The sequence below is a fragment of the Malania oleifera genome, chromosome 2 (genome assembly GCF_029873635.1).
Source record: "Malania oleifera isolate guangnan ecotype guangnan chromosome 2, ASM2987363v1, whole genome shotgun sequence".
Lineage (NCBI taxonomy): Eukaryota > Viridiplantae > Streptophyta > Magnoliopsida > Santalales > Ximeniaceae > Malania > Malania oleifera.
In genome coordinates, this window is record NC_080418.1 from 150,777,467 (window position 1) to 150,893,538 (window position 116,072).

Here is a 116,072-nt window from a genome sequence, read left to right on the forward strand (position 1 = left end):
TGTTGCCTGATTCATGCAGTTATCACATTTTGCTCTTTTTATGATACCAGATGAGGTGAGGAAGGCCTGGAAGTTTGATAGGGGTTTGAAGAAGGATATCCAGAAGCAGACAGCGATATTGCAAGTTCAGAACTTTGCTACTCTAGTGGATAAAGCCACTGTGGTAGAGGAGAGCCTGCAGGAGGACTCAGAGGTTCAAATCCAAAAGAAGAGGCCAGCGCCTCCCAGTTCTTATTCAAGTGCGAGGCAGGGCACTTGGAAGAAATATAGTGGTAGCAAAGGCCAAAGGTGAGAGACTGGTGGTGGTACATCTCAAGGTACCAAATTTTCTTAACTTATCCCACTTACAGCAAGCAACATGTAGGGAAGTGCTTGTTGGGTTCAGGTGTTTGCTTTTGGTGTGGTAAACCAAGGCATCTGGTGTAAGATTCTAGCACGCCGAGGAGCAATGCTCCCCCACAGCAGCCATATAGAGGAGGTACTCAAGTGCCACATGGTGGGTACCAAAGGGGTACAACTCAGGCAAGGGTGTATTCCCTAACTCCAGGCAACGCAAAGAATGCCGGAGATGTGGTGACAAGTAATATTTATATGCTTTTGAATAAAACTATAGTACTTTTTGATTCAAGTGTGACACATTCCTTTATTTCCCAAGGATTCGTCAAAATATGTGGATTAGAGGTACAACGGTTAGATGATGAATTAGCAGTGGCTACACCGTCAGGGTTAGTAGTCGTATATAGTAAGGTGAGTCGGGATTTCCCAGTAGAGATTTAGGATAAAGTATTACCAGTACATTTAATTGCGTTTGATATGCATGGCTTCGATATCTTTTTCGGGATGGACTGGCTATCATCCGATTATGCCAACATCGATTGCCACAAGAGAGGTAATATTCAGGCCTCTCATGGAGTAGGAATTCAAGTTCGTAGGGTCATGTGTGCGTTCTACACCACGGATCCTTTCAGCTATATAGGCTAGGAGGTTACTTCTGGAGCGATGCTAAGGGTACTTGGCATTTGAGAAAGAAATGTTGAGAGCTGGAGGAGATTCCCGTACTAAGCAAGTTCTCAGATGTGTTTCCAGACGACTTGCTAGGATTGCCTCTGAATCGTGAGGTGGAGTTCGCTATAGAGTTGACATTAGGGACAACACCAATATCAAAAGCTCCGTATAGAATGACTCCACCAGAATTGAGGGAATTGAAGGAGCAGCTACATGAGCTACTAGATAAAGGTTACATCCGACCGAGTGTTTCACCCTAAGGAGCACCAGTGTTGTTTGTGAAGAAGAATGATGGGTCAATAAGGATGTGCATCAACTATAGAGAGCTTAATAAGGTGACAGTGAAGAATAAATACTCGTTACCCAGAATTGACGATCTATTTGACCAGTTACAGGGCACATAGTTCTTTTCTAAGATCGATCTACTATCCGGGTATCACAAGCCGAAGGTTAAATTGGAAGACATACCGAAGAAAGCTTTCTGAACCCGGTATGGACATTACAAATTTTTTATTATGCCATTCATCTTAACGAATGTGCTTGCCGCATTCATGGACCTGATAAACAGGGTGTTTCACGCCCAAAAACCGGCATATTCCATGCTCTAAGAGCTATCTTTGTTTTTTTCAGTTTGGCTACAAGCTTCAAAAGACCCTTGGCATATACCGGCTCAACCCACGCCTTCATCACACAGTCAATAAAAGAATCATGTGAACACCACATATTATGAAAACGAAAAGGTGATGGGTCATACCTCATCTCTAATTTGTCAAAATTGATAACCATAGGACTATAATCCAACAACTTCCTCATTAGATACTCCAAATGAGCATTAGGGAAGGTGTTAGAGAAACTCGTATTCATAACCGCTTGATGGAATTGGTGTGATCCCATGAGGGGGGCAAATTGGGTTTTAAAGCATTTTGGATAAATTAAACATTTACGCCGATTCACCACATATCATATCTAATTCAATATAATAACGTGTATGAAAAAATGATTAACCTGTAAGTGTGAACATACACGTGCAGCATGTCTCATTTAAATAAAAGTGTGCATGTAAATAATCATAACCATAAATGAACAAGCATACACATGCTGAATCTAAAGGGCATAAATTAAATGAGATAAGGAGATAAGGAGAGAGCGACACACAATATTTGTTAATGAGGTTCAGCCAAACCAGCCTATGTCCCCGCCTTGGGCATACCCCCCAAGGATTCCACCAAACCTGCTCACTTAAATGGGCAGAGCAGAAGTTGTTAGAACCTCTCCTTGCGAGACGAGGTAAATCTCAACTCAATTACAAGGCTGAGCTCAACTTGTCTCACTGACGGGGTTGAGACTCCCTAGTTTAATTTTTGGGCTAAACCGAACCGATTTCACTTACGGGGCTGAGACTCCCTAGTTCAATTAATGGGATGAACCCAACCGGTACATTAAAACATTTTTGTACATAAAGCATGCTTCTGAAATACAAGTAGAGATGTATACATTAAAGCTCAAATATATGCACTCTTTTATGATTTGCATTATCCTTAGTAGAGTAAGGGTGCTATCAAATAATTTTGCACAAATTAAATGTATGTGAAAAATGAGTATTATTGTTCTCCTATAAATATTTTTGTAAATAAAGAATATTTGAAGAATCTAGGAATTTAAGTTCAAGAAAATATTTGTGCAAAAAATAACTTTCTCCCAAAAATATTTATCAAGGAAATAACAGGGGGAAACCAAAGCTATACTCTCAAAAAGTATTTTAAAATATAAATAATAAGTGAGAGTAAGCATGTAAAAATAAATGTCCAAAAATAAATATACTCTCGTCAAAAGTAATTTTGAAATGAAGGAGTGGAAGAGAGTTGGAGAGTTTTGCTTAAAAAAATTTTGCCCCAAAGAAGAGATTTTAGTAATAAAAATTGGTTTGAGGGAACTTTGATTAACAAAGGTTTAGAGAGAATTTTAGAGTTAATAAAAGTTGCTAATTTAGAGTAAGGAGGGGGTATTTACAGATTTTTCAAAAAATATGATTGTTGGGAATGCGCTCAGTATTTTGGAAAAGTTTAATTAAAAAATTAATGACATTTTAGCCCTTAAAAAATTTCCAACCTGAGAGGTTCAATCGACTGTATTTTAAGTTCGGTCGACTATATTGATAAGTACGGCTGACCGAGGCACCTTTGAACCACAAATGTAGTCGACTGAATTAAGGCGATTTTGAAAACGTTCGAGGTTCGATTGACTATATTTGAAATTCAATCTGCTATTTATATGGTTCAGTCAACTCAATCATAAATAAACTGAACATTTGGTCGGCTAAACCGTTGGGGGTTAGACATGTTCTAGTTCAGTTAACTGTAGAAGATACGTTCAAAAACATTCGATCGACTGAACCTTGGTCAAACTGTCAACCCCTGAATGGTTCGGTCGACTGAGCTGAATATACACAGTTGGGTTTGGTCAATCGAGACCCTTTCAAATTTCATTTTGGGTCTAGATTCTTGCCAGAGTTTACCCCTGATACACATGTATGATTTGTAAGATAAAGGGGATTTGTGCAAGTGATGTGTAGGGACCTAGGGTCGATTTAAGATCATTGAGTTAACCCCAAAAATTCGACATCGGTCGACCGAAGGTGATCCCTAAGGTCAATCTATAGTCATCTAAGCATTCAAGTCATATCATGCATATGCATACATTATTACAGACCAAATAATAAGAGAACTTAAATGCAATACAAATTAAAATGAATGTCTTTGTCTTTTGCTCTTCAATCTTTATAGAATACGCCAAAATAATATAAGCTTTACGTTCCTCTTGGCTTCCATTTTCCTTTGATCTTTGTGTGATTTGAATTATATACCTGTTCACAAGCTAAGTATACACATAAGATACATGTTCTTTGTCAGCATCAAAACAGGGATCGGACTCAAAAAGTCAACATTGCTCTATCAAGCCTTGCCCAGTTACGAGAGTTACCTTCATGACCATTACACCATGAGAACCTCCTCCCACTAAAAGACATTTCCATGAGACCACAATTATCCAAGCAAGAATTGAACTCATTAATGGCTCCAATTGGTCATGGATTGCCTCTAATCCTCTCCCCATCCTCTCCAATCACATTAAAATCCCCCACCACAATCCAAGGGTGATCCTCAAGTTGTAAATCCTCTAAAGCTTGCCACAAATCACTGCGTTCATTCAGAGTACACTTCACATAAATGAAAGAAATAAAAAATTTCTTGTTATCTAAAAGTAACCAGCCAGAAATCATTTGATTATTCATACAAATCGTCTCAAAATTTAAGTCTTCTCTCCAAAATACCCACAACTTACCTCCCACCTCGCCATTACTACAACAGTTAAGAAGTAGTATCTGGTTAGCTAGTTGGGACATCCGGGTATCCTCCAAGAACGACTCAGCGATAGCTACAATAGCAACTCTATGATGTCTAACTAAACCTTTCAACATCCTCCTCGATCTTCCTAAACCTATTACATTCCATACTAGCATTGTATCAATCATAGATTAAGTTTTGAGGGATGAGTAAGAACTTGTCGAGAATGACACACACCTTGTCCTAGCTGGTCCTTCAATGATGCCACTGTTAGGAACCTGTGAGCAATAAACAAACACCAAAAAATTGAGAGGCACCAAAAATTTATGTGGTTCGGTCTAGATCGACCTACGTCCACAGAGCACGCTACAATTCACTATACAATCGGGAAAAAATACAATCTCTCAGCTCTCTTTCTCACTTCTCTACACTCTCTCATTCCTCTCTATATATATCCACCTCTCAACAGATCTTCTCTATTTATAGATAGCCGGAAAAAATTACAATAAATTGAAATTGAGGAATTACAGTAAATCATTCAGTCAATATTTGCGAATTACAGCTACGCGGACGCGTCTCCAGCTTGCGTGCATGCGTCTCCTTAGCTCTAGCTACACAACAATCTCCCACTTGGAGATAAAGATGCCTCCTTAACCAGTATCAATATATAAATAAATGATGTGCTCAAATATCTCTTCAGGCATGAAGACCAGCTGAAGTTGAACACAACTTCAGCTTCTATGTAGTCAACACCTTTGTTAACATATCTGTCGAATTCTTGCTACCTTGGATTTTTTCAATCTCCTGCTTTAATCCAAGCTCTGTTAACAAACCCTGAAGCCAAATCATCTCTTTATTGGTTTCTGTCACTACTACATACTCAACTTCTATAGTGGATAGAACAACAATCTTCTGTATCTGTGACATCCAACTAACAGTTGTTGTACCAACAGTGAATATATATCCGGTGGTACTTCTACGATGATCTATTTTACCTGCCTTCATACCCGTGAATTTTCAAATCGTTTTTTCCGAAACATAGGCACTTATCAATAGTGCCACATAGATATCTCAAAATCTACGTCACTGCTTCTCAGTGTGTCTTCCATGGATTTGACATGTACCTGCTGATAACTCCCACTGCTTGGCCAATATCTGGTCTAATACCAACCATAGCATACATAAGACTTCCAACGGCTGAGGCGTATGGTACCTTAGCCATGAAATATTTTTCTTCATCTATCTGGGGAGACTGATCCTTTGGGAGACGGAACTGACCTGCCAATGGTGTATTTACATCTTTGGCGCTACTCATGTTAAACCTCTATAAAACACGGCTGATATACTCTGATTGAGTTAACTGCAATGTACCTTGTTGCTTATTTTTAGAGATCCGCATCCTAAGCGTCTATTTTGCAAGACCCAAGTCTTTCATATCAAACTCCTCTGGCTGTTGCTGCTTCAATTTTCTGATCTCTTCTATATCTGATCCTATGACTAACATATCATCAACATATAACAATAAGATAATATAACTAGTACAATACCTCTTGAAGTAGCAATAGTGGTCGGCATTGCACTTCTGAAAATTGTTCCTCTGCATACAACTATCAAATTTCTTGTACCACTGCCTAGGAGCTTGTTTGAGACCATATAAGTTCTTCTTCAATCTACAAACAAGATTCTCTTTACCTTTAACTGAGAAACCTTCTGACTGTTGCGTATAAATTTCCTCATCAAGATCATCGTGAAGAAACGTCATCTTCACGTCCAACTTGTAATAATTCGGGAAAAAGAAAGAAAATTAATTAATTAAAATTATTAATCAATTAATTAGTTAAACATTATTAAATTAATGTATCAAATAAACAAAATAGAAATAGTATGAAAAAAAAAAAGTTAAGAGTAATTATTAATTAATTAATTAAAAAAAGTTAGAGTAACTATACTATTTATATTATTTATATATTGAAATATTAAATCGATTAAAATCAGTTAACCAATTCAACCAAAATTTGGTTCGGTTGATTTTGAGTTCTATTAAATATGAAATTTCGGTCGATTCGGTTAAAGAGGTTTTTTAACCAAAATTTTTCGATTAATTAACCGAATTCAACGAACTAACTGAATGCTCACTCCTTGACTTCTTTTGAATCATAGGCCTTTAACCACATAATACTAAAGTTATATAATTTTGGATAAAAGACACGAACCTCCCAAAGTTTGACAAAAAGACAAGAACTTCTTTAGAGCTTCAAAAATCTCAAAACCTCTTTCGAGATTTTAAGAATTCAAGAGACTCACCTTGAGGTTTGTCAAAAAGACACAAATATCCCCTTATATTTTGCTAAAAGACAAGTCTTTTAAGGGGAGATTTGTGTCTTTTTGTCAAATTTAAGGAGAGGTTTATAACATTTTTTAAAGTTAATGGAATGTTTAAAACCTTATGGAAGATCCTTGTCTTTTTTCTAAGCTTTAGGAGAGGTGAATGTCTTTAACTTATAATTTCAATTCCACAAAATTTTGTAGGGTCGACATTAAACTTCAAAAGTAAAAAACGGAAAAAAATGAAAAAAAGTAAAAAAATTATTGTTATATTGAATATTGGCAAACAAATAAAAAAAAAAATCCCAATCAAACCTTTTGAAACCATTTATAAAAATGAAACATGGATTACAAGACTTTAAATTGAATTTATTTAGATTTGAGAACCACTCAATATTATATTTTATATATATATATAATTCACACAAATTCAAATCCAAATTCAAAGTTTCAATTCCACGCTCTCGAACAATATAAAATTTTTCGAAAAATCCTCCGATTGTTGGTGTCTATAAACAAAAACATATATGTGTGTGCGCGAGCACGTGAGAGAGAGAGAGAGAGAGAGAGAGAGAGAGAGAGATGCTTCCCATGTGTACCCATGTTGCTAGGTTGCTTGAATTGGTTCATTATATTTAATTTACAAAATCATTGTGTAACACTACATTAACCCATTTCTCCAAACCAATTAATATTACAAAGCTGATCATCTGTGGAACTCTAGCTGATTAATCAACGTGATACAATAAGATGATGTGTGTAACGTGCTCTGGATAGCAAGGCAATGTCATAAACATGTTTTAAGTTTTAAAGAACTCTTTTTTCATACAAAAACTCTCCATTAAAACTGGAGACCCGCGTCACTTGCAATGTGTCTCCTTTCTTTGAACCTCTGTATCCGAGACCTCACTAATCAACGTCACGGTAGTTTTTTCAGTTAAAACCTCGGTCGCAGGTACTTGAAGAGGCTCCAGAGAATCTACGATATCTCGCATCAGAGGCCTTGCTTTTGGGTTACGGTTGAGACAGTGATAAGCCAGCATTGCTGCCTTGTGAACTCCTTTCCCCGGGTAATCTCCTTCCAGTCTTGGATCGATAATGTTCAGCAGTTTCTTCTTCTCCCGGAGCAACGGGTGAGCCCAATCCGTGAGGTGCTGCTCTCGCGCCGGCCTGCATTTGTCTAGAGATTTTCTTCCCGTGAGGAGTTCAAGAAGAACAACCCCGAAGCTGTAAACATCGCTTCTAGGACTAAGATGGCCTGCACAAAGGGAGGTGGCTTCAGCATGCATGATCAGTCTCAACCTTGAAAAATATTAAATTGACTTCTCATCACTGCAAAATTTTTTATGGACTATTTCAGATACCAAAAAAGGGGAAAAAATAATAATTCAGGACAGCAAATGGCAATGAAATATGCTCATTTCTGTCATTTAAATTCACAAAAACCAAAGATTTATGCTATTTAAAGCTACCCTGTGATTCCAAAGGTTCAAAAGATCCGAGTATGCAGCATATGAATTCAGCTCAAATGACAAATATAGCGAAATAAAGTTGCTTCGAATGGCAGACGAAGAACCAAAAAATGGAACTATTTCATTTCCAATTTCTCACGTCAGTCACACAGGCCTCCTCATATAGTGCAGAAGTTTTTGTAGCGAAGATTTTAAAAGTTCCAGCAGTGAAGGCAATAAGTTACCTGTCATGATATACTCAGGAGCTGCATACCCATATGTCCCCATTATTCGAGTAGATACATGAGATTTATCGCCTTCTGGTCCATCTTTTGCAAGGCCAAAGTCGGCTAGCTTTGCATTATAGTCCTGTTCATACGAGTGTAAAATCAAACCAAAACCGCAAGTCAAAGCTAGTAAGATGATAATAAATTTGTGGAAGACAGGTACCTTTCAGGCTTTGTTTGGAATATGGAAAATATGAAGGAAAACAAAAGAAAATAAAAAGGAATTCACTTTTCCCTTGTTTGACTGCCAAGAAAAAGTGAGAAAATGAATAATTTATATAGCAAATCAATGAAGAAAATCTGTATTTTAGATCATATTCATTTGAACAAATTCTCATTCTTAGTATTTGATACAAAAAGAAAATATAGTAGAAAATTAATTTCTTTCTTATTTTCTTTTCCTTTTCCTCTCTCGCACAAAATCCTTAATGCATACAAATCCAAGGAATTGAAAAATCATTTTCCAACAGTCCACAAATATCAATGCTTTAGACCCAATGTTCCAAATAAAGCGGGTTTTGGACAGCAGCCAATTTGTAACTGAAACCCGTCTTTGGTACCATGAAAAGTATACACACAATATGATTCCACAATTTTCACCACCAATATTAGCAAGCAGTAGAAAGTCATGCGCTGCAGACTTCAAGTTTGCTCCAAACATAACACAGACATTTGACTTCTTCTTTTTTTTCAGGGTTTATTTCCCGGGAAAAAGGAAGGCTCCATGCCTCGACAAATTACACCCTCATCCAATAACATTAAAAACTCTTGCAGTTCTGAATTTATTTGTTCATCAAACAAACGAAACCCATATGGATTACTTGATAATAAACTAATATACAGATTCTACTATACTAACCAGGTCTAACAAAATATTTGAGGTCTTAAAATCACGATAGATGACGGGTTTCTCAGCTTCATGGAGAAAGGCAAGTCCCTTTGCAGCACCGAATGCAATCTTCATTCTAACAGACCAAGAAAGAGGAAGCAAAACTCCTGCAACCATGATGCCATCTTTAAAAATAATAAATTATACCAAAATATTAAGAAGATTAAACGGAATACGATAACAAAGACAATGAACAATTGGTCTGGCACGTCAATGAAACCTGAAATATTTGCTTAAAATACAAACAGAATTCCAGAAATTTCTGAAGCATGTCCAAAAACAAGCCTCACTTTCAAATTCTTCTCCAAATGTCTTCTTAGAAACTGCTAGAAATCATTCCTCCGGGATGTCACTTTCATCCAGAAGCAACTATCTACTTACTAAATTTAATAACTTCCCTATCAAATTAATCATATAATGCAGCTAGAGTGCTGTTTTTACCTTCACCTTCCTTTTCTTGATTTGAGAAACACATCTAACAGAGCACTACAAATCCTTATATCAGCCATTGCTAGTTGCTGTTTGTTTTACTTCATTTGAAAACCACAATTACATCCATATTTGATTTGATTTTACTATGTTTGGAGGTTTGAGGGGGAGGAAGGATTTTTCAAATGAAAGGAATGGAAAAGGATCCCCCTCCCCTCCTTCCAAGCATAATGAATATGGGTCCTAAATTAAGTCTCACTGTACCAACAATGATGGGGCTAGGATCTCCTTCATTACAATTAAATTCTCTCAATGCATCTTTGGGTAGCTGGACGAATGCCATATAGGATAGTAGTTCAAATTTTATCCATGTGAATTTAAATTTTATCAATGTGGCATTTGTTAAAGCTTGATATACATTGTTGGCCCACAACCTAAGATGTAGAGACCCGGAAAATAGAAATAATAAGAAAAACAAAGAAAAAGAGGATAATGGTTTGGTAAGGACAAAAACGACGACAATTTTCAGGTTTCTGGAGTGCTCAGAAAACCATCGACGATTTTCTCGGCAGTGCTGAAATTAAAGAAATCCCGCGAGCTTCATTTGTTAAATCAAAAACAAAATCTCTCTCTCTCTCTCTAAACTCTACGGCCCTAACCCCCTTTTCTCTTCATTTTCGCTCCAATTATGGCCTGTTTTGACGATCAAAAGTTACCATGAGGGTCGTGGGGTGATTCTCTGCAAATTAACCGGAGTGGATTGTTGAGTTGGAGCTTTGGGGCACCACTCCAAAACCAGGGTAAGTAAGGTATTTTAAGGTTTAATTGTTAATTTGGAGTATATAGGGTTTAGGAAATGCTAAATGAGAAATATTATGAGGGTTGAGTTGATTATGTGGGGAAAATGTGATTTCAGGGTTTTGAACTTCGAACGCCACGGGGCGTGGATTTAGGGTTGTTAGCAGGCTTCTCAATAAGCCAGGTAAGGGAATAGATTAAGTCAGGTATTTTCAGAAAATTAATTATTGAATATACAGTATCTGATTCAGAAATTTATATATGATTTAGTATAGCTTTTGGGAATATTGATGTTGAACTGAGGAAACTTCGAAAACAGATTTAACATTATTTTGTCAGCAAAATATGTTTTCCCAGGCCAGATAATTTATTACAGGGTAGTACTCACTTGTGTGTGGCATGAGTATAAATTTTACTGTAAATAATGATATGTCAGAATATTTTATGAATTCACAGTACAAGCCTGAATTGACAACAGTTATTTTAGAAAAACTATAAACAGTACAAAAATTATATTTTCAATATATTATGATATTCAGTCGGCCCAGATGTCGTGAACAGATTTATATATATATAATAGTTTATTAAAAAATTATGATATGACAGATTTTATGCAGAAATATGAAATGAAATATGTTTCAGTTATATATTATATAAAATGTACTATATGATATCAAAATCCCTGATGGACTAGGTATGTTATGAGCATGGTACCGTAGCTAGCTAGCCAGATCAAACAGTATAGCCCCTATTTGCCGACTCGAGAAGTGTTGCGGAGAGTAGGATGGGCGGACTAGGTCGGTGTTAGCTGACAATGTAACCCCTGTGTACCAACCCGGGAAGTGTTGCGGAGAGTAGGATGGGCGGACCAGGTTGGTGATAGCTGACAGATTAATCACACTATTTAGAAAGTGTTGGGTCGGAGGCCGATTAGCCTCGAAGTGTTGCGGAGAGTAGGATACCCACTGTGTGCCGACCCAAGAAGTGTTGTGGAGAGTAGGATGGACGGACCGGGTTAGGTGGGCAATCGTGCGTAGTTATGTCATGTTTGACTTAACCTGATAAGTCAGCCAGAGTTAAGTCCAACCCACGGGCCGCACAACCCAAATCATGCGGGGTTAATTCATGATATACAGTTATCCATCTAGGGCATAATTTTAGTAATATACAGATATAGTAGATGTTTTATATGTATACAGAAATTTAGTACGATACAATATGTTATGTTGATTTACGATTTATTCAGATTAATACAGAACAGTTTTACCTGACTTGTCAAATGCAGTTAAATTATGTACAGATCTTCCTTACTTATCAAATATAGTTTATCACAAATAATAGATGTTTATAACACAATAATACTCATATTACCACACACTGATATTAGTTTATTTCCCTTATTGAGAGGTGTCTCACCCTAACAATACAAACATTTCAAGAAACCCTGATAGACAAGTGGACCGAGCTCCGAGATAAAGGAGGCTGATAGTGCTACCTTGATTGAAGGGTAAGTATTTGGATTAAAATCAGGATGGATTTTTGGGGGTATGACCTTAGGATATTTATGGTTCTTTTTGGTATGTACATGTGTATTTTGGTTATAGTAAAACTCTGGTATTGTATATAAGGTTGAATAAATCGTGGTTTCCGCTGTGTAGTTATCATGTATGTATGGACAGGTATATAACCGGTTTCCTTTGGGGTCCAGGTTGATTTAGTGTATGTTTTATGGTATTGGAGTTATTATTATTATTATTATTATTAATATTATTATTATTATTATGTGGGAAAAAATATATAACTGAATTTTCGGGGCTTTACATAAGAGCTTAAGCTTTTAGGTAAAGCAGTAATCTAACATGGTACCAGAACTCTAGTTATCAGAAGGTCCTGAGTTCTAGTCTTGTCGTCCGCTTTTATTCTATGGTGTTATTTATCATTTGTTTATCTCTCCACGTGTTGTCGGGCTGCACGTGCGGGGGAGTGTTAAACCTTGATATACATTGTTGGCCTACAACCTAAAAGTTTAAGCTTTTAGGTAAAGTGGTAATCTAACAACATTCACCCAAGGAGTGCACTGAGGAAATCACCTATAACCCAACATATCTAAAAGCGGATTGGCAATGACAATATCTATTACGTACTATGTAACTTGAGGTTTTGGGAAAAGAGAGGAGCCAAAAGAGAGGAGGGAAATGAGAAAATAAGGGTGGACAGGGAAATTAACATTGCTGTGAATGTTTTAACTGCCATTTTATTAGATTCATTGATTTTTTACACTTTTGTTCTGTACTAGTTATCATTTTGATCCCTAGGCTATTTCCTTTATCGTTTATTAATGAACACGTTAAAGGCTTGATAAACATTGTCGGCCAACAACCTAACAGATTAAGCAATTAGATAAGGTGGTGTTCTATAATGAGTAATGGTCTCCAGGAGGTCTTGGAGCCTAGTCTTGTTGCCTTCTTTTTACTCTATGGTTGCTAAAACTCATTATCTAATTCCCCGTAACAGGTGTTATTTATTATTTTTATTTTATCTCCACATTCAAGCATGGAATCAGGCTGCACATAGTAGATAAAGTGTGTTGATCTCAGTTAGCTCAATCTTCATCATAATCTGCAGTAACAAATGCTGCAATACAAAAGCAGCAGCAGATCATCTCTCACTCAGCTAATCAGTTAATTCTTGTGTAACAGCAATCAGTTGTATCAGTTGATTAGCATTGTAGTTAGTTAAGTTAGTTGTTTAGTTAAGTTGTTATTTGATTCTTTGGTTGTTTCTTTAGTTGTTAAATCATTGTATATATTTACACCCTTGTAATCTTCTCTGAATATGGAATAAGATTGAAATACTTTCATTCAATTTTAACATGGTATCAGAGCATTTTACTCTCTATTTTCAATTTCTAAATTCTTGATTTCATTTTTTTTTTTTTTTTTTTTTCGAATATCTCAATGGCTTCCACTGCTAGTTCATCGCAAACAACATCTACTTCCAATTCTTCGCAAGTTGTGTCCAATTCAAGCACAGCAATGGCGGACGAATATGCTAACAATCCTTATTTTCTTCCTGCAAATGAAAATCTAGGTTTTGTTCTTACCTCTCAACCTCTCACTGGTCAAGAAAATTACATGAGTTGGGCTAGATCAATGTTCTTGGCTTTGAGTTCCAGAAACAAGTTTGGATTTGTAAATGGCTCAATCACAGAACTAGATTCTTCTTCCCCATTATTCAATTCTTGGAATCGCTGCAATACCACAATTCTTTCTTGGCTAACCAATTCTCTGAGTATGGAATTGAAAGCTAGTGTGATGTACATCAATAATGCAAAGGATTTGAGGTTTGATCTTAAGGATAGGCTATCACAGGGTAACACACCACGATTGTTTGAACTTGAGAAAGAAATCTCTAATCTTTCACAAGGTTCACTCTCAGTGAGTTCCTATTTTACAAAATTCAAGACTTTATGGGATGCATTTATCAGCTATCAGCCTTTTACTGTTTGTTCTTGTGTTTGTACCTGTGGATCCAAGGCTTCTCATTTGGATGCTCAGCACAAGGAACATGTTTTCAGGTTTCTGATGGGCCTAAATGATAGTTATAGCAATCTTATTGGTCAAATATTATTAATAGAACCATTTCCTTCATTAAGCAAAGTTTGTTCTTTGGTTCTACAAGAAGAAAAGAGAAGGAACATTGGTCATGGTACCATGGGTTATAATCTCGAAGCTGCTGCTGCCATGTTTGTTAACCACAACAAAGGGCAATTTCAGAATCACAATGGTGGCAAAGGAGGGCATTCTAAGAAAGAAAGGCCAGTTTGTACCTATTGTGGTCTAACAGGTCATATAGCTGATAAATGCTATAAACTTCATGGTTATCCTCTAGGATACAAACCCAAAGGAGGAAACAAGATTATGGCTAACCAAGTGACAGGTGGTTTTAGGAATTCTGATCCCACTACTGCTTTGACCAATTCTCAGGGCACTAATTCTCAAGTTAATGGTCGTTTGCCTGGTTCTTTGTCGCATCTTGGTCTTCACTTAGAGATCATGCATGCATCAAATAATTTTGGTGGTTCTTTTGGAGCAGCTTCTATGGAGTCAAATTTCTCACAACAGCCTTCCTTGGCACAATGTCCAATTACTCAAGCTCAATGTGAGCAGTTGCTTTCCTTTTTGAAAAATCATTCAGCATCCGAATCAGGAATTGGTACTCAAGTTTCTCATCAGGCTACATATGTTACGGCACTTGTTGCATCTTCTACTCCCTATTGTTCTTCCAATTTTTCAGGTAACCCCTTTTGGTTTCAACCAAATCTATCTCATTTCATTTTTTCTACCCAATCTGTTCATACACATGACTTTAAATCCAATGATTGGATCATTGATATTGGAGCCACTAGCCATATGGTCCATTATGTCTCTCAACTGACTTCCTATACTTCCATTGTACAGTCTTATGTCTACTTGCCAAATGGGAAAAAGGCCTTATTCACACACATAGGCACAGTGCAACTTTCTTCTACTCTGACTCTCACTAATGTTCTATGTGTCCCTACCTTCAGTTTCAATTTAATTTCAGCTAGTAAGCTTAACAAAAATCTTTCTTGTTGCCTTATATTTCTTGGTAATTGTTTTTTCATTCAGAACCTTGTTCTATGGAGCACGATTGGTCTGGGTAAAGAACATAATGGGCTGTATTTGCTGCAAGATTCTACTGTGCACACTGCTCTTGCTGTCAATACTGTTCATGCTGGTCATTTTTCTTCAGAATTGTGGCTCACTAGGCTGGGTCATCCTTCTTATTCCAAGTTTTCTTTGCTTAAAGAAGTTCTTGACATAAAAACTTCTAAGAAACCAGATTGTTGTGATGTTTGTCATTTTTCTAAGCAAGAAAAGACTACCCTTTGCTTGGAGTAGTCATGTTTCAAATAAGCCTTTTGAGTTAATACATTGTGACCTATGGGGTCCTTTTGCTACTTGTACTCTTGAAGGTTTTAGATATTTTTTATAACAATTGTGGATGATTTCACTAGATGTACTTGGGTTTACCTTGTTAAACAAAAATCTGATACTCAGTTTCTTCTTCCTCAATTTGTTGCATTAGTTAAAACTCAATTTAATGCCATAATTCAGACCATCAGGAGTGACAATGGCACTAAATTTTTCCTTAAGGATTTCTTCCATAATAATGGCATCTTGCATCAGTTGAGCTATGTTGATACTCCTCAACAAAACACCATTGTTGAGAGGAAGCATCAACACATCCTAAATGTTGCAAGAGCATTGTTATTTCAATCCAAGGTACCATTGAACTACTGGGGTGATTGCATATTGATTGTTGTTTACTTACTCAATAGGATTCCTTCCAAGTCTTTAGAAAATAAGAGTCCCTTTGAGCTTCTTTTCAATAAGTCTCCTTATTCTCATTTAAAATGTTTTGGCTATTTATGCTTTGCTTCTACTCTCTCTCACAATGGGCACAAGTTTGCACCTAGGGCTAGAAAATGCATGTTTATAGGCTACCCTCATGGCATTAAAGGATATAGCTTTTGGATATTAAGACTTGTTTATGGTGTGACTCTTATACTTTGGATTTCATAAACAAAGAAGAAAGAGAAACATGAAGGGGCAGCACAGTAGGGGCTTGTCGATGAGTGTCCTGTGATCGTCGACGAGGAGACAGCAAGGACTCGTCGACGAGTGACCAATGCTCGTCAATGAGAAGATCCCGAAAGGCCCAAAAGTTCAAAGTTTCTAAGATACCGAAAGCAAAAAAATGGGATCATAGACGAGTGGAATGAGTCGTCGACGAGTGTTCTTCTTGGTCTCGTCGATGAATCCCCTGTTCTCGTCGACGAGAAGTTCTGGGCTACGAGCAGTTTTTTGAATTTTGAATTTGAACGTTGGGGTGGTTGAGTAAACAGAGGGAAACCTCTGAGAGTGTTATATATGTCATTCTAGGCATGTATTGAAAAATGAGAGTGATCATTTGAGAAGTGTATTGTGTACTTTGTGATTTCCATAGTGAAATTTGTGTGTCATTGCTTCCGTGGATGTAGGCTTTGCCGAACCACGTAAATCTTGTTGTTGTTCTTGTTCTGGTTCTGTTTCATTTGCTTGTTATATTTATTCTGCTGTGTATCTTTATTATTCGATCCATATCTCAACAAATTGGTATCAGAGCGATTGTTGTTATGGCATCGGGATCGTCTTCTGCAAGATTTGACATCGTCAAATTTGATGGAACCGGGAACTTTGGTTTATGGCCGAGGAGAGTGAAGGACATTCTTGTACAACAAGGAATGGCTAAGGCTCTACTTGATACTCAACCAGAAGGAATCGATGAGGCAACATGGGTAGATTTGAAAGCAAAGGCCGCTTCTACAATACGCTTGTATTTGGCCGACGAAGTACTCTATCGGGTGATGGAGGAGGATTCTCCAGTAGCTATATGGCGAAAGTTAGAGAGTTGGTACATGTCCAAATCTCTTAATAATAAACTTTTTCTTACGCAATGCTTGTATTGACTTAAGATGGTTGAAGGATCAAACTTAGATCAACACATTAATGCTTTCAATCAAATTATTTGTGATTTGATGAGAGTTGGTGTTAAGTTTGATGAGGATGACAAAACTTTGATGTTGTTAAACTCTTTGCCCTCGACCCATACCTATGAAAATCTAGTGACCACTCTTATGTGGGGAAAAGAAACTCTTGACCTAGAAGAGGTAACAAATGTTTTGCTAAATTTTCATCAAAGATTAAAAATATGTGATGAAGGAGAAGGACTTGTGGTAAAGGGTAATAACGAGCGAGGCAAAGGAAAATCCAAACATGGATCAAGTCAAAAATCCAGAAATCAATCCAAGAAGAAGAAAGAAATCCAGTGTTATAAATGTGGTAAAAAGGGGCATGTGAAACTAGAGTGTCCAGATTGGAAGAAGGGAAATTCTGAGAAACATGAGGGTACTTCAAAATCTGTGAATGTTGTTCAAAAAGGAGGTTCAACGTGTAATGATGGTGATGTTCTATCAGTTTCAACGGGGTCAGATAATCTAACAGACTCTTGGATACTTGACTCGGCATGTTCTTATCACATAACTCCGAACAAGGAGTGATTCAACACTTACAGGTTAGTGAATTATGGATCAGTTCTTATGGGTAATGATGCTTCTTGCAAGATCATTGGCATAGGAAATGTAAAGATAAAAATGTTTGATGGTGCTGTAAGAACGTTGTGTAAAGTAAGACATATACCAAAGTTGAGGAAGAGTTTGATATCATTCGGTACTTTGGATTGTAATGGCTTTAATTACAAGTCCAAAGATAGAATTATAACGGTATGGAAAGATAATCTAACTATAATGAAAGGGTGGAGACTGGATAGGAATATTTACACATTGCAGAGAACTACCGTTGTAGGTGGAGCTACAGCCATAGAAGTTGAATCAGATGAGACCGTCTTGTGGCATATGCGTGTAGGGCATATGGGGGAACATGACATGAAGGAACTACACAAGAGAAAACTTTTGAAAGGCTTGAAATCATGTCAGCTAGAATTTTACAGGATTTGTGTTCTTGGAAAACAGAACAAGACAAAGTTCGAATCAACTAAACACAAGACAAAGGGTAATCTTGATTATGCGCATTCAGATGTTTGGGGCCCGGTTAGAGTTGCATCAAAGGGTGGACATGTGTATTATGTAAGTTTTATTGATGATTACTCACAAAAGGTCTGGTTTTACTTCATGCGTCACAAATCAAGTACGTTTTCCAAGTTTAAAATTTGGAAGGCTGAAGTGGAAAACTTGACAGGGAGGAGAATCAAATACTTAAGGTCGGATAATGGGACCGAGTACGCTGATTCTCGATTTATGGAGTTTTGTGTGGAGCAGGGCATCAAAAGACACTTTACAGTTCGCCGGACATCTCAGCAAAATGGTATAGCATAACGGATGAACCGGACTCTTAATGAAAGGGCCCGATGTCTCAGATTAAATGCAAGGCTACCGAAAAACTTCTGGGCCTAGGCAATGAGTATGGCTTGTTTTCTAATAAATCGATCACCAAGAGTGTAGTGACCCAAACATTTAAATAATTAAATAATGGAAGAAGGGGAAAAGGAAAAAGAAAAACAAGGCCTTGTCGACGAATTCAGGGGGTTCGTCAACGAGACCAATCGTCGACAAGGGATCATTTCGTCGACGAGAAAGTACCGAGAGTACGTTTTAGGCATCTTTGAATTTCGTCGACAAGAGAAGAGTTCGTCAACGAATTGTCTTCTTGACCTCGTCGACGAAATAATGTGGCTCGTCGACGAAGGTCAGTGTATAAATAGTTCTAAACGCGATTTTTCAGTCCATTTTCACGCAGGAACCCTTCTCTCTCTCTTCCTTCGGCTCCCCTTACTTCTCTCTAGGATTTCAGGTCGATCTTTTACCGGTTCGACGATCCGAGGCCACCACGACGCTCCTGGGGAAGTTCTCTTCATATCTGCCGAAGTAGATCATTGGTGGGGTTAGTTCGGAATCCATCCCAGATTCAGGGTAAGACTTTTTACTCAATATTTGACTTCTTCACAGTTGTAGAAAGCGTAGTACGCGTAGAAATACTGAATTTTAGTTCTGGAGAATATCATTTTCAGGATGTTAAACGGGGAACCCTGTGAATGCAGGACTGTTTTTCTTAAGGGATTTTCAGGAATCAGGTAAAGGGATAAACTAAGCTAATTGTATTATGAAAATTATGAGTAAAATTGTATAGCATTTGATTTCATGAAAATATATGTATATAAATGTATATATGAGTATTATGTTGGAAAATACTGCTAAAAATGATGATATGTTTTGGATATACATAATACCCATTTTTGTGTGGCATAAGTAAAATTTATGATGAATTACTGTTTTCTGAGAATATGATAATGCTATGGATATGTTTTGCTGGCGTACGAGCCGAGTTATGGATATGTTTTGCCGGCGTACGGGTCGAGCTATGATAAAATATGAAATGCCGACGTACGGGCTGATGATTTTCATGATATAAAAATGTACAAAATGATGCGATGATATTGAGTTGGTAGTTAATAATATGAAATATCCATGTATCACAGTTTGATTATATGTTATATGTTATCAGAACCTAGTTGGCTTGGTTTAGGCTAGCACTTGCACGGTACCGTTGCTATGTATTCATGATCATCGTGATATTGTGTTAACGTTGCTATACGGAATAGCGTGAGGACGGATAGTCGATGTGGTTTTACGAAGTGTGGATACCCCTGGTGCACAGACCAGGTCTGGTAGACTCATTGGACTTACAGACTGTACTTTTGACTTAACAGTGGTTGGCCAACCATTGTCAGGTCCCGCCTTCGGGTCACATAACCCAGTTATGTGGGGGTAATACATAACAACAGCAAGCTAACCTACCAAAGTTGTTTTCTTATTATTATTATTGTATGAGATGAATTATGCTTAAAGAAATCCTGTATATTCTGTTATGCTATGATTATACATGTTTTTCCCAGAAATGATACATACAGTTTTACTGGTTATGTTTATGTATATGTATATCACAGAAAAGCTCATGTTGCCACACACTAGCATTAGTTTATTTCCCTTACTGAGAGGTGTCTTACCCCAAAATTTCATAAACATTTCAAGAGCCCCAGATAGAAGAGCGGATAAAACTCCGCTGAAATAGTTACGGCTGGTCTGCCCTCTCTGAAGGGTATGTATTTTGTGATAGGGTCAGATGGATTTTTGTGGGAAGTGACCCTATGACTCTTTTGGGTGGTTTACATATGTACATACAGTGGATATAGTAACTCTGGTATTGTGATGGATGACATTGTATATGGTATTATGAGTTATTTACGATTTTATGTTTTCTGCTGCTTAGGCTTCCATGCTGTTGAATCCCTGGTACCCACGGATTCAGGTTGATTATGGCCAGCTAGATGTGTTATACTGGCTTTATTATATTATGGAAAAAAAATATATGTGAAAATTAGGCAGGTCATTACAAAGGGCATCACTAGAGGGTAGAGTGGCAGAAGAGGTTTGGACAGGAAATGCAGTAGACTATTCCGAATTGAAGGTATTCGGGTGTCCAGCCTATATTCATGTATCTAGTGAGGAGAGACCTAAACTTGACCTAAAGTCTCGTCATTGCATCCTTTTGGGATATCCAAAGGGTGTGAAGGGGTACAAGCTATGGGACCCAATGACAAACAAGGTGGTGATCAACATGTAGTCTTTGATGAAAAAGCTACGGTGAAGCGTACTCAAGAGTATGATGAACAGAAACAAGAGCCAGAAAGCTAGGGCAGTGATGAACATGTTGTGCAGGTGGAGTTGGAAGCTCAAGGCAATGAAAATGATCATGGTCCTATGGTTGTAGAGAGTTCTAACTCAGGAAACCAGCAAGTTGACGATATTCCTATACGGAGATCCAGATGCACCCTCAGGCCTCCACCAAGGTATGGACTTGAAGAGTTAGTATCTTATGCTTTCCTTACTAGTTGCAACGATCCGACTACTTTTCAATAGGCAATGCATGGCCAGGAGAAAGATAGGTTGATGGGTGCGATGATTGAGGAGATAGAATCACTACATAAGAACCAAACTTTGGATTTGGTGGAGCTTCCAGATGGGAAGAGACCAATAGGTTGCAAATGGGTATATAGAAAGGAGGAGGCAATTTCAGCAAAGGAAGGAAAAAAATTCAAGGCACGGCTGGTGGCAAAAGGATACTCACAGAAGACGGGGATAGATTATGATGATATCTTTTCTTCAGTGGTCCGACATATTTCTATCAAAATTATGTTGGAGTTGGTAGCCCATTATGATATTCATTTGGAACAAATGGACGTGAAGACGGCATTTCTTCACGGTGACTTGGAGGGACAAATCTACATGGTACAGCCGAAGGGGTTCATTGAACCGAGAAAAAAAAATTTTGTTTGCAGGTTGAAGAAATCTCTTTATGGGCTGAAACAGTCTCCAAGGCAATGGTATAAACTGTTTGATTCTTACATGATCAAGATTGACTACAAGATGTGAGTATGACTGCTGCGTATATGTGAACAAGCTTGAGGATGGTTCTCTTATTTTCTTGTTATTGTACGTCGATGACAAGTTGATAGCTGCAAAGGATATAATTGAGGTGAATCAGTTAAAGGACCTGTTGCATAAGGAATTTGACATGAAGGATCTTGGTTCAACCAAGAAAATACTTAGGATGGAGATTTGCTGTGACAGAACTACTCCATGTCTCCAAGTGATAGAAGGGAGACATACCCAACCAAGCATTTCAAGTTCAAGGTGGAGCAGTTAAACATGTTTTTCAAGATTCTCCTAAGGGGCGTATAATCGCCAAGGTGGAGATTGTTGTTTGTGGTGTGGCTCTTATACTTTTGATTTCATAAACAAAGAAGAAAGAGAAACATGAAGGGGCGGCACAGTAGGGGCTCGTTGACAAGTGCCCTATGATTGTCGACGAGAAGACAACAAGGACTCGTCGATGAGTGTCCTGTGCTCGTCAACAAGAAGATCCCAAGAGGCCTAAAAGTTCAGAGTTTCTAAGATACCGAGAACAGAAAAATGGGATCGTCGACGAGTGAAATGATTCGTCAACGAGTGTTCTTCTTGGTCTCGTCAACGAGAAGTTCTAGGCCTCGAGCAGTTTTTTGAATTTTGAATTTGAACGTTGGGGTGGTTAGGTAAACGGAGGGAAACCTCCGAGAGAGTGTTATATATGTCATTCTGGGCATGTATTGAAAAATAAGAGTGATCATTTGAGAAGTGTATTGTGTACTTTGTGATTTCCATAGTGAAATTTGTGTGTCATTGCTTCCATGGGTGTAGGCTTTGCCGAACCACGTAAATCTTCTTGTTGTTCTTATTCTAGTTGTGTTTCATTTACTTGTTGTATTTATTCCGCTGTGTATCTTAATTATTCGATCCATATCTCAACAAGACTAATTTTTTTTTCATATCCAGAGATGTTCGATTCTATGAGCACATTTTTCCTTTTGAAAATTCTGTTAATCCTTCTATTTCTTATCTAGATAATTTTGTTTTTCTTCATTGTACTTCTGGTTCTTCTGATTTTCATTATGTTCCTGTTTCTTTATCTCCTCAATTTTCTTCACATTCTCCCCATTTTGATACTTCTCCACAATCTAGTCCACCTTTACCTACTTCTACAGAACATTATTCTTCTAATCATGATTCTGAAATTCCTAGTTATTCAGCAAATGATCCTTCTAGCTTTGATTCTGCAGATGCTCTAGTGCCTACTCTCCCCTCTCCTTCCATAATTCCTCTTCCTCCTTTAAGAAGGTCTACTCGATCTCATCATCCTCCTTACTTATCAGATTATTCTTGTAAGCTTGTCAGTACCAAACCTGCCCCTAGTTTGCCATATGATGTTTCTAATGGCCTAAGCTACTCTCATCTTGGTCCCTTTTTTCACTCTTTAGTCATGGCTGTTACTTCTACTCCCTCAGAACCTGTTTCCTTTCATCAAGCAATGTAATATTCTTGTTGGCCTAACAAGGCTTACGACTCTAATTTTGATTATAACAAATCAAGGTAATTTGATATGTTTCCAAGTTGAAATGTTTCAAGAATCAAACGTTAGAAAGCTCAAGTTCAAGCAAATATAAGCATACAAACAAGTGGTTCAAAGCTTAGCTCAAAGGTTGTTAAAATTCAAAGATTGACATATTCTATGAAAGCTTAAAGTTTGAAAGATTATGAAGCTCAAAGAAAGGACTCAAAATAAAGACATGCATGAAGACTACAAGAGTTGAAGGATTTAGAGTCTTAAGGAAGCTTTCGTGTAAGTACTTCAAGTAAAACTCAATATAAAAAGTATTGAAACTCTTTAAGGACAAATTAAAATCTTAAGAAACCATTTTTAAAAACCTTGAAATATGATTTCCAAAGTTATAAGGTCTCAAATGAAAAGAGTTTTCAAAGTCAAATCTTAAAAAACAAAGCTAGTTGAAAGCTCAGGCGCCTGCCCAAAACTCCCAAGCGATTGAATTGTGTTTTTTAAGAACTGGAAGACAGAAAGGTATCAGGCGCCTGATGGTAGCCTGACAGACGCCTGCCTGGTCATCTAAGGCGCCTACCTCTGTTTTGACAGGCGACTGCCAATGTTCTGACTTTTGAATTTAACTGAGACAGGCGCCTGACTAGTCATGCCAGGTAACTGCCACTCAAGAGATTTTTAAAAATACTAACGGGAAAATTTTTACATTTGGTTTCTTGGGCTCCAATCTTTTTGTAAACTTGACCAACACTCCAAGTAAACCTGGGGAGCAAGGAATTAACTTTTTAAACTCTATAAATAACCCCCAAGACAAATATTTTAATTACCAAAAAATATTTTTCAGCAATCTAATACTCCCAAGTACTCTCAATTCTCAAAAGCTTTCTTGCTCACATCTTGCTAGTATCTCAACTGAGTTCTTGCTGATCATCTCACACGAAGTTGTACTTTAAAGTCTGAATCTTTCGATCAAAGGAAGATTAATCTGGTGATAGAATTTCATTGAGCTTCAATTTCTTTATATTGAATTTACATTGAAGTATATTGTGCTGATTGTTGTACTAACCTACTCTATCTGAGAGTGTCTCTTATACACAAATTCTCTTCTACTTGTTTCTTGTTTCTTGTTTCTTGATGGTTCAAGGCAATTGGATCGTTGTAACCAAGTGTGGGGTATCACTTAGAGAGGAATTTCTACCTGTAAAAGAGGGAATTGTAAAAGGTTTGCTCCGCCCGGAAAGGAGTGTCTAGTGGAATCCTTTGGTGGTATTGGCCAAAGGCGAGGACGTAGGCTGGGGATAAGCCGAACCTCGTAAAAATCTCAGTGTTCTTCTTTCCCTACTCTTTATTTTCAGCACCTTTATACATTGTATTGTGTTGTATGCTAAGTGCAGGCTGCAGAGAACAAAACTGAAATTAAAAGAAAACTCTTAATAAAAAGAAAGTACGTTTTGATTAACACTTTGCGGAAACCCAAAAGGGAGTACGTTGGTTAATCGTTTGCGGAAATCTTAATTAAGAGAGCAAATAATTTCATTTAAATTCAGGGCTTGCAATTACTCACAGGGCTGCTAAAACAAAAATTTTCAAAAGCTGAATCCACAAGTGCTACAAATTGTGATTGATTGAGTATTTTTGATTGGTTATTTTGAGTTATTGATTGGTTGATTGATTGGTTAAGTTTTTATTAACTTGTGGTGTGTTTAGTTTTGGTTTGTGAATTGATTGAATTAATAAGCGGTGTGTTTGATAAAACAAGTAATTCAAGAATCCAGAAAAGGAACTAAAATTTTTTAATAACCCAATTCACCCCTCCTCTTGGGATAACTACATCACTTTCAATTCTAAGTGGAGAGAAGCAATGGACAAAGAGATTGCTGCTTTCGAACTCAATGACACAGGGACTCTCACTACACTGCCTCCTGGTAAATCTCCCATTGGTTGCAAATGGGTGTACAGAATTAAGTATCACCCTTATGGTTCCATTAAAAGGTACAAGGCTCGTTTGGTTGCCAAGGGTTTCACTCAAAAACTTGGCTTAGATTACTCAAGAGACTTTTTCACCTGTTGCCAAGTCTGTTTCAGTGAGGATAGTGCTTGCTTTAGCTGCTGTGAAAGGGTGGTATTTACATCAACTTAATGTCAATAATGTTTTTCTTCATGGGGATTTAGTTGAGGATGTGTACATGTCTCTTCCACCAGGCTTTCACAGCAAGGGGGAGCATCTTGTTTGTAAATTGAATAAAAGTCTTTATGGACTTCAGCAGGCCTCTAGGCAGTGGTTTGAAAAATTCTCTACCACAATTTTGCAGATGGAATTTGTCCAATCAAAGTCTGATTATTCATTGTTCACACACACATCTGGTTGTTCTTTCATAGTACTACTGGTTTACGTCGATGATATCTTGATTACTGGTAATTATCCTTCTTGTGTTGACAATTTGAAGCAAGTACTTGATGCCAAGTTTGGTTTGATAGATCTGGGATCACTAAGATATTTTTTAGGACTTGACGTGGCCAGAACTGATAAAGGGATCAGCTTAAACCAAAGAAAGTATGCATTAGAGATTCTGAAAGATACAAGTTTTATAGGCCAGATATTACCTATGCTGTGCATAGGTTAAGCCAATTTGTATCACAACCTAGGGAGCCTCATCAACTTGCAGCTAATAGAATACTTCAGTATCTTAAAGGCTCACCAGGCAAAGGACTTTTCTTTCCAAGCAATTCAGAGCTGCATATTAAATCCTTTTGTGATGCAGACTGGGCTGGTTGCCCAGATACAAGAAGATCATTAACTGGTTATACTGTTTACTTGGGTGAATCATTGATATCTTGAAATCAAAGAAGCAAGGAATGGTTTCAAGGTCTTCTGCTGAAGCTGAGAGCTGAGTACAGGGCTATAGCAAATGCAGTCTGTAAGATCACATGGGTGTTACAATTACTTAAAGACTTAAAGATTGAACAACCTAAGCCAGCCATGCTATTTTGTGACAATCAAGCATCTTTATACATAGCTGCAAATCCTGTATTTCACGAGAGGACAAAACACATTGAAGTGGACTGTCATTTAGTGAGAGACAAGATTATGGAAGGCATGATAAAGACTCTTCATATTGCAACAAATTCTCAGGTAGCTGATATTTTCATCAAGGCATTAGGATTCTCTTCCTTTTCAAGGCTATCAGAAAGGTTGGGATTAAAGGACATTTTTGTTCCAAGGCAAAGCAAGATGAATTCTTCAGTGCAAGTCACAGAGATCAAGGATTGTGACTTGAGGGGGAGTGTTGATCTCAGTTAGCTCCATCTTCATCAGAATCTGCAGTAACAAATTCTGCAATACATAAGCAGCAGCAGATCATCTCTCACTCAGCTAATAAGTTGTTATTTGATTCTTTGGTTGTTTCTTTGGTTGTTAAATCATTGTATATAAATATACACCGTTGTAATCTTCTATGAATATGGAATAAGATAGAAATACTTTCATTAAATTTTAACAAAGTGATATTCTGAAGCCATCTTACAAGACAAGGCACAGGAAATACTTACTCGAGAAGAGATTATTTTCAACGCTACCTCGAGCCATATATTCATATATTAGTACCCGGTGGTCATCTTCGCAGCAGTATCCAATTAGTTTCACCAAATTTGGATGAGAAAGCTGCCCCAAGAATATGACTTCGGCCTAAAAACCCACAAAACTTATAATGAAACGACAAAGGAAACCAAATGGAGTAAAATATAAGATGATAAAACATGTAAACACGGAGAACTTTTCTCCAAAGAAGTGGAGAAAAAATACCAGCCATTCTCTGTGGCCCTGAAAACTGTTATCCCCATCGTGAACTTTAACAGCTACTGGAAGAGACTGAAGCCCTTCCCTTATATCCTTGGAAATGAATCCTTTATAAACACTTCCAAATCCTCCTCCACCCAGCACAAAATCTTGCCTAAAATTTCCTGTAATTATCTTTAATTCATCATATGCGAACACAATTAATGGATTTGCAGCTGAATCACGACGTAGGTACTCTACTTCTTCAGGATTTGAAGGCAATTTACTGTCATCCTTCCTTTGTTTCACTGAGGGGCTCTGATCTTTTGGAGACTCTGAAAAGAAAAGACAGGAAAGCAGACCATCTTATTGTCTGACAAAGAGCAGATTGTATTCTATTATGCACCTTTCACCAAACATATTGACCTAAAAAAATCAGCAAAAGAAAAATTAAATTTCTACCTTCGAATAATAACAAGCTCTGTAAACTATACCAACAAAAGTTAAAATTCTCTCTATAAGAATCAACTCTAATGGCCTAAAGTTCAACAAATATATATACATACACATACATACATTTATATGTATACATACATACTAATATATATATATATATATATATATATATATATATACATACATACATATATATTCAAACTCCATGCAAAAAGAGAAGAGGCTCAGTATGTAATATTGCAGAGTTAAAAGCATAATTTACCTGTGCAAAAAAGCATAAGTGTAGTCAAAGAGAGTAATCAGTTAAAAGCTTAATGAGCATATCCAGCACATGTGACGGAAAAGAACTTTGAAGATACCTTGTGATCTAGAATAAACTGAATGAGCACAAGATCAAACGTGCAACCATCTAATGCTATAACAAGAAAAAGTTTATTTATGAAACAACAACAACAACAACAAAACCAAGCCCTAGTCCCACTAATTGGGGTCGGCTATATGAATCTTTTTCCGCCAATTTATGCGATCATGGACCATTCCTTTTGATAGATTCAAGGATATTAAATCCTTACTCACTATCTCCTCCCAAGTTATTTTAAGTCTACCCCTACCCCTTCTACTACCCCCCACAGTAACTAAGTCACTCTTCCTCACAAGTGTACTATAAGGCCTACGTTGCAAGTGTCCATACCATCTAAATCGTCCCTCCCTTATCTTATCTTCTATAGGAGCTACACCTAACTTACCACGAATATGTTCATTCCTTAATTTATCTTTCAATGTTATACCACTCATCTATCTAAGCATCCTCATCTCGGCAACTTTTACTTTTTGGATATTATTTATGAAACATAAAAGGAAAAATAAGAATAAATGGCAAAGGAAAAATATATGTAGACATATACAAAAAGAAAAAATGAAAAAAATTAAACTTTGTTAAGTTTGGCTGCAGAACATCTAAAGGATAGAATGGCCGTGGTATAAGGACTTGATAGTTTATAGAAATAGACGAGGCAAATGGCAATGCAAAAAATTTTATTAGTCTATAACATGAAATAGACAATGAACGATTACGCCCAAATTTTTCCATGGGAATGTGTATTCCACTCCTATTCCATGTTGGATGGAAATTTGGAATAACATAAACTTTTGCATGAATGACTTTTTTGTAAAATATAATATTCCTATAAATTTTTTTCTATTATCTTATCCCATTCCATGGACCAAACATAATCTAATGTGTTTTATATACTTATATTACTATTAAGATAACATTAAATTCAACAAACTTGACATGGTCGAACTCCAATCAAATGCAATAGTAAACAAATAAGCAATCCAAACGAAAACAGCAAAAGAAACACCATAATTTACTCAATTCAGCTTTCAATCCTACATTCACCGATGAGGGAGGAGAGAATATTTCACTATGAACCAAAGACAAAATGAAGATCAACATTGTACGACACTCAATCCCTATCCCCACACATACCCAACCTAGGACTGCAAACAAGATAGCTGCTCATGAGAAACTTGGTACTGGACTCAATAGTGGCTCATCCAAGCCTATCGCTAATATAATTAAGCCGAGCTTGAGCTTAGTTTGAAATTCAAAAACTAAACGAGCCAAACTTGAGCTACATGATACTCGGGTCGCCAAGCTCGCAAGTTGGCTTATTTAAAAACTCAAACAACAAGCATGTTCTTATTAAGCTTATAAATTAATGAAGTAAATTCATGAACTTTTTTGTGCATAGGCTCAAAAAATGACTTGTCTAGTTTGTTAAGAGGATCATTAATTTACATATAGTTTAGAGCTCATTTTAAATTCACATAATTTTGCACATATATTATAAAATTATATTCTCTATCCACCACTAATTACATATTTATATATATTTTTTCAAAGATATTTTCATAACAGAAGATAATAATAGTAAAACACAAATCAAAGTATTAAACCTTGGGTTGTAAATGACCTAAATCATTTCTTTGTTTAGATTGATGAGGAATTTTAAGTTTAGTTTTAACTTGAAGCCCATTAAAAGACAAAAAAAAAAATTGATTTCATTTAGGCTTATTTTAAACTCTATCAATAAACGAATTGAACATGAACAAGGTTGAACTCAACTCTTCTAGTTAACGAACCATGCTCGAGCATAATTTTAAACCTAGTTTGTCAAACAAACCAAGCCTAATCATATTAACGTTCAGCTCTACTTGGCTCAATTGTAGGCCTAACCCAACCCCATAATTTTTTCTAAAAGAAAGTCCAAATCCTACTAACACAAAAAATATAAATGACCCCTATGAATGAGAAAGAAATTGTTGGGTTAGGTCAAGTCCATACCGAGAACCCCAGCAACCCAAAAAGATTTCACATAGCGGCGGCAAACATAATAAGCAAAACTCAACGAGTGATAAGCCCTACCCTCAGCAAAGGGCCCCCTTTCTAATGAGCCTGCGGAAAGGGTTCCAAAACATCAACAACAATTCTATAAAGAACATTCCACTATTCCAGGACCACAAAAGAGAAAAGCAAGCCTCCTTTACTCTCTTTAAAAACAAATGAAAAAGGAGCAAAACTTTATGAGTGAACATAAAGAAACCTTAAGGTATGCGCGTGTGTACATATATTAATTTTAGTTGTTTTCGTTGCAAAGAATCGGTAAGCCAATTCAAATTCCAGATTAAACATCCTTAAAATTCAGAAAAAGCAAAAAGAGGATGGACAATAAAGAAATAAATAAAAATTAGAACAGCGCATGAGCAGAGTATCAAATTTTAATACGTGGCTGGAGGGAATGCTAATAAGAATCATCAAATTTTCGTCCCAGATATCATGGGAAAAGCAGAATCAGCTGAATGAAACAAAACAAAATAACAGACTATGAGGAGTTTGAATCAAAGTTCTATTCAACGTTCACTAATTTTTAGACAGAAACCAAAACCCAGCAAAGAAATCGCACAAGAAGCAGAACCCAAAGATCAAATTTTAATATGTGGCTGAAGGGAAAGCTCATAAGAATCATCAAATTTTTGTTCCAGATTTCATGGGAAAAGCAAAATCAGCTGCATGAAACAAGACAAAATAACAGAGTATGATGAGTTTGAATCAAAGTTCTATTCTACATTCACTAATTTCTTCAATGAGATTTCATATTAGACAGAAACCAAAACCCAGCAAAGAAATCGCACAAGAAGCAGAACCCCAACTCCCCAAAAAAAAAAATCAGCCTGACTAGAAGAACAAGATTATAAAAAATAAAAAATAAAAATAAATAAATAAATAAATAAATAAAAGTTCACGACAACCCACCTGACTTTGCGTTCGAAGAGACCCTGTGAATTGATGCTTCCCGCCCAAAACAGCAGTTTCCCATTATACCAAACTCAGAAAATAACAGCACAATACCCACTTCCTCAGCAGGAACCCATCATCAGAACCAAAGCTTTTCACGCCCTACTTTATAAAGATCAGATAGATTCACACCTCAAAAAATAATAATAAACTTAAAAAGCACATACACACTGGGGAGAGGAGAAAAAAAAAATAGAGAGAAGAAGAAACAGAGTATGATACAAATCTAAACTACCTGAGACGGGGCTCTGGAGAGTACCATACAAGTTTCTGAACGAACCTCCTCAGCAAGAACTCATCATCAAAAGATTCAAAATTCAAAGCAAAAGCTCTTCACCACCTAATATAGAAAGATGAACCGTAATTTGACACCCCAAGTACGAAATAAAAACGCAGAAAAAACCCAGCATCAGAACAATCAATCTACCTGAGACAGGGTTCTGGAGAATGCAACAGAGCCAAAAAAAAAATTTGCAGTGGGCAATATGTGGGTGAGTGAAAATGTTGTTAATCTATGGAGATTTGTTCTACAGGAGAATGATGACGGGCGGAGGTGGACGTTGAGACTTGGCTATGGTGGAAGTATTGCGCCCAGCTGGCGTCGAGCACTGCTCTGTTTAACTCGATTCAAAAATAAACAAATATATATACTCTTTTTTTGTTTGTGCGCTTTCAATTTTGATTCCCCGTAGTGCGCCACGGCGCATTTTAATCCCTCCCAATCATTTTCCTTCGCTGGCTGAGCTCTCCTTTCCCTTAGCGTGCGCCGTTCTCTTTAACCCGTTCCCACGCCACCACTCTCCGGCCGCCACCCAACGCCACACAAGCCCTACAACGACCTTACCTACCGTTACTCTTTTCTTATTTTATTTTTCTGTAATAAAATTTACAAATTAATCTAGTAAAATTAATAAAATTATTCAGTTCTGAAATTTATTTTTTTTACTTATTTATTTTCAAAAATTGTATAGAAATTATGGCCTTATTTTTTGAAGAATAATAAAAGCTTATCTCCCAAATTTTATAAACAAATACAAGAAAATAAAAAATCAAGTGACGCTTTCATATTTAATAAAAATAAAAGGTAAGAGAAAGATCTTTCCTAGATTTTAAAAATTTTAAAGATGTTTTTTGAGATTTATCAAAAAAACATAAATTTCCTTTACATTTTGTTAAAAAACAAATATTTTGAGAGGATGTCTATGACTTTCGGACAAATCTTAGAAAAGGTATTTGGTATTTTTAAAACCTCAGAGTTTTGAAATCTTAGGGAGATCTTAGTATTTTTACCAAATCTCAGGAAAGGTGAGTGTCTTTTGCCATGAAAATAAAAATAAGTATTTTATACTGAACAAACCTTAATGCTAGGTAAAGAGCATAGATTTCGAACACTGAATTTATATTTGGATAAATTTGAACAAATTTTAATATAATTTTATATTATATTTTATTTAAATCCAATACAAATTCAAGTGTCTCTTTAAATATAGGATAAATGTTGAATCAATTAAGTATGTTGCTCTTCGAATTTCTCTCTAACTTATTTGGGTAATCATGGTTTGCTTTATGAAGAAAAAATCAAATTAAATACACGAGTACTTGTACGAGAATGTACTTTACTAACAAATATTTAAGTACGAGGTGCACAATCATGTTGAAAGATTGATATGTCCAACACATATTTTCTTTAAAAGAAGGAGAAATAGAGCATGAGATTGACGAAGGAAAAGGTGAAGATTAATAAACCTCTAATTAATGATCAAGAAAATAAACTTAAGAAAGGAAGCAGATAGTCTTTTTCATGGTCTTAATTAAATATTGCATTAACATTAATCTTCTATTATCTAATTAAAGAATTTTTCAAAAAATATAGATAAAAAAATTACATGGGAAACTAAGGGGTTATTTGATATCATTGTTAAATATTGTGTAACAAAAACACAAATTATAAATTATAAATTATAAACAGAAACTAAAAATAAAAAACTAGTAACTTATTTAGTTAATATTTTTAAAAATAAAAATAAATTAAAATATTAACTAAAAATATGATGTAAATAATAAAATTGCAAAATAATACAAATTAAAATTACGGCAATAAAAATAAAAATAATTATAATTATTTTACTAAATTATTATATTTTCAAAATTCACTTTACAATAATAATCTTATTATACATGACAATTGAAAAATAGTAACAAAATGACATATTATTCTTTATATTTTTTGAATTAAATAATAATTTTTATCATAGATATTTTTTAAAATTATTTTCAAATTAGAAAAAAAAATAATCTCATTTTTACCACTTTAACCAAAGATTTGATCAATTAGTATTCACTTATTTATTAATCGCAATCGAGAAAAAAATAATTAAAAAAAATTATAAGAGAGATTTATTTGACTACAAATGTTCACCTCTGTCTCTTAAGGAGCATTCTGTCAATCATTAGAGCAGAACATAATAGAATAGAATTAGTTTTTTTTATAATTTTATAATTTTATATTCAATTCTATTATCATTTTATTTAATTCTTACCCACCAAATATTATGGGATGCATGTCCTCTTTCTTAGAATATTTAAGATAAAAGATCTTAGCTGTTTATAATTGTCTACTAATTAATATAGATCAAACAAGAGACTTCGTGCAAACAAAAGAAAGTAATTAAAAAAAAAAAGGCTAAAAATTTATAATTAGGTAAATAACTATATATAACCGGTTAAGGGGTAAATTAAAAAGAAAGTTTTATAAAACAATTATAGGACCAATTATGTTATATGGATCAGAATATTGAGCGACGAACAAACAGATACCCAAAAAGTAAAAGTTATCGAGATGAGAATGCTTAAATGGATGAATGGTATAACATTTAAAGATAAATTAAGGAGTGACATATTCGCGGTAAGTTAGGTGTAACTCTTATAGAAAACAAGATAAGGGGATGACGACTCATATATTATAAACACTTGCAACGTATGCCACATAATGCGCTAGTTAGGAAGAGTGAGTTAGTTATTGTGGGGACAATAAAAGAGGTAGGCGTAAATCTAAAATAATTTGAGAAAAGATGGTGAGTAAGGATTTAATATTCCTAAATTTATCAAAAGAAATGACTCATGACCGCTCAAATTAACTTGTGAAACTTAATGTTTGGTTTTGTTGTTATTGCTCATAACCGGTTATGGGGTCATTATCAATGTGATTTATCTCCGATTAGATGATATAAACTAGTACCACAAAAATGGAGAAATAAAGCTAATGAGCACTGTATGATTCAAAATAAAGATTTTATACACGAAAAATAAAATGATTATGAAGAAAACCCATTATCAATTTTTATAAAAATATATATATTAATATAATATATATTAATTAACAAATTGATGCATTAATGGTGAAAAAGCGATACAGCCATGTAGAGTGAGGGGCAGCTGGCTCATTGAGAGGACATGTGTGAAAAAAAAGTAAAGAGGAATTGAAATTTGAAAAGAAGAAATGAGTTTGTAAGAGTGAGAACCAATTGCAGTGCATCCACTGAACAAATCGCACTGTGTAATTAAGAGATGAGTATGATAGCTTGTTTTACATTTGTAAAGTCAAGGCATGTGTAGCTACATTGCCAGACAGGCAATGCAAATTTCTAAGGCTCAAAATGCCGATGCATTGCATATTTTCACATACTTTCTTCCATGCCTCTTTAGTTCTTTAAAATTTGTTTGGACCAAAAAAAAATTTATTTGAATAAAGAAAATAAAAAATTCGTTCTTCCTTCTATTTTTTTTTTTTTTTTGGTTACATTTTATACAAAATAAAAATTTATTTTAGGATAAAATGTACTGTCCTTTCATGAGATTTTAGACAAAAATAGAAAAAAAATTTAAAGTTTTAAAAGTTCTATTGACCTCCCGTAAGATTTCAAAAATATCATAGACAAAACTAAGATTTGTCAAAACACACAAACATCTCCTCAAATGACTTGTCTTTTTATAAAATATAGGAGGAAATCTGTATCTTTTTAATAAACCTGACGAGAGGTCTTTAGAATATTTGAAACTTTAAGGAAAATCCTTAAGATTTTTAAGATTTCAGGGGAGGTCCATATCTTTTTGTTAAATTTTAGTGAAAGCAGTGTCTTTTGCTCTTCATTTTAATATGACTAAAAATTAAGAAATACTAAACATTAATAATGTGTGAAATCAAAATTTTGTAATAAATTTGATTATTTTTTTTATTTTTTTTTCTGAATTTTCTCGATAACTAGACATGTGGATTTCTCGATATTTTTCTTTCATTTCCTCATTATTTTTTCGAGTTCTAAACAAAACCTTAATTAATTTTATTTTCACAAAGAAAATATATTAATGCATTTAGTTTTTATATAATATTATATATATATATATATGTATGTATATATTGAAAGAAAATTGTGTTTTAATTTAGACTTCTACATCCAACTAAGAGGAAAGGAGACCATGAGTGTGGAAACAAACAGTGAGTATGTAACGACCCCAAATTTCTATTATATTTTATTATTATTGTTTTTTTACATAATATTAATAATACTCTGATATTATAAAACGTAGTTAAAGTCAACCTGGACCCATAGGTACCTAGGATCCACTTGTTTATACATACATGCTAACTAAGCAGCGAAAATCATAAAATATTTAAACTTATACACAATACCAGAGTTTACTGTTTATATATATACACATATACATCCCAAAAAGACCATAAATCCTAGAGTCATACCAAAAAATCCATCCTAATCCTGACTCAACTACTTACCCTGCGACTGGGGTAGTACCAACGAACTCCTCTATCTCGGAGCTCGCTCCACTCGTCTGTCAGGGTTTCCTGAAATGTTTATAATGTTGGGGTGAGACACCTCTCAATAAGTTAGATATACTAATATTTGTACCGACTGAATATCATAATATACTGAAAATATAATTTATGTACTGTTTATAGTTTTTCTAAAAATAGTTGTCTATTTAGGCTTGTACTGTGAATTCATGAAATATTTTGACATATCATTATTTAAGTAAAATTTATACACATGTCACACACAAATGAGTACTATACTATAATATATTATCTAGTATGGGGAAACATGTTTTGTTGACAACAAAATATTAAATCTATTTTCAAAGTTTCCTCAGTTCAACATCAGTATTTCCAAAAATTATACTAAATCATATATATATATATATATACTTTTCTGAATCAACTACTGTATATTCAATGATAAATTTACTGAAAATACCTGACTTAATCTATTCCCTTACTTGTTTCTCGAGAAGCCTGTTGAAAAACTCTAAATCACTCCTACAATGTCCAGAACTCCAAACCCTGAAATTGCATTAACTCCAGTTCAATCAACTCAAACCCCAATATATTATCATCTAACACATTTCTTGGGTTCACATATCCCAAATAACCACATAAACCCTAAAATAACTTACTTACCCTAATTTTGGGATAGTACCCAAGAACCCTAAATCAACAATCCGCTTCAATTATCTTATAGAGAATCATCCCGGGATCATCATGATAACCTTCGATCGTTGAAACAGGGTAAAACAGAGCCAAATCAAAAGAGAGAAGGAAGGAGAGTCGAAGGTAAAAAGAGAAACTGAGAGAGGAAATGAATTTCTCGCTATAAATCTGATTCTCGACCATATATAGGCAGCTGTCCACATGACTTTGTCAATGAGACATGTGGACTCGTCGACGAACCGAAGAAGGAAGTTCATCGACAAAACCGGTGAGTTTGTTGACGAACATTTTAGGGTCTGAAATTTTTTCCCCTCTCGGTATCTCCTTATCGACGAGACATATGTACTCGTTGACGAACCTTGATCCCTTTTTTTTTTAATTCCTTTTCTTTCTTTCTCTTTTCCTTGTTTTCTCATAATTTAATTTTTAGGTCTCTACATCCTCCCTTCCTTATAAAAATTTCGTCCTTGAAATTTTCTATTCCTCTCTTGCACCAAACCTTGAAGAAAAATATTGAAATTTTATTAATTACCCTCACTTAAGGCGGAGGAAAACCGTGGTTACATTTACGGTTCTAGGATAGTACAATAACCAAACAAAATCTCCAAAAACCAACCAAAATAGAAAACTATTACATACATTTGTTTTATCTACACAAAAACCTATCTATTTACATGATTTCTTACCTGTACCATTACCTTTCTTTGGCTAATGTTGTTTCCCTCTAAAATAGATGTGGGTACTTCTATCGCATTTCCTCCTCTAACTCGCACGATGCTTCCTCAACTGCATGATTTCTCCAGAATACTTTCACTAGTGGGATTTTATTGGTACGTAGTTCTTTCTCTTTATAATCTAAGACCTGAACTGGTATTTCTTGATAAGATAGAGTCTCATCAATTTCCAGTGTTTCATAACTTATTATATGAGACGGATCTGGGATGTGTCTCTTCAACATTGACACATGAAATATATCATGGATTCTAGATTGCGCTGGGGGTAATGCTAACCTGTAGGCTACTGGGCCAACTCTTTCTAATATCTCAAATGGCTCAATAAACCTAGGGCTTGGTTTACCCTTTTTCCCGAATCTCATTACTCCTTTCATTGGCACAATTTTCAAGAGCACATTATCACCCTCATCAAATTTCAGCGCTCATTGATGGATATATGCATAACTTTTCTATTGGCTCTAAGTTGTCTTAATTCTTTCTAGAATAAGCTTAATTTTCTTATAAGCCCGCTGTACCATCTCTGACCCCCAATATTTGATTCTCTCCAATTTCATCCCAATATAATGGAGATCGACATCTCCGACCATACAATGCCTCGTATAGGGCCATCCCAATATTAGCCTAGTAACTATTGTTGTAAGCAAACTCCACCAATGGCAGGTACTGAATCCAGCTTCCTCCAAAATCTAGCACACGGGCACGCAGCATATCTTCCAATATCTGAATAGTCCTTTCTGCCTGTCCATCGATCTGAGGATGAAAGGTTGTGCTAAAAGCTAACTGGGACCTCAAAGCTCTCTGTAAACTTTTCCAGAATTGTGACGTGAAATGTGGATCCCGATCACAAACGATGGACACAGGCACTCCTGCAGTCTGACCATTTCCTGTACACATGGCTCTGTCAATCTACCCATGGAGTAATTATCTCGAATGGGAAGAAAATGGGTAGTTTTCGTCAATCTATCAACAACCACCCAAATGACATCCTGTCCATGCAACGCAGGTGGTAGCCTTGATACAAAATCCATAGAAATATGTTCTCACTTCCATTCAGGAATGTGAAGTGGTTGCAAAGGCCTCGCCAGTTTCTAATGCTCAATCTTCACCTGCTAGCATGTCAAATACTGCCCTACATAGTCTGCAATCTCTCTTTTCATATTACTCCTCCAAAAGGATAATATCAAATTCCTGTACATTTTTGTACTCCCTAGATGTATTGTATACGGGGAACGGTGCGCCTCTTCCATAATGGTTCTTTTAATTTCAGTATTTGTAGGCACACAGAGTCTAGTACGGAATATTAAGACTCTGTCATCTGAAATACAGAACTCCGTGCCCTCACCACTCTGCACCTTATCCATAATCTTCATTAACTCCACATATTTCACCTGAGCAGCTTTAATTCTATCCAGCAATGTGGGTTGTATCACCAGATTGGCGATAAACGCCTAATGATTACCCTCTATAAGCTCTACCTCAAGTCTTTCCAAATCCATTTTGATATGACGTTCAATTATTATCGTTGATACGGACACGCTCTTTGATTTACGACTCAACGCATCAACTACCATATCAACTTTCCCTAGGTGGTAACTGATGGTGCAATTATAGTCTTTAATTAGCTTAAGTCATCTCCTTTGTCTCATATTCAACTCCTTCTATGTGAAGAAGTACTTTAAACTTTTATGATCAGAAAATATTTCACATCTCCCTCCATATAGATAATGCCTTCAAATTTTTAGTGCATAAACCACCGCTGCTAACTCCAAAACATAGGTTGGGTAATTCTTTTCATATTCTTTCAACTATCTAGAGGCATACGCAACAACTTTTCTCTTTGCATCATAATACATCTGAGCCCCTTCAGAGGCGCATCGCTGTAGATTACATATCCATCCTCTCTTGATGAAATAGTCAATATTGAAGCAATGACGAGTCGCTGCTTCAATTCGTTGAAGCTCTACTCACAATTATCATTCCATTCAAACCTAGAATTCTTCCTAGTTAGTCGTGTCAAAGGCTTTGAAATCCTAGAGAATCCCTCTACGAATCGATGGTAATATCCCGCCAGTCCCAAGAAACTTCTGACCTCCTGGACGTTTCTCAACCTTGCCCAATTCACCATTGCCTCTATCTTGTTGGGATCTATTGAAATTCCATCCCCGGATATAACATGCCCATGGAATGCAACTTTATCTAACCAAAATTCATACTTCTTAAATTTGGAATACAACTTCCTTTCTCTGAGCATCTAAAGTACCAGCCTTAAGTGCGTCTCGTGCTCCTTAAAACTCCTCAAATAGATCAATATATCATCAATGAAAACCACTACGAACTGGTTCAAGTACTGATGGAAAACTCTATTCATCATATCCATAAATACAGTAAAAGCATTCATCAGTTCGAATGGCATGACCAAAAACTCATAGTGGCCATACCGAGTTCGGAATGCTGTCTTGGAGATATCCTCTGCTTTGACCTTCACTTGATGGTATCCAGATCATAAATCAATGTTTGAATAGACATGTGTTCCCTAGAGCTGATCAAATAAATCATTAATACAGGGAAGATGATACTTGTTCTTAACTGTTACTTTATTGATTTCTCTGTAGTCTATACACATTCTCGTTGTCCAGTCTTTCTTCTTCACAAACAGATCTGGCGCTCGCCAAAGAGATACATTGGGTCTAATAAAACCTTTATCTAACAATTCTTGCAATTGATCTTTTAACTCTTTTAACTCTACTAGAGCCATTCTATAGGGACCTTTGGAAATTGATGTCGTCCATGAAAATAAATCAATAGCAAATTCAATCTCACGGTCAGGAGGCAATCTAGGTAGCTCCTTTGGAAAAACATGTGAAAATTCCTTCACCATTGGAATATTGGTAGGCTTCAATTCTTTCTCTATCACTTCCTTTACGCAGGCTATATACCCCTGACATCCATCCAAGTGTAGCCTCCTTACTTGAATAGCTGACACTAACTGTGGTGAGGAACACGCGCGTGACCCCACAAATCTGAACTCCTTCTCTCCAAGAGGTCTGAATATCACCTCTTTCTGATGATAGTTGATGCTAGCATAATTCGCAGCTAAACAATCCATTCCCAAAATCATATCAATTCCATGCATGTCTAACACTACTACGTTAACTGATAATACTCTTCCTTGAACATCTACGGGGTAGGCTCTGAGCACCCCTTGACACCTCACTACTGAGCCTGTCGATGTAGCTACTAACAACTTGGTGTTTAACATCTGAGTTTCTACCCTACTTAACTTGACATATCCCACAGACACAAACAAGTGTGTGGCTCCTGCATCAAATAAAATAATAGCTTTAATTGAAAGCATATTAAATGTACCTATCACCACATCACTAGCTGCCTCAGCATTACCTAGTGTCAGTGTGTAGACCCGCACTTGCGCGGTATTTCTCTGTTGTCCGCCTCGGGGCACCTAGGTATTTCCTTGAAATCGTCTAGAAGCGGGAGCATTACTCCGCTATACATGACAGTCTCGTTCCAAATGCCCCGGTCTACCACACTAATAGTAGACATTTCTTCCCACTCGACACTCTCCCAAGTGTCTCTTACCACAACTAGGACAACTGGGATGAGTCTGCTCACCTTGCATCTCACGGCTCCCCGTCTCCAACCTTTATCCCCCATGGTATCCACCTCTCCTCCACGGGCCTCGGCTAGAACCCGCCTAAGATCTGGGAGGTGTGGGTCTCTTCCTATGACCTTGTACCTCAGCACTGCTTTGCTTGCTCGCCTCTGCCACGGCAAATCCATCCACTAGCTTAATGAAATCCTACACCTTTAAAACTGCCACATGTTCATAGATTTCTTGCCTCAGACCCCTCTCAAATTTTCTTGCCTTCTTTGCTTCATCAGGAACGATATACGGGGCAAAGCGGGACATGTCAATAAATATTGTTGCATACTGCTGGACTGTCCAACTACCCTGAGTTAGGTTCAAAAATTCCTCCACTTTTGCTTCTCTAGTGGTGGTAGGAAAATATCGATCGAAGAATATTTCTTTAAATCTACTCCAGGTCATGGCCACAGGTATCGGTCTATGTTTGTCCAAGAGTCTCACAGCAGACCACCAACACTCAGCCTCCCCTGCCAATCTGAATGTAGCATATAATACTCTCTCCTCATCAGTGCAGCATAGTACAGTCTGTATCTTTTCCATTTCCTATATCCAGTTCTTTGCCGCAATCGGGTTTGTACTCCCTGAAAAAGCCAAAGGCTTCATTTTGGTGTATTGTTCTATAATACAACCCTGGCCTGCTGATGGGCCTCCCTACTCCCTAGAGTTCTGTGCAATTTCAACTATAACCTACTGAGCTACACTGCCTAGAATTGCATCTGAATCACCGCTGACTATACTAAAGGGCCCTGCACCATCATTGCCACTGACGTGACCAATGCTACCCCCAGGGTCCATCCATGAAAAGAAAATAATCATAATCTGAGGACCCTATCTTCATAACATAACTATGATATTTATCTAACTAAAATCTCATGTCATCAATTAACCTGACGTCCTTATTTTCAATTTAAGATTCATTCTTGCAATTTAGAAATACAACTCGACAATAGTTTACTATGACTTTCCTGAAATCGTCACCCTATAAAAAACACATAAACCACTACGGAAATCCTATTTCCACACTGCATAACAAAATCCTAAATTCTCATCTTAACTTCTCAACATTGACTCACTAAATTCCTGATCTACCCATTCTTTATCTTCTTCAAAATCTATTCCTATACTCTGCTATTGTTTCTACTGTACACTAAAGTCTACAAAACCTAGCAACTTAAGCTCTGATACCACAATTGTAACGACCCCAAATTTATGTTATATATTACATAATATTAATAATACTCTGATACCATAAAACATAGTCAAACTCAACTCGGACCCAAAGGTACTTGGGATCCACCTATTTATACATACATGCCAACTAAGCAGCAGAAATCATAAAATAGTTAAACTTATACACAATATCAGAGTTTACTATTTCTATATATATACATATACATCCCAAAAAGACCATAAATCCTAGAGAGTTATACCCAAAATTCAATCCTGATCCTGACTCAACTACTTACCGTGCAACTGGGGTAGTACCAATGAACTCCTCTATCTCGGAGCTCGCTCCACTCGCCTGTCGAGGTTTCCTGAAATTTTTGTAATGTTGGGGTGAGACACCTCTCAGTATGGGAGATAAACTAATATCAGTATGTAGCAACATAAGTATTATCGTATTATAAACATATACCGCAAGTAATACAACTATAATATTTTAAGTCGTAACTAATAACTCATGGAAATCTGTGCTTTTAAACATAAGCATACTATATCATAATAAATTTTTGTAACATGTAAATCATCTGTTATATTTGTATATCACTAAGATTTTCCCCTGGATGGATAACTGTATAGCATGGATTAACCCTGCATGATTTGGGTTGTGCGGCCCATAGGCTGGACTTAACTCTGACCGGCCTACTAGACTAAGTCAAACATGACATAACTATGCACAATTGTCCACCCGACCTGGTCCGCCAATTCTACTCTCTGCAACACTTCTCGAGTCAGCACACAGTGGGTATCCTACTCTCCGCAACACTTCGGGCTAATCGGCCTCCGACCCAACACTTTCTAAATAGTTTGGTTGCACTATCGGCTATTACCAACCTGGTCCACCCATCCTACTCTTCGCAACACTTCTCGGATCGGCACATTGGCTAGTTAGTTACGGTACCATGCTCATAACATACTTAGTCCATTAGGGATTCTGATATCATATAGTACAGTGAAACATATCTCATTTCATGTTTCTACATAAAATCTATCATATCATAATTTCTAAATAACTATTATATAAATCAATTCACGGCATCTAGGCCGACTGAATAATTACGGCATCTACGCTAGCTGAATTTTATAATATACTAAAAATATTATTTCTTTACTGTTTATAATTTTTCTAAAAACTATTGCCCATTTAGGCTTGTACTATGAATTCATGAAATATTTTGACATATCATTATTTACAACAAAATTTATACTCATGGCACACACAAGTGAGTACTACTCTTTAATGTATTATCTAGTATAGGAAAACATGTTTTGCTGACAACATAATATTAAATCTGTTTTTAAAGTTTCCTCAGTTCAACATCAATATTCCCAAAAACTATGTTATATATATATATACTTTTCTAAATCAAATAATGTATATTCAATGATAAATTTACTGAAAATATTTGACTTAATCCATCCGCTTACTAGTTTCCTGAGAAACCTATTGAAAAACCCTAAATCACGCCTACAGCGTCCAGAACTCGAAACCCTGAAATAGCATTAACCCCGGTTCAATCAACTCAAACCCCAATATATTACCATCTAACACGTTTCCTAGGTTTACATATCCCAAATAACCACATAAATCCTAAATAACTTACTTACCTTGATTTTGGGATGGTGACCAAGAACCCAAAATCAACAATCCACTCTGATTATCATGGTAACCTCCGATCGTTGAAATGGGGTAAAAAAGAGCCAGATTTGAAGAGAGAAAGAGGGAGAGCCGAAGGTAGAGAGAGAAAATGAGAGGAGAAATGAATTTCTAGCCAGAAATATGATTCTCGGTCATATATAGGCAGTTGTCCATGTGGCTTCGTCAACGAGACACGTGGACTCGTTGACGAACCAAAGAAGGAAGTTCATCAATGAAACGGTGAGTTTGTCGACGAACATTTTAGGGTCTGAAATTTTTTCCCCTCTCGGCATCTCTTAGTTGACAAGACACGTATACTCGTTGACGAACCAAATAAGGGCGTTCATCGACGAAACCAGTGGGATCGTCGACGAACCCTGATTCCCCTTTTTTTTTAAAAATCATTTTCTTTCATTCTTTTCCTTGTTTTCTCATAATGTAATTTCCGGGTCTTTATAGAGCACCTAATGAGTAATCCAATTATTATCATTGTCTCTCTTAATTCTTTCTTTCTTTCTTCCATCCTTTCATTTTTCTTTGGCTTGCACGAAAATTTTTTATCTAAAAGGGTTTTTTATTTATTTATTGATTTTAAAACTAATCAATGCTAAAATATTTGTTTAAAATAAATAAAAAGTCTTATAATTAAAAGTATAATTTATTTTTTGTTATATTTTCTCTCTATGTATAACTCAAAATCTCTTTCAATCCCTTGTTTGCCCTTAACATTGAGTCGCATCCTAATGAGCAGGTCCTCCCCCCCCCCCCCCTCCCTCTTTAATTACAAGGATCATCACATAGAAAACATACTTTCACTAATTTACAAATGAATCATGTTGGTATAAATGACATATATGAGTATTGCTTATAAATAAATAAACCCTATCTCATATATAGTATATATGAGTTCTATTCATAATTGGCATATATGTCACGCTAATAAAATAACATGTGATTCTCACTAATAAAATGATTGATGAACTCTCTGCACGTAATCAACATATATGTTGCCTTTTATATAATTAAGTAACAGACGAGTTTGACTCGTAATTGACAAATAGCTTCTCGTAATCTAAACACAAATTAACATGAAAAAATTAAATAGTCTCAAACTTGAAAGTATCTTCGAAGGGTTGAGAGTTAGGGGCATGCAATTGATGAAAAACAAAATAACACCACAACCTTGTGAAAGAAGATTTTGATACATTAGCTCAAAGACAATTAATTAAGAAATGACAATAAATGTCTTGTAACTCTTGAGAAAAGGAAAAATAAATGAGTATAACCTCTCTAACTTCCTTTAAATTGAAGGTGCCTAATCAATTCAGATTAATATTTAGGGATAGATTTTGCCTCTCTCCTTCGACATTCAAACAAGTTGAAATGATTGAATTTTTTTTATTGGGATTCCTATTACTTTCATTGGATTATTTGTAACTGCACGCGGTGATCAGTTGGACTTTTGATTAATTATCTTTTTTGTTTTATTGACTTCCTTATTTCTTTAGTCCGCTCGAGGTGAAAGTCGGATTATTAAGTTAATGAAGTTACTTCACACCAAATTAAAGGTCTCCTACTACTATAAAATTAGACTCTAAGAGAAGGTGCCTAAGACATACCATAAATACTTTTTTAATTGCGGCCATATTTTATTTTATTTATTTGATTTATGATCTAAGCATCAGAGAGATTCCTGAAATATACAAGCTAGGTTCTCCAAAAAAAAATTTTTCCTTTCCTTTCAAGAAATCAAGATTGCGATGTAGTCGAACAAATGCTAATGGGAACAGTTATATATTAATTTTCTTCCTCAATTTTCCTAGTAATCAAATACGAAGAAGTTCACTTGTATTTTAATTCTATTTCTTAACATTTTTCAAGTTTTAATGGGTCCTAAAAATTCACCTAAATTAAGGATTTTGCTTGAAAGAAGTAGAGGGAAATAACAAATTCATTTTCAACATATATTCTCTCCACAACACGTATTATTAAATTATTTTTAAAAAATATGATTAAAATAAAATTAAAAATCAAATATCCACAATTTGAAAAAAAAAACAATTTTTTATAATTTGCTATATTTTTTATTTTTACTTTCACGTTACATAATAATCAAACTTAAGAAATAAAATTCCTTTTTTTTTTTTTAATGTTTTGAAGGCTAGGAGAAAAAAGTAACATCAAAGAGTAATTTTATATTATAATTTATCTAAATCTACGCAAATATAAAATCAAATCCCAAAATCAACGCTTCCAAACATTACATAAAGTAAATCAATTCTCAATTACCATACACATACACACACATCATATAAATACTGTCGTGAAATAAATGCTATATAAATATATTGCGTCAAATTATTAATAATCAAACCAAAATTGATAATAAATAATATAAAAAATAAATTTGTAACTATCTATTGAGATAGTGTTCGGGAAAGTGCTAAAAATTTTGATTCTTTACTCCGTCTGTAACTCATCAAATATTGGGAAAATGAAAAAATATTAAAAAATTCACATTTTCATATTTGGTTATTGAGGAAAGCGAATATATATATATATATAAATCAAATTTATAAATAAAATTTTGATTTTACACGTCATTAAAATTTAGTTTTTCTTAATTTTTAAACGCATTAAAACAAACTTTTATTTTTGAAAATATTTAATAGAGAAGGAAAATGTAAGGAAAAATGAGTTTACCCATTTTTTGGTTTTTTTTTTCTTTTCCCGAGTTAAATATTTGATCCAAACAGGCTCTCATGGTATCTTAAAAAAAAAATTCAAAATCAATAAATATTGAAATTTGTAATTTTTATGTCACAAGTATTCAATTTTATGAAAAGTAAAATTGAATACTTGCCCAGGCCCATCAGTTCTGTTTTAGGCTTTTATAAAAGCCTGCTGGCAGACCTAATAACTAATTCATGGGCCTAACCCTTCCTTGGACTTAGGTAGGCCACTTGTGGACCAAGACATGGGCCTCATCTGTGAGGCCGTGACCCTCCAAGGCTTGTAAGAGGTATATAGAGCATCTGTTGTGATGGCTTAGACTATATTAGGTTAAGCTTAGTATAATAAAGGTATGGAAGAGGAAGGCTCTTATCAATTTACATAGTATAAGATTAGTTAATCAAGCTTCGGTATGGACATTTTATGCCATGCAATTCATAACTAAACTTAAAATAATATGCGTGTGTAGAGAGCGGACTATTCCTTTCCCTCTTTCTCGAGTTTTTTACTTGATAGAAAACCACAATAGCATTATGATGAAAAAATGAAACTCTCATTATGTTTATATACCGTCTATGACAAATCTTAGACTATTTTCTTCTCTCTTTCTCGATTTTTTTACTTGGTAGAAAACCACAATAGCATTAGGATGTAAATATGAAACTCTCTTTGTGTTTATATACCGTTTGTGATAAATCTTACTCTTTGTTGGTTCTGCCTGTCCAAATAAGCACATACTAGCCTAATTTCATTAGTTAAAGGTATGAATATATTGAATATGAAATATGACGATCGCATGTCATCATACTCATTTATTTCAAAATCTTGAAAGGTCTAAAATTCAAGTTAGCATGTCTGTCACGAAGTAAGATATATCAATCTATAAAATTCTAATGGCTAAGTAATAAAAAGGATTATATGTACTACCCTTTGCATTGTTTTATTTTCATTACGGATATTTTAATATATTTAACAACTAGCGTGTATTTTATAAAAATAATTATAATCAAAACATGAGATAGGATAGTTATTATAGTTGGTCCAATTCAGTCCCGCAATTGGTTTAATTTTTTTGGGAAAAAAAAAAAACCTATATGTTTTATTGCACTAATTAGGGCCTTAATGCATGTAATGTTCTTTCTCTATTTATGAGTTTCTATTTATTTATTTTATTTATGAAGACTTGCTATTAGGGGATGTCAACATGTTTTTTAGTATTGAAAAATAGTTATCTTTATTAGTTGATGATGGGTACTATTTTTATTTTTATTTTCATTTTTAATTTGTTCTATTTTGTTTTTTATAGAGCCATTCCAATGGGCAAGAGTACTATTAGGAAAGTGTATAAGTAGGGCATGCCAATCGATTTCATTTTTAAGCATCCTCTTCAACATCAAACTCACGATTATGCAATTGAAATGGCGCTTCTTCTAAGTTACGTTGGCTTTGAGGCAATATCATCCTTTTTTCAACTCTAAAAGTTAGCTCATGAGGTGAGACTTTCTTTCACACTTAATAATTGACCACTAAGCCCCTTCCACAATCGATGTGGGACAACTCCTGTAACAACCCCAACACGTCACATGGGCTTGGGGTGCTACTTTAATGACGTCTAGGTACCTGATATCTTATTCATCAAACATAATACACATATACGCAGCGAAAATAAAATACAAAATTCTCAAATTACATTACCAGAGTTCTAACTATCATTATACAACCCATAAAATTCCACAAAAATATACTATCTGTCCATACACAATACCTATATTTATATGACTATGAGGATATATTTGCTAGTGTATTTTTGCAGATGAAATGTTATTTTGAAAAGTAAAGCATGTTATAACTAAACTCATATGACCACACACTGTAAATAATTTATTCCTTCGTACTGAGATGTGTCACACCCAAATTATCTAAATTTTTTTAAGGGAACAAGGATAGTGTAACTACCCGAAGAATAATGGTATTTAAATAATAAAAAGGGAAAGAAATGAAAATAGTAACAGAAAGAGGCAGTTGATGACATTGCACTTTGGGGATAATAACCGAAAATTTTTCCTTGGTCCTCGTCGATGAATACAGAGGATTCATCGATGAGGGTATAGCAGGACCTCATCGACGAGGACGAGCTTCATCGACGAGAAGATACCGAGAGAGGATTATTGGAAAGTCTGAAATTCGTCGACAAGGAGTTAGGTTCTTTAACGAACTTTCTACAGGACTTGTTGATGAGGTGACGTGGCTCATCGGCGAATTCCACAGTATAAATAGCACAAAACCTCGGTTAAACACAGAATTTTAGCGCTGCTCTCTCTCCTCTCTCTCTCCTACGGCCCCTCTTCTATCTATCTTCGATTTCGGTCCTATCAGTCACCGGATCGACGATCTGAGGCCACCACGATGCTCCTGGTGAAATTCTCTTCAAGTCTACTAGGGCGGATCGTTGGTGGGATTGAGTCGAATTTCTCCCCATAATCAGGGTAAGGTCTTTTATTCAGTTTTTGACCTTCTAACAGTTGTAGGAAATAATGTAGACCAAAAAATATTGATATTCTGTTATGGGAAATGTGGTTTTCAAGGTGTGGAATTGGATGCCCTGCAAGTGTAGGACCAGTATACGATAGGGGCTTTTCGACAATTAGGTAAGGAAAACATGTTATGCTAAGAAAATCTAGTATGATTACAGTATGAAATTTATGTTTTTACCAGATTATTATTCAGAGTATAAATTTATGCAATTTATTATTGAGGTTAAAGTGTTTTAAATTATTGTGTGGCATGAGAGTATAAATAGCGTATAAAAACATGTTTATATAGTATTTTCAGGAATATGTTTTATAGAATATATAGACGGTGAAATGCGTTTATAGTGTCTTTCAGAATACCATGATTTTACAGTTTTACAGCACCATAACAAGTAGATTCACAGTTATCTCAGAAAAATATTGCTGATATAGTTACGGATTATTACAGTATCATGATTTATACAGTTATTACAAAATCTGGTAAAACAGTTAGTTGTATATAAAAACATATTATATAGTATCAGACCTTGATGGATCAGACAGCAAAGCACGGTACCGTAGCTACAGATAAACATATATTCAGTTCAGAGTGCAACCATTTAACTCAGATAGTAAGTGGTATGAGGTAGATCGTGCCTAGTTATGGACAAGTTCCCCATCAAATATGGTTGAGGAGGGCCGATTTGACCGAGGAGTATAGTGGTTTACCCTGGTCGGCCAGCCACGATAGATCCAGCTTTCGGACCGCACAAACCTGTTATGAGGGGTTAAATCATGATATACAGTCATCTAGGGAAATATTCTTAGATATTATAGTCTTATCAGATTTTTCGAAATAGTAGTATTATTATGAAAAGTAATTTCATACAGTTTGACATGTTAAATTATGTAGTTAAAGGTTTTATAATATGTTATGTAGTATCAGCATTTTCAGTTTTAGTTATTTGTACTACTCTTAACTCAGATTAATTTTTACAAATCTACATCTCAGTAGCCACATACTAGTAATAGCATGTTTCGTCTTACTGAACTTTGATTCATTCTAGTGTTGAATTATTTTTCAGGTGAGTCAGTTGGGCGAGTGGAGCAGGCTTGCAGATAGAGGAGTTGTCAATTTGTCCTTTTGAGGGTGAGTGTTTTGGTGTTCAATTGTGTTAGCTCTAGTATTAGTAAGAGTAGTTATTGAGAGTACAATGAAATATGTAATATTTGTGGAATATTTAGACACTTTGGTATTGTCTATATATATAAGGTTGTGTTTCATGTTATTTGTTTTCCGCTGTGTAGGAAATTGTTTTAATTTAAAATAACAAAGAAGGTATAATTTTATAAGAAGGTTGTTACAATGTGGTATCAGAGCATTATAAGTGTTATAGTATAAAAAAAAAAAAAAAAATAGATCGGGTGATAGAACTCCGTGACCATAGGGAGTTGGGACCCTGACACGAAGGGCGAGTTTTTGGTGGACTAGGGAGGTGTGATTCCCTAGGGTTGTATTGTTTTTGGGTATGAGATAGTATTGTGTATATGTGTATGTTAGTACTCTGGATATTGTATTATGGATGATATGAAAATACTGTCTTCCACTGTTAGATTTTATAAATAAAATAACTTTTTACCCGGTATCCAATGCTGGTTGGGTCATATGAATAGTAATATGGTGGTTGACGTGGCCGATTTGTGGATGTTGTTGAGGACGTGTAAATTATTTATTATTATTTATAAAAAAAAATTACTAAAATCAGGGTGTCACACCGGTCACTTTTGTCTCTCTGAGGACCAGGCTCCACAGACAGATGAAGAGAAGGACTTCAAGGCCAAGGTACCGTACGACCCAGCCATTGGAAGTTTTATGTACGTCGTGGTTGGTACTAGACCAGGCATTAGTCAAGCAATGGGAGCTGTCAGCAGGTTTATGTCAAATCCAGTGAAGACTCATTGGGAAGCAGTGAAGTGGATATTGAGATATTTATGTGACACTATTGATAAGTGCCTATGTTTTGGCAAAGGATATTTGAAAATTTGAGGATATGTTGATGCCAATTTTACAGGTGAAATAGATCATCGTAGAAGCACCACTGGATATGTGTTCACTGCTGGCACAACAACTGTTAGTTCGATGTCACAAATACAAAAGATTGTTATTTTATCTACTACGAAGCTGAGTCTGTAGCAGTGACAAAAACCAGTAGATAGATGATTTGGCTTCAAGGTTTGTTAACAAAGCTCGGAATAAAGCAGGAAGAAATGTTTTACACGACGACAGTTACAGTGTGATATATCTGGTAAAGAACTCTGCATTTCATTCAAGAATCAAACACATTGGATTACGTTATCATTTCGTCAGATCTCTGTTAGAGGATGAAGTGTCGACACTGGAACAAATCTAAGGTAGCAGGAATCCGACAGATATGTTGACAAAGATGGTGAATACAGAGAAGTTAAAGTTGTGCTCAACTTCAATTGGTCTTCATACTTGAAAGCAAATTTAAGCACATCATTATTTATATACCGATTGAGATAGTATCTCCGTCTCCAAGTGGGAGATTGTTAAGCTGAAATGGAAATGGATAAAATGGAAACGGATTAAATGGAAATGGAAAATTAAATGGCCTTGAAGAGGATGAGTTGTAGATGAAAATAAGTCGCGGAGGAGCCAGGTTTCATGTGCTGTAATGATAATGCCTGCGTGCTAAAATAACCCATTAAATATCCAAATTACTCCCTTCGCTTCCTATCAATTCAATATAGCTATATAATAAAGCAATTGTACGCGAATGTGAATATAGTAAAGTGAGTGAGCAAGGAATGCGAGAGTGCTGAAGGTGAGAGAGAGAAAAATGTGAGAAGAGTTGAGTTGAGTGTGTGTGTCTACTCCTTTTGTTTTTCTCGGAGGTTATAGTATATTTGGTGTGCTCTGTGGACGCAGGTCAGATTAGACCGAAATACGTAAATCTTGTAATTTTATTTTGTGTGTTTATTTTACTTGTGTGTGTTATTATTGTTTTTAGATTCCTAATAAGGGGGGAACCTTACTTGTTATGATACAATGTAATGCAAGGGCGAACGAGTAGTTGTAAAAGGTCCAAAATTTGGTTTTCTTAAGGGATGCTCAACTTCTAGATTACTTGGTGTGTGTCATGGCAGACTTAGTGACCAGGTTCGACAACAAGGTGAGAGCTCAAAAGGCCTAACCCATGCTTTCTCTTTATTTATTTATTTTTAAATTTTGATTACTTTTGTAAAAGAATAAGTTGAATCATCGTGGTTTGTTGACTTTTTAAATTTGTATTGTGCTAATATGAGAGAGAGAGAGTTAAAGCACATGTATCAGTAATTATTATTATTTTTAAATAATTACATAGTGATATATAGTGTGATAGTTAAAGTAAGTACTAATTTTAAATTTATTTATAATGATTGACTACTTTTTAGACCAATATCTAATAATTAACCAAACCGAATTATTAAGTATGATTTAAAATTTAAAATCACTAAAAATATTTTTTTTTTATAATAATCAACATGTAAATTGAAAATATTTTTTTTTAAAAATTAAGTATGAATATTAGATTAACACAACTTTTAAAATTTAAATTATTAACATTCTATATGGTATATTGTATTTATTGAATGGGCCAAACCAAAATGAAAATGATAACCAAGAAAATAAAAACTCTCAACCAAAGCCTAGCTAAAAAAATGATTAACCGATTTTTCAATTTGATTTCATTCTATTTTATGATTTGATTCGGTTCTTGTATTTTTCTTACTCACTCCTAATTATCAGTACTTTTATAGATAAATATTTTTTGTAGGAAAATAATTTTCATAAGTGATTTTACATGATCCTTAAAACCTTTTTTTACTCGTGTTACACTTTCTCATCGTCCATCATTTCCATCAAATATATATATATATATATATATTATTATTTGAGTAATTGAATTTAAGATGCGTACTTTTCTTTTTTCAACTTTTGATAGGACACATTTTTTGCCCTCACAGAAACAAAAGCCCCACGTCCACCATTGGCAAACAAAGAGGATGACAAAAGCTTTTATTTTTATTTTTTATTTTTTATTTTTTCTCCTTTAATCATTCTTAGGCTGCGTTTGGAGTGTTTGATTTTAGAAATAGATTAGTTTTAAGAGATTAGTTACAATTAATTATAAAAAAAATTATGTTATTATTATAAAGCAAATAACAATGTGAATCATTTTATGATTCCATAATAAGGAATAGAAAATGAATAACTATTTCCAAATTTTATATTATGGAAATGTCTATTCATTTTTTATTATATGTCGAATGAAATTATTAAGAATAAATAAAAAATAATTATTCCTTTGATTTTTAAAATTTAAATTATATTCCATCTTATTTCAAAGAATAACTATTTTACTGAACCAAACAAGGCGTTAGGGCACAAGTAAAGATATTACCATTTTATATGATTTGACTCCATTTGACAGGGATTTGACTATCACATTATCTGCGATATTACAATTTTCTAAGAGTGTCACAATGCATTAAGAAATTAAAAAATCAAAATATCTAGTTTTTATGAAATTTCAAGACTACCAAAATAATCTTAACGCGTGATAACTTCTTGTTATTTGTCACGATTGAGGTGATAGTTTCTACCATGGTTTAAAGGTTGGATCAAACCATTTAGTTTGACTGGAACCGGTCGCCCGTCTAGTTTCAATGAAGTTAGAAAATTAAAATGTAAGAATTTAGTTCAGAACTGATCAGTATGGTTTGAACCAGTTAGAATCGACCAAAATCGGCCAGAGCTGGGTTTGTAGCTGGGTCAACCCAATTAAACTTATTTAAATTTAAAAATGGCACAGTGCATTTTATAATTTTAAAATATTTATTATATACATTTCATGTAAATTAAATGACTAAAAAAATAAAAAAGAGTTTCCTCCACCTTTTCATTTTCATTCCTTTTGCCAAGTCCTTAGTCCAAACAGATCTATAAGCTTTCGAGGAAAAAAAAAGAAAAAACAAACAAACTTCTCTAGACTCGTGAGAAATATTTTGGATTATGACACCATACCTTTTTTTCCCTAAATTGCTTATATATATATATATATTTAAAACAAGTTTATTCTTATTAATTATTATCTAAATTACATCTACGAACACAACCAAAATTAAATTAATTTGATCTTAAATAAATTAGTTTAATATTTCTAATATCTTTCTTATGCAATGCATTATGTTAATTTTATGAATGGAATTATTACTCTTGAATTGTATAAAATCTAAATCCAGTATAGGAAAAAATAAAAAAAATTTAATTTCAAATCAACCAAAATTCTTTTAATTCCAAATAAAAAATTTCTCACAATGTGCAATAATTCAATCTGTCTATTTTTAAAAATCTCATACTTTAACTTCGCATAAATTCAAATGGTTAAGATTTTGTTTTACATGTACAACTATTAAGCTAAGTCTCGCTGATTATGGCAAAGTTCGGAATGCGGACATGGCTTTTGTGCATTAGTTGGACGTTCGATCAGCCCGACCTCCGGGACAGGGGGTCCGAAGGGCTCGTTAGTGGCTGAAGTTCCTATGTAATCAACAAAAAAAAAAAAAAAAAGAGGGTAAAATCCAACAACACCTCCTAAATTTTTTTAATTTGACACTCCACCCCCTTGAACTTTTAGAAACTACTAAAAGCCCCGTATTGTTTAATATTATTTAGAAAACAAACCTTCTATTATTTGACTGTTACTCATTCGTCTAAATGAAAAATTAAATTGTACCCTTAATAAAATAATATTTTACCCTTTTCAGTTATTTTTGGTAAGATAAATTAAGAAAATGACAATAATTTAATAAATTAAGTTAGGAAAATGATCAATTGAGTATAGTAGATTTTAAAAATTGAACTTACAAGCGAATTGAACACGCAATGACTAGCTCGAGTTGACTAGTTGACATAAACATGACAACATAATTAAATTATTATTTTAAAAATAAAAATATAAAAAATATATAAGTAGTGCCAATAATTTAGGAGAAAATACTCGGATATTACATTGTTCCAAAATATTTGTTATATACATTTCATGTAAATTAAATGACTACAAAATAAAATGTAATTTTAAAATCGACTCTAATCAACTAGTTGATCGAACTGCAACTCAATTTTTCGGTGTGTAGTTGAATACTATATCTAATAATATAGTAACTTGAATAAAATTAGGAGAAAACAACGAATTTACTTGAACAAAGTTCAATCAATTAATACAAATTTATTATGTTAATGTCAATTTGTTGATCCAAGTTGATAATATCAGGTGGACCGATCAATTTGAGAATAACTCTTTTATTTGTGTGGTCAATTTTCAAGACGTTATACTAATCAATTTCCTCAGTTTAGTTTATTAATTTGATATCTTTTTTAAAATATCATTTCATTATGGATATTTTTTTTTTCACATATACTTCACGATTGACCAACAAAAGGTTTACTATGTCAGCTAAAAATAAATTTAAATATTTTCTTTTGATAATTTCAAAAAATTCAAGGAGCAAAGTGTTATTAGAAAAATTCAGTGAGAATTGCTAGTAGGGGTATATTCGAGTTGAGTTGAATCAACATAGTAAAATACTCGAACTTAATTCGATTCAACTTGAAAATGTTAAGTTTGAAACTCGAAACAGACTCAATTAATTTCACAATTGTTAAACTTGAATTCGAATAAGTCACAAGTTCATAAAACTCGAGTTTGGCTCGATTGTAAATTAGTAGTAAATGCATTTATGAATAAATACAATTGTAAAAACTAAGAAAATGCCAGATGAATTGAGGAAAAGCACTTTAATACCTATATACAAAAATAAAGGAGATATTCAAAATTGTAATAACTATCGTGGAATTAAACTTATGAGTCATACGATGAAACTATGGGAAAGAGTAGTTGAACAAAGATTAAGGTTAGAAACGAAGATCTCAGAAAATCAATTTGGTTTTATGCCTGGGAGATCTACCACAGAAGCTATTTATCTTTTAAGAAAATTAATGGAAAAGTTTAGGGAAAAGAAGAGGGACTTGCATATGATATTTATTGACCTTGAGAAAGCATATGATAGGATACTTAGGAAAGTTTTATGGTGGGTTTTAGAAAAAAAGGGTGTATGTTGTAGGTATACCGATGTCATTAAGGATATGTACGATGGAGTAATGACTAGTGTAAAGACTATAGATGGAGAAACTAGAGAATTTCCAATTACCATAGGTGTACATCAAGGATCTGCTTTGAGTCCTTATCTTTTTGCTTTAGTGATGGACCAATTGACTAAGAGTATTCAAAAGAAGGTTCCATGGTATATGTTGTTTGCAGATGATATTGTATTAATTGATGAAACTAGGGATGGAGTAGAGGCTGAGTTAGAATTATGGAGAGAAGCTTTGGAATCCAGAGGCTTTAAGATAAGTAGAAATAAAACAGAATATATGAAATGTAATTTTAGTAATGATAGGAGGAATATTGGAGACAAAGTTAAACTTGATGATGAAGAAATAAATAGTACTTGTAGATTTCGATACCTTGGATTTATTATGCAAGCTGAATGAGAAATTGAAGATGATGTAATGCATAGAGTTAAAGCAGGTTGGGTAAAATGGAGAAGTTCTTCAAGTATTATATGTGATCGTAGAATACCCTTAAAATTGAAAGGGAAGTTTTATAGGACATCTATAAGACCAGCTATGCTATATGGATCAGAATGTTGGGCGACGAAGAAATATAATATCCAAAAAGTAAAAGTTGCCGAGATGAGGATGCTTAGATGGATGAGTGGTATAACATTAAAAGATAAATTAAGGAATGAACATATTCGTGGTAAGTTAGGTGTAGCTCCTATAGAAGATAAGATAAGGGAAGGACGACTCAGATGGTATGAACACTTGCATCGTAGGCCTTATAGTGCACCTGTGAGGAAGAGTGACTTAGTTACTGTGGGGGGCAGTAGAAGGGGTAGGAGTAGACCTAAAATAACTTGGGAGGAGATAGTGAGTAAGGATTTAATGTCTTTGAATCTATCAAAAGAAATGGTCCATGATCGCATAAATTGGCGAAAAAAGATTCATATAGCCGACCCCACTTAGTAGGACTAAGGCTTGGTTTTGTTGTTGTTGTTGTTGTTGTTATGTAATATACATATAATATTAAATAGATATTATATGACATATATATTACAAAAAATAAGAAAATTAAAAAGTTCGATTTTACTTGAAGCTTTACTTGAGTACTATTATTGAGTTCGAACTTGACTCGTTAAAATACTTGACTCGCTCAAATTAGATTCAAACTCGAGTAGAATTGAATCGGATTGAGTTAGAGAACGAGTAGATGTCGAGTAGGTCACAAGCAATCATGATTAACACAAATTGATTCAACCCATTATTGTAATTACTGAGGCCCAAATGTGTAAACCACACATTAGATATTGAAGGAAAAGGCCCATGATGGGGAAGAGGGCCGGCCCAAGAGCGAGAAGGTCAAGGGATATGATAGGGGCGGGGGGAGAGAGACGGGGACATTTTCGTCATTTAGCAATTAGGGTGGGCCGTGTGAGTGTGGGAGGAGGGAGAGAGAGAGAGAGAGAGAGAGAGCCGTGGTGCTATTTGAATCACCACTTTTCCATCAACAAAACCCTCTCTTTTCCAAAAACCCAAACCCCTTCGACTCTCCCCCAGACCTTGGCGGCTGAGACCCCCCGGTTGTCCTCTCCACTTCTCGCTCTCTCTCCCCTAGGGTTTCTCTCTCTCCCCGCGCTTCCTCCTCTTCCGAAACCCCTGTGGTGCGGATTTATTAGGTTTTGCATCGCCTCCCTCCCTCCTCGTGAAGATCTGCTCATGGCTACCGTCGCTCCAGCTGCCGATCGTATCCTTCACTGCTTCTATCAACTCTGTCTAATCTGATTTATATCTAGGTCTAATCTTTCTTCGCCGATCTGCTTTTCTCTGGCATGTTTTCCGTGCTCTTCGTTGTTCGATTGGTGTGTTTTCTTCTTCTTTTTTCCTGTAGATCGGGGCTACGACTGACTTGCTCTGTCGTTTACTTGTTTAGGGTTGTGTGTTGAATTCTAAGGTTTCTCTATGCTGATATTTTTGCATGCTTTCTGGTGCTCTTAACACATGATTCCTAGTGTTTGATAGATTTGTTGTTCGAGTATTTATTTATTAGTTATTATTTCTTTGTCGCCGCGGTTTTATCTATTTAAAAGTTTTACTTGTGCTATTATGTTTGCTATTTGTTTGCTGATTCTTTGCGCGTGTACAGGATTTATGTTTTTTTTTTTTTTTTGTTATTTTGATTGAACCGATAACGCTGGTCAAAAGAGCGATTTTATGGACGGTTTGAATATATGCTTAAAAATTTGCTGTTTGAGACGTGCCTCTAATTTTTTCATAGATCTGGGTGTACAGAATTTGCACATGTTTTTTTTCTTTTGGTTGCTATTCGGCTACGGATGGGAGCTGGTTTGCGTGAACAGTTTTGTTGGTTAGATGCCCTGTTTGAATATTTATTAACTGTAGCGTTTGGTGTTCGATAATATTGGTCTATGCATCTAGAAAAATTGGTTCCTTCACTTTTGCCCCTATAGAAGCTGCAGATTTGTTGCAGAAATTGTCACTAGATTCTCAAACCAAGAGTCTGGAACTTACAGAGCCTGCTAAGAAGGTAATCGGAAGTTTTTTGAAATCATTATTATTTTTCTGAAGATTGAATCTTATTATATCTTTTGTTTGCTGAGAAGGGGAGAGAAGAGGATGAAAAAGTTTAATCTCTCTTTTCTCTTTGGTTAAAAATTCTATTTTTTTGCTCTCCCAAATTCAAGAGGTTTGGTGAGGAATGGAGATAAATCAGTCTGAAAGACTGAAGGATCAAGTGACTTGTTGACTTTTCCCATCTAACCAGACAGAATGGAGAGAAGTTAGTTTGTTAGTTTTTCCTTGGGCTCTTCTCTTTTCTCTAACCAAACAAAGTGTTGTACTAATCTCTAGATTATAAAGATCCCTTGGTTAAGAATATCTAAATTTTCACTTCTTTTATGGGCAGCCTTCTACCAATCAATATGGGACTGTTGAGTCAGGTGATGCGGCAAATGGTCAGATCCAGCCGTATGAACGATCTATGACCCCTTTACTACAGGATTTCATGGATCCATCCATGTGCTATCTCCCTAATGCTTATACTTCTACTGCCTATTATTATGGAGGTAAATTAATATGCTTGAATTTGCTTTTTTCCTATAACATATTAAGTTCTTTGTAGTGGTTTACCATATTTATCTTTATTTGAGAATGTAAACATTGCTGTGTTTGTTCATAGATGAATAAGTTGAAAAAGTGTGTGTGTGTGTGTGTGTGTTTATTATGACTTATTATCTTCTTTTCTATCTCAGGCTATGAGGGGGCTGCTAATGAATGGGACGATTATTCCAGATATGTAAACCCAGAGGGAGTTGAGATGCCACCTGTGAGTGCTTGTGCTCTCCCATTAATGAATTTGTGATTAGCATGCAATTTGACCCATGATGTCCTTCCATGTGGATGCCATGAATCAATTTTACTTATTTATTCATCCATATTTTTTAACTTTCAAAATCTAATGTTGGGCTGGCATGCATGCATGCGTTGCTGGTTTTTTCCCAGGGAGTTTATGGGGATAACGGGTCGCTTATGTATCACCATGGTTATGGGTATGGACCGTATGCTCCATACTCTCCCGCAGGTTCCCCTGTTCCAACTCTCGGGCATGATGGTCAGTTATATGGACCTCAGCACTATCAGTACCCTACTCCTTATTTCCAGCCTCTGAATCCATCAAGTGGGCCATACAACCCAACTGGTCACTCAAAAGTGGAGGTTACCACTTCAGCAGCTGCTGAGCAAGTGCCATTGTCTGTGGAAACAGCTAATGGGAATTCTAATGGTGTTGCAAATGGTGGGGCTTTGAAGGTGAATAATGGCTCAGCAACTGTAAAACCAGCACATCCAAATCCATCATTTAGTACAAATGGTTCTCATGGAAGGGGTGCCCTGCCAGGTCCTATTCCTGCTTCTGGCTATCAAGATCCTAGGTTTGCTTTTGATGGATTGCGGTCTCCCATTCCATGGCTAGATGGCCCAATATTTTCTGATGGGCAGCCTAGACCTGTTACCAGCTCGGCAATTAATTCTTCAATCTCAAATGGCAATAATATTCCGTCATCAAGGAACCAGAATCTTCGCCCTCACTCTCATCTCATGGTATGTATGATTTGTTTTTCAATCAATTCTTTTTTCCACAAACTGCTCCAGGTTAAAGAAAATGCCTCCCTCCCGAGTTGTCTGGTGAGAGTTGAATGATCATGTGTCCGGGACTAATGCTCAACTTAGTTGATTGGGTTCTTCCTGTCTTACTGAGTTCTGACTATCAAGTCCGGTGTTAAACAAACCTCTCTACCTCTCCTAGATTACTGTCATTTTATTTTTTAAACAATCAACCTTGATTGGTTTCAAAACTTCTTTCCTAATTTGAATTTACTTAGACCATGTTCTGGCTTTGAGGTTGTTTAGATTATGTTGTGGCTTTGGGGTTGTCTTACCAAGATCTTTTGTTATCATCTGTAGGGTTTGCACCATCCAAGACCGATGCCTGGCATGGGTGCAACACATGGATATATAAATAGGATGTATCCAAACAAGATGTATGCTCAGTATGGGAATGCTGTTAGATCTGGTTTCGGATTTGGATCTAATGGTTATGATTCACGAACAAATGGCCGTGGCTGGTTGAATGCAGATAACAAATACAAACCTAGGGGGCGTGGTAATGGTTTCTTTGGTTATGGTAATGAGAACATGGATGGTTTAAATGAGCTGAACAGGGGGCCTAGAGCAAAGAGTGCTAAGAATCAAAAGGGGTTTGCGGCTGTCACATTAGCAGTCAAGGGGCAGAATGGTTCATTGAACGTAACTAATGATGAGGAAAAGGATAAGCTGAGTGCAACTCCGGATCGTGAACAATATAACCAAGCAGATTTCCCTGAGAAATATACTGATGCTAAGTTCTTCATTATTAAATCATACAGTGAGGATGACGTGCATAAGAGTATCAAGTATAATGTGTGGGCCAGCACACCAAATGGCAACAAAAAGCTTGATGCTGCATACCATGAAGCTCAGGAGAAGTCTGGAGGCTGCCCTGTGTTCCTTTTCTTCTCGGTATGCATCTCTATCTATAGCTAGCTTGACTTGTTTTAGCGTTTACTTCACAACCTTCTTTTCAATAATATTCAATTTGTTTCTCTAGGTCAATACTAGTGGGCAATTTGTGGGTGTTGCGGAGATGGTGGGCCCTGTTGATTTTCAGAAAAATTTGGAGTACTGGCAACAGGACAAGTGGAATGGCTGTTTTCCCGTTAAGTGGCACATTGTTAAGGATGTGCCCAATAGTTTGTTGAAGCACATAACCCTTGAGAACAATGAGAACAAACCTGTCACTAACAGTAGGGACACCCAAGAGGTAACTGTACACATTATTCATCATCTGTACACATCATCATCTGGTTCTTTATTCCTGGAGGAAACTAATATTCCTGGGTTTATGGTTTTTTGTTTAGGTCAAGCTTGAGCAAGGGCTCCAAATGATCAAAATATTCAAGGATCACTCTTGCAAAACCTGCATCCTTGATGATTTTGGGTTCTATGAGGCTCGGCAGAAGACAATTCAAGAGAAGAAGGCTAAGCAGCAGCAGTTCACCAAACAGGTAAGGCATATTATTTTCATTTTGTTTTACCTAATAACCCACATCTAGAGTGCAGTTGGTTTTTCAATTTTTTTTGTATTAACAATTCCAACACTACAGTTCCTTTGTATGAGGGTTGCAGAGGCACCATATGACGGTGTCTGGTGTTGTCTGTCTATGTTTTTTCCCTGCATAAGTCCTCTGCGTGGCTGACTTGTGCTGGTTTGTGGTTTGGCCAACTGTCTGGTCACTAATATGGTCTTGGAAATCATTTTTCTCCCATGTGCAGTAGGCTAAAATTTATTTATTGACCTAATCTTAACAATACAGGTATGGGAAGGGAAGCCAGTTGATGAGAAAAGCAAAGAAGGGAAAACTGGGGAACTGAGATCGCCCAAGTCATCAGAGGTTGCTTCAGACTTGATCAAGGAACCTGCTACAGCTGCGCAGACAAATGGGGATCTTAAGCTCTCCGAAAATGGATCTGTTGCAAAAACAGGAGATGCCCCAAAGGGTGCTAAACCTGTGGTGTCGGAGAAGAGAACTGTGACTAATGGGGTTGTAAATGGATGCTAGGTGCTTCTGCGGACGAGGGCCACCCGTGGTTTTCTGAGAGTTTCTTGGTGGGGGTTTGGCTAGTAGGTTCAGTGGTGGTCTAGATTAGTACAAAAACAAGCAAATGCTGGCCAACTCTTTTTATGTCCCGGGCAGCCTTAGGTGGAGGTGTTACTGCATCAGTGGTGAATAAAGGATTAAAGATGAAAGAGGACAAGTGGTGGAAAGACAAGGCTGCTGCTGTAGCTGCTGGTGGTTCTGATTCTGGGCATCACCTCCCATTGGTTCTGATGGATCTGTCTCTGTAATAGTTAGCTTCTAACAGGTTTTGTTATTGCCTAGGGGTTTTTTGGGGTATTAGGGGGGGGTCTCTCTTTCTCGTCATGTCTCATTTGTGGTCTTTTATATCATCATTGTGGTATCTTTTTTTTTTTTTTTTTTTTCGTTTGTTTTCTTCCTTATAAAAAATCTCGTTTGGTATTTTCCTGTCTTGTGAATCTAGATATACTCTGTTGGGGAGCAGCTTTGCCTCTGTATTTTCAAAGAGAGCTAGAAGCAAGGTTGGGAATGTACTTCATTATAGTTGGAGAAGCTTTCCATTTTCTTTATTTTATTTTTATTTATTTTATTGTGGTTTTTTATAATTTAAATATTATTGTTATCATGTTGAACAAATTTTCCTAGCCTCTCTCTCTCTCTCTCTCTCCCCGGCTTATAAGAGTTATTAAGTACAGAGTATTGTTTATGAATTGCTTTTCTTAGGGAGTTTTTATCATAAGCATCTGATCGGCTGCTGTACCTAGCCAAGGAAGCTTAAAATATCCTCTTATTTTTATTACGACTCTGGTGGTTAAGCTTGTCCGACGAATTGCCCTAACGAAAGTTTTACATTTGAAAAGATTATTTTAGATACCAATAAAAAACTAAATCTAATTATGTCTCCTATGGTTTTAAAATTCATAGCTATATCTTACATTGTTTTTGAATTTAGTCATTGTAATCAATCGAAACACTTCATCCTCTTCTTCACAACTCAAGTTTCCTCATCCTTAATTCTCCAAATAACAGAATGTAAGAGTTTCTTGTTATGAAAAATGGGTTTTGAAAAAGGTGACTGTCACCTCTTTCATGAAAAAGGTGAACTGTCACCTCTTTCATTACCTCATCTTTCATCGTTTTTGTTTTTTCACCTCAATAAATGTCACCTTATTCATATTGTCCTATAAAAAGACACCCTAACTCTTAGATTTGAAACATATCTTTCCATGCTTATATATACATTGTACGCTTGTATATTTACTTGCATGCTTAAAAAAGGTAGAATATATAGAAAGAGGATAGATATATCTTGTATATGGTTGGTTCCATATCATATATTTTTCCTGTGGTAGTGAAGTTTTTGATCCCATTCATTCGTAGAGTAGGTATAGTCGAATAACGTAAATTTTTGTCTCAACATTCATGCATCTTTTATAACATGTCTAACATTTGGGGCTCTTTACATAATGATGTTTTACTGAAGGGAATTTTTTCTAAGGCTCATAGATGTATATAGTGGGGATAGAGATGCCAGTCTTCTTAAGAATGGTTGGTTAACCATCCTTTTCATGCAAAAGTCTACTTTTAAGCCCTTGTGTTGTAGACTTTAGGATTTTCCCCTTTGTATTTTCCTAAAATTAATAAAGGTGACAACTCAATGTTTTCATTTAATCTTATTTTATATAGTCTTTCTTTTACTCTTATTTTTTTTGTTTAGAGGTCGCTATGTAACGCTCATTTCGTTGGGTTGGTAATACCCGACTAGAACGCATGGAGGGGATACTCGAGTGTTTATTTAAATTTTTTAGACATGCAATATTCATATTTTTATGATTTTGATCGTCAATAAAATGTTAATATGTAAGTTATAATATAAAGTGGAACGAAATTGTTGTATCCCTTGGATTATATTGGACTGTGAATGAATGATAAAATTTTAATTTGACTGATTTAAGATGTTTCCTAACAAAACATGCATCTCTATGTTTACCTATGTCTTGGATTAAATTAGATTATGAATGAATGATAAAATTTTAAATTGTTTCCTTTTGAGTTGTGTGGAGCTTTGTAATAAATTAATTATTTATTATATAAAAAATTGATTCTTATAATTTTTTTTTAATTTTTGAATTATTTAGTAAGCCGGCTTGGTTCGATTTATTAGATTCTGATATTATTGATCGATTTTGATATATATATATATATATATATATGTAGAAATATTTTTCATCATCACAACAAATCCTCAAAAAAAAAAAAAAAAAAGTTTGTACCGACTAAGGTATATACTTCAACATTCTTGTGCTAGAACTTTGGCTAATAAACACAAGATCGGATTTTAAATTTAAAATTTAAGTTTATAGCATTTCTGTGTTTTAGAGGTCAAAGTGGCCATTGATTCTATTTTATGAGAAAATTACAAGGAATTAAAAGGTATATAAATTTGATTGAAAGAATAATCATAGTTAATTATAGAGTAATAGACATTGACATCGCTTGAGACTTGACGAAAAAGCACATTCCTTTCCTAAAGTTTTAGGAATTTTGTACGTGTAAAGTTAAAAGATGATATACATTTGATTAAATGAGTAGTTCTAGTTAATTATGGAATAAAAAAAGTTGACCTCTCTTAAGATTTGACGAAAAATACAGATTTCTCTTGAAATTTTAAAAAGTTTTATGTACCAAATCTGAGATTTGTTAAAAAAATGTCATGGAGCTTTTGTTAAATTTTTAAATCTTAGGGGAAGTTAGTATTTTGACATTAACTACAAGAGTGTTTTAAGGTGGTTATTGAGTTGTTTCAAGAAAATTAATTATTGATGGTTGTGCGAGTATTTTGGATAGTCTAAAAACTAGTCCAAGAAAGCGAATCTCTTTTCACATAGTAGAGATTATCCAAGAGAAGTGCATTGTATGAAAGATCATTTACTTCTAATATAAAAATAAATATATCTCAAAATTTTTAATATTAATTTTGAATTGATAACGTATATATCTTTAGACAATTGTATCAATTGAATTGTCAAGTCTCTAAATATTTTGTCATTTAAGTCAAGTAGTAAAAGTAATTAAAAGTTTTAACTAATATAAAAGAGTAAGTCACTTAACAATTAATCAAGAAAGTGAATTATTAGCCCCCATGGGCATGGAGTAGTGGAAAGACATCAGCACGTAAGAAGGAGCATCGATGGTTCAATTCCAGGTAGATACACTCACGGAACTAACGGTATCTGTGAATGGTGAGAATTTACTCTGTGAGTCAGCGGGGACCGCGGATGGTGAGAGTTCGCTTTGTGAGCTAGCGGGAACTGTGGATGGTGAGAGTTCTTTGTGAGCCAGCGGGGACCATGGATGGTAATGGAGATGTGTCTCGGGGTTCAGGTTGGCCGAATGTCCAACTGATGCACGGAAGTCGTGTCTACATTCCGGACTTTACCTGATCGGCGAGACCTAGGGGGAGAATGCTGATCCGTAAGTTTGGTACCACACCAAGGGGTCCAAAGGGCTTGTTGGTGGCTAGAGTTCCTATGTAATAAAAAAAAAAAGGAAAAAAAAAAAGAAAAAAAAAAAAGAAAAAAAAGAAAGTGAATTATTACATTTATTCTCATACATTATTTCTCATTTAATATATGCACTCATTCACTTAGTTTAATTTTTTTATTATATGCTATTATTTTTTTATAATATTGCAAATGATTAAAAAAATTGATCAATTTAACGTTAATTTGATAAGTCTATCGTAGGGAGTCGTATCCGCCTTATAGTTATAGAATTTGAGGAACCCAAATAATAATAACGTGATTTAAGCTTAGTCGGGTCTTTCTATAACTTTTTAAAAGGACCTTTTACAAAGGAATTGATGAAAATGAGCGTATATATAATATTTTAAAAATGTTTGCCCTTTTATATATTTGGTAAAAAAATGATAAGTTGTCTAAAAATATTTTAAAAAATTAAAATAAAAATGTATTTTTAGGAAATATAACTAATGCTTTGATAGTTTTGTAATGTTTTAAAAAAATTTAGACAACACTAAAGTAGGAAATTCTGTTCGAGAAAAACCTAACTTTTAACTTTTAAAAAATTTAAATTTGTAACTCTAAAAAGCTTAAAAAAAAAAAAAAGAAGAAGCTAAATCCAACTTTTATTTTTAAAATGAAGAAATTGGAACCAAATAAAGAGACCAAACTCACCCTTAATGTTATTACTAACAACATTGTGCCTATTAAATGTAACTTTTATTTGCTTAACTTACAAAAGAAAATTTTGATAGATTGCTTTTTAGTTTAAAAAACTTTATTTAATTCAAAATTAACAGAATTAATAATAAGAGGTTTTGGAGTTGACGAGATGCCATTTTATTTTACTTTTTATTTTTATTTTTAATTTTTTTTGATAACTCAAGAACTCTAGCCACCATTGCGTCACTTTGGACACTATGGTGTGGTACTAAACTCGGGGGGGAGGGGGTGAAATCCGCTCGCCCATTGACACACCCCTAGTAATTCACTGGTGTAATGCCTCAATCGAACCTGTGATCTTGGGGTCACCAAAGTCACAAGTCGCCCGTGTAACGACCTGCCTATTTTACCATAATTTTTTTCCATAACAACATTCAATATAATAATCATGTACCACTGAATAACATAATCAACCTGGCCCCATGGGTACCAAGGATATACCCAAAATACAACTTAGATACCTAAGTAGCAGGAAACGTAAATTACAACATACCATACAACCAACCACAATACCAGAGTCATACTAAAATTGTTATATATATACAATCATCCACAAAAAGACTAAAAGTAGCCTAGGGTCACTTCCCAAAAATAAATCTAACCCTAACTCATCAACTCACCCTTCTGATAGGGTAGCTCAGTCGTACTCTATTGTCGTGGAGCTCTATCCACTCCTTTACCTGGATTTCCTGAAAGGTTTATATAGTTGGGGTGAGATACTTCTTAGTAAGAGAAATAAACTAATATCAATGTATGACAACATGAGTATTTTCGTGTTATACATATAACAGTACATAAATTATATTTGATAAAACTGCCTGTATCATATCTGGAAAAATATAATTTATCATAACATGGTATAACATACTGAATTTCTATACATGAAATCATCATATATAATTGTACATAAAATAACACCCTGGATGGATAGCTAGCTAGTGTCATGTCTTACCCTCACATGATTTAGTTGTGTGACTTGAAGGCGGGACCTAACAGTGTCTGGCCGACCACACTAGATCAACACAAGTCTGTAAATACGATGGGTCTGCCCCTCCTGGTCCGGATGCCAGAGGGATGCCTGCACTACCATAAAACCACATCGACTGCCGATCTCCCACAGTCCCTTACGACACGTGGTAGTACTAACATATACATGATCGTGATCATATAACTACGATATCGTACTTCGTGAAAGCCCAAACCAAGCCATTCAGGTTTTGATAACATATAGTATATTTCCAAATAATGATACATGACTATTTCATAATAATATCTGTCATGATAATATTTTCATAAAATTTTGCATAACATATCATATAAAATTCACGGCCCTTATGCCGACATTTTGTATCTTGTAAATCACGGCCTTTACGCTGGCATAACATGTCATATAAAACCCACGGCCCTTACGCTGGCATATCATATAAAATCACGGCCCTTACGCCGACACATCATATAAAATTCATAGTTTGAAATCCCTATATCTTCTTGAAAAACAGTAATTACATGGTTATTCTGAAAACATAATATTCTGATATTACATAAAATCAAAGAATTTCATACTCATGCCACACAAAAGTGAATATTGTTCCATTTATAAAATTTACACAATTATAATAACTGCTGAACTATATTAAAATTGTTTTCTTGTTAACAATAGAATTTCCAAACTCAGTTCTATAACATAAATAATTTCCTTAAAAATAAAAGCTGAATATTAATAAATAATTTCATGAAAATACTGACTTAGTTTACCTCCTTACGTGACTTACTAGGAAGCCCACAAAATACCCAACTTACACCCGTGTGTTCCCCAGCTCAACACCCTGAAATTGATATTTTCCCAACAAAACTTCAGTATTATCTTTTTTAACATATTCTCCTCAGTCCAGAAACACTAAAAACTTAATAAAACTGAAATTAACTAACTTACCCAAATTTTAGGATGGTTCCCAAGGGGGCCTGACCTACAAATCACTCCAACAGATGTGAAGAGAATCTTCTCAGGAGTGATGTGACAGCTTCGGATTGTCAAACCAGGGAAGAATCAGCCCGAAATCCTGGAGAGAAGAGAAGGTGGGGGGGGGGGGGGGAGACTGAAGTGAGAGAGAGAAGAGAGATTTGCATGCTATTTTCTTGCTGAAAATATGAGTTAGAGCTATTTATACACTTACCTTCATTGACGAGACATGTCACTTCATCGACGAGGCCAAGTAGAGAGTTCGTTGACGAACACTTATTCATCTTCGACGAACTTTAGGCCCTACAAAACAGCCCTCTCGGTAATTTCTCGTTGATAAGACACGTGTCCCCATCGACGATCCCAATAAGCCGAAGCGTTCGTTGATGAGATCCTGCTATGACCCCCTTTAAAATATCCTTTTCTCCCTTTTTTATTATTTAAATACTATAATTCTTCAGGTCTCTACAGCCCGTACCACTTGAGTTGACCCAGTTAGACATGAGACGCCATTTTATTGCTTATGTGTAAGTACGTGTGTAATATATATGTTGTAAAATAACGCCTCTTACAACAATGCATAGCGGAATAACAATATTGTTGTAAAGAATCAAACAAACACTTGCAACAATCTAAATGGTGATAAACAAAATATATCCACAACCACAACAATATAAATAAAACAATAATAAAGGCAACAACATCAGGAATAACATGGTTCGGCAAAACTTACATCCACAGGAGCAATCGGCAAGAGATTTCACTATGAAGATCAAAGATATACAATACAATCACATACAATGATCTTCTCTCCTTCTGTGACGCCCTGATTTTCGTACAATTTTTTTATTATAAATAATCAATAATAATTAAGTACTCACTCACCATAAACAACATCTATAAATCGTCCACGTCAACCACCCTATTACCATTCACATGACCCGACCTGCATTGGGTACCGGGTTAAAAGTTATTTCATTATACAACCTAACAGCGGAAGACAGTACATACATATTAGTCAGAATAAAATACCTAGAGTATCAACATACATATATATACATCACTATTACAAACTCAAAAATAACTCAACTCTAGGGGAATTACACCTCTCTTAGTCCAAAAACTCACCCTATGTGTTAGGGTCCAAGCTCCCTATGATCACGAAGCTCTGTCACCTGACCTATCACTGTTCCCTGAAAAATTTAGATAATTTGGGTGAAACACATCTCAGTAAGAAGGAATAAATTATTTACAGTGTGTGGCCATAAGAGTTCAGTTATAATACATTTTACTTTTCAAATCATCATTTCATCTGAGAAAATACGTTGATATACACATTCTTATGATCATATAGATATACAACACAAGTTTTTATAAGTTTTAAAATCATTTCTCAAATTCGATGATTTCCAACACATATTTACCCTCGAAGTTCTTGAGAATATGGAAGATTACCCGCTCATATAGGTAGCTTCCCTCTGCCCTAACACGTTATGTAGCCAAGTATGGTCACATTTGATACCTATCAGGGCACTCACCTTACTCAGTAAGTCCTCAGGTGAAGAGTTTCACTTCGCCTCAATTATTTATCTTATTAACTCACACGGTTCTATTTTTCAATTTTATCATTCTCTATTTCTCATTTACCATTATTTCTTTCATTTCTCATTTTAGCCCATTATATCATTCTTTCACTTTCCATTTCCATTTCACTATCCAGCTCATGAGTATCTTTGGTACCTAGTACCAACATCGCGTCTGTAACTCATAGCTACCCTAAGGATCTTTCTTTCCACACCATACTTCCCCCCATGGTCAAGGTTGTGCGGTTCGAAGGCTGGATCTAACCGCGGTTGGCCCACCCGGTTAGATCAAAATATCATATCACATATCGCGTTTGTAGTATGATTGGCCGACCTATAGCCTTGATCTAGACTCGGGGGACCCAACAACCCTACAAAATGGCTCAGTCGACTGTCACGCCACACGCTCTAAGAGTCTGTGTGGTTGCACTACACCACTAGCAACGGTACTGTGCTCAATATTACAACCATCCATCAAGGTTTACTACCACATACCTACAATCATTATGCGGTATTGGCATTTCATTAATTATAATTTAATTCCATATTGCAGTATTCATATTTCCCATTTTCACATTTTAGTATTTCCATATCAATATATATCATTATTCTCATATCAGTATATCTCAATTCATCTTAATATAAATGTTCTCATCGTTTTCTGTGCACATTTCATCATCTCATAATAGTATATATCGTGTTTCACGTATTTCAACATTTCGCAAAATACTCATTTCAGTAATTCGCAAAATCCCATTTTTCATGCAAATCATTCTTACACACATATAAATACCATATTTCATTATTTTCCACTAATCACAACAATAATTTTCATTTCAATATTTTCTCAAAAATTACTCATCGTTATATTTCACATTTTTCAATACACGTCATATGCCACACAATTCTCATCTAATATTCATAATATATTAATTTCACAAACCAAAATATCACAATTTAATATTACTCAAATGCCACACAATTTATCTAATATTTATATCATAATAGTTTCCAGAAAAAATATCATATGCTCATTTTGACATATTAATTTAAATAGTAATTTTAAAAATACTGTTATAATTTATTCCCCTTACCTGACTTACTGAGAGTCTCGTTAGGACCCAAATCCTACGCCTTTGGTGTCCGAAACTCAAATCCTGCAATTCTTATTTTCCCCATATTAATTAACTCATTTCCCCAAAATAATATCTATATAATTTTCCCTAGGCTTCATATACCCCAAATTAACATTTAAACTATTATTTAACATCCTCACTTAATTTTCTGAATTATGCCCGTCGGTCCTGAAATTACACCCTCACCCGGGCCCTAAATTTCAAAAATCCTACTTCCACTTCAGATGCTTAATATTCTAGCATTTCTAAATTAATACTAATTAAATGATAATAAGCCCTTTAATAACCCCCTTATCTCAAATTTGGGATTTTACCTACGACGACCCCATGAGAAATTCGTTCCGCTAGACTTGTAGAGAATCATCCCTAAATTCTCGTGGTGGTGTCCGATCGTTGATTGGACTTATAATTTGCAAGAAATTGCGATAAAAGTAGAAATTAGCTTACCTTAGGAGATACGCCTACGCCACTCGTACCACCAATCCGCTCCGATAGAAATGATGGCAGCGGAGAATGGAGTCCAGCATTATCTTCCGATTTCCGATCAGGCAAGAATCCGTCACGAAATTGAGGAGAGAGGGAGAGAGAAACGGAGAGCAATTAGAGAGACTTAGGGGGAGAAACTGCTCTGCGCAGCTTTTTTTTTTATTATTATTTTTTTTTATGAAGACAACTATTGAAGTTTCAAAGAAGCTTCAGTAGAAATTAGCTTGCCCCAGGAGATACGCCTACACCACTCCTACCACCAATCCGCTCCGGTAGAAATGACGGCAGCGGAGAATGGAGTCCAGCAGTATCTTCCGATTTTCAATTAGGCAAGAATCCATCATGAAACTGAGGTGAGAGGAAGAGAGAAACAGAGAGCAATCGGAGAGACTAAGGGGGAGAAACCGCTCTGCGCAGCTTTTTTTTAAAATTTTTATGAAGACAACTCCTAAAGCTTCTTTGAAGCTTCAGGAGTGAATATATATATATATATATATATATATAATAATAATATTTAATTAATATTAATAATAATATATTTTATTAATAAAAATACAAATAATTTTTAACTATTATTTTTTTTATTTTTTTAAATTTAATTAATTAATTAATATATATTTTTTGGAAATCACCCCACTAATCTTATATAGTCATTTTTGGGGTTATTACATTCTCCCCTCCTTATAAAAATTTCGTCCTCAAAATTTGCCATTCGTCTGCTTCCCATCCTTAGAGAAAATACTTCCAATTTTATTAATTACCCTCACTTATGGCGGAAGAATACCGTGATTACAACGAAGATTTTGGTAGATTACAACTATTCAAAATTTTTCAAAAGCCATTCACGTTCCAAAACTAGAAACTCTATCTATCCTATGATATGTACTATTATGAGATGATGGAATGTACACAGAAAATGATGAGAACATTTATATTGAAATGAATTGAGATATACTGATATGTGATTAATGATGTATATTGTTATGGACATATTGAAATGTGGAAATGAGAAATATGAATATTGCAATATGGAATTGAAATATGATTGATGAAATGCCAATATCGCATAATGATTTCAGGTATGTGGTAGTGAACCCTGATGGATGGTTGTGATATTGAGCATGATACCGTTGCTAGTGGTGTAGTGCAACCACACGGACTCTTGGAGCGTGTGGCGTGACAGTCGACTGAGCCATTTTGTAGGGTTGTTGGGCTCCCTGAGTCCAAATCAGGGCTATAGGCCGGCCAATCGTACTACAGACGTGATATGTGATATGATATTTTGATATAACTGGGTCAGCCAACCGTAGTTAGATCCAGCCTTCGGGCCACACAACCTTGACCATGGGGGGAAGCATGACGTGGAAAGAAGGATCCTTAGGTTAGCCATGAGTTACAAATGCGATGTTGGTACTAGGTACCAAGGATACTCATGAGTTGGATTTTAAAATGAAAATGGAAAGTGAAAGAATGATAAAATTGGCTAAAATGAGAAATGAAAGAAATAATGAAAATTGAGAAATAGAGAATGATAAAATTGATAAATGGAACTGTGTGAGTTAATAACATAAATAATTGAGGCGAAGTGGAACTCTTCGCCTGAGGGCTTACTGAGTAAGGTGAGTGCTTTGATAGGTATCAGATGTGGCCATACTTGGCTGCATAACGTGTTAGGGTAAAGGGAAGCTACCTGTATGGGCGGGTAATCTTCCCTATTCTCAGGAGTTTCGCGGTAAATATGTGTTGGAAATCATTGAATTTGAGAAATGGTTTTAAAGCTTATAAAAGCTTGTGTTGTATATCTATATGATTATGAGAATGTGTATATCAGTGTATTTTCTCAGATGAAATGATGATTTGAAATGTAAAGTGTATTATAACTGAACTCATATGACCACACATTGTAAATAATTTATTCCTTCTTACTGAGATGTGTCTCACTCAAATTATCTAACTTTTTCAGGGAACAGGGATAGGCCAGGTGATAGAGCTCCAAGACCTTAGGGAGCTAAGACCCTGACACATAGGGTGAGTTTTTTAGACTAGGGGAGGTGTAATTCCCCTAGAGTTGAGTTGTTTTTGAGTATGGGGTGGTGATGTTTATATATATGTATGTTGATACTCTGGGTCTTGTATTCTGACTGATATGTATATACTGTCTTCCGCTGTTAGGTTGTATAATGAAATAACTTTTTACCCAGTACCCAATGTAGGTCGGGTTATATGAATGGTAATAGGGTTGTTGACGTGGCCGATTTGTGAATGTTGTAGATGATGAGTGAATATTTATTTATTATTATTTATACAAAAATTGTATGAAAATCGGGGCATCACATGTAAGTTATGTTGTAAGTTAATGGATATGTGTTATGGTTGTATAAACTAAACTAGTTGTCTAGTTTTGGGTCGAATTATAATATGGATGTTTGGGAACTTTTACGTATGAAAGGACTTAGAACTTTGGTAATGTATGTTTGGTGAATGTTTCATTATTTCTGCTGCATCTATGTTTAATGATTATGGTATTAGACACACAGAAGTCACTAAAGTAGCACCCGGGCCAACGAGGGGCTCAAGGCGTTACAGGTGGTATCAAAGCTTTGGTTAGGTTCTACAGAATTGATTAGTGATAATTACCATAGTATAGGTTGAGATAAGTTAAGGATAAGAATGGGTAGGATAAGTCGAGTCTTATTCTGGAAGCTTAGGGACGGTGATCTTTCGACGGTCTTCTATGTTTTTCCTAGAGTGAAGATTTCAGGAAAACCATGGTAAATCCATCGATGGTTTCGTTTCTAAGTTGAGGGACTGGAGCTCGGAAACTTAGGTTGGGAACGATAGGTTGGAAAAGTATGTATGTAGTGTCAGCGTCATGATTAGGGGTCGATACCTTGGCAGTTTTGTAACAGTAATGTATAAGTGATTTCTTTAAACTGCGAATTTATATGCTTTAGCTATTAGTCATTCTATACTTTCATCGACCTTGATAAATGTGGAATTTCTAAGTCAGTTTGTATCCTATCTACAGGATGGAGCCCAGGGGAAAGAAGGTCATGTTTGGAGGGGACAATATGTGGGTGCCTCTAGGGAAGATGACGTTGAGGCTTCGGCTATGCTGCATAGTATAGCACGCCAGACTAGGAAGGAAATTTGTAGGGATTCTCGTGAACATAATCAACTAGCGGCTGATAGAGGCTGCATGTTCTAGCAGTTTTCTCGGACGAACCCATCGACATTCTCGGGAGGACCAAACCAGATTGCAGCAGAAGACTGAATTCAGGAGATGAAGGAACTGCCAGGGGTGCTGGAATGCATAGAGGAGCAGAAAGTGAGGTTTTCCACCTTTAAATTGGTGGGAGAGGCAAAGATATGGTGGAGATCGGCTAAGCTAGTGGAGGAATAGTGGCCAGGGTATGCATCTGTTATGTGGAGCAGTTTCAGGGAACTCTTCTTGAGCAGATACTTCCCCGTTGCCACTAGAGAGGTGAAGGTAGAGGAATTCCTGCATCTGACGTTGGGGTGCTTGTCGGTGCAGTAGTATGTAGCAAGATTTGTGGATCTATCCCGATTCACTCCACATATGGTCCCGGATGAGCCAAAGAAGGCTCATATTTGAGAGAGGGCTGAAGTAGGCAATACGCGCATAGGTGGTAGCGTTATCAGTCCAAAGCTTTACTGAGCTAGTGCACAGAGCCATGGCAACGGAGGCTAGTATTCAAGAAGGGGAGAGAGAGACGAACCAGAGGAAGAGACCCTTGCCTCAGAGTTATCAGTACAACTCCAGTCAAAGCTCCTAGAAGCGGCCTGGTAGTTCATCGGGTCAGCGGAAGGTGACGGGATCTCGAGCCTATCAAGGGAGCTCTCAGAGTGCCACTTATTCTAGATGCCATAAGAAACATTAAGGTGAGTGTAGGGCTAGAACAACGGTTTGCTACCGTTGCAGTGTAGCAGGGCATCAGGTGTGGGATTGTCCCGCGATAGTGAATTACACACCTCAACAACAGCTGTAACGACCTGCCTAATTTACTACATAATCAACTATATTAAATATCATAAATACAAAACATAGCAAAGTCAACCCGAACCCGTGGGTAACGGGGACACACCTGTCATACACAATGGAAACCTAAGCAGCATTAAACATAAATTCCAATCCACTCAACCACATAATACAAAATGCCAAAGTATCTACATTCCACCATATACTATTTTTTTTAATATACATTCCTCAAAAACTCCAAAATATAAAACTAGGATATAAAACCAAAAACAAGCTAATCCTAACTTCAAACTCACCCTCCTAGCGGGGTAGTAAAAACTGTCTCAACGGCGAGCTTGGTCCGCTGGTCTTTCTAGGTTTCCTGAAATGATTAAAGCTGGGGTGAGACACCTATGAGTAAGGGAAAATAAACTAAATACAGTTTTATGACAACATGAATATTTACGTGCTAAATTGTACAATACATGTCACATGCTTGAAAACAGTGATAATAACATAATTAAGTAAGCATACAATTTCGTAATTCTACTAAATTTTACTGTATTTCACTGTTCATAAAATCATCTGATATAATTAGTAATTCTGAAATTTACCTAGGATGAATAACTAGCTGGTGTCATGTATTACCCCCCATGACGGGTTGTGTTGCCTAAAGGTAGGACCCAACAATGGTTGGCCGACCATTGCTGAGTCAAAAATATTTGTAAGTATGAAAGGCTCGCCACACCCTGGTCTAGACTGCTAGGTGGATGTCTACAACTCTACACTGAAAGCCACATCGACTATCCATCTCCCATCCCCTCTACTAGCAGGGGCGGTTAGCACAAGTCTGAATTAAACTTGTAATGACCTCAAAAATCTTAATATAAAATGAAATATATTAAATGGAAAAATCGACCCGAACCCGTGGGTAACGGAGATAGCCTGACATAAATAGCGGAAACCTAAGCAATAGTATAATAAATTACATCTATGAAACCATTAATTACATAATACCAGAGTCTACTACATTCCCAAAATACAGTATTTGAATACAATCTCCAATACATCAAAATAGACTTAGGATCTTGCAACAAAAATCTCCTGATCCTAGATCAAAACTTGCCCTTATAGCAGGGAAGCTCAACTCACTCAATGGCGACCACGACTCGCCGGTCTCTCAGGGTCTCCTGAAAAATTAATTAAGTTCGGGGGTGAGACTTATCTCAGTAAGGGGAAATAAACTAAATACAACTATGTGGCAACATGAACATTTAATGCAATTATACACATACAGTACATTTCATATATCTGTAAACATTCATCATGTCGTACTGAATAATCGTATGCTTTCATATTTGCTAATAAATCATATCGTACATAAAACATTTGTTATAACTAATAATGCTGAAAACATACTAAGGATGAATAGCTAGCTGATGTCATGTATTACCCCCCATGACGAGTTATGCAGCCCGAAGGAGGGACCTGACAATGTTTGGCCGACCACTGCCGAGTCAAAAATGTCTATAAGTACAATGGACCTGCCACACCCTGGTCCGGATTGTCAAGTGGACGTCCACACTCTACTGAAAGCCACAACGACTATTCATCTCCCACCCCCTCGTGGGGTGGTTAGCACCAATCTGATAATAGATATCTGATCTATAAGCTACGGTACTGTGTTTCTGAACTGAACTAAACTAAACTAACATCTGGGTTCTGATAACATATAATATAGCATCTTTCATAATTTCATAAATACGGCCTCGCGTCGAAATCGTACATAAATACGGCCTCTCGCCGAAATCATACACAAGTACGACCTCACGCCGAAATCATACATAAATACGGCCTCGCGCCGAAATCATTCATATATGTATATCATTCTGAAAATAATCAATTTATCAAGTATTTTCAACATCACAATGTACTGTATTCTTTCATAATTTCTCAAAACATACTTCATTCATATCATTATCATCTTATGATATTTTTCCACTTAAAATAATATTCTTGCCACACATTTGCTATATAAAACCATATATTGTATTCTAAAATCATAGTTTTTGACATCTCATACATACATATTCATTTCAACATATTAGCAGTATTTTCCCAAATGTACAATACCTTCGTAATATACAGATATAACATATGCTTTTCTAAAAATAAATTTACTAATAAATAATAATAATTTGCATGAAAAATAACTATTATAGTTTATTTCCTTACCTGGCTACTGAGAAAAGCCCCTATAAACTCTGGTCTCACACCCGTAGGATTTCCTACTCAATACCCTGAAAATGAAAACTCCCAGTACTAAATTTTAGTATTTTCATGTGTATATCATTTCCTATAACTACCGTAAGACCAAATTTGGCTTAAAAAGCCTTACCTCAACTCAGGGATGATTTTAAATGGAGTTCTACCAACGATCCGCTCCGGCAGATATGTAGAGAACTTCTCCAGGAGCATTGTGGTTGCTTCAAATTGTCGATCCAGCGAGCGACGGAACCGGAATCGAAGAGAGAAGAGAGAGAAACCGTAGGGAGAGAGAGAGTGAGTGAGATTTTTCCTTAATTTTGATGTTTAATTTGGGTTTTTGATATTTATAGGACTGGATTCGTCGACGAGCCACGTCATCTCGTCGACGAGTCCTTTAATAATTTCGTCGACAAAACCCACTCCTCCTTGATGAAATTCAGACGGCCTAAAACCTCTCTCGGTATTTCCTCGTCAACGAATCTTGCCTTCATCGATGAGGTCCTCTTATACCCTCGTCAACGAATCCCCTGGGTCTGCCAAGGAGCACTGCATCTCTTTTCTTACACCTGGACCAGACAATAGAGGGGCGGGCCTTATCAGACTAATGACTGGCCCCACAGATCAACACATGTCCTTTTCAATGTGTTTTGTCCTCACTCACACACTTCCTAAGAAAACTTCCCAGGAGGTCACCCATCCCAATATTGCTCCAAGGCAAGCATGCTTAACCGTGGAGTTCTTATGGGAAAGCTCCCGTAAAAGAAAGGTGCACATTGTTGATATGAGTAGTAACATCTAATCTTTTTAAGTCTTTTCATCCATGGGGTATCACATTCTCCCCCGCTTATAGAACACAATGTCCTCATTGCGAACCCACATTTCCAAACCCAAGCGATGTGAATCTCATCACACTTCCGGCTGGGTGTTGGCTCTGATACCATTTGTAATGCCCCAACCTGGGTCTGCCAAGGAGCACTACATCTCTCCTCCTTCACCTGGACCAAACAACAGGGGGCGGGCCTTATCAGACTAATGACTGGCCCCACAGATCAACACGTGTTCTTTTTTATGTGTTTTGTCCTCACTCACACACTTCCTGAGAAAACTTCCCAGGAGGTCACTCATCCCAATATTGCTCCAAGGCAAGCACGCTTAACCATTAAGTTCTTATGGGAAAGTTCTCGAAAAGAAATGTGCACCTTGTTGATATGAGTAGTAACATCTAATCTTTTTAAGTCTTTTCATCCATGGGGTATCACAGAACTGAACTGTATTTCTATGGTACCGTGCTCATGGAACTGATCTAAACTATCATCTAGGTTCTGATAACATATAGTACATGAACGTATACTATTTGATAGCATTTTCTGAGTTTTGTAATAACATAATAATTATGACCTTGTGTCGATTACATGCATAACTGTGGCCTTGCGCCGACTATCAATCACGACCTTGCGCCGAAAAACATAAATAATAATCTGAATAAATATACCATTTTTCTTGTATTCGGAAATCATAATTTCCTGCATTTATCATATTATTTCTGAAAATAACTGTAAACAGGCTTTATCCCATAAATCTAACTTAACATGATATAATATTCGTAAAATAATATTCATGCCACACAAACTGAATAAAATCATAAATTCTGTTTTGAAATCACATTTCCTGTGTAATAGCAGTATTTTCGCAAACATACTTTTTCTCAAATATACTCATACATAACACATGTATTCCGAAAATTATTCTGCTATTAAATAATAGTAATTTAAATGGAAAATGACTGCTTTATTTTATCCCCTTACCTGACTACTAAAAAGCCCCTAGTATAACAAGGCCTACACTCGCAGGGTTCCCCATTCAACACCCTAAAAACAACATTACCCAAAACAAAATTTCAGTATTTCTCCGAGTACTACATTTCTTACAACTGTAAGGAAGGAAAATATGGGATAAAAAGCCTTACCCTGAATTTGGGATGAAACCCAAGTTGACCCCACTAGCGATCCACTCCAGTAGACTTGAAGAGAACTTCCCCAAGAGTGTCGTGGCGGCCTCGAATCGTCGAGCCGACAAGAATCTGGCCTGAAATCTTAGAAAGAAGAAGGGAAAACTGAAAGGAGAGAGAGAGAGAGAGGAGGGTTTTTGCGCAAAAATCTGTTGAAAAATCCAAGTTTAGGCTATTTATACACTACCTTCGTCGATGAGCCACCTCACTTCGTCAATGAGGCCATGAAGGGAGTTCATCGACGATCGCTTATTCCTCGTCGATGAAATTCAGAGTTGAATCTAGTCCCTTGATATATTCTTGTCGACGAGACGCGACTTCGTTGATAAGCCCAATAAGACATTCGCGTTCGTTGACGAGGCCTGCTATCACCCCCTTTTCAATTTCCATTTCCCCCCCTCCTTTTATTATTTTAATACCATGATTCTTCGGGTCATTACAGCAGCAGTATAGGAGAGGGAATCAGGCACCCTGCGGTGGTCACCAGGGAAACATCGCCCAAGCACGGGTGTATTCTATGACGCCGGGCGACACCGAGCACGCAGGGGATGTAGTTACAGGTATTATTTACATGCTTTCCCATAAAATTGTTGTGCTCTTTGATTCAAGTGCGACCCACTTGTTTGTATCTAGGGGGTTTATTAAAGTATGTGTAATAGAGGCTCAATCGTTAGGCGTTGAGTTAGGAGGGGTCACGCCAACAGGTTTGGTTATCATATGCAGTAAGGTGGTTAGAGACTACTCAGTGGAGATTCAGGGGTGAAGGCTGCCTGCTAACCTAATCATCTTTGATATGTATGGATTTGACATTATCCTAGGGATGGATTGGCTAGCCTTCAACTACGCAAGCATAAACTATCACAAGAAGGAGGTGGTATTCAGGCCTCCAGGGGAACAGGAGTTTTGTAAGAACCGGTCCCGAGAAATGTGGATTAAACAAATAAGAAAAGCGGAAGGAATTTAAAAAGGTTAAAACAGCAGGGCTCGTTGATGAGGCTCCTTCTCTCGTCGACGAAGTCTCTTTTGTGGCTCGTCAGCAAGGTTCAAAGGATCATCGACGAGAGGATACTGAGAGATTTCTAGAGTTTTGGAATCTCAAGCTCGTCGACGAGGCCAACTATGTCGTTGACAAACGCCCTTTTTTTCCTCATCGATGAGCGCTCCACTTCGTCGATGAGTTTGGTTAGGTTAACGAAATTATAAATATCTTTTTCATTGCTTCATGGTTAAGAAACTCAAAACTCCCTCTCTCTAATATCTCTGGTTTTCTGTTACCCTAATCAACGATCCGTTAGTACATAGATTAGAGGGAAACCTCTACGATTGTAGCGGATCGCATCTTCGTCTTGAGGATTTTTGAGTTTTATCCCGAAATCGAGGTAAGAGTCTAAGTTCTTTTTTGGTTTGGCAGATCTATAGTAAATAGGATTGTGTTGAAGTATTGTTCTTTGGTTTTTAGGTTTTGGGAATTCGGTTCATTGTTTTGGAGCCGTATAGTTCGTGTTTCAGTGTTTGGGGAAAGGTAAGGGGATTTGTTTACATCAGTTATTTTAGAAAACTAAACCGCTAGAACTGTAGCTTATGTTTGTATGCACGTTATGACTGCTTATTTGCAAAGTTTCATCGGGTAAAAATGCCGATTTTACGATTCTTCGATTTTGATAAGAACTAGGGTTTTGACTTACGACCTCCAAACTTTTCAAGATCACTTTATTTGCATTAAACTTAAAGTAGGAGATGCTTAAAAACCCCTGTTGTAGTTTAAATGATATTTTATGAATTATTTTACTATAGTACAACATATTGAACCAAATGAGTGTGGCATATGATATGAAATGGGATATACTGAACTGATAAATATGTATATGGAATATGGGAACCGTAGTTCCAAATTGTTATCAAAAAATGTAGAAAAATAGGTTTGGGAAGAAGGGTAAGTTGAGCCCTAGGTACATTGGGTAATTCGAGATCCTGGAGATGATTGGTCCAACTGCCTATCGAGTGGCGTTACCCCCAGCTTTGTCTAGGGCTCATGATGTTTTCCACGTATCAGTGTTAAGGAAGTATGTGTCAGATCCTTTGCACGTGATAAGTTATGAGCCTTTGGAGATCAGTGATGCTTTGGCATACGAGGAGGTACCCGTTCAGATTTTGGATCAAAAAATATAGGAACTGTGTACTAAGGAAATACCATTAGTGAAAGTGCTGTGGCGGAATCATGCAGTTGAGGAGGCTTCTTGGGAATTAGAATCGAAAATATGTTAGAAGTACCTGTAGCTATTCAGAGAGGCTCAACACAAGTCAGGTTAGTGTGTCAGCGCAGGTAAGTGTTAGGTTTTGTGTGTAGGTGGTGTAAGGTAGGTATGTTTAGTATTATTAGTTTGTTTACAATTTTCGTATATGAATAGTCTTTGGGAGATTTTTGTATGATATTGTAATCTCCCGAGATATTGTGTGTAACCACGGTATTCCTCTGCCATAAGTGAGGGTATTTTAATAAACTTGGGACGTGGCCGCTATGTGGGTGGTTACCGATTCTTCTGTAGAGATGGATCGATATTTAAGAAAAATTCCAGGTCAGTTAGAAAATTTTGAGGACAAAATTTTTATAAGGGGGGGAGATTATAGAAATCCGAACTCAAAAAATAAAATAAAATAAATATAAAGAGAGAAATAAAGGAAAAAAGGAAAAATAAGGAAATTGGGTTGGAAGGACCCAAACCGTCAACAATTTTTAGAGCTTGAGAAAAATCGTCACCGGTTTCAGTCAATAGGGGTGGGTCAACTGCCAATCGTCAACGGTTTTGTGAGTGCAGGGAAAACCATCGACAGTTTTCCTACAAGTTTGCTTACTTAAGGGCTAAGCAACACATATTTTTTTATAACCCAAAATGTTCCTTTCACACTCTCTCTCTCTCTCTCTCTCTCTCTCTCTCTCTCTCTCTCTCTCTCTCTCTCTCTCTTTTAGGGTTTTTGGACTCTCTCTCTCTACTCTCACTTTCTCGTGGCTCTCTCTCTCTCTCTCTCCCCCCACCCCGTAGGCTCACTCGGAGCCCATGCATGGTCTTTGATCATCTTCCTCTATTTTCTCAGCTTGTTGGATCGTTTTCGATGGCAAAATCGAAAAGCAAGGGATTTCCATTTTTCGAACGGAATCAGTTTCTTTTTTAGGAACAGGTAAGGGGATTAAGTTAAGTTAGGTTTTTATCGAATTTGAACCAATTAAAAGGAGTTATATGTATGTATACCTATAGTTTCAAAGTTATTTCGAAAATTGACCGTTCAAAATGGGGTTTATAAACTATGATTATATGTTATAGTATTTTGAATAAAATGAACGGTGAAAAGCTTGGTTTTACTTTACAAACTAGTATACTATGAGGTATTCCTCGGTTGTTTAATGGATTATATTCAAATACTGAAATTGTGTGGCAAGTGAATAATCGGTAGAGTTTATTGTATAACTGAATTTGGGTATGATTGTGAAAATACTGAAGTGTTTGTGAAACATACTGGAACTGACTTTGCAAAATACTGGGATTTGATATGATGGCTGGTGGCCGAATTTTATTAAATGACAGGTTCTATATGAAATGAGATTTATACTACAATTTTTATTACCGAAATTGCATGATATGGTTTAAGAACCCTAAGGACCAGTTGTAATGTGAGCACAGTACCATTGTTAGGGAATTACTATTTGGCCATGTGCGCCCACACTGTATTGAGATGTGTAGGGTGGTTTCAGCCGATTGGCCTATGTAAAGGTTGTACCTTCCCTGGAGTCCAGACCAGGAAGTGGTAAGGTAATCGGACCTACAACTGGGTTGCGGATGCTTGCAGACATAGTAGTAGATGGTTACTTTGACTTTGTTTGAGTTGATCCCCTAGGGCTTAGTCTAGCCTTCGGGCCGCGTTAAGCATGTTGTTAGTGTCACGTATCTCAATAAAATACAACAATGGTCAACCCGAACCCGTGGGTAACGAGGACACTTGTCATATACAGCGGAAAATCTAGCAGCAGTAAACATAAAAATCCATACATCCATTCATAAAACATAATACCAGAGCTTTTATAACATCAATATACTGTTCATATGTACAATCTCCAAGAAGTCAAAAAACACTAGGACTATGTAACAAAAATCTCGTAGTCCTAGCTCAGGGCTTACCCTTCTAGTAGGGAAGCACCAATCACTCAACGGCGGCCCTGACCCGCCGGTCTCTTTGGGTTTCTAGAAAAATATATTAATGTTGGGGGTGAGACACTTCTCAGTAAGGGAAAGTAAACTAAATACAGCTGTGTGGCAACATAAATATTTAAAGTGCTTATACATATACAGTACATTTCATAACTTTAGAAATAATCATAATATCATGCTAGATAATCATGTATTTTCATATTCGTTAATAAATCATAACATACATAAACATCTGTTATAACTCGTAATACTGAAAATATACCCAGGATGAATAGCTAGCTAATGTCATGTATTACCCCCCATGACGGGTTGTGCAGCCCAAAGGCGGGACCCGACAATGGCTGGCCGACCACTGCCGAATCAAATATGTCTGTAAGTACGATGGGCCCGCCACACCCTGGTCCGGACTGCCAGGTGGACGTCCACACTCTACTGAAAGCCACATTGACTGTCCATCTCCCATCCCCTCGTGGAATGGTTAGCACTAATACGGCCTCGTGCCAAATCTGATCTACCCATAGCTACGGTACCGAGCTCATGGTCTGAACTAAACTAACATCCTGGTTGCAATAACATATAATACATGAACATACGTAACATCCACACGGTCTCGTGCCGAAAACATAGATACGGCCTCGCACCGAAATCATACGTATGGCCTTGTGCCAAAATCATAGTAAATATATATATGGCCTTGCGCCAATAACATCAATATGGCCTCGTGCTGATAGCATAATAAATACGGCCTCGCGCCGATAACATAAATACGGCCTTGTGCCGATAACATAATAAATACGGCCTCGTGCCGATAGCATAATAAATACGGCCTCGCGCCGATAACATAAATATGGCCTTGTGCCAATAAGATAATAAATACGGCCTCGCACCGATAACATAAATATGGCCTCGTGCCAATAACATAAATATGGCCTCGCGTCAAATACATTTTAGGTATTTACATTTGAAAATAACTCATTTATCATATATTCGTCAACTCAATATAACATAACCCCTCTTTCCAAAATACCTGAAAATGTGTTTTACTCGTAAAAGCATTCATATCTTATCTCATTTCACGTAAAATAATATTCATGCCACACATGCTCTATTAAAAGTCATACTTCATATTTTAAAATCATGATTTTCAGACATCTCATACATACATATACTTTTTAAGCATCATAGCAGTATTTTCCCAATCGTACATTTCATTCATAATAAACGAATATATCATATGTTCTTCTGAAAATAAAACTACTCATAATCAATAATAGTTTGCATGAAAAAGAACTGCTTTAGTTTACTCCCTTACCTGACTACTGAGAAAGCCCCCTAAAATCTTAGCCTGACCCCGTAGGATTTCGTACTCAATATCCTGAAATTCAAAACTCTTAGTATTAATCATCAGTATTTTCATGCGTACGTCAATTTCTATAACTACCATAAAGTCTAATTTGGCTTAAAAAGCCTTACCTTAACTTTGGGATGATTTCCAACTTCGTTTACCCGACGATCCACGCAAACTTGCAGGGAACTTCGCCAGGAGCGTCGTGGTAGCCTCAGATCTTTGATCCAGTGTAAAACTAGCCCAAAATCAAAGAGAGAGAGTGAGAGAGCCAAAGAGGAGAGAGAGGAGAGAGAGAGGCTTCTTAAAAAATGAGATATTTCCCAGATTTCCATATTTATAAAGCAGCGAGATTCATCGACGAGCCCGACCTTCGTCGACAAGTCCTTCACAAATTTCGTCGACAAGACCCTGTATTCGTTTACGAAATTTAGGCTACCTCAGAACCCCTCTCGGTATTTTCTCATCGACGAAGCCCTGTGTTCGTCGACGAAATCTTTAAAGCTTTCGTCGACGAAACCCTATGTTCGTCGACGAAGCTTGGCAGCTTCCCTCTTTTCCCTTTTTCAAATTTTCCTTTCTTTATTATTTAAATTTTATTTAAAAATTAGGGTTGTTACAGTTAGTCCCAAGGAGTGTCTTTTATGCATATCTGTTGATTTATATAAATGGTGTTATTATTTTTTGAACTGGCTGATAGCAAGGAAGCAAATGCATATTTTTCAACTGTAAAGGTGTGAGTACGTGTATGCAATTTAAAATGCATAAATGTTTATGGCAAAGTAAACTCTCCACCTGAGGGCTTGCTGAGAAAGGCAAGTACCTTGATAAGTATCAGTTGTAGCCATACTAGGTTGCATAACGTATTAGAGCATAGAGGAGTTACATATATGAGCATGTAATCTCTCCTATCCTTGAGAACTTTCGCTTATAAATAATTGGGTGTGTGTGTGAGTATGGTATAAGAATGATTTTATAACTATGGTTAATTGACAACTGATGATATTTTTTATACATTACAACTCACGTTGGTTACACACTGATATTAACTTAATCTGCCTTACTGAGCAATGTTTCACCCCAATATACAAATCATTTTTCAGGACCATCTCGAGATCGAGTTTTGCAAGCTCCGGGGCGGGGTGATAGATAGTTTCAGTTTTTGGGAGTGTCTGTAAGAACTATAATGTATTTAAGTTATGTTTTAGATCCTTGGATATGTAATACGGTCGTATGGACTGAATTAGTTTTCTTTCTTTTGGTTGGAATGTAATATGGATATTGGGAGACTTCTCTGTATGTTAGCAGTTTAAAACTCTGGTAATGTTTTGAAGAATTTATCATTTATTTTTGCTACTTTTATATGATGAATATGGTATCAAGTACATATACGTCACTTAAGTAGCACCCCGGGTACCATGTAGCGGGTCAGGGCATTACACATGTTCCCTGAAGTTGGTCAAACAGATCATCGATGCGGGGAAGTGCATACTTGTTCTTTATCATCACTTTATTTAATTCCCAGTAGTCGATGCACATCCTCATTGAACCATCTTTCTTTTTAACGAACAATATCAGTGTGCCCCACGGTGATACACTTGGCCTGATAAATCCCTTGTCCAACAGCTGCTGTAACTGTTCTTTTAATTCTTTCAACTCTACTAGAGCCATTCTATACGGAGCCTTAGAGATTGGCGCTATCCCCGGAGATAGGTCGATAGTAAACTCCACCTCACGCTCAAGAGGTAACCTTGGAAAATCCTCCGAAAACACATCAGGAAATTGCCATACTATCGAGATATGCTCAACTCTTAATTCTCTCTCTGGAGCTTCCTTTACACATGCTAGGTACCCCTGACATCCATCCAGGAGTAGCCTTTTATGTTGTATAGCTAATAGAATTGGTGGCGAAGCACGCATGCACATCCCCACGAATCTGTACCCCAGCTCCCTGGGAGGTCTGAACACTACTTCTTCTTATAACAATCAATACTGGCATAACTGGATGCTAGCCAGTCCATCCCCAAAATTATGTCAAAATCGTGCATATCAAAAACCACTAGATCTGCTGGCAGTGTTCTCCCCTGTATATACTGATTGGGTAACCTTTAAGAATCCTTCTACACACTACCACGGTCTCTGTCGGTGTGGCCACCGATAAATCAACATCCAGAAGCTGAGTTTCCATCCCACATACTCTGATAAACTCCCGTGCTATGAAGGAATGTGTCGGCCCTGAATCAAACAAAAAAACAACTTTATTTGACAGAAATGAAATATTACCTGTCACCACATCATTTGCCTTTTTTGCCTCTCCCAGCGTCAGAGAATAGACTCGAGCTGTTCGCCTCGGGATGCCTGATCATCTCCCTAATACTGGCTAATGGGGGTAGCATTGATCAGCGGTGCCCCAAATTCATGTGCAAGGTGGCCAAGTTTGTCGCACTAAAAACAAGTCCTCGTTTCCCCTCGGCATCTCCCCTCATTCCTCATGTTACACCTGGGGCATGGAGGATGTGATAGAACACCTTCTCCCACTTGATTCCTTACTACTGATCTCTGGCTTCCACTGTTGTAGTTCTTCCTCCACGGACCCTGATTCCAACCGGACTAAAAACCTGGAGGCATGAGCCTCTTCCTCTGATTTACTATCTCTGAACTCCTTTACAGACTGGTCTCCACAATCATGGCTTTATCCACCAGCTCGAAGAAAACCTGAACCTGGAACGCCACAACTTGCTCTTAAATTCCCAACCTCAGACCTTTATCGAACCTTCGAGCCTTCTTGGGCTCATCTGAGACCATGTAGGGGGCAAAGCGAGACAACTCTACGAACTTGGATATGTATTGCTACATGGTCAAGTATCCCTAAGTCGGATTCATGAACTCCTGCACCTTTGCTTCCTTGGTGGAAGTGGGGGAGTATCTATCGAAGAATATCTCCCTAAAATGGCTCGAGGTCATCACTGCAGGCCCTAACCTCTGCTCCTCAATCAGCTCTATGGCTTGCCACTATTGTTTAGCCTCTCCGACTAACTTAAAAGTGGTGTACTACACCCTCTACTCTTCTGTGCAGCATAGGACACTCAGTGTCTCCTCCATCTCCTGCACCCATTCCTCTGCAGTGATTGAGTTAGCTCCTCTCGCAAACTTCAAGGGATTCATCCGAATAAATTGCTTGATAGAGCAGCCCTGGTCTGTGGATGGACCATCCTGACTTCTGAAGTCCCATCTCATCTATACCCTAACCTGATGATTGTTGCAATGTAGAGGTATCGATGTCATCATCGTTGGAAGCCCCAAAGTCATTATCCCTTCTAGCGTCCACGTTCTTATCTCGGTGATCCATCTTAAAAAAATATGACAATAAATACTTTTCTTAGAACCTTACTACCGAAACACGACCTGTACCATCAATTCACTAAATTCATAAAATTAACTTCATTCCCATACTAAAATACTTAGACCCCCTTCTCTCCATAAACTAGTAACCCTCCAAATTCCTATTCTCAAGTTTCAATCTCACAGCATAGAAACAGAACCGTTAATGGTATGCCATAATTTTCCTGAAACCGTCGTCTTGGGAAAAGCATAGAAAACCGTCACGAAATTCTTGCCCCTAGACGGTAAGACAAAACCCAATACCCCTTTCCCATCCTTCCCTTAACTCATTCCTACACTTTGGTAGTATACTCTACTATAGTTTGCAAAACCTAGAAACCTAGGCTCTGCTACCACAATTGTAACTGTAACGTCCTGCTTATAAACTCATATAATAAAAGCAAAATAAATAAAACAGTCAACTCGAACCTGTGGTATCGGGAACACCTATCAAACACAGCGGGATTTAATACAATTATACATATACAATATATTTCATATATTTGTAAACATTCATCATATCGTACTGAATAATCATATACTTTCATATTTGCTAATAAATCATATCGTTCATAAAACATCTGTTATAGCTGATAATACTGAAAACATACCCAGGATGAATAGCTAGCTAATGTCATGTATTACCCTCTATGACAGGTTGTGTAGCTCGAAGGTGGGACCCGACAATAGCTGGTCGACCACTGCTGAGTCAAATATGTCTGTAAGTACGATGGGCCCGCCACACTTTGGTCTGGACTGCCAGGTGGACGTCTACAACTCTACACTGAAAGCCACATCGACTATTCATCTCCCACCCCCTTGTGGGGTGGTTAGCACTAATCTGAATACAGATATCTGATCTATAAGTTACGGTACCGTGCTCCTGAACTGAACTAAACTAACATCTGGGTTCTGATAACATATAATACATGATAATATAACATTTTTCATAATTTCATAAATACGGCCTCGCGCCAAAAATCATTTCATAAATACGGTCTCGCACCGAAATCATTTCATATATATATATATATATATATATCTATATACGGACTCACGCCGAAATCATTACATTCATATCATTCTGAAAATAATCAATTATTATGTACTTATCAAAATCATCATAATATACTGTATTTTTCAAAACTCTTAAAAACATGCCTCATTCGTAACATAGTCATATCATAATACTTCTCACGTAAATTAATATTCATGCCATACATTTGCTGTATAAAACTAACTTCTTATTCTAAAATCATAATTTCTGGCATCTCATACATATATATATATATATACATTTCAACATAGTAGCAGTATTTTCCCAAATGTGCATTTTCTTCGCAATATACAGATACACTACATGCTTTCCTGAAAAATAAATTTGTTGGTAAATAATAATATTTTGCATAGAAAATGACTGCTTTAGTTTACTCCCTTACCTGGCAACTAAAAGACCCCTATGTATTCCTGGACTCACACCCGTAGGATTTCTTGATCAATACCTTGAAAATGAAAACTTGCAGTACTAAATTTTAGTATTTTCACATGAATATAATTTCCTATAACTACAGTAAGACCAAATTCAGTAGAAAAAGTATTACCTCAACTCAGGGATGAATTCCAACTTGCTTCCACCAATGATCCGCTCCGGCAGATTTGGAGAGAACTTCCCCAGGAACGTCGTGGTGGCCTTGGATCCTCGAACAGGCGAGCGATGGAGCCGAAATCGAAGAGAGAAGAGGAGGGAGCTGAAGGGAGAGAGAGAGAGAGAGTGTGAAATTTTTCTTAATTTTGGAATTTAAATCCGGGTTTTTGCTATTTATAGGGTCAGATTCATCAACAAGACACGTCACCTCGTTGACGAGTCCTGTAGGAAGTTCGTCGACGAACCTGCACCCGAATTTCAGACTTCCAAAAATTCTCTCTCGGTATCTTTTCATCGATGAAACTTGGCTTCGTCAACGAGGCCCTCTTGTACCCTCGTCGACGAATCCCCCGTGTTCGTCGACGAGGACCTGATAAATTCCTTCCATTATTTCTCCCAAAGTCTGCTGCCTCCTTCTGTTTCTGTTTCCATTTCCCTTCCTCTCTATCTAAATACCATTTTTATTACTCGGGTCATTGCAGTAATGCCCCGAAAACACACATATAAATTACATAAAATTTCCATATTATATCCACATCGTTCAATACCACATGCCTTGATACCACACTTGTAAATTTTCAAGGACTTAGTGGGGTCCAAAATATCACTGTCCATAATTTAATTAATAAACAACGGAAATAAAGTATTTTTCCACAACCATAACTACCAGAGTACTAACCCATCCTAAAAAAAATACCAAGTCCCAAAATAAACATATGTACACCCCAAAATATAAACATCTAATATAAACAAAACGGTATCTTGCCCACACTCACCCTCGACGAGATCGTCCAAGTCTCGCTCTGGAGCTCCTAGGCTCAACTCCGTGAAGGCCCTGAAAGATTGATATTTTGATGGGGTGAGACACTTCTCAGTAAGACGGAATGCATTATTATCAGTGTGTGACAGATGAGTTTTATTGTATGATCATTTCTATATGCATTCCTTATATTGTCCCTAAATAAATATGTCATCGGTATAAATAGTATGCTGTAGTTCAGATAAATTTGCTAACGTAGGTTTTATGACATATCATAGATAATTTAATGCAATTTATAATAAGTCTACTAACGTAGGTTTTACAACATATCACAGGTAATTTAATTCACACTTCTATAACACTTCTATATGCCACACAGGCCTTCTACTCCTTTTTGTTTGCCACACAGGCCATCTGCTTCTATTCATATGCCACACAGGCTAGTTATACGCCATACAAGCCATCTGCTTCTATTCGTATACCACATAGGCTAGTTATATGCCACACGAGCTAGTTATACGCCACACAGGCTATTTATATGCCACACATGCTAGTTATACGCCACACAAGCTAGTTATAATTAGTCATTTCATATTTCCCCATTCGATACAAAGTCTAACTTACCATAAAACGGAATTAAATTGTCATATTCACATACCCATATCGAACCTGTTGTTTCATAATTTCACTATAATCCTGATATATATATATATATATATATATATATATATATATATATATATCCATAAATCAGCATAGCAACACATACTCGTAGTATAATACCGTAACAGTTCAACAGATCCATTTAAAAAACCTATTATTAATTTATCTCATGCCACACAATTTGAGTGATATTTCATAATTTCATAAAGTACGTGAGAAAGTTTCACAAACATATATTCAGTAAATTTAAATAAAAACGCGGGTGAGATCAATTTTATCTATTTACTTTAATTCTAAATTATTCCCAAAAATCCAATATAATCAAATCCCTACAGTTTAATTTAATCCCAAAAAAATATTCCCAAACCTAATCTGATCAAATTCCTGCAGTTTAATTTAATCCCAGACATATTTATAAAATAAAATCTGAACATAGATATAATTAATTTCACATACCGATTTAAATCGGGCATAGTTTACTTAACATAAATCAAACTAAAATTCACGTACTCAAAATTTAATCAAGAATATTTTTAAAGTAAAAACTTGACATAATCTATTCCCCTTAACTTAACCCTGGAGTGGTGCCTATGATGTCCAAACAACAAAATCTCTTTGGTTAGAATGTTCAGGATTGGAACTAGGACCCGAACATGGTGTTCGTTTTTTAATTTGGCGGAGAGATGGAGAAGAAAGCTAGAGAGAGAAAGAGAGCGTGAGGAGAGAGAGAGAGAGAGAGAGAGAGAGAGAGAGAGAGAGAGAGAGAGAGAGAGAGTAGTGATCCTATAAAATAAAAAAAATTTAAAATAAATAAAATTAAAATAAAATTAAAATAAAATTAAAATTAAAATTAAATAATTAAATGATAATAATTATTAATTAAATAATATAATATAATATAATACAATATAATAATATATTATATACATATATGTAAATCTCTCGCGATAGAAATCCAGAGAGGCCGCCCCCCCTAAACGCCTCCTCCTCTCTCACCTCATTTTCTCGATAAATATTCGGCCGATCAGAAAATGAAAGATACCGTTGGATTCCTATCTCTACCACCGACATTCCTTCAGTAGTGGATTTGTTGTAGAGCGGCATAGGCACCACTTCTAGGGAAAAGTATACTCTATCTCTTTCCTTAATTTCTCCTTAAATCTTCAGCTAAATCAATGATTGGGCACCACCATAGGGTCATAGTCTTGATAATCATCATTTTGGCCGGAGCAAATTTTCAAATTGGGGGTCTTAGGCACCACTCCAAAGTGAGAGTGAGATTTAGGGAATTAAGAAAATTGGTTATTTTCAAGAGTTTAATTGTTATTTGAAATTAATGGGCCTAGGAAATGTTAAAATAATATTTTATTTAGGGCTAATTTGATTGAATTAGGGTTGTTGAATCAGGGTTCGGGTGAGTGCCGCAAACATCATTTTGGGGTCTTTATTGGCGTAGTTCAAGAAACCAAGTAAAGGGAATATATTAAACTAAGATTTTTGAGGAAATAACCATTGAAAAATGAAAATTTTATATGTATATGTATATGATTTTCACGTGAGTTCTGAAAAGCCGGTCGTTTGAATTGTAAATTTTTGAGCCTAGGGTTGTGCTACTAGATATTATTTGTGAAAATGGAAAGTTGAAATGATAGATTTTCTGGATAATTGTGTAAGAAATTAAATGTATATTTTCAGTATATCAATGATGAATGTGGGTTGACTTATTTTACAGTAAACGTATCAAATATGTTGTTAAATTGTGTGGCATGAGTAAAATAAAGTTTCTGCATTGAACTATGATATATGTATGAGATGTTGGAAATGCTAGAAATGTATTGAGAATTAAAATATAATATGATTTATTCTACATGTGTTTGAGAATGTTAAATTACAATGTATGATTTGAGAACTTCGGTGGATCAGAATAGGCATAGTATTGTTGCGGGTATTTTTGGTAGCGCTAGTGTACCCACACGTCTTAGAGAGAGTGTGGAGACTAGATGGTCGATTGTCCTGGGAAGGGTAGGGTCCCCTTGGAGTCTAGACCAGTATAGGAACAGCCAATCAGACCTACAGATTGTAGAATGTGGTTGATTTAGCTTTAGTAGGTCGACTAGGGTTAAGTCCAGCCTTCGGGCCGCACAACCTATCATGGGGCGGAAGCATGGCAATGATTTCTCCATCGGTATAGAGAGTTCTAAATGCATAATTGTTGACTTAACCAGTATTAATATGAGAACACCATATATGAGAATAGAAAATATGAGAACAATAGATATAAGAATAGCAGACGAGAATGATAAAAAAATAGAGAAATGTGAAAGATGAGAACATGAAAAGATGAATAATACAGAGATAAACATACAGAGTAATGTAGTAAAGTATTATCAGTATTAAATATAGTAGTATTTTATGTATTAGGGGCAAGATATTCTCTCCGTTCGAGGGCTTGCTAAGAAATGCGAGTACCCTGATAGGTATCAGATGTAACTGGGGGCTACATAATGAATTAGGGTAGAGGGAAGCTACTCGTATGGACGGGTAAACTTCTTTATTCTCGGGAGCCTTTGCTGTTAAAAATTTATGTGAATGTTGTGAATACGAGATAAATCATCCACCTGGGGGCTTACTGAGTAAGGTAAGTGCCCTGATATGCTTCAGTTATGACCGTAGGTTGCTTAAGGTATCAGAGTAGAGGGGTGCTACTTGTATGGGGCGAGTAATCACCCCAATCCTTGGGAACTCTCGTTGGTAAAATACCTTACATGTGTTTAAGTAAGAACAAAGAATGATTTCATAATGGTAGTTTCATTTGAAAATGATGAATATATATGTTGTACACAAACCTCATGATAGCCACACATTGATTTAATATATTCCATCCTTACTGAGATGTGTCTCACCCGATAATTGAATTTTAACTTTTTCAGGACCTCTGCGTGATCGAGCTTAGAGAGTTTGGGGCTATTGTAGCATTTTTTAGAGAAAGGGTATAGACTTTTGGATGTGTCTATTTTTGGGTTTGTTTATGTTTTCTGAGATGTATGATTCTGAATATTGGTTGTTGGAAGATGATTTTGAGATAGATATATATATATATATATATATATATATGTATGTATGCATGTATGTATGTAGATAATCTAGTATATTATTGTGGAATTATTATTACTTTCGCTGCATTTTTAAGATAATAGGGTATCAGATATAGGTAAATAGTTATCGTGGCATCCGGGCCCCACCAAGTGGGTTTGAGGCATCACAGAGCATGATTTTATTTACAATAACACTCCGGATCCCATTTTAGGGTTCGGGGTGTTACAGAGAGAGAGAGAGGGCTTCACGGTGTGTGGGGGGGCTGTGAACAAGACTTCCTAAGAAAGTTTGCCACTTCCTTTGCATATATAAATATAATATATGATTATAATAGTATATATTTATGTTAAAGAATATTATATTAGTATATATATATATATATATATATATATATATCATTATCGTACTTTAAGTAGGAAATTCTTCATATACATATATACATATATAAATTATATTATATTATTTACTTAATAGTTATTATTATTCTATATATATATATATATATATATATCCTATCACCTAATATCTACTTACATATATGTATTATACTATTTAATTTATTATCTTATTTAATTAATCACCTAATTAACCAATTAATTAATTCATAATAATAATAATAATAATAATATTATTATTATTATTATTATTATTATTACTACTTTTATTTTTGGGTTACTATAATAAAAGAATTTGGTATCTAAGATCCAAGAATCACCCGTGAGGCATTCTAAACCTGATGAAACACACAACATATGTAACGACCCCAAAAATAATATGCATGTAAGTGTAAAAATTAATTAATTAACTAATTAGTTAATAATAATTAATTAATTAATATAATATAATATAATATATATATATATATATGAATCATCAGGAAACTTCCTGATGATTCAATTGGAATTGAATACCAAACCCCCCTGCAATCTCTCTCTCTCTCTCTCACAATTTCTCTTCCATTTCTTTGGGAAATTGAAGAACGAACGTCATTTCCGAGTCCCAATTCCGTTTTTCAAAGATTTGACTAGAGAAATTTCGTCTTCTGCATGCCGTAGGCACCACTCCAGAGTTAGGGTAAGTGAACTAGATTATGTCAGTTTTTATTTTAAAATTTAATCAATTAAATTTGAGTATATGAATATGGTGATGTCATGTGAGATTTTATTTTATAATTTATCCAATTAAATTGAGTATATGTGTGATGACCCAAAAATATATAAACGATTAAAGCACAATAATAATAAAATAATAAAAATGGTCATTAAGTTAATATCAATACATAAGTGTTTTTTTTCTGTAGGATCCTTGATTCCATGTTTGATGCCTAAGAAAGACCTTGTCTAAGCGAGACACTGTTTTTTCTGTAGGCTCAGTCGCTCCCTAGAGGTCGGTCTGGTCAAAATGGAATTTCATAAGATAAACAGGATAGACACTATTTGTACACGTAAATAAGTATATATCCATAAAATAGTGTTTTGACAGACATAATTTGTAGAAATACATAATAAGATGATAATAATATAGGTATCATATGTGGGGCCCACAAGACTATGTGGGGTCCACATGAGTCCCGGAGCCACAAGACACTGTTTATATACGTAAATAAGTACATAAAATAATATTTTGACTGATATAATTTGTAAAAATATATGATAAAATAATAATAATATAGATATCCTATGCGGGGCCCACAAGACTGTGTGGGGCCCACATGAGTCCCGAAGCCGTATGGAGGTTTACATGAGTTTCAAAGTTATATAGGATGAATAAAATCGTATGAGAGTTATTCGAGTTACGTAGGATCCATTTGGGTCTCGAAGTTGTGTGGGGCCCACATGAGTTTTCAAAATTCAAATTTAATTCTTATTCAAAAAATAAAATAAATTAATACTAAAAATAGTTTAAAAGTAATAACAATGACAATAATAACGATAATAATGATTAAGAAAAATAATAAAATAATAAAATAATTAATTAACTAATTAATTAATTAGTTAGGTAAGTAATTAATTAAAAAATTTATGTTGGCAAGCACTCCCACATGGCCTCTATCCCCATCCCATACTCAACCCATACCTTGCCCATCCCTTACCCATTATTTAATTTTAAAAAAACTATAATTTCACCAATCTCCCCCCACTTTTACAAATTACATTTCTTTCCCAAAATTTTCTTATAAATAGGGAGCTCTCAACCTTCATTTTTCATAATAATTTTCTAAGGAAGAGAAGGATTAGTGAGTGAAAGAAATTGTGGTGGAGAGAGAATTTTTGAGTAAGTTCTCAATCATCCACTCTTTCCGATCTCATTTCTTAGAGATAGTTACAGTGTTCGTAAGGAATAAGGTAAGTAAATTTTGATTATGTTAGTTTTTTTTTATTTAAAATTTATACCTGAGTTTATTTTATAAGTAAATTTCAATTATGTTAATTAAAAATTTTCATGAGTTTATTTTTATGCATATTTAATTATACAAGTTCTATCTTTAATATACTTGCATTTATTTTTGGGTTAAAAAATATTTTAATCCCTTCGGATAAATTTTCAGCATTTCTTTCTATTCAAAAATAAAATTATATATATTTTTAACACAAAAATTGTGTGGCATGAGTTTATTTCTACGTTGTATTTTTTATGAAAATATGAGTAAAGATAAGATTTTCACGATATTATTTTAAATTGCCTAAATTATAATAAAATGATTTTAAAACCCCTTATGGCAACGAAAGTTCAAAGTTACAGATGCTCGGTACCGCAACTTAAAGTTTAAACGGATCAGAGTGCACCTACACTGTTACAGAGTGGTTATTTATGTTAGTGGATTTCTCCTGAGTGCACACCTGGTTCCGGACTAGGACTTAATAAGGAAAATCTCACTTAAAGTTTACATACGTTGATTTAGTTTGGTCGGCCAGCCAGCTAAGTCCAGTCTTCGGACCGCACAACCCAGTCATGGGGGTAAACATGACTTACGGCAAATAGGCCTAAGGGTGGTTTTTTACAATATATGTTTATACATAGTTAATTACGTGTGCAAAGTTACTAATGAATTTGAAAGAAAAGTGTAAGTTTACATGAAAAGGATCATTCTAGTGCTTAAATGACGATCTAAAGAAAATGTATAAGGAAAAATATATGTATATTTATCATTAAATATTTATACAGTTTTAAAGTTAAAAGTTTAATTTAACAGTTATAGTATATGATTATAAAATTTTACTGTTGTAATTGATGGTAAAAGTTTTATGTAATAAATTTTAAATTTATATTTATTCTAAAAGCAGTTTTGAAGTTATAGTATTAAATATTGTTTTACGAAATTTTTTAAAAACTTATTTTAGCCACATACTAATAATAATCTTATTTACTTACTGAGCATCGTCTTACTCCAATCATATTTTTATTTCAGATGATTCTGAAGAGTATGTCGGAAATCAGGCTTAGCAAGTATGCCGGTGGGGATAGAAAAATAAAGATTGATTAGAAATATTAGTATAATGCCAGATATTTATGCTTGTGTAATTTTTCTTTTTTGAAATAAATAATTGTAATATGGATAATTAGCGCTCTGGTTTAATAATAATTGAATTCATTTTGCTTCCTCTGTAAATTAGTAGTAAAAAGTTAATATCCCATACCCTTCGGGGTCGGGGTGTTACAATATGAGTATGGTGATATTTATTTTATTTAAATATATGCCTCAGCAAATTAAAATACGTAGGTATGATCATGTCCGTTTTTATTTAAATATATTTGAGTTAAATTAAATCATGGGAATTTGATCATATCAGTTTTATTTAAATATATTGGAGTTAAATTAAATATGTGGAATTGATCATACCCGCATTTTTATTTAAATCTACCTAATATATATATTTATAAGGATTTCTGAGAAAATTTATACAATTATAATTATTAAACAAATTGTGTGGCATGAGTTTATTTTATTTTATAGTATAAAAGAGTAAGTTTGGGGAGTTTACGGTGTTATAATTATTACGTGGTTGATTGGAAATAATGATGAGATTTATTACAAATTTTGTATTGGGAAAATGATTAGATGATTATGCTATTTAATTGCATAAATTGTGATTATATGTTTTAAGCACCCTGATGGGTTGGATGTGGTGAATGCTCGGTACCGCAGCTACAGAGGAATATTAGTGTAGCCACGCTGTTGTGGAAGTGTCGGCTGTGGATAGTCGATTTATCTTGAGTAGGGTTGTACCTCCCTATTTTTGGACCAGGATGTGGTAGACAAATTGATCTTACAGATATAATATTTTGATTTAACTTTGATCGGCCAACCAAGGTAAGTCCAATTTTCGGACCGCACAACCCGTCATGGGGGTTAAACATGACATGCATCAGCAAAAAAGAAGTCTTTTATACATATTTGGGTATTTATGTGATTATAACCTTTAATAGACAAAAATGATGCTTTGAAAGAAAGTATAGATATTTATTTATATATGTGACTTACATTTTACAAATGCAATTTTTATTAAAGCAAAATTATGATTAAATTATTTTTACACTAAAACTCATTTTAGTCACACACTGATAATAATCTAGTGCTTACTTACTGAGAGGTGTCTTACCCAATTATTGTTATACAATTCAGACACCTTGAGAAGCATAACCGAAATCAGAGTAGCGTAGCGGAAGCATGAGTGGGATTAGAAAGAGTGGTTTTGATTAAATATTAAATTTGTTATTTTTGGTATACCTTTGAATCTTTAAGGATGTATTTAATTTGATATTGAAGATATTGTTGTGATAAAGTTATTTAGTACTTTGATATAATTTCTATTTGAGGTCTTCCGCTGTATAAAATTCAGGCCACTACAGTTCTAATTCTCTCAGGTAATTTTACAGCATTATCCACTGCTCTATAAAACCATTTTGTAAATAGTGTGGGTGCACTCTGTAAACTGTAAACTATAAGTTACGGTATCGAACATTTATAATTCTATAATCTTTGAGTCATAAGAGTTTTTAAAACATATCATTATAATTGATGCAATAAAATTTTCATTTGTATTATAAAATAAAAATAAGCTCATGCCACACGCTTCCATGCTAAAAATATTTATTTTGAGTAGAAAATAATAATGTTGTAAAATTACCCAAGAGAGTTAGAACACTCTTATCCCCAAAATAAACGCAAGTATATTTATCAAAAGCCGATATAATCAAATATACGTACAAATAAATTCGGGTATAATTTTATAAAAAAAACCTAAAGTAACTAAATTTACTTATGCCAAACTCCTCCTCTAACTGGTTAACAATGAACTTTTATCTTTAGAAATGAGATTGGAAAGAGTGGAAGAGTGAGAATTTTAAGTAGATAAAAATTCTCCTTCTCTCACAAAATCTTTCTCTCACATTTTCTTCACTTCTTCTTTGAAATTTTCTATGAAAAAAAAGAATTGAAAACTCTCCTATTTATAGACAATTAGGGAGGCAATATTGTAATTTTATTGGAGGAAGAAGAAAAATTGAATTTCTCAACCTTCAGAATTAATTAAGAGATAAGTGAAGAGAAGACATCCCCATCCATATCTATGTACATATCATAATATATATATATATATATATATATATATATATATATATATATATATATAAATATAGAGGAGAAAGAGAAATTGAATTTCTCAACTTTCGAAATTAATTAAGAGATAAGTGAAGAGAAGAAAAGAGTTCAACTTGATTTTGAACTCTCCATCCCCATCCATATCTATGTATATATATAATAATAATATTATTTATTTTATTGATTTATTTATTATTATTATTTATTTTTTTATCATGCTCCTACTTATAATATATATATATATATATACATATTATTTTATTATTTATTATACGTATTATTTAGGAAGGGAGTGTAAATGGAAGTGGGAATGGATTTCCTAATAAAATATTATTTTAGTATATATATTATATTATATTACTTTACTCAACTCATGTATATATATTTTTGGGACAACTGCATATATGTGCTTTCAAAAGTAAAGAAATAAAAAAAAAAAAGAAAAAAAAAAGAGAAAGGGGACCCCTTTTGGTCCTCTAGTATTAGTATTACTGTCCAAGAGCACTCCATTATGCATGGCTTCGAGAAGCTCAAAGCATTGTTCTAGAAGGGGTTGACCTTAAAATCCTAAATTTGAAAAAAAAAATGATTATGATAATGATGGAAAACATTTGACTTGAAAACATCGGGTTTTTATTACTGACTTAAAAATCAAAGTTTTATAGAAGGGGGATCAGGTTTGTATTACTAGTCTTTGAAGAAAATGAGTGAAAATAATGAGTTTTGAAAAAGGTTTTAAGTTGAAAACATGATGTATGTGTGTTAAAAGCTAGTGCTTCATCATTTTCCATTTAAAATAAAAAAAAACTACTGGAAAACATAAATTTTTAGGATTTTTGAAAATATTCAAAGGTCACGAGTTCGATTCCCTCTTGAGAGTTTACCCTAATAAATTACCAGGGGTGTGTCAATGGGTGGGCGGCTTTCAGCCCCTTGGATTTGGTGCCACACCATAGTGTCCAAAGTGGTGCGATGGTGACTAGAGTCTCCGGGTTATTAAAAAAAAACTTTGGTTCATTTGATCTTATCCCCGCTCATCGATACTATAATCCTTCTTAAATCATACGATCTTTGAAGGTTAAAAATCTCTATCATACTTAGGAATAAGGGGAATGTTGACTTTTTGAATCCGATCCCTGGTTTTGATAATGACAAACCGCATGTTACTAATGTGTGTACCTAAGTACTTGAACAGGTTAATCATTCAAAACACACACATGTAAGTAAAGTGGAAGTTAGAAAGGACTTAAAGCACATAATCCTGGCTGATTCTATGAAGATTCAAGAGAAAAAGAAGAAGACATTTGTTTTTATTATAAATGCATTTTGTTTCATTATTTGGTCTGTAATAACTGCATCTCATGCATGATAGGTTTTTGCTCAAAGGTCATAATCTAACCATAGGGAAATTAAAAGACCAAAGAAAAGTCGACCGACGCCAGGTTTTTAGGCTTAATTAAAAAGCCTTGGCCGTAGAATGACCCTAGGACCTTGCATGCCACTTGGAAAAATCTCATCTATCTTATAAATCATAAGTATGCAAATAAGGGTAACTTATGCTCAAAAATAGGACCTAGGTTTAAGTTTGAAAGGGCTTCGGGCGACTAAACCTAGCGCGTAGAAAATGCCTCAATCGACTGAACTGGTAGAAAGTCAACATGTTGACTAAGGCCTGGGCGACCGAACCTAAATTAAACATACTGTTCTCAGTCGACCGAACGTAAAGGCTGACACTTTTTACCATCCCTGGGCGCTCGAATACTAAGTTCAATTTTACCCTGGGCGACTGAATCATAAAGTTCGGCAAATCGAACCTACCACTGGGCGATCGAACCTTGAACGATTGGGAAATCGCCTTGACTCAGCCACCCGAACCTTCCCTTAGGCACCCAAACGTGAAAAAGTTACTTTTGTCTGTGTGTCTGTTCAGGCGACCGTCCGTAAGGTCCGAGCAACTGAAACTCTAGGGTTGTCTTATTTTTACTATGGTTTATTAAGGGTAATTGAGATTAATTTTTACTTAAACAATTTCAAAACCCAATAGGTCCCCAATGGTCAGATTTCAACCCGACTCTATATATACCCCCTCATTATACATAATTAGCACGATGATTAGTGAGAAAATTCTCTCAAATTTTTAAATCTTATTTTCATCTTCCAAGCTTAATTTTTGATCCTCTCTTTGTTATTTCTTTGAAAATCATTTCTCAAAGAGAGTGTTTTATTTATCTTGGGCATTTGTTTTACAAATCAAAAATTTATTTACTCTCATATTGCATTTATTTTTCACATCCTATTTTGAGAGTATTATTCAAGTTTCTCCCACATTATCTTTGGAAAATATTTTTGGTGGAGAAATATATTCTTAGCTCGTGAATCTTGCACATCCATTGCAAGATTTAAAGGCTCATTTGCTTGTTTTTGCAAAAACATTTTTTGAGCCAAAAACCCTAATATCTATTGTGCTTGATATTTGAAAAATCTTATTGAGATATTTTTTAGGGTTATAGAGTATCTTTGAGTCTTCACATTGTGATCATACCATTCTGATTCAAAGATCTCACTCACTCACACATATACATATAGATGCTCATATTATTATGAATTGATACATTGTTTGACCAATTTCACTTAAGCATAAATCCTTATCATATGTGAGTGTATTTATTGTGCTTTAATTGTTTTACATCATCTGTTTGTATTAGAAGCACTATATTTCTATATTTGTACACAATATTTGATTATCTGTTGTATTCCCGAAGTATGGTCGGAAGAAGGAGACTAGCCCTGTGAATAGTCCTGAACTGGTTCAGACCCGATTAAGAGAACTAGGCGCACCAGCCTGTAAGGTGTTGTAAACGGAGCTGATCCACTCGTTAAGTGAGCAATAGTGGTAATTCTCGGGCTTACGAGCTGAGGTGGTAACGTAGGCAGTATTGGCAGAACCCTGATAACATATTGTGTGTGCACTTTATACTTTTGCATTCTATTTACTACACATGTATGTTATTTTCAATAGATCGTGAATGCTGCACATGATTTTATTTTTGCACATTATATTTATCTATGCATTTAGGATTGCATAGACAAACCCTAGGTTGTGTATTACTGATATTTGATTTAACCTAGGAAAAAGTTTTAAAATTCCAATTCACCCCCCTTTTTAGGAATGCACCAATTCCAACAGGGAAGAAACTGATATATGGTAAAAACTTCCCCTTATCTTATCATAATTAAACCAGAATTAGATTTTAGAAACTAAAAAACAAAATTAAATAGTAAAATAATACACACAAATGCATTCATTAATATCCAATGACACATAAATACCTTAATAATACCCATACATTAATGTATATGTAAGCATATATTATATGATTATACATTTTGAAACGTACTTACACACACACACACACATACACACAACACACACATTTATACTGTAGTGACCCAGAGAAATTATAATATTTAAATATTAAAGAGAAAGGAAAATGGAATTAGTATAAAAAGGCAGCAGCAGCCTTCATTGACGAACGCTTCACGTACGTCGACGAATCGGCATATTGGACTTGTCGACGAGGGTGTAATTCGTCGACGAGAATATACCGAGAGTGGGTTTGGGTTTTTTTGAATTTTGTTGACGAGGGAAGTGTTCGTCGACGAATTGTCTTCTTGACTTCGTCGACGAGGTGACGTGACTTGTCGACAAAGGCCAGTGTATAAGTAGCTTTAAACGCCATTTTTCAGTTGTTTTGAGCCGCATAAATCTTTTCTCTCTCTTCCTTTGGTTCCCCTTACTTCTCTCTAAGATTTTGAGTCGATCTTCTGCCGGTTCGACGATCTGAAGCCACCACGAGACTCTTGGGAAAGTTCTCTGCATATTTGCTAGAGTGGATCGTTAGTGGGTCTAGTTCATAATGCATCTCAGATTCAGGGTAAGGCTTTCTACTCAATATTTGACTTCTTGACAGTTGTAGAAAGCGTAATACACGTAGAAATACTAAAATTTAGTTCTGGAAAATATCATTGTCAGGGTGTTGAACGGGGAACCCTGCGGGTGCAAAACTGTTTTCTTAAGGGCTCTTTAGGAATCAGGTAAGGGGATAAACTAAGCTAGATATTTTATGAAAATATATGTATAATCTTACAGCATCTGGTTTCAAGAATATATATATATATATATATATATATATATATATATATATATAAGTTTATGTTTGGGAAATACTGCTGAAAATGATGGTATGTTTAAATATACGAAAAACCCATTTTGTGTGGCATGAGGAAAACTTGTTATAAATTACTATTTTCTGGGAACATGATAATGATATGGATTTTTCTAATGAAAACCGACGTACGGGCTGAGAATTTTTACATGATTTGTCGGCGTATAGGCCGTGCTATGGATATGATTTTCCGATGTATGGGCCGTGCTATGGATATGATTTGCCGGCATACAGGTCGTGCTATGGATATGTTTTGCCAGCGTACGGGCGAGTTATGGTAAAATATGAAATGCCGGCGTATGGGCTGATGATTTTCATGATGTATATATACGCAAAATGATGTGATGATAAACTTGACAATTGTTAGTGTGAAATATCCATGTATCACATTTTGATTATACTAGCTAGCTTAAACTCTAGCACTTGCACGGTACCGCTGCTATGTGTTCGTGATCATCACGATATTGTGTTAACGCTGCTATATGGAGTAGCGTGAGGTTGGATAGTCGATGTGGTTTTAAGAAGTGTGAGCGCTCCTAGTGTACGGACCAGGTTTGACAGACCCATCGGACTAACAGACTGTACTTTTGACTTGGCAGTGGTCGGCCAACCATTGTTAGGTCCCACTTTCGGGCCACACAACCCAGTCATGTGAGGGTAATACATGACAACAATCAGCTAACCTACGAGGGTGGTTTTGTATTATTATTATTATATGAGATGATCTATGCCATCAGAAATCCTCTATGTTCTGCCTTGAAATGAGTATATATGTTTTCCCAGTTATGATACATACAATATTACTGGTTATGTTTATGTATACGATTATATGTATAACACAAAAATGCTCATGTTGTCACACACTAGTATTGATTTATTTCCTTTACTGAGAGGTGTCTCACCCAAAAATTTCATAAACAATTTCAGGAGCCCCTGATAGGAGAGCGGATAAAGCTCCACTGGTTACGGCTGATTTGCCATTTCTAGAGGGTATGTATTTTGCGATAGGGTCAGATGGATTTTTTTGGGAATGACTCTAGGACTCTTTTGAGTGGTTTATATATGTATTTACAGTGGATATAACAACTCTGGTATTGTGATGGATGGTATTGTATATGGTATTATGAGTTATTTACGATTTTATGTTTCCTGCTGCTTAGGCTTCTACATTGTGTTTCTGGTATATCCCTGGTACCCACGGGTTCAGGTTGATTATGATCTTCTGGTTTTACTATATTGGTTTTATTATAAAAGGGAAAAAATGTGTGATAATTAAGTAGGTCGTTACAGTTTGGTATCAAAGCCTAGGTTGCTAGGTTCTGTAGACTTTAGAATGCAGCAGAAACGATACTAAAGTATAGGAAATGATTTAAGGTTTTGTTCTACAATCTAGAGACAGGACTTTCGTGATGGTTTCTGTGTTTTTCTTGGGGTGACGATTTCAGGAAAACCATAGTAAACTATTGTCGGGTTATGTTTCTAGAATGTAGGACTGGGGTTAGGAATAAGTTGAGAATGTTGAGATAAGAGGCTAGGTTAAGCGGGTAAATTATAAGGATAGGATTTCTGAGTTGTATTTGTTATTTTTCAGGATGGATCTAGGAGGAGGTAGTGCCCATGCGAGTGGCAGCGATGGGGCAGGGCCCTCGAGTATGGCCGGGACTGATACTGACGCAGTATTACGTAGCGTGGTTCAGCAAGTTATGGCTGAGATCGCTCGGAGCTCTAGGGAGCAGAGCGATCCATCTGCAAGACATAGGTGTACTATAGAGAAGTTTACGAAGATGAATCCTCCGGCATTCGCGGGAGAAGTCGATCTTACAGCCATTGAAAAACTGGATGCAGGAGACTGAGAAAGTCTTGGCTGTGTTGTAGTGTACCAAAGAAAAGAGGGTTCTCTTCACCACCTATAGACTGATAGGAGAGGCTGAGAGGTGGTGGACTACTGTGAGGCTTTTGGAGCAGCAGAGGACTACGCCGATAGCTATGACTTGGGATCGGTTTAAGGAATTGTTCTTTGATAGATATTTTCCAACTACTATCAGGAAGGCTAAAGTGGAAGAGTTCCTGAGTCTGAAGCAGGGACAATTATCAATCTAGTAGTATGCGACGCGTTTTATTGAGCTTTCTCGCTTCGTTCCATATATTGTCTTCTTGCTTCACTCCGTATATTGTCCTTGATGAGGTGAAGAAAGCGAGGCAGTTTGAAAGAGGTTTGAGGCGGAGTATATTCAAGCAGGTGGTAGTGCTACGGATCTAGGATTTTGTTGAGCTAGTCGATAGAGCAGCCTTGATAGAGGTTGGTGAGCGGCTGGATGCAGAGGATCAGGGACAAAGGAAGAGATCTGCATCTTCGGGCTACCAGCAGGGTCTTAAAAAGGGTCAGTGGAGGAGAGGAAACCATGGCAGATGACGGAGGCAAGAGACTGGAGGATGCGAGGTTCAGGAAGTACAGGGTCCTCCTTTCTGTCAGACTTGTGGGAGGAGACACTGGGGAGAGTGTCAAGCAGGTGGAGTTGTCTGCTATCGTTGCGGTAAATCAGGACATATGGTGAGAGACTGCCCTACACCACTGGATGCAACTCCTGTTCCTAGACAGTACCGAGGAGGGTATCAGGCGCCACATTAGGGCCAGTAGAGGAATATGGCTCCAGCCAGAGTGTTCGCTCTGACGTCGGGTGATGTTGAGACGGCTGGTGACATGGTGACAGGTATGGTTAGTATGCTTTCTTTTAAAGTTATTGCATTGTTTGATTTAGGAGCCACACACTCGCTTGTGTCTTTGGAGTGCACTAGACTGTGCGAGGCAGAAACACATTTGTTAGACACTGAACTATTGGTATCTACACCGACTGGGTTACCAATGAGGTGTAGTAGGGTGCTTCGGGGTTGTTTAGTTGATATTTAGGGGAAATCTTGTCTACCGATCTAACAGTGCTTGATATGCATGGATTCGATGTGATTTTTGGCAAGGATTGACTAGTAGCTAACTTTGCCAGCATAGAGTGTCATTCACGAGAAGTGACATTTAGACCTCTGGGATGAGCAGAATTCAAATTCGTAGGGTCACGAGTGCAATCCCCGCCTCAGCTAGTTTCAACTATCTAGGCTAGGAGACTACTGTTGAATGGTTGTCAAGGGTTTGTGGCAATTGTAAAGGAGGTGTCAGAGAGTGAATTGAAACTTGCTAGCACGACTGTGGTGAAAGAGTTTACAGATGTGTTCCTAGATGAGTTACCAGGCTTACCACCTAATCGCGAGGTGGATTTTCCTATTGATCTGCTTCCAGGTACAGCGCCGATTTCTAAAGTACCTTACCGAATGGCGCCAGCAGAGTTGGCAAAATTGAAGAATCAATTGCAAGATTTTCTTGATAAGGGTTTCATACAACCTAGTGTATCTCCGTGGGGAGCTCCAGTTCTATTTGTGAAGAAAAAAGACGGGTCTATGAGGATGTGTATAGATTATAGGGAGATTAATAAAATGACGATCAAAAACAAATATCCTCTACCCCGCATAGATGACTTATTTGACTAGCATCAGGGTACATGGGTGTATTCGAAGATTGACCTCAGATCAGGCTATCATCAGGTTGAAGTGAAAGCAGAGGATGTCTCGAAAACGGCTTTCAGGACCAGGTACGGGCATTACGAGTTCCTTATTATGCCATTTGGTCTGATGAATGCTCCTGTTATATTTATGAATTTGATGAATAGGATTTTTCATCCATATTTAGATCAGTTTGTTGTTGTTTTTATTGATGATGTACTGGTCTATTCGAGGAGCTATGAGGAGCATAAGACCCACTTGAGACAGGTTCTACAGACGCTTAGGGAGAAGAAGTGTTTATATATATAAACACACATATCCTAATACACATAAATACTAATACATATATTTGCATACTTACATGCATGCATACGTGCAAACTATATATATATATATATTCATGCTAATCCTTACAAGCGTGCATACATGTATGCATTCATATTCATACACTAAAACACCAACACACATACTCTCATGTGCACATGATCACATACACTCCTGCCTATATATGTGTTAATGTATACCTACACTAACACATATATACATGTACATATCATAATATACATACATGTGCGCGCGCACGCACACACACACACACATAAACATATATGTACTCACATACTACACACACAAGCATGCATGCATGCGTCATCCATGCTTTCTTGTACCTATGCACTCGTTTACATATCTCCATGCATCATCATGCATTCATCCATGAACACATGTTGATGCATACCCTTGCATATGCATCATGCATTCATGCATACAAGCATATTTATACATAAATGCGGGAATGTGAATATAAGCATATTTATACATATTCATCAATGCATGCCTACGTGCAAACATACATCCATTCACGCTTGCTCGCATATATACATACTATTCATGTATGTTCATACATTCATCCATGCATGCCTTCATGCCCATATGTACATGCATCCTTCATGGAAGCATATTCACATGTATACCCATCCATGTATTGACACATATACCCATCCATGCATGCATGCATCCAAGCATTCATGTGCATATGCATATTCATACATACATCTTCATATACTTACCCATGTATGGTTACAAGCTTACATACACATGAATCATCCATGCATTCATGCATCCATGTATACATATTCTTGAGTTCATGCATAACCACATATATACACCTATGCCTTCATGTATCCACATGCATCATGTAATGAACCGGAAATTAAAGTAAATAGAAAATATAATAAATGAAGTGGATTAATGGATAATAAGGGGAAGAAAGGAAGGATTTTTAGAAAAAGCAGGACTCATCGACGAATGTCCTTCTAAGCTCGTCGACGAAGGAATCCTGAGAGAGTATATTTTGAAACTATGAATTTTGTCGACGAAGGTATCTTCTCGTCGACGAAGTCTCTATAGCGTCTCGTCAACGAATTGACGTGTCTCGTCGACGAAACCCTGCCTATAAATAGGTTGTTCTTCATTTTCAGCGTGAATTCTCTGAACTCTTTCTCCTCTCTCTCTCTCTCTCTAAAACGATCTCCCAGCCTTCTCTCTTCGATTTCGGGCCGAATTTGACCCGGTTTGACAATCCGGAACCACTAGGAGGTTCGTAGGATCATTCTCTTCAAGGCTATAGGAGCTGATCGTTGGGTTATGAGGTTTGGGAAACATCCCAAAATTAGGGTAAGTGAGTTATTTTGGGATTTTCTTAAGGAATAATGTTATTTGGAGCCTAGGAAATAGTAAATAAGTGTTCTTCTTAAGATTAGAGTTAATTGGAATTTATTTTAATTAAGTTAGGATTTTTGGATTCAGGGTCCAAGTGAATGCTACGGGTATCGATTCGGGGATCTCGCCAACGTAGTTCGAAAGTCAGGTAAGGGGAAAATTTACATATTAAATTAGGATTTTCATGAATTAAAATGGATTATATGTTATTTATGTATATATGTTTATATATGGGTTTAAAATGCGAACCATAAAATTTATGTTTTCTGAGCCTATATAGTTATGTATATGTGAAAGTAAACGAATGAAGGTGAAAAGTATTTTCTAAGGAAGTAAATAAGGAATGAAATGTATTTTTAGCATATAAATGTTAAATGTGGGTTGACCTATTTTACAAGAATATGTATGAAATTACTGTCAAATTGTGTGACATGAGATTTTGTGCAAATATATGTTAAATGTATGAGATGCAGGCTAAGCAAGTAAAACTTTATGAATAAAATATGATATGGACAATGTTGCTTGTTTATCTTAAATGCAATCATGTAAATGTAAGATAGCTGAAAGATAGCCATGTTAGCAGATTCTAACGCATTTCTATGTGGAAACTAACAAATGATGACTAAAGACCAACTGTAGTACGAAGGAATGAAATGAAAATGTTATGCAATGAAATGATAATGAAATGACAATGTAATGAAATGACAAATGTGAATGATACAAATGAGAAAGAGTCACTTAAAGTGAAATGAAATGCAATGTTTAAGATATGAACATGAATGAATGTGTATGAATGTATAATGATAGAAATGAATGATATATTATGATATTAAAAGTATTTATGTAAGTAGAACATGTTACGATTGGGCAAGGCGAACTCTTCGCCTGAGAGCTTGCTGAGAAAGGCGAGTGCACTAGTAGCTTCAGATGTGGTAGTAATTACATAACGTACTAGGGCAGAGTGAACCTATTTGTATAGGCGGGTAGATTTCCCTATCCTTAGGGCCTTTGCCGGTAAACTATTGTTGAATTCGTGACTGCGAGATTAATCTAACATTTGAGGGCTTACTGAGTAAGGTAAGTGCCTTGGTATGCTTTAGTTGTGACCTTAGGGTTACCTATGTATCAGAGCAGAGGGGTGCTACTTGTATGGGCGGGTAATCACCCCTATTCTTGAGTAATCTCGTAAGTTAAACCTTTGCATGTGATTGTTTAGGTTCAAAAAATGATTTCAGAGTTATGTTAATGATTTGCAAATGTAATTAAAATGATATCTATTTACCTCATGTTGGCCACTTGTTGTTTTAATATGTATGTTTCTTCCTTTACTGAGATGTGTCTCACCCGAATATGAATGTTTCTTTTTCAGGACATCCTTGAGGTCGGGTTTAGGAGCTCGAGGGTATTTTAGCATTTTGAGGACTATAAAAAAAAAGGGTATATGTTGATACTATTTTGGAAATGGGAATGTTTATGTTTTACGTCGTTATGTTTTAAGTCGGTTATGAAAGGAATGATTGTGAAAATATTAGAATGTTTTGGAGATGTATGTATTTATGGAAATGCAGGTGATGATTGGTTTTTATGAATTTCTAGTTAGGATATAGCAAACCTTGGTATTATGGAATGTTGGTATTTTAGTATGGATGTTATATAGGGGTAGAAAACTCTGGTATATTACGTTTTTATGATATTATGTTATATGGAAATTATGTTTATGTTTTCTGCTACGTATGTTATGAATTATGAATCATCAGAATTTTATCAGGTATAACTCGCCGGACCCGAGTTTAAGGGTTCGGGGCGTTACGCATCATGCTTACATCCATACATATCCGTGCATCCATGCAGTATACAAGCAAGCATTCACTCATGTGCATCCAAACACTCAAATATACATGCATAAACACATATACATACACACTGCCACATACTCCATGCATGAACACTCCCCATGCACTCATACATGCTTGCACATACATACTACCACATCCCACCACATCCCACATGCATGCATGGTGCACGCACACACCTATGACCTCACACACAAATATACATGCCTCCACACACACTCAACATGCATGCACACACACAAAACATGAACCCGCGCAGAACAAAATCAGAGAGAGAGAGAGAGAGAGAAGAAGAAGAAGAAGAAGAAGAAGGCTAAGTGAGAGAGAGAGCTCGGGGTAAAGCACCCCCCTCCCCCCCATAATTTTCACTGTATTTTGGGCTTTTATAGACCTGAGAAAGAAAAGAAGGAAAAATAATTAAAAAAAATAGGGGGAAAGATGATAGGGTGAATGTTGAAATATTTCCTAAAATAATCGATTTTATGGGTTTTCAAACTCTTCCATTTCTGTATTCTCTAAACATTTGTGAGGAACATTTAATGCTATGTGAGTTTGTCCTACATTAGAAAGAGTGAAAAAGGAAAAGTCATTAATAAATGATAAGGTGGAATATTTTTTAATGTTGGTTAAGAGATAGTATTAGCGTGTACTCTAGTACACCCTAGGACGGTGCTTTGCACCATCTGCACACACACAAGCTAGCGCACGCGTGGCGTAGGCTGTAGGGTGTTTAACTGATTGTTTAAATTTGAATCGTATAAATAATCTAACAGTCAGATTTTAATTTGTCAAGTGACAGTTAATAAAACATTTATTTAACTAATTGTTTAAATTTGAACATGTGTAACTGTTTATTCAAATAACCACCTTTGTAACTATTGGGAATAGACATAATTCTGTCTATTTAAAGACATAATTAACTCCAAGAATCTCACAGAAATATTCAATCATTCTCTCATTTTCTTTTTCTCATAAGACTTTAACAAATTATATTTTCTTCAATTCTGGGTTTTATTTTCTGCAAAAACAATATTCCAATAATTTATTCAGATTCTTCTAAGGGTGTTTGTGATTACTTTTTTGTTTGTGTATAACGTAAACTGATATATTTTGGGTTTTATTGTATCCTGAAAACGTATTTGTTGACTCAATACACACCGATCTGGTGGGGACAGATAACGTGTAACACCCCGACCCCGAGGGGCCTGGGATATTAACTTTTTACTATTGATTTACAGTGGAAGCAAATAAACTCGATTATTATTACACTAGAGCGCTAATTATCCATATTACAATCATTTATTTCAAAAGAAGAAAAATTACACAAGCATAAATATCTGACATCATACTAATATTTCTAAAAAAATCTTTATTTTTCTATCCTCACCCGCATGCTTGCTAAGCCTGATTTCCAACATGCTCTTCAGAGTTATCTGAAATAAAAATATGATTGGAGTGAGACGACGCTCAGTAAGTAAATAAGATTATTATTAGTGTGGCCAAAATGAACTTTTTAAAAAATTTCGTAAAATAATATTTAATACTATAACTTCAAAATTTTCTTTTGGAATAAATATAAATTTAAAAATTTCTGCATAAAACTTTTGTCATCAATTACAACAGTAAAATTTTATAATTATACACTATAACTGTTAAATTAAACTTTTAACTTTAAAACTGTATAAACATTTAATGATAAACATACATATACTTTTTATTATACGTTTTCCTTATATCGTCATTTAAGCACAAAAATAATCATTTTCATGTAAACTTACACTTTTCTTTCAAATCATCAGTAACTTTGTACACGTAATTAAATATGTATAAATATATATTATAAAAACCACCCTTAGGCCTATTTATCGTAAGTCATGTTTACCTCTATGACTGGGTTGTGCGGTCCGAAGATTGGACTTAGCTGGTTGGCCAACCAAACTAAATCAACGTACGTAAACTTTAAGTGAGATTTTCCTTATTAAGTCTTAGTCCGGAACCAGGTGTGCACTCAGGAGAAATCCACTAACATAAATAACCACTTTGATCCGTATAAACTTTAAACTGCGGTACTGAGCATCTGTAACTTTGAACTTTCGTTGTCATAAGAGGTTTTAAAATTATTTTATTATAATTTATGCAATTTAAAATAATATTGTAAAAATCTCATCTTTACTCATATTTTCATAAAAAAAAAAAATACAACCTAAAAATAAACTCATGCCACATAATTTTTGTGTTAAAAATATATATAATTTTATTTTTGAATAGAAAGAAATGCTAAAAATTTATCCGAGGGGATTAGAACATTTCTTAACCCAAAAAAAGATGCAAGTATATTAAAGATAGAACTGGTATAATTAAATATGCGTAAAAATAAACTTATGGAAATTTTGTGGAACTAATTAACATAATTGAAATTTACTTATAAAATAAACTCGGGTATAAATTTTAAATAAAAAAAAAACTAACATAATCAAAATTTACTTACCTTCTTCCTTACGAATACTGTAATTATCTCTAAGAAATGAGATTGGAAAGAATGGGTGATTGAGAGCTTATTCAAAAATTCTCTCTCCACCACAAATTCTTTCACTTACTAATCCTTCTCTTCCTTGGAAAATTATTGTGAAAAATGAAGGTTGAGAACTCCCTATTTATAGGAAAATTTTGGGGAAGAAATGAAATTTATAAAAGTGTGGGGAGATGGGTGAAATTATAATTTTTTAAAAATTAAAGAATAGGCAATGGATGGACAAGGTATGGGTTGAGTATGAGATGGGGATGGAGGTCATGTGGGAGTGCTTGCCACCATTCCCATTAAATAAATTTTTAATTAATCACTTACCTAATTAATTAGTTAATTAATTATTTTATTATTTTTCTTAATCATTATTATTATTATTATTTTCATTGTTTTTACTTTTAAACTATTTTTAGTATTTATTTATTATTTATTTTTGAATAAAAATTAAATTTGAATTTTGAAAACTCATGTGGGCCCTACATGGTCTTGTGGGCCCCACACAATTTCGAGACCCGAATGGATCCTACGTAACTCGAATAACTCTTATACGATTTTATGCATCCTACATAACTTTGAGACTCGTGTAAACCTCCATACAATTTCGGGACTCATGTGGGTCCCACACAGTCTTGTGGGTCCTGCATAGGATACCTATATTATTATTATTTTATCATATATTTTTACAAATTATATCAGTTAAAACATTATTTTATGTACTTATTTACGTATATAAACAGTGTCTTGTGGCTCTGGGACTCATGTGGACCCAACATAGTCTTGTGGGCCCCACATATGATACATATATTATTATCATCTTATTATATATTTTTACAAATTATGTCTGTCAAAACACTATTTTATGTATATATACTTATTTACGTGTACAACAGTGTCTATCCTATTTATCCTATAAAATTTCATTTTGACCAAGCCGACCTCCAGGGAGCGACTGAGCCGCAATAGTTTTTGAGCACTCGCTTAGATAAGGTCTTTCTTAGGCATCAAACAGGGAATCAAGGATCTTACAGAAAAAAATACTTTTGTATTGATATTAACTTAATGACCATTTTTATTATTTTATTATTATTGTGCTTTAATCGTATATATATTTTTGGGTCATCACATAACGTTTTAAAGAAAACAATATTGTAATGTGTTTTGAAACATTTTCTATTTTGCAATATTTTCTCTATTTTTTTCTTTACAATGAAGGGCGAGACTAAAACAACGTGATTTTGATCTCCTTATATATATATATATATATAAGTAATAAAAAAATTGACCACTCACAATGCAAGTCTTTTTAATTTATTTTTTTTAATTTTAATTAAAAAACAAGGTATGTGTGTCTGTACGTGCGTGCATGTGCAGACACACATCAACATATATTTTTTATTTTTACTTTTTTAAAATTTATAGTTTTAAATATTTATTTTTTGAAAAATTTGTATTCTATTAAAATAAATAAAATGGTAAGTGGGACCTATCAAAATAGTCGAAAATTTTAGAAGTGTCCAAAATTGCCAAAAAATTACAAAAAAACTATGATTTTGCCTCGATTTTTATGCAAGAGACTAAAATCATAGTTAAATATCTTTTTTTTTTTTTCCTATTTTGGACTGTTCCTAATTACCTAGTGTAGTTAGAATTGACAAAAAAAAAAAAAAAATTAAAAAAAAAAATAATAAGGTTTTTGGCTCAATTTTCATTCGCAATGGTAAAATCATTGTCAGACATTTTCTTACTATTGTGGATCACTCCGTATAGTTAGAA

At 35.5% G+C, this 116,072-nt stretch overlaps 2 protein-coding genes across 3 annotated transcripts; one reads left to right on the forward strand and one right to left on the reverse strand.

Moving 5' to 3' along the window:
* Positions 1 to 7,283: 7,283 nt before the first annotated feature.
* On the reverse strand, positions 7,284 to 31,308 carry LOC131149467 (probable serine/threonine-protein kinase PBL16). 2 transcript variants are annotated; one of them, XM_058099919.1, is made up of 8 exons: positions 31,117 to 31,308; positions 30,925 to 31,029; positions 30,648 to 30,791; positions 26,900 to 27,207; positions 26,647 to 26,782; positions 9,269 to 9,405; positions 8,368 to 8,491; positions 7,284 to 7,929 (listed from the first exon to the last, which is right to left on the reverse strand). In XM_058099919.1, exons 3-8 carry the CDS (start codon positions 30,709 to 30,711, stop codon positions 7,532 to 7,534), a joined length of 1,167 nt encoding a protein of 388 aa, XP_057955902.1. In that variant the 5' UTR covers positions 30,712 to 30,791; positions 30,925 to 31,029; positions 31,117 to 31,308; the 3' UTR covers positions 7,284 to 7,531. The 2 variants fall into 2 exon arrangements, with proteins under 2 accessions (XP_057955902.1, XP_057955903.1); XM_058099920.1 differs by having other exon boundaries at positions 30,648 to 30,794.
* A 25,970-nt stretch (positions 31,309 to 57,278) lies between these two features.
* Positions 57,279 to 62,706, forward strand: LOC131147735 (YTH domain-containing protein ECT2-like). Its single transcript, XM_058097276.1, has 9 exons — positions 57,279 to 57,623; positions 58,348 to 58,424; positions 58,803 to 58,962; positions 59,149 to 59,222; positions 59,399 to 59,995; positions 60,359 to 60,952; positions 61,041 to 61,253; positions 61,351 to 61,497; positions 61,807 to 62,706. The coding sequence occupies exons 1-9, from the start codon at positions 57,596 to 57,598 to the stop codon at positions 62,050 to 62,052; spliced, it is 2,136 nt and encodes a 711-aa protein (XP_057953259.1). The 5' UTR covers positions 57,279 to 57,595; the 3' UTR covers positions 62,053 to 62,706.
* The last annotated feature ends 53,366 nt before the right edge of the window (positions 62,707 to 116,072 follow it).

What these genes read in the sequence shown, in the direction of transcription:
- LOC131149467 (XM_058099919.1), bottom strand. Translation starts at nt 30,711, where the DNA reads ATGGGAAACTGCTGTTTTGGGCGGGAAGCATCAATTCACAGGGTCTCT. An exon ending in CTCTTCGAACGCAAAGTCAG is followed by an intron (nt 27,208 to 30,647) that starts GTGGGTTGTCGT and finishes TTTTCTTTTCAG; the next exon opens with AGTCTCCAAAAGATCAGAGC. An exon ending in TGAAAATAATCTCTTCTCGA is followed by an intron (nt 9,406 to 26,646) that starts GTAAGTATTTCC and finishes TCATGGTTGCAG; the next exon opens with GAGTTTTGCTTCCTCTTTCT.
- LOC131147735 (XM_058097276.1), top strand. Translation starts at nt 57,596, where the DNA reads ATGGCTACCGTCGCTCCAGCTGCCGATC. An exon ending in CGTCGCTCCAGCTGCCGATC is followed by an intron (nt 57,624 to 58,347) that starts GTATCCTTCACT and finishes TTGCCCCTATAG; the next exon opens with AAGCTGCAGATTTGTTGCAG. An exon ending in GCCCTCACTCTCATCTCATG is followed by an intron (nt 59,996 to 60,358) that starts GTATGTATGATT and finishes TATCATCTGTAG; the next exon opens with GGTTTGCACCATCCAAGACC.